Below are 113618 nucleotides of genomic sequence, written 5' to 3' on the forward strand. Positions count from 1 at the left end.
AAAGGAGGACAGTATTTGGGAATGGGAAGGCTTAAAACAGGGCTGTGAATCCCCCTTTTTGACTTGGAGAATATTTTAAAACTTTTTTCAAGTTTTTCCATACAGACTGTATTAAAAATCTGTAAGTGAAACATCCTGGGGCGTTTTGTTAATGAACACTTGAGCCATTGTTGCCCCTCTGTTCTACATCAATTTCAGTTCAATAAAATGTTAACTTTGCAATTCTGAGACTTGGGGGTTTTCTTGTTTGGCGGTGGGAAGGGGATGCTCCTGCCTCTTTTCAATGACGTGCTAATTCTGTCATGAGGACTACTTATTGCCTTGCCATTGGCGTGTACGGTAAGTTCTGATCACAGTAGGTACCTTGTACCTTCTGCACCTCATGGTGTAGAGTGTCACGATGGTATACTACAACTCATTTATGAAGGGGACACCACTACTGTGCAAAAGTGCTGCTGTGAAGTGTAGACAGAGCAATGAGGAAGATATGCATTAAGAAGTGCCTCAGTGCATTTATCTTGTTAGTGAACAGAAGGTAACTTGTTCCTGCTTGACTGAAAGCACGCTGTTTTAGTTAGAGCTGAAAAGTAAAGAGGTATTTTTCCTTCAGGTTATCCTCTTTTTCTAACTAACTAGTCTACTTTTTTTTAACTTTTAACCTCCTCCTTCGTTTACTTCCCTTTCCTATGCTGACAAGTGAGCTGTGTTCCTTCTCTTCTGGTGCTGAGACTGATTTCTAACCTAAAAACAAAATGTTCATATGTGAATTGTTGCTGTTATATTTCCTGATGTTTAAATTTTGGACTTAAGTAGAGACAGAAGTTCTTTACTGCAAAGTACAGGACCTAGTCCTGGCAAAACACTCTGAAATCCAGCAAACTTATCTGGGAAAGCATCAATGGCAGTAGGGTTTTTTTCCCCTGCCACTAGACATAATACCCTGTCAAGGAAAGAAGCAGCTGCGCAATCTTAGGAAAGTCTAGCTCTTAGTTGAATCACTAGAGTTTTCATTAAAGAAATTGCTTATCAGTTACTGTTGGTACACCACTTGCATCACTTTTGACGGTTAGTAATAAAGGAAAACTGATGCATGGATAGAAGTTTTTAAAGCAGAGATCCTGATTCATGCTTCACATCTCACTGTGCCAGTGAACTGCTGTCAGAATTATGCAAGTTCTAGGTATTAACAGGCCTATTCATTTCTGGCTATTGTCTTGCCCTAGATCCCTAAAACCAAAACATTTAAAGTTTTCACCCAAAAAAAAAAAAAAACATTAGTGGTCCAGTAAATCATAGTTAGCTGAAAGGTGGAAAGCTGCTTGTTCGCTTGTTCGCTTGCTCGCTCTCTCTCTCTTTTTTTCTCTCTCTATATACACACATATACATATATATCTCCCTGTTGAAAATTGGTTTGAAGGTACTAACTAGTGACTCTTATTACAAAAATCCCTTTACACATATGATGAGTCGCTTCCGTTACCACAAGCCAGTATTATGCTGGTTACAGTCCCAGTAAACTATATAAACTTGGAGCCTACACTCTTCATGCTGCCTCATTCCAAGTACTCTTCTAGCACGTATATTCCTATACAGTCCTAGGCCTAAACCAAGGTTACCTTTTCCTGAAAGGGATGTAAATAAAGGTTGATGACAACAGTTATAGTAGTAGTCACACTTTTTTTTTTTTTTTTTTTTTCATTTAGCCAGAGCTTTATACAACAGGATTTGTGGTAAAGCAATAAGCAGAGGGCTAGGAGCATTGTAAGGATCCTAACTTTTAGTTGTGCCTAACTGTCCAACTCGGAGTGCTTGGTACTACACTGAGGAGTTTGGAGTCCTCATCCTATTTCTTTACTGACTTAATGCTTAGCTGTGCGTGTCCTCTGTGGTGCAGAGGTGCCTTTGCATCATCTCGTAAGCCATCCCAAAGGCATTTCCATTGATAATTCCAGTTAAATGTGGTTTAAAAAAAAAAAAGATGCCATGTTAAGATAACAACATGAAATGATTTGCTGGGACTCATACTGCAAGATGTGGTTGTGGTCAAAAGCGCAGCCATTTTTATATGGTTAAACTTCTTAAACTCTGCTACTCCATAGTCCTATTAGCCAGGAAACAAGGCAAGAACAGTGCAGGCCCTCTGAAAGGCAGTAGCCCAAAGAGGCACCTGGGGGGGGGGGGGGGGGCCTTGACCACTGCCACTGCCAGGACACTGTGAGCAGCTCTATGTGCTACGCCAGCCAGCCCAGCCCTCAGCTGGGGTAACCAAGGCAGAAAAGAGAAGCAGGCTTCAGGCTCTGTGCTGCTACTGCTGCTACTACTTTTATGACAAGCTTAGTCCATAGCTGCCTACTGTAGTCACCTGCAGCCTCACACTTGGCCAGTTCTTGAGCTCTGCTCCCCTTAACAGAGTGGGTGAATTGACTGACTACTATAGTTATTAAGGACCAGCAATGAGAAGCGGTCTGGAATTTGTTCCTCGAATGACAAACTTGACAGCCTAATTTTGGAACCTGTCGATTTATTTTTTGGGGTTTTTATTTTTTTTTTTGGGGGGGGGGGGGGAGGTGCTGTCAAACTAAGGCCATCATAAGCTTACCCATAGGATGGTGGCTGTTCTGCTGGCAGCTTGAATAAACAGTCTATACCAGGTTCTGTTTAGTTCTCTGACTGCTGCAGCTCACTACTAAGAAAATAATTATCACATCACCAAAGCAGATTGTAGAACACCAGTGACACGTTCAGCACAGGAAAAAGAAGAAAAGGGCATGCACAGGAATACCATCATCCTTAGACGTTTCTGATGGAAGAATGTGAGCGTCTCAGCCCTTTGTAGATAATGTGGCTGTCATAATTTGGACTGAGTGTCCATGTTCACATTAACTAACTGAGTGTAACTGAATGTTTAAAAGAATCAATATAATTATCGATTAGCCACATACTGTCTATGACAAGCCTTAGCGTTGTTCTCCTGAACAAAGCATAGTAAGAACGAACTTCCTGTGTTGTGTGTTTATCCCCACCTTTAAATTCCCAGTTAAAGTTTCAGCTCACATGAAGAAACTTTTAGCTTAAGAGACACCCAGCCTTCTTCCCCCAGTCACAAATGATAAAACTAAGAAAGACCCATTCAAATGGATTAGCCAGGAAATAGGGCAAGACCATTGCGCTCCCTCTGAAAAGCAGTAGAGCAAAGAGGCACTGAGAGTCCTGGAGCACAGCTGCCAACCCCTCACCCCTGCACTGCCATTCGAATGGATTTTTAAGCAGGCCCACCTCTGCAAACACACCACTGATTTTTCTCTGCAAGGTTCGTATCGCAGCTTTATTTTGCAATAGCCTTTACTTCACCATGCAACAATGAGGCCCTCCCCTTCCTTGCCCTTAAAGAAAGAGGCATTAATGGCAGGAGAATTGATTTTCCTCCTGCAGAGGCCACACTCTGTGCCTTTCTATGAATAAAAGTGAGGCAGCTTGCTTGCCCCTTTTTTTTTGTTGTTTTTTTTTTGTTTGGAGGGTTTTATTTGGGGAGGGGGAGGGGAGGGCAGAGGAGGGGGGGAGTTATCCTTGCTACCACGACAGACAGGCTTTATTATAGTTTGATCTTCACTACAGAGGTTCATCACCTCTGCCTCTGCTCATGAACACACTTGACAAACAAAGCCTTGCTTTCTTGCCAGCCAAGTCTACCTTTCTGACCAGCAAAAGACTTGGACCAAGAGCCAGTACACGGTACACGATGGAGATGGATGCAGCACTACTCCTGTTAGTCCCAACAGTCTTACCAGACATCATTTTTTCATCTCTGCTGACCAAGGGGCCTGCAGATCACACCTCTACTTCTCCTCTTCCATGTTAAAAAAACCTTACCATGGAGCGATCCCTGTCAGTGTACCCTTGCAAATTGGCAGCTACAAATGTACAAAAAGAAAAAGGCATCAAACCTCCTATCCCTAGGAGGGAGCTAAAATTTACACGTTTCCTCAGCCTATGTGGAAAACAAGATATGCAGTCATACAAGGCGATACTCTGTGCCACTGTTATGGACGGGAACCTCCTCAGAGGAACGCCTCCTCTCCACCGCGCTGCACACCACACTCGCTCCAGGCCCTTGGTGAGGCCCCCGCTGAATCCAGCTCAACAACCTTTTGGATGCTCAGGAGAGTTGAGCAGACCTCCCCTGCTTTCCCTGGCCTGCTTGGCTTCAAGGAGACATAACCAGAGGAGTACAGGGAAAAGGGAAGGTTCTTCAGATAAATGCAATAGCAGAGGATTTTTTTTTTCTCCTTTGTCACTATGCCTCCTTTTTAAATAGGATACCCATGTGCATGGGCTAAGAACATGAAATGTGGTTTTAAAATACTCATTTTACAAGTAATAAAATAGGATGATACTGGAAGCATTCAGTAAAGTTTTGGCAAACAAAAACCTACAAAGATATCTCTTCACTGGAAAAACAGAAATACTGACTTGGAGAGGAAAAATAACTATGAACTTGTAAATGTAATGCTTTGACCAGAAGTCCGTCCTCTGTCCCAATCACACAGCTATGTTCGGGTGAAGCACCCCTGCCTTAGGAGATCGGTGTTCTTTATCTTGCAGTTCTAGGCTGCTGGGAAAGACCACGACTCACCATAACGTCTCTTTACACTGACAACACTCTCTACAGCGTTTTCTAAGACTGTGATTCTTTCCTGTGTAGGGTTGTTAAGGACAGTAACAACATTGTTATTTGCTCTCCAATAACAGACCTTCCCCTGCTACCACTGCTGTGAACTGGGCACAAACCAGGCCCAGGAAACCCTGTGATGACTCTGCAGCATCCTCCATCTCTAAATCTCATGTCACAAACCGAGAAACAAGGTATCAGGTATTATTGCCACTATCTGCAGTAAACAACGCCATTTCATTGCACTACTTCCAAGCGTGCATCATGCCAAGGCCCTTCCCACAAGCTTCCTCTGCCCACAGTAAGCACCTCCGTGCTTACAAGAGAGTCCACAGTAAATTGCTCGCAACTGCACCTTTTTGTCACAGCAAAGGCAAAATTTCACCATGCAAGCTTTTGGAAAAAAAGGAGGAAGAGCAGGTTTTTACAGATGTACAATAGTAATAGTAACAGCAAAGGTAAGATACAACAGATGCAACAGTATCCTTGGCTGAAATACCTTTCACATCTAAAAACAATGAAAGAGACTGTCCGCTAATAAAAAAAAGCGTAGAGATGCTGATGTTCATAAAGCTCCTCCACATCAAAAAAGGTACTAGGAGATGGTTCTAGGAGAAGGCTCAGGATGGAGAAAGGCAGAACAGTGATCTGGAAACCACGGAAAACTTTGCAGATAGATAGAGGAGGAAGGGCAATGTGCTTCAAGAGAAGCAGAAGAGAGGTGGCCCCAGGATCTCTTGCATGCTGTAACTAGCCCATGCAGATAATGCAGACGATTGTGGAGCACTACTCACAAAGTTGTCCTTTCTAGCTTCTTTCAAGGCCTATTGACAATTGAAACAATAGGGTGATGTGTTGAAACAATGACAGTGTTTCAGAGCACAATTGCTGTGTGCTTTTCCCCTGAAAGCATCCTCCTCTCTGTCTGGCAGAAAAGCACAACGGCATCTGGAAGCATCTTTCCTCGTTCGGTTCTGCATGCAGCCCCGATCAGCGTCACGATACAGCCCGACCTCCTGTTGGTCACATCTCGCACTGACAAACCCCAGGCCCCAGCGTCCAGAAAACGTGCAGGCTACTGCAGCCACCTACTAGTCTTATACATGATCCATTCATTTGCTCATATCAGTAACTTGGCTGTTGCTGTAACCACGCCCTGTGGGAGTTCGGAAATTCTTTAGCTGAGTTTTGCAAAAAGAGAGAAATTAGACCAACCATAAGGCAGACAAAGGTCATCCAGCAGCACACTCTCTTTCTCCCTTTCTCCAGGACCTTGTTTGTAGATTGCACGCAGGGCACCCAAACCACTGACAACGACGGGAGACAGGACTGGAAAATACTTCAGTAGCAGGCAGAGCGGAGTACAAACAGTATTCAGTGTTACTAGCTATTGCAGCATTATGGAATCGAATGACACCCGGCAGAGAGATGGTTCAGGGAGCCCCGAAGCTCATCGCTCGGCTGAGCTGTTCCCTCAGCAAAGCTCAGCACAGGGGCCGGAGGCCAAAGCCACACAGAGAACGGCAGCTTTTCCTCCTTGTATCTAAGTCTTCCTGAGCTGCTAGGAGTCAAATGGGTAAGCAAGCATTGTGGGGAAGTAGATCGATTACCGAGTAAAAGGTTTCTACCTTCAAGGACTATCAGTCAGCATCTTTCATAAACAGATTCTTCGGATTATCCAAAAAGATTATGTAATGCCCCTTCCATTTATTCCAGTTGCCCGCAAAGCAGGATAATCAGAATTGCATTTCAGGAACGTGACATCTTTTCTTCCATTTTCTGCATATTACTGTTGACAAAGAGGGATTTTTACTCACTTTCACTATAATGAGTTCATATTTTAAATAATGAGATTTTCCTATGAAAAACAGAATCTACACTTCACTTTTCTTCCTGATGCTCTGCTAAACCACCTTTTATATCAGCAACCTAAATGACCTATATAAGTATACTTAAAATACAGTATATTTGTTTCATCTTTTGCTGGATTTGCTACCTATTCCGGGTGTTTTCCCTTCCTCTTCTCCTTCCATCCTATTCCCACTACAAATTGACATAGTTATGCTTGTAACACTTCTCTAAGCGTTGCTAAGAAAAAAAGCTTAAATAGGAGGACACTGATTCCAGCAAGCAATATTAAACTTATTATATGATTCAAAGAGGGCTTGTGCTGAGATTCCTGTGCTGCAACCAGCTGGAATTGTGCTTGCTTCTTCATCTCTCTGCGATCACCGTGATTAAAGAGAATTAGCTGAAGGCTTGAATTAAAAGCTATAGTTATGATGAGGGCCATAGAGTCCTTTCCTTACATGGTGTGTTGTCTTTGACAAGATTTCATCCAGAAAGTACTGAGCACTGCTGCTATTAAGGCACTCTGAGATAAAGCGTTCAGGAAGGAAAAGCAGACTGAAACCACCCCTCCTTTTTGATCAGACTTCTGAAACTCCTCAAGATCATTTCCTCTTAGGAAGGCTTAGAATTAAGGTATAGCTGCAACAATGATGTCTTAATACAAAAAGGCATGTTAACTAAATTAGTCAACAAAAGTTTAAAGCCTGCCACCATACAGGGCCTGTCACAGCAGCCCTTCAGGATGCTGAAAATCGCCTGCAGTTAGATCTGCCCCGACGGACCTGAGAGGTGGAGATGTCGCCTGGAGGGATCTGTCCGCCCAGCCCAGCTCCAGCCATCCCCCATCCTCCTACAGGCCCCAGGGTAACACCGCTCAGGCCCCGTCTCATTGCGATGGCCGGAAAGCTGAAGGCAGAAAGCTGAGAGGCCCAAATCGCTCTGTCCCGCCTCCCTTTGCAGTTAAGTGAAACCCAAGATCCTTGAGCAGCGTCTTTGTTCAGCACTTCAGGAAACAACTTCTTCGAGCACTGTTTTCTCCACTTGCTGAAATGCCCCACCACGGTGTCAGACACCGACTCTTTCCCACGTTACTGTAGCCATGGGAGTTTTCAGACCCCGGGGGAGCATTTCAATCACAGCGGGAAATACAAGCTAGAAGCAATAATTTTTGCACTGGAAGAGTCCCCTTCTCTGGGCACTGATCTTTGTGTCCTAAGCAAAAGGGTTTTAGCTCTCAGAGGGGCTCCAAGCTGAACCTGACACCCAGCATCTTTCTTGGTGATAGAAATGGTTTTCCTGCGAAGAGGCAAACCTAGGTTGTTTCTGTTCTCCTCCTCAACTGGACACTCTAGGGGAGGACTTGAGCCAGTTATGTTCACACCTTTTCCAATACCAATCGATGCTATGATACTATCCCAGTCTTACAGGGGACACTGCTATGAAGAATAATGTCACGAACAACTACAAGAGTCACAAGTCTGTGTATGTATCAAGGAAAGCAAACAGGATAGCATGTGATGGCAAGAGACAAACTCAAGTAAGTGATTTTCTTTAAATGCTCATTTGATGGCCCTCCATCCCCAAGTAATTACAGAAAACCTGAGCTTGTTTTTTTCCATCTTAAACATTCCAGTGAAAGAGAGGTGGTTTTCTCTTCCTAAAAAGGACCTCTTCATCTCTTCAAGATTTTTTTTTTTTTTAAATAGGACTTTTGATTCAGGAAATCCCCACAGTAGTGCTGAGAGCAAAGAGTTAACAATTAAGTTGTAATTGTTTTAAAGCAAGCGTGCTGTACCAAGGCTGAACAAAGGGAAAGGAAGGCCAGGGATCTCTCCGAAATGACAGAACGTGGAAGCCTTTGATAAACAAGTATTGACTACCACAGAGGTGACCTACATTTACTGATGCAAAGTAAATGCTGAGCACAGCGAGAGTCAATGCTTCGATTAGAACAAGAGGACTAAGCCTACGTTCCTGCGGCATCTTTGCTCCTACGAGGTGAAGTGCAAGCTGACGCACGGCAGAACTTGGTCCAGAGGCCGCTCGTGCTCGGCTCTCCCCCCTCTATAGGCTGCCCTAAAACTGCTTTCAATGTGCCAAGTACGACTAGCTCTGCTCCACCTTTATTCAAAGGGTATTTCTTTATGAAAAATTGATATCAACCTTCCTGAATGTATGCCTCCAGCATGTTTTAACACAATGTAAAGACCACCTCGCTCCACATGCAAATACTCTTCCTTCTGCGATAAAGGGAAGCGGAGAATTGTGCAGCATCCAGGATCTTTATTTTCCCCAAGATTCACACTACTAGAAAATACCACAGCTTAAATCGCAGCCTCCGCTTCTAGATAAGTTTGGGGTTCAAGAGCTGCACTGAAACGGCTTTAGTCATCACCTGCCGCCTTCAACCTCCGCGGCTTTAATGAGAACTGTAGGGACAGGGAGTTGGGGAAATCAGAAAAACTCCCACCGTTGTGTGGCCCAACCTAGGATGGCAGGTCACCGTTGGCTGCCTCATCTCAGACAGCTGCAGCTACACCTTGCCCTTTGAAGCACTTTTTTCCCCCTCTTGTTTCTAAGCTGATACTTTCGGTACAACAGCAACCGATTATATGGGGGGGGGGGGAGGAATGGGCGATTCCCTCCCCCGTTGAAAGCAACAGTTTCAAAAATGATTTTCTTCCAACAAATCACCCGGGGCTTTTCAGACTGTCATCTGTGCACTGTCAGGGGAGACACCAGCAGAATGAACTCTTGCCCTGCTAGATTTCAGAAGAACAACTTGAGAAAAAGCCTGTATCATTTCCTTCAGCCACAGGAAAAATCTTACTCGGAGCGTTCACCCTTCTTAGACGGCCCAGCGACAGCTAGCCACGCGAGCCAAGCCTGTAGGAAGTCAGAGTTTGTTAATTCCACTACCCACAAAACCAACCTTTTTCAACCCAAATGACTTCATATGTCAAAAGTGACTAATAACACTTCTCTTGCTTTCCACAGCTGAGGTAAGAGGGGAAGAAGGCGCGGGGGGAAGTGATGTACACCCAGATTGCCTAGCTGGAGTACAAACTGCTGTTGGCTTTCTTTAAAAGCAGGTGCAATTTCACTCAACTAACCAACTAACCAGCCTCAGCAGAATCAACCAATGGCTTTGTTGTTCGTCTGTTTGTTTTCCTTCTCTCTCCAGAGTTGTTACCCATATTTGCATTCACCTCTGGCATCAGTCAGAAACGCACTCAACAACGTTTTATGTAACCCTGGATTAATATCCTGCCTCCAGCAGTCGTGTAAGGCGCTTGTGGTAGCACGCGAGCGAGCAGCCAGGGCACCTACCCGCAGCACGCGGAGGAGACAGAGCTCGCGCCACCCTAAGGGTCCCTTTCCCCTTCCCCCCCTCCAGCAACACAACTTCCCCAGCTCATTGCAGTATTTCATAGGATTCAATCAGGATTTAACTCTCTGCTGCATAAAGCCCTTTAAGGAGCAGATTGCTAGAGACAAAAATACCAGAGGAAAAGCAAATACCAGCAATAAAAGAAAGACAGTCACAGGAGGGGTTCAGTGAAGACATACAGCAAGTAGTCCACCTGCTCCCACGACTGAAACTAGGTTAGCTTGCCTTGCTGAACTAGGCTGACAAAACTGGCCTACTCCCTGCTACAATTCAGCCTTTTCCTGTATTTACCCAAGGCATTAGTAAGCAGTGTTGCATGTTTCTCCAGGACACAGGAGCAGACTACTGTAACAATATTTATCATTGTTTTTATCCAGGAATTGGTTGAGCAATGACTATGAGAAGGTTCAGTTTTCCACAGGTATCCCAAAGTTCAGCCTGTTCCTACCCAAAGATTTGCTGGCACGATCGATCTTCTGAAAAAGCCTTGCAGGATATTCAGGTTGCGGCTGAGCCAGAAGTGTTGCAAAATAAGCTTTGATCTTGGTCATATCCAGAAAGCACAAAGGTGCATAAGAATATTTGCAACACAAAATTTGCCACATTTTCCAAACATAAAGAGAGGCCCATTTCTCATCACCCTGAATAGTTGAGTCAGTGCCCCTCACCCTTCCTCTTGCCTATTCCTGCCTCTCCTTGTTTGGCAAGTTAATACCATGCACGTTAGTTGGGAATGCTGCTAGGCAGCTTGGCCTTTGTTTTATGTGATGCTTTATTCTTTCTGAGTGGGTAGGTACTTTCGTACCTAACCTGTTTGCTTTGGCTGGAGAGAGCAGGAGTCTACATCTAACTGATTAGGTTTGGTCTGCCTTTTTACTACAGTCAGGGCAATATTACTCTCCTCGAACAGACCTTCCTTTTCTCATAAGCCAGCAGCAGACTTTAACTACATGTAGCGTACGGGGCATCAGTAGTACATCACGCACTCGCTCCTCCCCCTGTCGTTTCTAATCCATATTCTAATTTTCTCCGCTTCATAAGGAATTCAGGTGTTGGATCCACAGCACTTGGATCTCAAGCTTTCTATAAAAGCTGCCAAACATTTACCCATGAAAAGGTTCCTCTGAAACTAATGACATTTCAGTCAGTGACCCAGTGTTTGCTAAAAAAGGACTGCCAGAGCTTTTCAAAGAGATATAATGTTATAAAAAGAAAATAGGTCAGACTCTCTTGGAGAAGAACAGCATGGTTTGCTGATTAGAGGTCAAGCTGAATCATCTTATGTCTTCCAGAACTCCACTTACTCAGATTTCAAAGCCGTCTGGTTGCTTGTGTCAAGGCACAGAAAACACAAGTCTCCAGTCGCCCATTAACATCCAGCCTAACTCCTGCAGAGGCACGCGTACATAAAAGCGCATTACAGAGAAGGTCTCTCTGTAGGTAATTGCTGGAACTGACAGTGTGATAGCATATATAGAGAATTAAATAATTATCTCCTTAGGAACAGCAAGTGCAACTTTCCTGCACGTACGTCTTGGGCCTTAGAAATTGTCCACTCTAGCTGAGCAAAAAAAAAATCCAACCAACCATGAATCAGGTTGTACAATACGAAAATAGATGCCTGTCATATGGAAGCGGAGGGAGGATACAGCAGCAAAAGCAATACTCTCAAGTCGTTAGGCAAGCGTGTTTTTCCCACGATTATCATAAATGGTTTATCCTTTTCAAAAATTCTGCAGCTCATAACCAGAAAGGTCGCTCCAGTAAGAATCTGCACCCCTTGCGTTGCCTCCCCTGCACGAGGGCTTAATGAACCTCACAACTTAGTGCAGCCTGGCTAAAGCTCAGCCATAAACAAGAGGGAAGAGTTGAATCATCTCTTATATTCGTTACCTTTGATTCTTGTAATCAGAAATGTCTCCCTGTTTATATACAGACATATCAGATAGCTATGTCGTCTGTAACACGAACACTTTAAATTATTTTAACATTACCTGTCTGCTTTATAAAAGGTGCTTAGGCTCTAAAGATGCAAATAACAATGGGATTCACACAACCGCCTTCGCCCTTTCATTTTATCACTCCTGTACTTACATTTTGCATGCTACTTGAGAAAAGATATCAGACTACTCAGTAAATTCCTAGAGGCAACAGCTTTGTCTCAGTTCTTTATACATAATGAGCCTTGCATAACTATGGCACTATTAAAAAAAAAAAAAAAAGTGTCTCAATTAGCCACCAGACTCACCTTCAAATAGGAAGCAAACTGATGAAGTAGAGTGCATTGCCTCCGTTACCAGCATATAAACCTTGACAAAACCATGGATTTACGTAGTGCAAGAAATTTTAGAGACTTATCGTTCTTATTTCCAAACTACCTGCTACGCTATATGTTAAATTAACTGGCTAGTTTGATTTTCTGCATCTTCTCTGCAACATAAACAAGCCTTTACAAAAAAGGGAGGAGGGGGAAGGGAAAGGGGAGAACTCATCCCTTACTTTCTTCCACCTTACTTCTCAGCCCCAAAAAGTCAAATTTTTTGTTGCGTGTACGTTGCACAGTATAAGTTTGTAGGAAAAGTAATGAAAAACATTTCAGAAGAAGTTCCACGGCAATTTTAGACAAAAATTATTCTAAAAATGAGAATTAAACCAAGACTAGAATTTAATACTTTTATCTTTTGTGAAGAACAAAACAGGATCTTTAAGTTATGCCTCATCTTTCCAGCTTCTTAAAACTCCACAGTTAAATCATAATTTGAGCATTGACTCAGAAAGAGCTGTGTCGCCTCCTGAATCATCAATCATGCCACTTCCTGCACCGCCTTCAAACACCATACATACTGCAACCCTCACCATGCCAGAGCTAGCTGAGATGTCCGATTTACAGTTAGAGACTGTGTGGCTGTCAGCACGCGAAGACTTCAGACAGTAATGTCATATTACTTCTAGCTATTGCAAGTGTATACCTAGCAAATCACGTGCTACAAAGGGGAAGACATTGAAGCATCAAGGGCTCAAAGCTGAGAGTAGAAAGTGCTCAGAGTACTTGGAAACGTCTCCTCCTCAGCTCACACAGCAGTAGTGGGTCAGGTTTCCAGGAATAATGATTTCTGAGGACTGAAATAACTTTACCACCTTTCAAACTACAGCTTCATTTCTGTTTATTTAAAGAATTGCAACAGGAAGCAGGGAAGTAAATATAAATACACTGTGTGGCAACTATTAGCAGTACCATCCTTGAGATGCAGGCAAACCAGGAAATCTCACTGAAGAGTACATGGAAGTTTGGAAAGCCTATTTGTAATCAACAGGCAGGTTATTGCATACAGCCCTTCTTGTGCAACGGCGAGTACTCTGCTGTTCCGGGATAATTACAGATTCAGTTCAACTCCTAGATCTCAGTGACTATTTACACAAACGTCTGCTGTTAAAACAAGCTTGACACTCGTCTAACAGCTTCACATGGGCTGCGGGAGGGGTGTCCTCCTGTCATGTCAGATCATGGAGAAGTTGGGTCACTGGAACAAAGAGGGATGTGATGAACCTCCTCCAACCCTCACCGCTTATTTTGCCAAAAGTATTTCTTCCCTAGTGATTCCAGCTTTCTAAAAGTGAAAGGTATACACAGTCACCGATTGTGCCACCTAATTATTCCTACGTCTAACACACCTATCAACGTGATATTTAGTGACACAGCATCTCTCCACAACAATTCCAGGCTTTAAGCTACAGCTTAGTTGGAAACACCTTCTAATTTCTGCATGTATAAAATGCTTATCACCCTAGTAAGGCACAACTTTCCTTTCCTTTCCTTTCCAAAATACTTAAAAATAAGTCATTTTCTCCATAGTACTAAACACACACACACACACACAAAAAAAAAAAAGGCTGGAGAGAAATCCTCAGTGTCAATCAACATCACCTCTCTAATAAATATCTCAGGTCTTCCTCATCCCTTTTGAGGCTGTTGTAGTCAATTAAAATAGCAAAGACCTCTCAGGGCACCCTTTGCCACAGCATGTAAAGGCTTATTGTGCCTGTAACCAAACTGCCAACCCGGACAAAGGATCTTCGTGTTACACAGATTTCAGAAAGCAGAAGGCCGATTACTTTGGAAAGAATCATATCCAGCTTAAACAGAAAACAGTTCTTAGATGCAATTTCAGAGAGACAGTTTATTCTCTGTAGAAATTGCAACACTGTGCACATAGTTTGGAGGAATACTATGCATTATATTATATGCATACATTGGAGTATATATTGCTATATATTGGATTAAAAAACATAACAGGGGCCTCAACTCTCATCCCCCCTCTGCCCCTATGAGCAGGATGCATTTGCCACATTACTGGAGTGCCTTACGCTAACATCACATAGTCGTTTAAAAGAAGGACAAAAGCAAGCTTAAGTATTTCATAAGTCCCTGCTCCCCCACAGCTTTGTTTCTAGGGAGGTCAAATTACAGGGAATTTTAGTTCTCACTCTCTTCCCCCTTTCTCCTCCTCCCATCCCTGAGCTTGCATCCTAGAGACTGACAACCTAAGTGCTGACCCGGCCCAGCTCGTTTCTGTCTCGGAAGGTGTCCGTTGAGGCATACAGAACTGGGAGCCCTTTCTCCCAGCAGTCTCACTTTCTTTAGCTTGTGAGGACAGTTTAGGGAATTTTTGTTTTCACAGACAGGAGAGCAGCTCTCTGAGGCAGCAAAACAAGCGGGTGAATGCAGCAAAGGCCCATCTCCGACTACTAAGGCCTGCTGGGCAGGGGTGGGTGGAACGTCTCATTGCACAAGGGCAGGTCATGCGTCAGGGGAACGCTTTCCCCAAAACCTTGCTTGGTTCCTCCTCCTCCCTGTTGATAGCATCTCAGACACAGATCCTTCCTGGAACTCACATTAAAAAAAAAAAAAAAAAAAAAAGGCAGTCGTTATCCAGAAAACCTGTTGTGAGCTACACAACAACAACGCAACGGGATTTTTCTGACACATCAGACAGATCCTGCTAGTCTCTGCTGTTTTTCTGACGTCACACTGAACTCTGTGCTTTCTTCAAGATTATTGAGAAACATGAAATCTGTGTTAAAACTGGGTCTGAGAGGACAAATTCTAGCTAAAGGGGGCTGGGGTGGAGCTGGAGCTGGGGACTCCCAGTCCCGAGAGCCCGAGGCGCTGGAGGGCTCCCTCAGTACTCTTCCTTCAGCTTCAGTATTGTACTTCAGGCAGCGGCACTGATGGGTTTGCAGTCCTTCCAGATGCTCAGCTTTATGTTGCTGCCTCAGTTATCCCTCTCACCGGCCAGCTGCCACCCGGGCTTGCCCACCAGAGTCTCCCAAGTGCACTGCCACCGTTCAGCAGCCAAGGGACGGACACAAGGGGAGCCTGCCCACGATGAAGGCATCGAGCTCCCGTCGAGCCATTCCCCAGCCACATTCCCATGACAACAGTAGGCATTTCTCTGAAACATAAGCTTTTTGGTTTAATACTTACATAAGGGGGAAAAACTTAGATAAATTATCTTGAAAATAAAGCCTCGCGCTTCTCTCCCTGCCAATCACTAGGAAGTAATAGAAAGTTACCATCTTGCGGCCGTTCAGGTGCACCAGCCACTGTCAAGCATTGATGGTATAGACTCAGTAATGTCTGGAGGACAACAGACTACTCTTCTGCAGGCAGGGTAATACATTAAGATTTTGCAACAGCTGCATTTTAAATGAACCCCCAAATCAGACTATCTGAGGACATATTCAAGTTGATTGGCATCTGGATCAACCATATTTTCAAGGATGCTCTCCGGCCTCTTCCATTTCTATTTTCCTTCCAAGTGAGACACCCAGGAACACCTAGACATGTCCCACTGCATAGTCACCTTCTGCTTAGATAATTTAGCATCCGGGGAACACACCCCAAATAGTTTTCCCTTCAATCACTCTGCAGGTGCTTCAATAAGCCTTCACTAAGAACGAGTAAAGAAACTTGCAGAAAGGAAAGTGGTATTTTATATCTTGTTTTGGGTTTCCTTTTTCCGGAAGTTCAGTCAGATTGCCAACAAAATCATGGTGGCATCATGTTATCAATAGAGCCCAAGGCCTGAAGGTTTTACAATACAGCCTCAGAACCAGCTGATGCCAGCTGGACTCACTGATGTTTGGTACATGACAGGAGTGGACCCTCTCCAGGATTTCAACACGGAGAAGAAAAAATTGTTTTCCTGCTTTAAAAGCTGTTAAATATTAATATATTTTGTAAATTCCTTGCATAGTCTGTGCTTACTTATTAGTGTTCCTCCTCCAGAATCCACTACCGCAGCGTTACCTGGATACCTGTCTGGGAAGTACATGTCCCATAGTAACCACGTAAAATAAACATCCGGCTCTGTCATCTAATAGAAGATATTTATCAGCAGTTGTTAGGCTCCTGCCTACTTAACCACGCAATGGACATAATTACTTTAGCATTTACCTGCACCCTCTTTTGGGACATGCATCATACAGCACCTCGTTCCGGTGTGTACAGAGGTCTTGATTCTGTCAATCTGTGCACTCACTGCAGAACTGAAACTTGTATCTATTCCCGAGCATGATTTCAGGAAGAAGATTCTCTGGAAATGCCTGGATGAGCGAGCGCTCATCAAGGTGAGTACGAGCAGCAGGCACGAACCCCGGCTTCAGCCGGAAAGTCTTCTGAAAAACTGAATATATTTTTGACAGAAAAACAGAGCCAAAGGAATGAGATTTGATGTTAATCATTATTAAAAGCCCAACCTGGCAGAATGGACACACGTAAACCTTGTGCCTTCTGCTTTGCATCTATGTTTCTCAGTGAAAAGATTAGCACAAGTTTCAGAATACATTAATAGGATGCACTAGCATCAGACCAATCTACAAACACTTAAGACGACAAGATCTCTTTTATGAAGATTTTTCAGCCTAATCTACTTAGGTAACAGAGGCAAGAACACATTTGAAAATAAGGACTAGTTTTATCTTTGATCTTCCGACTTAAATGGCAAACCACAAAAGACAGACAGATTTGCAAATAACTTCTCTACGCTCCGAAAGAAGTGGGGAGACCATGTTCCCTTGCTTCTCCTCAAAACAATGCCTCTGTTAACACTGGAGTAAATAATGCAACTTTTCATAAACGCAAAGGAAAAAGTTAACTCAGTTATTTAACCATAATTTTCAGAAACCCCCATTCCGTAATAGTATCATGCGCCAATACGGTGCCCTCAAAAATTCACACAAATATAAAAAATATTGGTACAGAAGTCAAAAGAAATACTATTTTGAAACATGTATCGTTTAGTTTTCTCACAGCGCATTTTCCTTCCTCTTACTCTGCTCAATTAAATTGATCAATCCTAAAACTTCTGGCCCAGGGTCCTCTTTTATACTAACGTAGCTTAGCTGACTTAATGGCTGATGTATATCAACACGAGCGGAAAGAAAAACTGTGGACATAATGCACTTGCAAGATAATGTCATGACAGAGGCTTGCATACACTCCCAATATATTGCTGAGCAGTAACATTACCACTAGGAAGTTGCTCTGAATTTTCCAATAGAATTACAAAAGCAAGAGGAAATATACTGAATACCAGCCTTCCAATAGTCCAGTATGAAAAATTACTTCAGGCACTTTTCAGCTGTAATATTATTCAATTAAATAAGCACTCAATCACCCAGGGAACATTACACTTAGAGAAACATAAAGGCAGGAAATGTACTCAGCTAGTCAAATATAGAATAGAAATAGAAGACGGGAAATTACTAACAGAAGCCAGGCCAAGTGGAATATGCCTGACCAAAATGATTCCCAGTACCCCTATACTGAAATTGGTGTACAAACACAAAAGATGAATTTGGTCTCCTGTCTTCATTAGTGTAACCAAATAAAAACACTGACTTTTACCCAATTAGCAAACATAGATAAGAAAGATTTAAAAAAAAAAAAAAGAACATGAGGATTATTTATTCTGTTGAACAAATATACAGCAGGCTTTACTAGAAACTATTAAACTAATCTGCACAAAAAAAAAAGGGGGTTTAAGTTCATTGGAAGAAAGGCTTGTGATTATGTTGTGCTAATGCAGTGTTCAGAGTGCAGATTTTCATGGTCTGCAGGTGATTTCTGGTGCGGTTTGTAGTAAATTCCTTTAACCTTATTGCAACTCAGCTTTGAGTTTTCTAAAATAGAGATAGTATTGCTTCCCTTTATCACAGAAGTGACCAAACCATTACAAATGCTATTAAACAAATCTCCAAAATTCAATGCTTAAGTGATACCAGTGACAGCTTTTAAATAATTCTAACTAACAGATTTAAGATTAGTGAAAATATCTGATGTTGTTAGTAGATAGTCATTATTTATTTTCAAAGGCAAATCAAACTCTTAATCAAGATATAATGATTCTTTGAATTCTTTCAGATCAACAGTCCTTCTAAAAGGACAGGACCCAACCAGCACGTCTTTTGCCTCACATACCAGGTGTGTTACTCAGTACTAATTAGCCAGCTGTACAACAGAGCAAGAACAGGTTGGACTTGTGCCCTCCCTCCCCCCCCCTTTTATTCTTTAAATAAAGGACTAGGTGAAAACAAACAGGATTTAAAACCTACTTTTTATTTGACATATTGGGCAGGAGAACCAGAAAACACATTATTTTTAATGATATCAAAGTTAATAAAAAGCAGATCCAAAAAGGTGCCAAAATAAAAATGATGTCCTTCAACTAACCAGATTTTACTTCTGAGTCATTAAAGATCAGCTCAGGAAAAAAAAAATTTTCAGATGGTATCTGTTGTGCAACTGCGATACCTATTCAAGTAAACCAATAAAAATCATTTGTCTCAGGTGAGCAGGACAGGAAAAATTATAGCAGAAAACAGTTTCAAAGAAGGCTTTTTCTTTTATAGTTTAGAAAAGTACAACGAAGAACATCAGTTCCTCTCAGTGCCACACACAGAGAATTAGGGATGCAAACACCGTAAATACTGCCTAGAAAAGGGCCTACTTGCAGCCAACTTGACCACCAAACGTCGCCATAAGACTTCTGTAAGCTTCTACCCTTCTCCAGTCCCGCTGTCATGAGCCAGTTTCTTTTTTTCCCCTAATGTCTGTCCCAAAAGAGAGTCCAGTTTTTGCACTTGTCTTTTCACAACTTTCTTTACCCTAGCACTTAACATTTCCTCAGTCCAGACCAAGCTGCCATGCCCTCCCGGTAAATACTTATAACCTCATCTGTTGCTTCACCTTCCCTCGGCTGTCAGTGTTATTAGTGCTATTTGTTAAATTTGGGCATTGTAGCCTGAGTGAGGCTGGCGCTCCCCCTCCCCTCCCCCTCCAAAAGTATACTCTCCTTTCTTCATATTTCAAAAGACACAAGACACAAATATGCCCTCATCAGAGGGCATCAGCTTAATTCAGCATTTGGAGACAAACCCAATGCTTGCTGGAGTAGGTAACATCCTCCTAGTGGCTCTGGCTCATGCCCTCGATCAACTACACAAACCATAACAACAGGTATTTCAGAAAATGCCAGGCTTTATCTGGCTCAATTATCCCCCCATAAGTTATTTGTTTCAAAGAGAGAACCAAGTATTTTCTCAAGCCACTGAAGCACTCGCTCTACTCTGCAGCATAAATTGGTGTGCAAACTCAGCGTTTCCAGCCAGCGGCCGCCGAGCGCTATACGCGACGTGCTGCCGCCACCTCCTGGGATCTGCGTGAGGCACCGGGGCGGCGGATGGGATGGTCCCCAGCACCCCGGCCACCGCTGCGGTCCTCCCCGGCCCAGCACAACGGGAGTCTGCTGACATAGTTCCCATCACACTAGAGACTGAGGTTCAGAGAATGGATTGCTTTCAATTGCTGTCGAGAGAAACGCGAGCACAGTTTACACATCAGAGATCGGTTTATTTTGGTCTCCTAAGGAGCAAATGAGCAGCATCACTCAGTTCAGTGGAAATAGCATGTCTAAATCACTGCAGGCAAGTAAAATCGACTACAAATACTGAGATTGCAATCAGCATCGTGTCAGCTTCTTTTTTGTCACATGCACGGCAGTTACAGAGAAATAACACATTACAATAGGTACATTTTAAGACCTAGTCAATACTTTGCTTTTGCTTTGACTTTTGTGGGGAAGAGGGTGCTGGGAATATTTCCAACTTGGCCAATTCCTGCGCTTGCTTCTTGCTCGAGTCTCATGCAAAAACGTCACTGACCTTCATCAAAGTGCCTAACCTGGACTAACGTAAGAAGACGCAGCCTCAAGCTCCTAGAGAACACAGCTTGAATCCAGACAGTAGTTTTCCAGTGTCTGACTTCTATTAAAATTGTACCCAATAGGACTCAGATCTCCACTGCTTACCCCAACACACAGCCACATCCATCTATACAAACGGAAGTATAAACACAGCCATGCTGACCAGGTAACACTTAATATTCACTATGAATAAATAATGACTCAAGAGGCAAAACAGTGACAAACACTGTAAGAGACACATGGTATCCATGAAGACTGCACACGCGTTTCTCTTAGTCACCCCTACCAGAACAGCCTTACGGTACTTCCAACCGCAACAGAGAGTGGGAGAAGACCTTCCTAATCCTGGTAGAGCCACAGAATTTACTGGGTTTCCCAAGTCTAAACAGGCATCTTAATGATTGCACTATGTTTCTGGAAAAACAAAATAAATAAAAATCCACCCCTAATTATAGGAAGGCAGAGCCTGAAAACTTTGCTGTTGAGGTGTCCATGTATAAAATGGCAGTAAAACTACTTTCCAGCTAAAAGGAGCGTTGTTCATTAATATATGCAACTATTTATTCCTTCCACGTCACTGGGATGTCCAACTAACGTTATTTTTTCCTGCCAAATGTCTATGAAAGGATAAAGGAAAAGAACTGCGAAGCACAGAGCCCAGCTGGATTTCTAAATGCTTCTGTTAACCACACAAGTTCTCCGAAGTGCGTGAGGTTCATCCACTGCTAATCACAACAAAGTCACGTCACAGGCAGAATCCAAGGAAGCATAATATTTCACTCTGCAAATAAAACAATGCAGGATAATACAAGGAATTGTTTCTCATAAACCTATGTTGATTACTGTGCATTGTCGTTAAATAATTCCTATAGATATTCAGATTGTCCGTCCCTGTATGCCCTGGATTCAGCTAAGATCCCAAATATTCTTTCCCCTTTGGTGCAAAGCCAGCATTAAGTAAAGCAGTTTCTAAATTGCGCTAGTATTATTGGCTTTTGAACAGGATATTCACTGAACACTAATCAACCGCTAAAAATAGCTTCCAGCTATGCATGTGGCTGTACCATTGGAATTTGCTGAGTCAATGCAAAAAAAATTCTGGGGCATTTCTCCACCTTTTTTGCCTGTCTCAGAACTGTGACCCTCCTGCTAGAAAGGACATGAAACAATTCTTTACCATTAAACGCCAGTTCTGTGCCTTCCATCAGACAGACAGGGCTTAGAAAGGTACGTGCTCATTTCACATTTTTAAAGGTATTAGGATATTGCTTTGCTCAGCAATGCAAGATGGAGTCATTTAGCCCCCTTTTCAGAAATGACATCAGAACCAAGGACTAGAATCACAAAAGATCAGCACTGCAGTACTTAAATTCACTAAGCGCTGCATGGAGCTCACGACCCGCCCTTAAACGTTCGCCGGAACAGTAACCAAGCTTTCCATTTCTATTCCTCTTTCAGAGCTGTGTTTGTGCAAGCAAGAGTGACTGTCCCTGTACTTGCAATGAGGCGCTAGCAGAGGTTGAGATGGTTGTCAATAACAAATATGCACGCTTGTCATAGTCAGGCCTCAACCAAAGTGCAAGAAATTCTTGATGTGTCGAAAGCATTATGAGAATTAATTTCAGTACCGTCTTTAACGAAGCCCTGTGCACAACAAAAACCTTAGCAAGTGTTGGTGCTAAATTCAAGAGGTCTGGCCCGTCGCAGGGGCACGTGTCAAAAGCTTGACGAGTTACAACTCGTCAGCTACTGACAAGTTAGAACTCAGTAGCGTCTCCCCTGTGTTAGGATCGCTCCAGCCAAGACTGCATTGAGTACGCCCTGAATCTCGATTCTGTTTTTCTTCGCAGTTTTAAAAGGGGTATGTCAACGAACCTTAAGAATTGATGTTCCTTTACGTCCTACCAATAGTATAAATATATTCCAAGTATGTCCCTGAATTACTCAGCTGTTTTTCAAGAAATCCCTAAAGCTTTTCTGAATTAAGGTAAATAACGTGTACAATTCAGGTTCTGAATACTTGGACTCATTTTTGTTCTCCCTACATTAACAGTCTGTTGGACTGCGTTTATTTTTAGTCACAATTTCTCTGCATAGGATAAAACCCTGGCTGACGAACGTCCCATTTGGCTTCAAAAGAGCCAAAATTTCATCCATTTAATTGAAATCACCATCAAAACAACTTAGAAAATTAAACAGAATTCCAAGTATACTGTCATAGAAGCGTGTGTGCATGTCTTTACACACATGTGCATGTGGAGGTTTTTGCACAGTTAGATAGCAATATTTAGCTACTAGATTTCCAGAGTCTCACTTCATGTATCTAAATTCAGTGTGCAAATGTGCAAATATTCAGATATTCTAAGTCTGTAGATAACTGGTACATATTTCATTTATAAATATATACCCTAGCAGTAGGATTCCCCAAAAGACTTAAGAGATTTAGGAGCAAAAGTTCACTTAAATTCAAACTCCATGGCATAAAATACAATGAGACTTGTCCTTCCAAGTTATTTGGGCTTGTACATAAATTCCAGATTCTTATGATTTTTAGCTAGCCTAGAATGCTTAAGGCAGTACAACCCTCAAGGCAGCTTAAAAGTGTGCTTATTCTGAAGTCAAAGATAATAGGACTAGAAAACCCCTCAGAAGGTTATCCAGTCCATACCTCTGCCCACAGCAGGATAAACGATAATCACATCACTCCTGACGGACATTCGCCTAACGCAAGTCAGTCAGTGACTGAAACTCTACAATCTCTCCATTTCTTCATTTGACTGTGCTTGTATCTGTGAAGGTCCTTCCTAACATCCAGCTGACGTTTGACAGTTTCAGAGAGATAGAGACTTGGGTTTCAGTCCCACTGGATTCTGGAAAAGGCAGATAGCCTGAGTGCATTTGAGGTGTTTGGATCTAGGCATATTTTAAAACGATGCTGCTTAAAATGTAGCTTTTCACCCAGGTTCTGGGTGGCGTTGTCTAGCTGAGAACGTGAGAGCTGGGATCAGCCTTTGTGGTCGCCAGTTGCAAGCCATGACTGGCTCCTCATAGCAATGAGGAAAGGGGGTGTAATCCGTCCGAGGGGGCCGAGCAGCCGGGCGGCCCTTCGACTTCTGCTCTGCTCACCTCTCGCTGCCAGCACTGCTTATAACACCCGGCTATCAAAGAAGGGCAGGGCATGGATATAACCTGTAACCTCTCCTGCAGTTTAAACTCATCAGACCTTTTTCTGCTTTCAGTCTGCTTCTTTGCACCAGTCTTTAGTGCCCTTGTCTTCCCTCAGTTTCCCCCCACCCCTTTCCTCTCTCTCTCTCCTTTTTTTTTTTTTTTTTTTTAAGCTGACTAAACTAGTTCTTTAACTACTTCACTCTTTTTGGGAGGATTGTGATCATTCCTATCACTTGTCTCTGTGCTTCAGCAGACCCACAACCCCCCTAAAACACAATGCTTAATACTGGAAAAAGTGCTAGAGTTGAGACTTTACTATCTGTTTTTAGCAAATATTTCATTTCTAATTTTCGTTTTGGTGACATTTCTAGGGCTGAACTTAGTAGCTGAGAAAAAGGTATTTGAAAAAAAGCTTATAGAGCTATATTTCACACAGCGATGATGTTGCAGTCATCAGCAGTGCTTTTTGAACAAAACTGCAGAGATTACAATGTTTGCCAGGATATCACTTTTGCTCTTAAATCTGGACCCCTCTGGCTCTCAGGAAAAAATTTAATCCTTTTGTTGTAGGCAATGTTTTGGCTGCAGAGATGATCCTTCATGAAGAAGATACATGTTAAGTACACTTTTCAAGCCTGCGTAGGATCGAGATCTTAGCACATACATATCATATGCTGAATACCATTTAACATTTGTACACACATGTTTTGCACAGAGTTAACAGTACATTTGTCCTTTCCTTGTTCCTTATGTTTGTGATGCATTTATACTCATTTTTATGGTAGTGGTTTCCCCCCAAAGAAGCATACTTTCCCATTTTTGCAAGAGGTCTAAAAGTAATGCCAGTAGCCCTACCAGGATTTCACTGAAGATTTGCTTTGCTCTTTCACAGTAATAACATCCAGAAAAAGAAATAATGTAGGACTGCGGTATCACTGAAGTGGTGAGAGATGAGCCTTCCACAGGCCCATCAATTATAGACCCTTGAAACACACACAAATACAGGCTATGCTTGTCACAGATCAACGAGCTCCAGGACACCAGGCACCAAATAATCAAACAGCCCTGCTTGTTCAATAGAAATGCTTATCCCTACAATATGAATTGAAACATTTTAAACCAAAAGACACAAGGTTTTTCTAGTCACTTTATATAGCTTTCCCACAGTGCACACAGGAAAGTCCAAACTCATCCTTGCAGATTCACACTACGTATTTAGCATCACAATAACCTCACACGTGAATAGCTCTCCAGCATCCTGATTTTCTCCACTGTGTCTACAGTCTCCAGATACAATTATCCAGTGAATAGCAGCCCGAGACCCTCTCCCATCTACAGTTCAGGTCTCTCTTCCTTGAGGACTAATAGCCCAGTCATATTTCTCTATCTCCACTCAGAGCTGATGCTATCCAGTAGGCACTCACAGAAGGCAGACATCTGCAGATCATTTGCTCAGGTGTATTTTTTAACCCTAACCATGCCTATCAGGGCACCGACCTGTGTTGTACAAACAGCCATGAGTAAAGCCTTCCCCAGCTCTCTATAAAGAATGAGTTACCAGCCTATCATTTGGAAATACAACAAGTATAGCTGATTGGGATTTCAGTCAGTTCTGGAGGTTGTCACATACATGGAAAATTTGTTGGAAACTTATTTAAGTACCTGTATTTCCTAGGCTGCCATCCACCAGGATTGCTGACTCCTCAAAGGCACACTTAGGTCATGCCTAACCTTTGCTCTAGTTTCAGACTGGGCAACGAGGTCCTACAACCAGGTGATGGCTGTTCCCACCGCTCAGGCCCACCTGCTAATGCTAACAAGCAGATAATCCCATAAGAATATCTGTTCTCAGAAGGCCTCCTTTTTCTTGTAAATAAGAAAAAGGAATGAAGAGTAATACTGAAAATTGGAAAGGGGAACACGTTATTTGGCTTAGGATTTTCTAAGATGTTGCAAGCATGTGTCTGATTCCTGGCAAGTGACTGTGGTATGGTGTGCAAAGAGGATCCAGCTGCCTGAATCTTCTTTCTTTTCTGAGGCCTACAAAGGAAAGGATAGAGCTCAAAGCATGCATTTTTCTGCACGCAATAGCGCAATTTTCCTTCTACAATGGTGGTGCTACAGCACACTGAAGTTGGGAAGTCCTGTTTTGGATAAAGGTACAGCTCCTATCAGTATCTGCCTATCAATTAAAAATTCAATCGACTGAAAAAAGGTGGGGTGAGATCTGGTGCTTTTTTCTTCCCACACTCATGAAAAAGAAATTGAATTTATTTATGCTTTTTCTGTATTAGCCCTTGATGGTTTAAATAGTTAAAATGTGATTGGGCTGCTTATATTCTGTGAACGGCCCAAGTTACTTCAAGGAACTTTCTCACCGGTATAAACTGTGTCCAGTTCTGGGCTCCCCAGTATGAGAGAGACATGGACATACTGGAGCAACTCCAGCAAAGGGCCACAAAGATGACTAAGAGACTGGAGCATCTCTCACACAAGGAGACGCTGAGAGAGTTGGGACCCTTCAGCCTGGAGAAGGCTCAGGGGAGAATGTTATCAATGCATATAAATATCTGGTGGGAGGGTTATAAAGAAGACAGATCCAGACTCTTCTCAGGAGTGCCCAGTAACAAGACTAGAACCAATGAGTAGACACTGAAATACAGGAAATTCTATTTTAACTTAAGAAAAATCTTTTTTACTATGAGAGTGGTTAAACAACAGAACAAGTTGCCCACAGAGGTTGTGGAGTGTCCATCCTTGGAGATACTCAGAACCCTACGGGGCCCTGAGTCATCTGCTCTAGGTGACCCTGCTCTGAGTAGGGGGTTGGACTAGACAACGTCCAGAGGTCCCTTCTAACTTCAGCCACTCTGCGATTCTGTGAAAATTAAACATGGGGACAAGGATCGGGGATTCTTAAGCGGCAAACTGATTTAGCTCAAGAGAAAGTGAAAAAGTGGACTGGGCAGTTAAGATCATTATGTCTTGACTTAATGACTGACTTAAAGCAAGATCTCTGTCTTCTGAGTCACAGGTTTTATCAGGTGTAAAAGTGGGATATATCATTCAGAGAGCCTCAAGTGAAGGGAGATTTATAGAAAGATAAAGCTTTTTTATCTGGGGAAGATGGAGTTTCCACCCAATGTGGACAGCTTCTATGCTGTCTACCTCATTTGACTTTTTGTATCTCTAGCTAGGTGTCTTCTATGTGCTACCAGAGGCCTGGATAATGTGTGAAGAGTACTTCCACTACCCCAATGCCCTCATAAAAGGGGTTGGCTAAATACCTCTCTGAACCACAACCTAAGCATTGCAGTTGTAGACCTTTAATAGTATCTAGGAACCCTAAGTTCCATCACTCTGTGCAGCACTTAGATAAGAATATGGTTCCTGCTATAAGGAAAAAAATTATATATACATACATATATACAGAAAATCATAGAAGAGTGTAGTAATGCAAACATTCTTTTTAGTCCTTTGATAGGAAACTATGTAAGTCAAGGTATTTAGCCTGTTAAGTCAAAAAGAGATGTTGGGGGAAAAAATCAAAGGAAATAGGAAATAGGTGAGCAGTGAGTGAGAAGAAACAAGCTCCTTACCTCTGGCTTATCTAGAACTGGCCACAGAATGAATGCTCCAGGCAATTACAGAATACAATAGTTGAACTAAATGTTAGACTCAGTCTGCATAGCAGCAGTTTGAAATACTGAGTACAGTCATTCACCGTACCTATAATGCTGCAGCTTTACGTTAGTGAGTAGACAGATGGTATAAGATAGGTTCTACCTGGAAGAATGGTCATGTGGCACCAGACTCATGGTCATGCTGAGGTTCTCACCTGCAGGTGCAATGATACTCTCATCATTCAATATCTGGAGCTTGGACAAGATTTAGCCCTAGCTACCCAAGTTTAGCCGGTTACCCAATTATGTCTCTTACAATTTTAAACCTCGAAAGAATTTTGGTCCATCCAAGAAGTTCCAAAATTGGAACTTTTTCAATTCTAGAATTGGTACTTCGAACCCTTTTGGTTCTTAGTTGATGTACGGGGTAAACATAGATGCTTTTGAAACTGAAGCAAGTCTGTTCAGCTGTTCAGGCACTTTTGGAAATTCTAGGCAATTACAGGCACTCATTATGGAAGGTGTACAGCTACAAATATATACACATAAAATACTTTATTTTTTTAACTTCTAGGATGGAAAGTCAAAAGATGGATCTTAATTAACTTATCTGCAGGTTTCCTGATGTTTATACTCTTCCCTCAAAGGGATTTTCACATCCTGCAACACGTGAGGTGGCAGGTAGGAAAGGCATAACAAAAACTCTGTAGGAGGAGAGAGGCAGACAACAGTGACAGCTCACCTTCAGCCAGTGCATTAGTTAATAAGCAACTACTGCAGATCTTGTATGAAAGTTCATGCGCTGAAAGTATACAAGATAGTTAAGTGTCTTCCTCTTTCTAAACTATTGATTTGTTCACCAAAATGGAGTTTTAATAATAATATATAGACGTTAAGTAGTGTTGCTTTAAAGTGTATGATCTTGTGAAGAGATTACATCCTTCTGGGGAGGAGTTTTCGAGGAGGAAGGCACTGTGCAGCTCATAAATATCTCGGACTGAGATTGCTGCTTTTGTCTCATCTGCCTCTGAGCCCGTTGCTGAAGTGCAGCGTTCCTGCTCATCTTTAAAAAGAAACATGGCTGACTGGTTTGTGAAGAACAAAATCAGAGATGACAAAGTAACTGTTTTTATAAAGCCAACTTGCTCTTACTGCCGTAATACGATGGAGATCCTCACACAATTTAACATCAGGCCAGACTGTCTGGAGTCGGTTGATATTAGTGGGAGGGATGACGTCCAGGATTACCTCCAGCAAACAACAGGGCAAAGAACAGTAAGTTCTCAAATTCTTATTTCAGAATTTGCTAATCTTTTCTCAGAAATAAAATAGTGTTAGCTGCTACAGAGACTGAAGTGAGGTCTCTTTCCCAAGTAATTTTAATTCTTTTTGCAATCAAACTAACCACTTCACAAGGAAAAGCCACATCCTTATTCTATTATTAAAATGTTTTAAATATTGTTTTCACTTTTCTGCTTCTTCCCTAAAAAGTGCCTTCTCATAGTCAGAGGAACTGCACAAATCTGTGCTTCCGTATCTAGAACTGCACACTAATCCCCCTTGTAAGAACCTTGTTACAAAGCTTCACTCTACGCGAGCTGCCTCCTGGGGAGCTATGACACCATGACACCTCTAAGAATATTTTGTACCTGTTTGGAATGTATTGGCTGTTGTAACATGTGGAAGCACAGAAGTAACAGAGCCTCACATTAACTCTTAGTTCTTGACCTCGCTAGTTAGAGAAGGATTAATGTAAAAGGTAATCTTCATATTTCTAGGATCGTGATCAGAAATTCCTTCAAAGATCTTTCTATAAAATTGTCCTAGTTAACACACAGGCAAAGCAAAAATGTGTTTGAGCAGTCTGAGCAGAGGAGAGAGAAGACAGAGCTGGGAGTTTGTCTGAGCTTTTACGCTTTCCTTCCCTCTGGCTTTGAGCAGAGAAAGCATTCAGAGTTGCCTCATTTTAGCTGGCAGTAAAACAGATACTGTACTTACAAAATTTAAAGGCCATTTATTTTGAAATTTAATTAAATAATTGGATTTGTATCAGTGTATCAACATTATAAGATGTATTTGAGTTTCAGGAAGTAATTTCTTTAGAAATGCTGTCACGCAGGTCAGATAGTTGACACTTCAGCCTTAGTTATGCCATTGTGCAACTTTTTTTTTTAATACAATCTAGTTTAAATAGCAAGGTACAATAGGTTTGGCTCTGTAAAGCGAAACTGAAAAGAAACGCTGAGGACACAGTATCCACACTCTCTGAGTTTCGGGGAATTTACTCTAGCCTGATCTGGTACCGTGGACTGAATGTCCTCACCAGACATGTGGTTTGAATTACTCCAGGGTAAATCCAAGTTTGTCCTTCTGCTTTGAAGACAGCAGGCTCTTTAGCTGGCCTTAGTGCCGTGGTGTCTGTCTCGCACAGATGATGACAATACATTGCCGCTTTTGCTATCCTCTTGTGAAGTCCTCACTCACGGAGTCAGGTCTGTTCCTGGCTTGTTTCTGATCCTGCCTTCTCATTTTTAACCTCTTACAAGTGACAGAGGGAACCTTATTTATTGCATGCTTAACTCCCGGTCCCCATACTGAATGTGGAAACTGAGCACACCTGAGGGCCAGCAGGTGGGGACAAGTGGATTCACTGATGCTTCTATGGCTCATAGTCCAGGAGGGAAGTCTTGAAGTGGTAGGAGGGGAGACAACTATAAGACTTTGCTACTGTGACTGCTGTTCTCAACTGACCAGAAATGTTAAGCACAAAAAATGAGCTCACATTGAGAGCACCTCTTCATCTTCAGTACATAGAAGGACCAACAGTGAATTCTGTGCTTTCAGTGTGTAAGCACAGTGGAGCCTGTTGCTGTCAGCTGGACACAGCTTTGCTATCATTGCATAAAGCTTTGTGATCTCATACCCGTCTTCAAGAGGCTGGGATTTGCTTTCTAGGGCCTTGTGCCCGTCAGCTCCTATCAGTATATGGCTCACCAGTTTGAGGTGAATAACTCAAATCATGGATGAGTTCATCAGCAAGGTGCTCAGCCTTCAAATCCCATTCTAGCAGATCGTTTGTTTGCACAAGATCATCAAGGCTTTTACTCTCTGGGGTTACCAAACTGTCTACATCTACTGCCTGATGCCTAGCCTGGCACCTAGCCTGGTATGATTATGGTTACATTAAGAGCAAGGGCTACCCGTTACATGGCACACAAGACCAGGGGAGGCATCTTGGTCTGCCGCATGGGAACCCAAGCATTCTGAAGTTTGGGCCTCAGGCCACACCCTGGTACCTTTATTCCACACATGGAAATGGTTCTTTGCAGCATTCAGGCGTCAACCTGCAACATCAGGAATACTGGTCACCTCCTTCATTGCTGGATCATGACACTTTACCCCAACAATGAAGGGGCTTAGTTCAGTTGCATCCTCAGTATCAGCCAGTTCAAAGTGAAGAATACATTCAGTCAAGTCACTGCAAGATAGCACAGTGAGACAGACAGGTAAGATACAAACATTCTCCAAATCCTTCAGATAATGTAACTCCTGCTGTACTCTCTCCAGATGAAGATGCAGATGGGCTTTTTGATCCCAGCTGGAACAACAAAGACCATTTTCTCAAGCAGCTGTTGCATGTAGCCCTTTGGGCCTCATGGAAGCAGTCAGGGCACAAAAGGATGTCCCCGTGGCAGTATGCCAGCTGTGCCTTAGGGGGCAAAGCGGACAGCAAAGCTAACAGGTGTGTCATGGAGTGGGCTGACTGGAAGGGGGAAGGGGCATGAAGACGTTTGCATGAAGATGCCTTCTGCTCTGTGGGACTCCATTAATGAAATTAGATGTCAATAAATGTCTTCTATGTGTCTTCCCTCTGCCCCAACCTTCCGTGGCACTTGACCCATCACACCTTTTAGGCAAGCATGGTTAATCTGACTATGTCTTCCCTGGCCCCAGCCCCTGTACCATTTTTGACCTTTGTGATATACTGCTGTGTGCCTATGGCTGTCTCTACAGACCCAAAAAAAACCTCGGTCTTATGTCTGAGAGTATGCTAAATCACAGCAGTGGTGTTGAGTGATACTGGAAAATATAAGCAGTAACTGGAAAGCAGAAGTGTTTTCCCAGCAGAGAAGGAATTGGGAGGGAGGGAAAGGATGGACAGCTTTACTAGAGAAGTAAGATACTGAGAGTAGTAGGTCATTTCCCAGCAGGACAGGGATTGATAGCCTTACTAGTGAGAGAAGCCACCCACGGAAAGTGGAAGCAAATTTCCTAGCAGACATGGAATGGAGTGGGAGGGGGAAGTTAAAGAGTTTTGCCAATGAGAGAAATAACTTACTGAAAGCAAAAGGTAATTTCCCAGCAGAAGAGGAATGGGGGAAGAGGGCTCGCTTGCTCCGTGCTTTGCTAAGTAAGGACAAAGGGTGATGGGTGCTTTTGGGGGCTAGATGACAGAAAAGGCTTGTCTCAGCTGTGCTGTGGTTTGGGGGATTTTGATATGGTCAGGGAAAGCTTTGTTCGCTAAATTGGCCTTGCAGGATGAAAAACAAACTTCCCCATGCTTTCTTAAAAGAAAATTTTTCTTGTTCTTCCAACCAGTAATACAAGAGCTTTTGTTCCTTTTCCCTTCCTTTGCCCAGTCCAGCCAAAGGAGTGCCTCTGTCCTTTACCTAGGCTTTTGCCACACCAACCTTCCTGACAAGCCACAGGCATCCCATGCTGCAGACAGGCTACCAGCCACAACGAGTTCTTGCAGCAAGACCTCCTTAGTACCAAGAAGTAACTTCGCCGCCAAAGACCACTGAGCTAGAAAACATTGCTCTCTACCCCCTTTACAAAGACCTCAGGCAGCCATGTGGGAAAGGACCGTGCCTTGCCATCCCCAGAGTAGGCCTTCTTCCCACTTCCAGTGCAGGCAAAAAAAGCCTGGGTTAAAGCGTGGGTGGGATATGCACTGGAAACAAAACATAAACAGCCTAGGGCAATTGCTTAAGAACAAGAACACTTAATTCCTTCCAACTGGAACACAGCCCTTAACTGAAAAGGAGATGAGAGGAGGTGGCTAACAGCATCACAAAATCCAGGAAAGGGTTGAGTGACCGGGAAAGGAAGAAGATAAAAATGTTCCTAATGGGCCAATATGTCCCTGAGCTGCAAACATCAATAGAAAAAGGCCAACGTGGCTCACCTGACAGGGTATACACCATGTTGGTGAAGGGAGGGCAGCAGAGGTCCTGAAAGCTACTGCTCTTCTTCAGCCTACTGCCAAATGGTCCTCCCTTGGATCAGCATGGATGCCTAGGGAGGGAAGGAATAAACAGATGGGGGAGAGGCAATCTGTCTTCAAGTTATGATGTCCTTCTCCTTCCTCCACTGGCTTCTCCAGAAGCTGGACCTACCTATTGCTGCACAGGAGCAGGGGATAGGGACTCTAGAAGGAGGTTGCAGACTTAGTGCAGAAACTGCTGCTCCTACCCACTGCCAGGAGCCTGCTTTTCTTTGTGCCTCGCACAGCCACATATCTAGCTGATCCAGAAACTGTTGTCAAGCCTGTAGCACTCCCTTACTGGATCACATTTGTTTGCAAATCCTTTGCCATGTGCAAAGAGGCTCTGCAAACTCGATGTACACCATTTGAAAGTACAAAAAAACTTGTTGACTGATATGCACAGCAGATAGCTATGACTAACATGCTATAAGGTAAGCATTAATATACCCATTATGTCGATGAGAGACCCAAAGAGTCTGTCAGCCATGCAGTCATCAGTCAGGAAGGCAAGGGTTGGCCTCTGTCCACTGCTCCCTAGAACAGGCTCATCTTTGATATCTCTGAGTTACTGTCTTCCTATTGTCCACTTTTTCCCCTAGAATTTTTACCTCTTCATATGCAAGTTTTCTTTACTGAGTCCTTGAGCTATTACAGGCTTAATAATTTCACTTCTGCCTGGGTTCTTCTTTTTATCTTGCCTGGCTTTAGCAGATGCACTGTTTCCCAGCTCAACAGTTTTTACTTCCGACTGTAAAGAGAAGCATATGGATGCTTTTTAGGAAGTCTCAGAAGCTGAGTTTTGGTAATTGTTCCTGGTTTTCAGAAGTGTCTTTTTTTTTTCCTTAAATTTGACCCCGCTTTGATTACCAGTTCTCTTGTACCCAGATGACAGTCACCAGATGATTGGCAACCTAGAAGTAGGAAGGCAATCGTTCTAGATGAGAAGTTTGCCCCTCTCATGTCACAGATTTAACAGGCTAACTGGTTGCTGCACCCACCATGGGAGCACCAAACCGTAGGTTCTGTAATTTGGCAGGGCTTGAATTTGTCTTTGCAATGAGAGGAATTCAATCAATGCAAAACAGAGGAAGTGAAAGAAAAGGCAAGGCATTCTGAAAAAGGACTAACACAACGAACAGTAACAGATGGCTAGGCTGATAAAGAGGGGAGAGGACAGAAGGCAAGAAAAAGTGTAAGTGGAGAAGGGATTGTGCCAGAAAATAGAAGTTTGCTACACCAGTGACTTTCATAGCTGTGGCAATCAGTCAACTGGCAACCAATACGAAAGTGCATGTGCCACCTGGCACCTTTATATAGTATAGGAAGCGCTTTAGAGGATGGTGTGATATCTCTGTATTTTGAGAACCTCCTACTGGCACATAGATGCTCAGTGCATGCTGGAGGTCTTAGCACTTGGAGCTGCTCACTCACTGCCTTAGAATCATCAGTATTTGAGCATATTTAGTGCTATCTTGGAGTTCAATTCCTAATTCAGTTTCATTTGAAAAAATCCTGTTTGCATACTTTCGGACTACTTCTATCTGTGACTTAAAAAGGGTTAACCTGGATTAACTGAACATTTGCTTCAAAAATGCCATGTACTAAAATAATAATACAGATGCACCCAAAGACTAATAAACAGATTTTTTTTCCCTATGAAGAATTTGCACAGTGACTTCTAAGTCAGTTGCTGTTGGTCTTCTCACAGTCATAAACATTTCTGACTTCCTAAATTCTTTGCAAGAAATCAGTGTTGATGTTGTGCGAAATAGAACAGGCTTTAAAAAGTCACTTTGGCCAGCAGAACAATTCGCCTAATTTGGAACCAGTATGTGTCTTACAGGGCTAAGCAGGTGATTCCGTCATGGCACTACTCTTCTCCTGACACAAGGTTTGTTATCCTAAAAACAGTTGTGAAATTTAGGACCAATACTGTTTAAACCATCAGATGCTTTTACTGTTCTGCAGCCTCTACAAAAAAAGGGTAGAATATTCCTCTACCCTTTTCTCTTTCCTAACAGTAGATTTCAGACAGATTTGCAGGTGGTGGGGAAGGGGATGGAAGAAGAGAGAGATTTTCGTAAACTACAGCCTCCTTAACATGAAGTTTGCTGATGAATACTCTGCTCACTCTTTGTCTTCAAGGACACAGCTGTACAAATGGTCTCTCTCTTCACGGACTAATGCATATCGTTTTCTGTCTAGGTCCCTTGCGTGTTTATCGGGAAAAACTGCATTGGTGGACTTTCAGATCTGCAAAATTTATATAGACAACTCCCAGGAATGCTACGTCAAATTCATGCTCTACAGCAGTAAAGTGTAAGTAGTGGGAAACACTCTCTGGCCAACAGTAATGATTTTTCAGTACTGTAGATGAAATGCGAGTATAGTACTGAGCAATCTACCTTAGGCATCCATCACATTGGATGTTTGACTGCATATTGTGTTGGTATTATGTGTATTGCAACTTTATAGGGGACAATGCAGTTAATTTTGCTATGCAGTACAAAGGCATGTGCCCCTTTTGCTTCCTTTGGGCAAGGCTTATTGATCAACAAGTCAGCTCTGGCTACCAGACTAAAGGATTGTCCCTTGAAGGATTGTCCCTTATCTAAAATCCTTAACTTTAGTTTTTCCTATATCATCTTTTTCTGATTACAAGCTACAAAATTCTTGCAGCTAATTTTAGTGAGGGGTTTTTCCATTTTTAATGGTAATGGATGACTTGATGGAGCAATGCTGTCTACCATTACATGACAGTGAGGAATGAATTCATTTTTGGGATTCTCAGTTGCAGTATCTTCACTATGAACTTCTTACTGCCTACTTGAGAGAAATGTCTTTCTAAAATGTTTGACAGTATAGACCTTAGTTGCTTGCTTGTAAAAGGATCTAGGCAAAATGGTTCAGCTAGATCTTTTTTTTTCTATATATAAGAAGATTGAGTCTGTTAGTCTAAAAACAAAGTCTCTACATTTTAATCTGACTGTTAGTGGTAGAGAAGATAGGGCCTTATATTCTCCTTGGCTTTAAAAAACATCTGGACACTCTGGAGGATCTACTGCACTTTTCTGCTACCATGCTAACGTACTCGTTACAGACAGTGGCATGGATATACTTTTTCAGTCATACAGTATGATGGTTTCCATTTCGGTTAGCACAAGAGCTCTGTAGAACCCTAAGTACAAACTGGTAAAATATGAGTTAAAATTTTCTAATCGGAACATAAAGGCCTGTCTACATGACACAGTACAAACCTTTAGAAATCCCTTAACTAATTCTTAACAGACTGAAATAACTTTTCAACAGTAGTTCACAGAGATACTAACTTAGGATTCTAAAGAAATACTGTTATATTAGTTCTAGTAGAGAATGTGGAAAGACTAGAGCTGACTCCCAGTGGGGCTTTTTCATGTAGCTGGACACTGATTGTAGCTATGCTGCTTTCTAATTCCTTAGTAGTTTGGTCAGACAGCTTAGGTATTCTTGTATGCCATTTTGTTACACAGCATAAGCCTGACAGACTCGTGCAGTTACAGGAATGGACAAACGTTGCAGCAGCGAACTAGGGAAACAATATATGGATTAAGTTTGTAAGGGTTCCATCAGCTGTGTAATACTTTTTACACAGTGGAAGAGCGTGCAGATCAATAATGTGGCTAAGGTGGTCTAGACACCCGGGTTTGCAAGTACACCTGAAAGACTAGGCTTCTTGGACTAATTTCTGACAGATTAAAGGAGAATCAGACACCAGAATTACTTAAGTCAACTAATGCCCTGAGCCAGGTTCATATTTCTCTAAGTCTATTATCTTCAGTAAAACCCTTGGAACGAGGAGTTTGGATCTGTTGGTGGAAAATAGGCATTTGCACATTCTTTATGAAGCCAGGATATGTTTGAATGCTTCCCGGCCTTATGAAACAGTTCAGACCACTGGCTAAGGTGTTAAGGTAGCCCAGACAACAGGCTGCAGACAGATTTACTCAATATCACATGCGTTAATTCCTGCCAGAGGAGAGGAAAATTTGCACCATCTTATTTATCCATAAGATAAATGCCTAGAAGTAACAGTTTCTCTTTATATGTATATAGTTGCCTTCCGATGTTTGACAATCATTTCCTAACGTGATAACCTCTAAGAGTTTAATTTGAAATTTCTGCTCCTCCTGTGTTATAAAACCACAGGAAGAGCTTCTCAGTCCCAAAGGGTGCATCTGCCGCTCTTAACTTGACTGACAGAAGAAGGGCAACTGATGGCATCATGTAGCATATCTTGGTACTACCATAATTAATGTCTCTCCTGCACAAGAGGGGATATAATGGCCTAGGCCCCTTTATGGAATTTACAACATGAAGCCCCAAATCTCCACATCTGAGTGACAGCCAGATATAGCCCTGCTGTGTTAATGTACATGCTGTGTCAATTATCATGCAAAAAGAAAATACCAGCTTCCTTTTTTTAAATGTACAGATGAAGAGACATTTAAGACATAATTTCTACGCTGACCAAAAAGGACGACACAGCTGTGAAATCTGTTAACCATTCAACATGACTTGAGACATTTGTTTTGATTGGTCCTCTATCAAATCCTGCTTACTTCCAAGTTAAAATGCAACCAACTCTGTGAAAACAGACAAGGATGCCCATGCGTGCGTGTGTGTGCACTTCACATATTATGTGCTCTACACAACAACAACCTTACAATCATTATAGTAGTCAGTATCCTTGACCAAACATAAATACAGTCATGTGGCAAACTTACTGGTTTTGTACAATGATTTTTAGCAAAGATGGCTAGACTTCCTTATAATATGTATATATAAAAACACAAAGATACACACATACATGTGTATGTAAATAAACTTATACGAATACATGTATATACATACATTATTTAAAAGGTCTCCAAAGTCTCTTCTCTAAACATATCTTATCAATAAACTAATTCCTAACAGTAGGAATCTGTGTCCTTCACATCTACTGTTTCTACTTTCAGGAGGAAGACGACCATGAGCTACAACCTCCTCACTTTGACGCACATGCTTTTTGGAACAGCTTCCTTTTAACGTCCTAAAGCAGCAGAAGCAGGTTCAGAAGAATCTTTTTTGAAGAATGCAATTTCTTTTGATTTCATTGATTAGTGCTTCAGTATGCTACATCTCTTCATCCTTTCTGTAATGCTGGAAAGAAGTTCAGAACGAGATCTGACCTGGCCAAATAAAATATGCTTGCACTCAGTGTGGTCACCTCTGTCGTTCTTTTTTGTATTGATCAATTCATACACTCACCCTAAATGTCTCTCTCTTTTCTCTCGAATCTTCTTTCTGCCTTCTCATCCAAATGACCTGCTAGCAATTCCCAATGTTTCTATGTAGTGTAAAGAATTTCTTTAAATAGACTAAGCTGGAAGTATACATAGACAACCATAACATCGGTATTCTGGAATGCAATCTTGAAAATAACCACTGCCGCTTGTAAGCACTGTCCCTACCCTTACAACCTATGGTCTTTTGGCTCATGTCTCACAGCAGGGGCATGGAGTCTAGTCTGAGCAGCACTTTTTTTTTTTTTTTTTTAAATAAATATTGTGTTACAACACAGCCGCTGGCAGGAAGTTATATATCAGATCTTTCACGTCTGACTGTAATCTTTATGAACTAAGGGCAAGGCTACTTGGAACAGAAGAATGCCTGGGACTGTGTAGCCCGTTTAAGAGGCTGTTAATTGAAGAATACTCCACTAAGACAGCACTGGTACTTGTGTTCCCAGCAACTTGGTCAGAAGCATCTGTAAGTTGTACACTCTGGCACATAATGATCAATGCTGTCAGTGTGTCTAATGCCACAGAACACACAAACCTTCTCTCCAAGAGAAGTATGTCATCAATGAAACATAAAGAAGATGGAAAACAGGACACCTCAGTTGAAGAATCAACTTGGTATTAAAGTACTGTGGTAAGACATTATTCACATTCCGAGAATAAGAGGGTTCAACTTCGACAGGTTTCCATTTTTTTGTTTTAGGTCTGCCCACACATCATTTCTCAGGCTCATCACGTTCCCCTCAAATAAAATGGCACACAAACTCTTGCCCATTTGATTATAATCTATAATCAGAATCACACTATTTATTATGAAAATACATGTACAGTGGCTTACCATAGCTGTTTCTGAAGTCTCAGATTCTCGGTTTGAATATAGTTAAGGAATAAATTAACATTGATAAGATTTACATTGAAATCTGGGTTTCTGAAACAAGAGGTTTATTTAGGTGCATGACAAATGTATAAAGACTTGCATTAAACTGTAATTGCAAAGCATATCGTTGTTTTTCTGAATATTCAATTAGTTCCTAAATCATTTATTATAGATGAGGCACGCAGGGTATTAATCAGAATTTCTAATAACCAGGAAAGAGAAATCAGTGGTGAATATATGAAATCTCCACGCTCAATCATTTTTACCTTGATGGATGACACTGGCAGGTAGCTGGCACATTAATGAATCTACTAGAAACAGACAGTTAAGAACACACTCCAGTATCTTACATATCCCAGTAGCCTCAATTGGTAAATGATTTCAAGCAAAATTACTACAAAATCTCTCCCTTATTTTTCTTGCCTCAAAAGAGAAATGTCCACCAACAGCAAAGCAGCTTGAGTACAATCCCTACATGTAACTCAGAAAATAACTCACTCTCGAAACACTTAACTAGCAATGAGTTAAACAGAAAAGGAATGCCATCTTCCAGAAGCCTTACAGTAATTTAGAAAGAGGTCCAGCAACATAACCCTACCTGGGAGGTAAAACTAATCCTAGATTTGCATTTGCCATAGGCTCCATTATCTTTCCAGAAAAGCCAAATGTAAATTTCAATAGTTTACCAGATTTTAAAACCCATCGTAGGACATGAATTTTGTGCTCTCACTGGACGGCCTTCAGATACATTCCTGTTTAACAGCTACTTATGCTTTAGTCTGTAGGTAAAAATCCCAAACATCCCAAGGAGAGAAGTAGAGAAGAAAAGCTAAAAGATGATTTTTGAAAGAAGTTCTTAAAACTCTGAGGTGTTCACAATCAATACACAAAGATGAAACAGTGTTTTAAAATGACAAATATGTGTAAAGAATGTAACCCATGAGAGGAGAGTATCGGCGTATGAATTCTATAGGTGTGGATAGACTTATATGGAAACTATGGAACAGGCAGATTCAAACATGAAGAATCTTTAGAATTGCACAATCTATTTCCACTTAAAAGAAAAATTCTGTAAAATTTCCCTGCTGGGCACTTTAAGGATAACAAAATGTTCATAAGAGTAAAAAGATACAATCCTCGCTCACTAGCTCTGGCAGAACATCACTTCAAGACCAAAACGTCCTTCATTTTCTTAGTGAATTGGGTAGAATGCAGTAGAGTGACCTGAATTTATTCCGTGAGCGCTCCTGAACAATCCATGCCTAGCCGAGGCTAAATATGCCATGAATAATTTGACCGAAATGCTTACACTCAAAGGATTGTAACTTACAAGTTTAGCACAAAAAGCACTTCAGTAATTGTTTTTCTTTTCTTTTGCAATGTCTTTCCATACTTTATCATAAGGAAATACAAAATGCTGCACTGTAAATATCACCTTACTTACTGCAAAAGAATCTGAAATATTTCTGACTTTTAAGTTCTGTTGTAAGTCAGGCAAAGCTGTACACAGATTGCAAAAAGATTTCTTACCTTTTCCCCAGCAGCATTCAACACTCAGAGCAGTTAAGTGTCCCATCGCAGATTCTAACACCAGGCTGCAGCTACCAGGACATACTGCATTCTTCTTCAGTGATAAGGGTTTCTGGACAGATGCTGCACCATATACCCCACACAATTTAATATCCAATAAAAGGACAAGATTAAGTATCAACACAAACTGACTTATTTTGCTTTTCTCAATTTGAGGGACAGGAGAATCGTGCAATAAGAATGTTAAGCAAGAGATCTAGGGTGGGTTTTCTTTCCATACTGCTAAATCTACACGTCTACATAAAATGACATGATGCTTCCTCTGTCCCACTTCGGCCTGAATTTCTCCTGTCATCCTGCCTCATATTTCTAAAACTGACTTTCTCTCATTATCTTCTGTCCTCGTTTACAGAGTAGATTTTGGCACCGGAGTCACTGTACAGCTGACACTGAAAGGAAAGGAAAGGCAGTGAGCTAGTGAGCACGTGAAGTAACGTGATTTAGCCATCTGAGCAATTCTCCTGTGATTAAGTGCAGGACAGTGGGCCAAAAGAACTGCCTCATGTTTTCTCGTTATGTCCACCAGCCACAGAACATCTGCACCAAAATGTAACTTGGGTAACACCAGTTCCTTCTACAAGTTGCTCTTCCACACTGAAGTAAGCTCTGCTTCTTCATCATCTTCTTCAGCCCTCATACAAACCAGTTACTGCGCTCCTTTCCTTCCTTTTTCTCATGTGACTTTAAAAGAACTGTTTGGCATTCTTCCTCAATTTCTGCTCAGTATTTTTCTTTCATACTGCCTTTCACTTCTGGAAGGCCAAATTAGTTTCCCGTATTTTTTCAAATCCTTCCTCTACTGGCAGGGACTACAACTCAAGTATCTCCCACTCATTCTCTCTCCTTCCTTTTTCTCCTTTGGTACTGCATCTCTCCATGTCCACCACTTTCTGCCTAGTTGCAAGACCTGTACACCCACTAATTCATCTTCAGAAAAGAGTTCCTGGCCCCACTTCTCAACGTGCAGAAGAGGAACTGCTTTTAAATTTCTCAAACGAATAACCTGGCTGACGCCAATCAAATAAAGATCAGCTGAATGAGGAAGAGGCTGTAGTCTGTGTGCTAGCCTTGCATGCGCTTAGCAGTATGCCAAGGGGAATGAAGCAAGGTAAGCCTGAGTGAATTTTTCTTAAATCAAGACACTAGGGCAGGTCAAAGAAATTGTTTTGTGGGCTGTGCGGTATGCAGGCCTGTTCTACAGACTCTCTCCGCTACTACTTTCAAAATGCAAAAGATATTTTCAGCCTGGCATAGGACTCTCTCTAACATAAACATCCTAAATGCTTAGATTTTTCTTATGGAGGTTAAATGCTGAGACCTTGCTGTCTTTTATCCAAAGGTGTTTGGCATAATTTTCCCTTACAGTTACTCAGCCTATCTCCTTTCATTATTTTTGAATAACAAGCACTGCCAGGAGCTGACGACATAAAGGTTAGCTGCTCTTTGCTGCATCACTAACAAGAAAAGGTATCCATCTTATATTTTTCTTTTCTTTTTCTCCTTTATATGACAGGCTAGAGTAAAGACTTTCTCTCTCTATGTTAGAGGAAAGTTAAAAAACTGGATGCTAATGTCACTCTGATTTTAGACATGAATAAGTACCTAAATCCCCTTCATTCAATACGGAATATTCCACTAAAACTAACTTCTAGAATTCATCTAGAAGTCATGTGAAGAAGGAGAAAACACTAGAAAAAAACCACTTCCCTATACACCGTCTGATTCAGTGTGCCTTAATTTAAGGACCTGGGGAAGTAGTGCAGTACAAACAATTATTTATACTTTTTGCTCACTCTCACCTTGTAAATAAATTTTAAGTTAATAAGCTGCAAAAAAATCTTTGTGGCATAATGCTCAAATTTTCTAAAAAAAAAAAAAAAAGGGTAAATGATCACATGAGACTGACTAGAAAAAACTGTTTATTTTTTAAACAAAATATTAACTGCTGAATCTAAAAACATATAAATTTTTGTCAGACGGTATTAAAATACAAACATGTGAAAGGCTGAGTTTCAACACACCCCTAATAAAATTACTGTTTCTTCCCTCTAATGTTTTTTCACATCAAATATATCAAGACTAAAGGACTAAAGCAGAGAATCAGTAACTACCATGTAGGAAACTTCATTAATGCAGAAAGCTGGATATGTTAGCCCTTCAATATAAAGCTCTGTGCTAGCTTGGGACAAGCATTAACATGCATCAAATACAGCAAAAATGATATGGTGCAATCTGTGACAAAATATCTTTAATTATCCTATAAAAGTAGATTTTGAGACTTAGATCTAATAAAGTACTTGGAAGTCTAAATTACACTTAAATGTTTGTCTAAAATTATAACCCAAAACTAAAGGCTGCTTAGCTACTGCCTGATAACACCCAAATTCATCACCTTGACCTTGAAGTTCCCCATGCTCTAGGAGTTCTGCTTCCAGAGGTATTCAGAACTGCAAGCCTCAGTAGCTTGGAATTGGGGAAGCAGGGGCATCTCTAGGGCTGTATATGGTAAGCTGACTCTGAGCGTGCCCAGTACAGAGGGGAATGGGCCTTAATATGAAAACAAGGCATGTTTTACAGGAGGAAAAGTGGATGTGATTACAGCCATGGGATCTGAAAATTCAACCCAGCCACTGGGTTGAGAAGCCTGGAAAGAAACCTGTAGTCAGAAAGGGAGATAGCACTGAAGAACAAGCATGATTCAAAGGAATCCTTTCCTCAGAAACAAAAGAGCCTTTTTCCATGACCTGTTCTTAGGACTGTTCCTGCCAGTAAGGCTCAACAGATATTCAGTCAAATATATTAAATTGCGGAGAAGAAAGAATCTCCCTCTGATTGGCCCAAAAGGTTCCAGAATCATGCTCCCTTCACTGCTTTTTCCTGTGTAAATGGCACATCTGGAAAGAAAGGTTGAAGAGCAATTAACTGATCACTTAACAGTCAGGGTACCATACTTGGATATAAGAAATGCAAGTTTGAGCCCCATTAAATTAAGAAGGTCATCAATTTTCTGGATTCTACTTTGAGGTCAGGCAAATCCTAATTCTTGCACAACAAAAAGCTCTTTTGGCAGTTATGAAACTAGAAAACTAAATCCCTGGATTATATATTAAACTGTCTTTCAAAACATTGAAATCTTATTTTAAAGAGAAGCAGAGGTTATTAACAGTTTCCTGAACTAATGTGTAAGTTTTCCTCTTCACACATTTTACTTTGAAGAAAAGTTACTTGTTTGAGTAATTTTTTCAGCTACTTCCTACTTTTTACTTTATAGCCTAGCAAAGGTCCTAACGTATTACGCATACAAAATTTGTCACAAATACCAAACTCAATAATGCTCTAACTCCTGAACATCCATGATCTGTAGGTTCCGAAAGGTTAATAAGATAGTTTGTTAACAAAATTTATCAATAGTAACTAACCAAGCATTATGATATACTTTCAGTTTTGTTTTTGAATGCTAAAGTATCCATTTTAAAAATGGGTTACGATAAATACATTTCTACAGAAAAACATCATATAAAATAAGAATGGAGAAAACTTTTTTCATAAATTTATCACATACATTCTATGTTTGCAAGAGTATCATATTTGTGCCTGATACAGGTGGCACTATGAGGATACCTGGTAAAATGGAAAGCTATTTCAATGTCTGAATATTAAGTTAAATAATAAATATTTTTACATTGCCTGCCTTCTCTGTATAAAACCTGTGATTACAACTGACTGAAATATATAATATCAAAATACTTCCGCTGCTCAGATACAAAGTGTTGATATTCATTAAGCCTATTCTTAAATGCTCAAAAAACATTTATGCAAAGTTAAAAATACTATTTTGTTTTGTATCTTATCTACACCTAAATTACTGGCAACAGACTAATTTCTAGTAAAACACCTACCACATATTGGGTGAAGTTTTCAAAATACTAAAAATTTAGGACTACATGCAATACAGGCAAACATTCATACATAACTTTTGTAATCATTTTTGTACTAAAAGTTTGTATGAGGCATATAAACTATAACTTAAAATAACTGAGCTGCCTACTGATAGCAGCATAGCTTGTGATCAAGCATGCTGTCAGGCATCCATACAAGTTACGGTTCCAGCTCTGTACTCACTTTTGTCCATGGTCTTATGCTTCAAAAAACTTTAAGTTTTATTCTTATCTATCCAGTTAATTTATGTTTAGAATTTTTAATTTCTACTGTAATAAATATCGTAGTCTTAGAAAATAACTTTCTACATTTAGTTTCTATATATATTACTTTTCTACTTAATGCTCTACATTTAAGTCTCCTTGTATGTGAGATACAGATAACTGTCTCATATTTTAAAGAACTTTATGACCTCCAGACGACAAGTCAGAAATGAAAATTGATTTCAATTATCATTATTCTTATACAAAACTAACCTTAGAATTTTGAACCTGCAACAGTTCAGTTGAGTCATAATCTCTTTTTTGGTCCCAAAATAGGAAAGGAAATACCATCCTGATCTCTGCAAAATATCACCAGAAAATCCCTATGATTCTAGTGAGGAATTTGAAAAGAACAATTGACCTATGAAATTTTATTGAAATATAGAAACAATTTTTATATGCAAAAAAAGATTCAGTTCCAGCAATTTGCAGTTTCATCTTCACCTCACAACTATAGTTCCCAGGTACTTTTGAAATGGTCTGCTGTGGTTGTTGGAGAAATATTAAGTAATTCTTTCAGTATTTTTGTGTGTCTTTCTAGGCTCAGAGACTACATAAATGAAATTAAAGGCAGTTGACAAAACAGAGTTGAAATAAAAGTACAGTAAGACTTATAGTGAAGGCAAGTATCAATTACAGCAAGTATTTGTCCTTAGATAGACACCCTAACGTGCAGGTTGGGTTCATTTTGTCCTCATCAGTATTATTAAATACATATAATGTAATGGCTAGTTAAATGAATGACTTAGACCTGTGACCTAAAGAATACTGTCAATAGCTGCTACAAGGATCAGCCTATTCATAATATTCAAGATTTATCACTTATAACCGAAAAAATACACACATTCAGAAAAATATAATCAGATTTGCATAATATGTAGTAGCTTATGAACACTTTATGATCATCCATTTTATACTGACTTCCCACCAAACAGAGTCAAGCTAAATGTCATGTTACAATAGCTGAAGTTCTTCATAGGACTGGCATGCCTATCTGAAAGGTCACCTCCCTCCATGACCACATCTATTTGAAACTTTAATGATATCAGCTACTAGAGGAAACTTCTTTTTATGAGACAAAATTTTTCTGAAGAAAGCCACTAGTGCCAGGGAGTTTTCTCCCACAAAACATAAGAATGACTGTGGACCCCCTTCCTTTTGCCTCCCTATCTCTACCAGTACCGAACAGATATGGGAAGTACTGAACAGCATAGCGATGATGCCATATATGCATTCTGCTGGAATTAAGAATCTCTGCTCGTGTAACTATAAAAGTCCTGTTAATGAGAACTACAAGCTTCACTTGAAGTAGAAAATGAACAGTTACTCAAATGTTTATTAAGCACACCCTTAATTTTGCAAGTCAATGCAGGTTGTGGTAAATGCTTGCATTCTGAAATATTCAAAGAGCTCATGAGTTATCTACCCAACTCTCCTGAACTACTACTGTGGCCAAACACAAGATTTACAAAAACATCTGTTTTCAACCTATTAGCAGCTGAAAATAACCATAAAGGCCAATAAAATAAGCAATAAAGAAACTGAAAGGGGAAATAGGTAGCAATTATGCCACAATCCCATACTGGGTTTAATCCTAATCGGTGTAAAAATCCTCATGTTTGAAATAAATCCTCATGATACATTTTTCACCCTTCTAAGAAAAGAGTGGTTTATTATCAAAGCAAAGAATATTAGTAAGTGCACTACAGCATAGCATACAGTGTTCAGTATTTTTGCTCTTGATATGATTTTTATACTTTAGATAATTCTCAATCTGAAAGTTCCCAGTTGAGATATACTTTTGAGTATGTTCAGTCTTCTCACATTACTGTGCAATAGCATTTCTGAGAATGGATATAATTCCTGTAATCAGCAAGCTGCTTCAGGTACATATCGGAGGGCCATCTGTGCATCTCTACAAAATTGCGTTCATCCGCTAAAGAAAGCGATAAATGAATTAAACATAGTATACAAACACACAGGCAAAGGTGCACTAGCTGGAAAAATAAATCTTTGAAAATAGGTTTAGAAACATTAAGGATATAAATACAACAAAAAAGTAAAGTTAAGACAAGTGCTGTCCATTTTGCCTAAGTCTTGTACATAATGTAAAAATTTACTATATGACATTCCTTTGCTATTAAGCCAGCCATAAATTATCTACTTTTTAAAATGAATACAAGACACGTTAAAGAGAGCAAAGAGATCACCTTAGAGGTGCATGTTCTTTATCCACAGAAGACAACCAGGAAATCAACAGTGAGAGCTTCTCTACGCTGCAACACTACCAAGGAATGCAGTTCAATCTCTATACCAACGGTTTGTGTCAAGATCATTACAAAAAGCAAGGGGAAGAATTAAGAATTTAGTAAGATTTGTCTTTTGATTCCACATGTTTTTGTCTCTGATAAAATAAAAACTTAACAGAATTTTAAGTTATGTTATTTAGGTGAATTCTGTCTGACTTTATAAAAGTAAGCTTTTTCACCCCTATGCCCCAGCCTTTTCTGAATCAGTCTGCAGCAGCGATTGCCCAGTCTTTTTAGAGATTCAGACCATCCAGAACAGAGAGTAAAGGACAGCAGAGAGACCTGCAGCTTGAGAAATGGTGAAGTCAGGCCACTGACTGGGCAACAGGCAGACTATTTCATTTGTCTTATGCAAAATGCAGAGTTGCACTTGAAGATTTTAACTTTAAGAAAGTAACTGTACAAATCACCTACCTCATGTACCATTGTTCTTCTTGAAACTTAATGGAAATGAAGACTAAGCATCCTTTTTAATGAAAAAAACAAGGTCACCTACCAATAGTTGCTGTTCTTTGAGAAGTACGCTCTGCATCTGAATTCTAACTGTGAGAGTATCTGCGCTCTGACAAACCAGAAAAGAATGTTTTTTCCCTATTGTACACATATTTACATATGCACTTTTATTTCTTTGCTCCATCTTGCCCAGTGCAAAGCCTATGCAGCAGAGCATGTCTACTTCTCAGTAAAGAATCATCTGGAAGAGCCTCAGAGAAAAAGAGAAAAGCAAAGGGCAGACTAACGTGCATGTAGACAGCACATCCCAAAGAATACCAATTACTGGGAAGGTACCCCTTCTCTTTGGGTGAATCCACACATGCTTTCTACCGGTGGCTGACTCCAAACAGTCCCTCTGGTAACAGTCACCTGGCAGAGATTTAAAAAACTTCATCAAACAACCAACAACTGTAGTACTGCTGTGCATCAGCCCTGGGTGCTTCAGGAATGGTGAAAGCCTAGAGGAAACTCCCTGTGATCACACAGCAAATATTCAGTATGGAAATACTGTACAGCTCATCCCTTAGGTCACTTGGGCTCTGTTAGAACACATTCTGATCCTTATCGGAAACATCACTTGCACACTTTCATAAGAGGTTCATATGCAACCTAATGTCCATCTGGATAACTGCAACGTGGAGATAAAAGAGCTCTTAGAACTTTTCATAGTAGAAACAAACAGCTTAAGAAACAAACTTCTTAAAAGGTCTGGATCTACAAAGAGAAAAAAAGAGCTCCTTGCTGCTGCTGCTGCTGCTGTGAAGCAGTTCAGCCCTAAAAGTACAAGACTTTAGGAAGGCTACCTAAAGATAAATCTTCTGCCTGACAGAAATCTGGCACAACCAAGATATAAATTTAAGGTGAGCATGAAGAGACACGCTGTCCTTGAAGAATGCAAAGTACATTAGAGGTTACCTATGAAAGCCTGAATCTCTCACATTGTTCTGACAGAAGTGATACCACCTTTCTAGACAAGAGGAGACAGGGGAAAGTTTTTAAGAGAGAGAATCCCATGGAAAAAACAGCACAAAACTGATACCCTACTGCGGAAATGGAAAACGAGTAAGCAGATGTGCCTACATCAAGCCCTGGAAGAATCTAGAAGCCTTTGAGTCTCTAGTCCCATACCTCCCAAATGGGAGACAGAGACTTTACCAGACACCTGAAACTTTACCAGACTGAGCGGAAGACCTGATTCCTTGAACTTCAAGAGAGAACCTCAGGATGGTTGAGATCAAAGTCCTGAAGGAAGGAAGTTACCAAAGAGTATTTTCAAACACAGTCCACCACCTGAGCCAACAAGGAAGTGAAGCAAACCAAGTTCTACATGGACTGAACCTACTTGTAGCTGACATCCATCAGCAGAGGTTTTCTGATCTCTCATTTGTAATCCAGATTTGCAGTCCAGCTCTCCTTTATAAAATGGGCATTTCAGAATCTGGGCAGACGGACCACTGAGAGGCAGATAACACTGGAATTGCCCTATGTCCCAAACAAAGCAAAGGGGACAAAGCTCTACGTTTTTTGTTTGTAACAAACAACCACAAAGTCATCCGTCATCACATGCATACGTGAGCCTTGGAAATGAGGAAAGACGACCTTTAACATATTTTGGACTGAATAGCGTTTCAGCCCACTGATAAGAAAATTCCGTTTTGAAAACACTGGCCCTGTACCAACAGTCTGAATACTATCTGCAGGCAGAAGTGACACATCCATTGAGATCACCTTCATCAGAGTGATGAACAAATATTCCCCCACAGACAATGGGCAAAACATTCTAGAATTACACGTCAGGAAATAAATATACTCTCTTCTGGAAAATAAACATCAATTCCCTGGAACAACTTGGATTTATTTACTTGAATTAGCATCCGTTAGCTATTTGATTTCTTAAAATCTGCTGGAGAATACCACAAGAAACCTCTTTCCTACCTAAAAAAAAATACCTTAATCAAAAGCTATTGGAAGTATCTCATTATCTTGAGTCAAATGTATAAACTAAACAAAGTACATGCTTAAAGGCATGGAAGTGTTGAAATATAAGAAGCAAACTGCCCTAGCCAATTCAGCAATAGGTGGGAACCTAGTCTTCAGCATAGGAACCAAAAGACAAGTGGATGCAGTGCTAGCTGTGTTACTCTCCCTTAGAAGGTTGATGGACCATCTGGCTCAGAATGACTTTGGACTGGATTAGACTGTATATCCTAAAAAAGTCTTATTCATTTCCTTATGCAGAAGTAGCATTATTCAGTATCTCATTTCTAATCCAAGTAGAACTGAAAGATATTTCTTTAAAAAAAAAAAAAAAACGGTAAACTACCTGAGAGATCTTGAAATTCTGGCTTTTGACTGAAGATGAGGTAGTTAGTGGCAATAAAATGAAGAAGCCAAGTCGAAAGGCAATCAGAATTGTGAAACTGCAAGAAGAAAGGAAATACAAACAACATTTGAATACTATCAGATCTAAAAGTAGGAGAGGAAAAAAAAATTAATACAGCTTACATGCCAAAATATATTATTTTGGATTACAGCTGTCCACACAGCAGTTTATTAAATAAAGTCTTGACAGTAGGAGATAAAGAAGAAAAAGTGATTGAAGGAAATATGTAAACAGATGCAGACCCATGAACAAATTCTAAAACTTCCCTCCCCCTAGCTGTGTGACCTAACCCCAGTGCTACAGATTCTTGCTTTTCTCTATGTCTCCTTTTGGTCCCATGAATCTGGGATATACTTTGCTTCTGCACAGCAGCAGAACTTCAGAAAAAGAAAGGTGAGGCGTGTCACCTTCCTCCTCTCTGTCTTGGTGAGCTGCATAGTCTCAGAGCTATTGTGCTTTGAACTCTCTTGGGCACAAAAGGCACTCTGGGTATCCTATTTTATAAGTCAGGTTTTTCATGTCAGGTTATTACATTAAGGACACCGTCACTCTAACTCCGACATGCATTTTAAAGGAAAATGGCAGCCAGGACTGTATTTTTGTAAAAAGCTTAATACTGGCAGGAGTCTTTTAGAACCATTATGCAAACACCAACTGGGTGAAACCGCACACAGGTCAGACAGTACACTCAGTTTTGGATTTTTGGATCCTGATTAGTATATTTGGCATGAATTAGGTTCTGCACTGCTCAGTCCTCTCACAACCTTTTTGTATTAGTACTGCGTAAAGCTTTCGCACCCCTGGGGAATCTGAGGCCATGAAATATGGTAACTGGAACCCTGTGGTACCCTACAGTGCTAGGCAGCAGTTGTGTGAAAGTTTTAGCACACATCTATACTGCACTTGAGTTATTTAGCTCAAGGTGGATTTTGAAATAGAAGTAAACAAAATACAGTGATATTCATGGTTAAAAACTTGGTAAGAAATTATATGGTGTTGCCAGTGAAGGAAAGATCACGGTCTACGCATTTACTGCATTTACACATCATCTCTGACAGAAGTTATCATTACGCTGAACTACCGCAGTGTGTTTTTGATGAACAAAATCAGATAGAACATGCTATGACTGCATACCCTACAGTAAAGTTTTTACTTCTTAAAGAAATGAAGGGCTGCAAAAGTCTCGTCAGGCCATATTTCAGCCACTCATGCGACACTTAAAATCTTTGATTAACAGACAATATATCAATGTTGGTCCTTGAAATCTGAAAGATCATCTTAAAAATCTTAACAATTATGTTTTAAAAACAAAAAAAATCTATCATTTAGAATCAACATATATAGTCTTATGTAATGTAAAAAATACGTACCTTAGCTTTTCTGAGCAAGCTAACAATACTGAGTCTTGTTGAGGCCAATTCTCTGCTAGGCATACTCTGAAGCTGTGTGATAATATAAAGCTCACAAATATGTTGGAGTCTCGTTACTTGGTACATCTCAGCACAAATCAAGAGAGACATAGCTTGGAGAATACTAGCTGAAAAACAACAAAACAATAAAATAAATTACATTTATTTTACTTTTTTGACAAGATGATGAAAGCCACTTTTCATAGTTTAACAATGCACACAAAATCACACTGCTGTTGATTCCCTCCTTTTTCACTATTATTAGTGTTTGCTACATCACTTCAACAGATAAACTAATGTGCAGCAAGAGAGTAGTTAGTGGCTTTTCAGAAGGCAAGTGTAACAGATTGCATTCTATTGACTACATAGTCATATATATCTTAAGGATGCTAAGACAAATGCTGCTGGTCTATTTAAAGGGAGTGATAATTCATAAAAGGATTTAGCCTTCTAACTTTTCTTTCAAAAAAAGAAACCTCTCTAAAATATGTAAAAGAAAATAGAACAGTAAGATTTAAGAGAAACAGAGTAATAATTCTTTTTAAAAATACGATATACTGTTTCCATATTTAAACTGATGGACAAGGAAATGTTAGATTAAAAAAAGAAAAGATGGAAAACCTAAGAGCAAGATAGAAATTTTTAAAAAAGAAAACCAAAACAAAAATATGTATCACACCACCATTCCTTCTATAAAAGGAAAATTATCTGAATTTAAATAAGATTTCAGATTTAGTTTCAGATTTTTAGATACCGTTCTCACTAAGAAAACCAATGTTTAAGAAACTAAGAGTATTTTAGCTCAATTATTCTTGCCAAATACTCTAGTTCATATAATTTCTCTGGTGTTATATATAAATAAGATATCCATTTATATGAATAAGGTATTTTGGCAATTTAAGCTTATTTATATTAAACTTCACAAAATATATGCCAAACTAATTGACAAATTTGAAATAAAACCTAGAACTAAGATTAGAAACTGATATTCTTTCTCTTGTAGAAAGAGAATTCCAGAAGATTGAATGGCCCAGAAAGAAAACCACACATTTTTTAGAGTCTTGCTAACTAAGCAGAAGATAACTACAGTGTTTTATTAGTTGTATTCATACTGGCTGCTTGCTGATTTTACTTGAATAATACAAATTTTCTAACTGTAAAATATGAAAAAAAATCTTTTTCCTGAGGCAGATCATACAGGAAAATATTGGCATGTTTCCATTAAGTAACAAATATTTTCAGAATATACCAGATCTTTAATTGAAAATATTTCCACTAATGTAAAGCAGGTTTTCTAGTGACTTTACAGTATCTAGTACACTGGGAGAAATTCTGCATTACAACATTTTACACTAAAGATAAATACTTATCAGGGGACAAGAAAAGAAGGGGAACTAAAAGATCCTGCTACTTTGGTCTCTATCCCTTCTTTCTCCATGCCTCAGTGGGAGAAAAATGTGTAGCAGATGCACGTGTACTTTTAAATTTGCTTACCTGGACAACAGGAGTCGGTATAGAGATACTCCAGAAAGGAGAGGAAAGTGTCTTTGGAAACCCCATACACTGGAACCAAAATATTATTTGCTTCTAGATAGTTACCATTAAACATAGCTGCCATTACCTCACAGCGAGCCACCAGAACTGCTCTGTGGGCTGGTACAGTTGTACCTGCAAGATTTGTGACAAAAGTTTAAGATAAACTTATACACATGGTAAGATTTTGATATTAAGGTTCATATAATTTTTACACAACACAGAGCTTGATTTAAAACACTTTTATAGAGTGTTTGAAATAAAAATATCAAATAGATAATTAATAACACATTTACTCGGTACCAGTCAATATCTACATATATACAGTAGCCACCAACAAACAAAAATAGCATATTAACAGATTAGACCTTAAAAAGAAATACCAAATTTATTACTACAACCTGCTCCCAACAGCAGGTGTTCCAAATAGGGTAAGCTTTATCAGACAGAAACAGGCCTTCAACTAGCATAACATCTGACACTATTGGAATTACAGCAGCTTACACTAACTCAACTTCTGATCTGGTATAAATATGCAATCTTGCTAATGCTTATGTGTATGAATTATTCATGTTCATTAGGGATCCCACTGGTAATGAATGTGAGTAGCATTCTAGAAATCAAACGTCCATGCAACCACAGAAAATAGAGAAAGGCAAATTTTCACAGATGAAATTCCATTAAGTCAGGAGTATTTATCTGAACTTAAGTATTTTACCCAAAAGGAATTTCTTGATGTTCTCTTACAAATAATGCACTATTCCAGAAGTTATTCCATTTTGTAATATTTACAAGTAAACCATTTATTTTACTACAGCACTTTGAAGATCTAATAAGGTTAACAGTCCAGTGCAGTACAGTCTTTTCATGAAAACATTTGCAGACTAAGAGGCCATTCCTGACTCCTTGAGCTCACACGGACTTCTGCAGAGTCCAGCTGAACTCAATAATCCAATCCAATACACAAAAAACTGCCAAACTAACATTAGACAGACCAGCAACTAAAGACAGAATGAGAATTTACAGTCAAACATAAAAAATCATAAAAATTATTATAAACAGATTAACTGACATTTAAGATACTACATATACTTAGATATAGATTCTAATCTAAATTTCCTCCTCAGTCACATCCCTGCCACCCAGCTAATTCCTTGAAGGCAGCTGTCACTTTTTCATTTTCATTCCATTTCTATTCATCTTTGTTTCTACTTTCAAATTGTCTAACCTGCATACAAAATCAACATTTCTATATACAGAAAACACAGGTAAATAGTATTATGTATTTTTATATTATGTAATATGAACACTGTGCAATACAGATGTTATATAAAATAGGTGTGCATTTTTGTATCTGCATGCAATTGTATATTCACCTACTAATTAGGAGGTTCGATCCCATTATGAGTCTTTACACAAGCTTAATGGGCTCCCATTTTTAATGGTACACAACCACTTTTGGTACACAACCAACTCCCAGCATTCAAGGAATTCGGCATAGACTTTAAAATCTATTTGCCAGACCAAGACTAAAGTCTTCAATTTGTCTTAGTGATTATTCAACTCATACAATTATTATTGTGCCTGATGAAGTAGGAAAAAAACTTGGGAGAATTATCAAGCATTAAAAAAAAAAAAAACAGCCAACGTGGTGAGTGGATAGGCATACTTTTTTTTTCAAGTAAATGTCAACTGATTCAACAGCAATTTTTTTCTATAAAATATACAGTGGTGCTACGATACCATCAACTTCCCACAAACCCTCTCTCAAGAATGGGACATTGAGCTGAATTGTTTAAGTCATCAAACTCGGCCTTAGTACTTTGTTCTCTTTTTCAAAGGTCTTTCTGTTTTTCCTGCATATTAAACAGAACATCTAGAAAGAATCTGCTTGTCCCCATGTGCTTATTTTTGAGGGATTAATGCTCCATATTTGGCTCTGAGATTTAAAGCTGAAGATAATTAAACAATTGTCTAATCCTAAAAGACCATTTCTGTACAGAGGCTGGGTGTGGACAAATCAAGAAAAACATTAGCATTTAAAAAACATCTCATTCTTATTCTCACAAAGCATGCAATGCTGTTTTTCCATCTCTCTTTTTATTTTTAAGGGTGAATGCATGTAATTTCCAGCAAATTCATCCATGATAATCTAATACATTGGTACATTCTTTACAGACAAAAAAGGAACAACAAATAGTTTCACTTGTGCGGTTCCTTCCTGTACTTTTGCCAAGGAGTACTTAGCAGTCTTTGTAAGTAGATTTATGAAACTTCACCAACAATCTCTCTAAGTTAACAAGGTAGAAATATCCTAAAGACACTAGTATTAGACTAAACTGTGTAGAAGGCTAGATCCTCCAAGCTATTTCAGTGGCATGAAGAAAGTGAATGCTGGCTGTCTCTCTCCAATTCATAATTTCCTCAGTAAAATGTGAAAGGATTTCAAGTAAAAAGCAACTAAGGGAAGCTAGCCTCTGCTCCCCAAAATCACTTTAGTATACATTTTACTCATAGCTGTGAAGAGGAATAGATGCTTATTGTTGTCTCTCAACAGATTTTTTAAAAAACATTTTAAATGTTTGTTTTCACACTCATAGTATTAAGCAGTAGGCAGCTATAACACAGGGTTTCACAAGGATGAAAGCTGCTCTCATAAGGAGTCGTCTGTCATAAGGCAATTGTGGAGTGCTGTACTGTAGAGAACTGTAATAGAAACGTTAAGATTGATATACAAATATCTAGGCATGGAAACACCAGAAGCAAGGGCAACAAAAATGGCACGTGTTGATGGCCCCAAACTAGCAGCTCATCAAAATCCCAGCACACCTAAGCGCATTTCTAAGGACAGCCAGGTTAGGAGAAAAAGGGCAGTGAATAAATCCTAAAGACACAGCGGTGAGACATGTCAGCTTCTAAAGGGCACAGAAAGGCACATCCAAAGCCAGCACCAACCAAAGTGGTATATCGGGAAATGGGATCAGCAGAAAATAGCCAACATTCCTTGTCCTGTCACTGCAAGGAAACTAGACCAGACCACCTGAATACATGCGTCACAGAGCCTGAAAGGTGGACAGACCACTTGCACATGTCTGGGTGCTTTTATGTATGTAGACACGAGAATGCGAGTGAGTGAAAAAAAAATTTTAAATAAAATCACCATACATCTACTATGACATCTCTCATTTAGCATTGCTACACTGTTGCTATACTGTTGCAACAGCATTTCTTGCAGTAGATGCATCACTTTACTAAGCCTGTAAGAAGTATGCTTGAATTATAGGGACACAAAGTCTACCCCTGAAGGCAGATACCATTTGTAGAGGCTCATGTCTGATAAACTGCGTTACAAGTGGACACTGCTCTAAAGTACCAGTACAGAGCAGTGTTATCGCTAAGCAAATAACTGGTTTTCACAATGATAAATAAACGTATACATCTTCTTAGTTTTGACTTTAATGCAGATGCAACAGAAAATATATAATCAGCTCAATTTTCCACTTTCTTACAGAGAGGATAAATGTTGGAGACACATATGCATCCAAAGCAACAAGAACAGATGTACCGCACCTTGTATTTTGAAGATGACATCAGCTAGCACAGATGTATTAAAGAAAAGCCTGAGAGAAGTATTACACATTCGTTTTATCTGGTGAGATCTGCAGTCCTTTAAATTGTTGAGCTGCAAAATAAATAATTAATAAAATACTGTCATGTATAATACCTCACAGGATAAATGACTACGAGATATCATTTATATGGGGAGACTAAACAACAGCCTTTCACTTTATCTTTTACATTCTTTTGCTAGAGCTACTCAACCACATCTCTCATGCATATAATTCTGAAATGATTGTTGACTTTTCCTTTCCTGTTTCTCATGGTGTAACAGATCTAAAGCATGTCTGCCACACCCACACATTCTGAGTCTTGTCCTAATATTCTTTGACCTATTACAAATTCTTCCATCTGCCATCTCTGGGCAGGTTTACGCAGCATTACAAATTTGTTCAAGTCCAAACATTATTCATACACACACAGTTTGAACATAAAGCTGTACTAACACAAGCTTTGAGATACTGCGGGAAGAGCATTAATGTCCATGTGTGAGTTGTGCAGATATAAGCACACACATTTCTGCACTGTGCCAGAGCTGCCCATACTGTGGCTACATATTCCCTCCATAGCAATGCCACACGCTGATTTGAGGCAGCCAAAAAGTCAGGTTTGTTACTAGACAAGTCCTGAGATTGCCTGCCACAAAGGCAAACGGATTTCACAGGCCTTACCATTGACTTCTAATAACGTGGGCATGCCAGAATTGAGATCCTCAAAGCTTAGTATGTTAAGCTACTTTTTTTCCAATTTTTTCTTCATTTAAAAATGGAGTTTAAAACTACCATTCTGTATCTAAAAAGAACAATATCAAAATCATGTTGCTAGATTACGGGAAATGAAATCCAGATGAAGTTGAATTAACTCTTAAATTAAACAGTTAAAAATCTTTTTTATGTAATAAATATTTAATTTTACCAAGAAAATCACAATTCATTTATAGTTCTCATGCCTTTGAAGAAAAACTTTTAAATGCGAAATAAATGTATGCTGAAGACATGATGAAAACCCAAAGGAAAAAACCCCTTCGACTTACTATCTTAAGTTTTCAGGCCTTTTTACATCTGGTCTTTTGAACTTTTAGCTTTGGACCCTTAGGACTAGTAAGGCTATAACCGAAAGATCAGAAGCTTAAAAGAGCTAAGTAACTTTTGATCTTTATGTTATCTCAAGACCGTCCCGGACTATTTCCCATTTAAACTCACAAAAAGACCTTGTACAGTCTCTACGGTACCAGTCCTACCTGTAGTTCTACCTGTAAATAGCTGTTTAAACTAATTCTACTATGTAACTATTAAGTCACATAATTAATGTGACATAAATACATTTTACTGTGAAGTCATTTTCTGAATTGAATATGTTAGCCAATAGACTGATTCCCGTATCACAACATTTATAAAAGATGAGATATAATCTCTTACAAGCTACTGCAGAAGCAAACCTTTTGGGCATATATCCAGGACAGCAAAGGTTTCCTGGGTAGCCTCTATTACACGAAAAATAGGAATAGATAATCATACTGTCAGACAATGTGTAAAGCAGGAAATGTAAGTAATCCTTTCAAGAGACCTACTTATGTGCTTTTTACTGATTATATTAATTCTGCACATTAGATCACCATCCTTCTATTTTGTAAATGTGTACGGGCATCCTATCGATAAATAAAATCGAATAAATAAAAGACTATGTAAACCAAAATAAAGTTAAAACAAAGACTGACAAGGAAACAATGTCTACAAAAGAATTTTCTAAGAACTTAACTAACTAATGCTAAAAGTTACCACAGAAGAGTTAGATGTACCTTCCCTGGAGTTTTCAGGATACATTTAACTTTCTCAAGTACATGTTCAATTTTTTCAGGATCCTTTAGCTTCTTCTTTATATCTTCTTCTAACCGTTCCCACTGGAAAGCACCTGTCACAAGAGCAAATACCGTTGATTTATAAATAGAATAGGCACAGGATTTAGCAGGCAGAGGAGAGATGACATCAATGCCAAATAGTTCTTACAGAAATTATATTTTTAGCACTTTTGTCAGTGGAATCTTTAGGCTTAGAAAGTTAAAGATGCAATTCTGCCATGATCAAACTTTTGCAGTAAATCGGTGATGACTTTTACAAAGATTCTACCAAGTACAGACAGTATGTCTGAATTCAGACCTTCAGGGCTGTCTAGAGGATTCAGATATGTTAATTTAATTGAGGAAGAAGAAAGAAGAAATGCATCTAGCTGCTCTGGATTACTTTAGAAATATGAACATTTAAAATTAGTCAAAGCCATTAAGAAGAAGACCAAGAGCACTTAAAGGAAAAACTACTGTTTCAGAGCATAACATTAGGTATTAAATAATGTTATTATAATTTACAATATTTAGTATTATAAATAATTCCATTTTAGTAGAATATTTGTGATCAGCTGTTCAATGAAACACTGAGATAAAACCTGGAAAGAAGGACGTTTCCACCAGAATCTATTAGTTTAGAATCTATTAATCTATTAGTTAAATAAGCTCTGCTGAATCTGTTCATAGCAGCCAAAAGGTGCTGCACTGCTCTTGCACTGGAGGGTACTGCCTCATGACTGCTGGTAAACACGTAAGTGTGCTAGCATGTCAGCTACTGTTCACAGGTCATCGTGCTAACTTAAACTGCCATTGGATCCTTCTTTACAAACCAGCTTTCTCTCATTTTGATTCTACATGAAAGTTAAATCTGTATTTCATGTTTCAATTATTTACCAAATGCACAAAGGTAATGCTGCAGACATTTATTAAAAGCTTCTTGCAGGGCTGAATAGACTGAGAAGAACAAAAGTCATTGCTCAAATCATGGACCTTATGAGAAAAAAAAAAAAAGCTAACAAAACAATTTTATTGCCCTGAAACATTCTCTGGCGAAATTTAAGAATAGCATGGTAAATATGTCACCCCAGTCTTCAAAAAGGGCAAGGAGGAGGAGCCAGGAAACTACAGGCCTGTCAGCCTCACCTCCATCCCCAGAAAGGTAATGGAACAGCTCTTCCTGGAGGTCATCACTAAGCATCTGGAGGACAAGAAGGTGATCAGGAGTAGTCAGCATGGATTCACCAAAGGGAAATCATGCTTGACCAATCTGATAGCCTTCCATGATGGAATGACTGGCTGGGTAGATGAGGGCAGAGCAGTGGACGTTGTCTCCCTGGACTTCAGCAGCCTTTTGACACTGTCTTCCATCACATCCTCCTAGGTAAGCTCAGGAAGTGTGGGTTAGATAAGTGGACAGTGAGGTGGATCGAGAACTGGCTAGATGGCAGAGCTCAGAGGGTTGTGATCAGCAGTGCAGAGCCTAGTTGGAGGCCTGTAGCTAGCGGTGTCCCCCAGGGGTCAGTCCTGGGTCCAGTCTTGTTCAACGTATTCATCAACGACCTGGATGAAGGCACAGAGCGCATCCTCAGCAAGTTTGCTGATGATACAAAACTAGGAGGAGTGGCTGATACACCCTCTGGTGCTGCCATTCAAAGAGACCTGGACAGGCTGGAGAGTCAGGTGGAGAGGAATCTCATGAACAACATGAGATTCAACAAAGGCAAGGGCAGGGTCCAGCACCCAGGGAGGAATAACCCCAGGCACCAGTACAGGCTGGGGGTTGACCTGCTGGAAAGCAGCTCTGCAGAGAAGGCAGAGCTTTCCCGGTGGACAACAAGGTGACCATGAGCCAGCAGCGTGCCCTTGTGGCCAAGAAGGCCAACGGGATCCTGGGGTGCATTAGGAAAAGTGTTGTCAGCAGGTCAAGGGAGTGATCCTGCCCCTCAACTCAGCTCTAGGTGAGGCCACACCTGGAGTACTGTGTCCAGTTCTGGGCTCCCCAGTACAAGAGAGCCATGGCACTCCTGGAGAGAGTCCAGCAGAGGGCTACAAAGATGATGAGGGGACTGCAGCATCTCTCCTATGAGGAAAGGCTGAGAGAGCTGGGCCTGTTCAGCCTGGAGAAGAGAAGACTGGGAGGCAATCTCATCAATGTATACAAATATCTAAAGGGGAGGGTGTCAAGAGGATGGGGCCAGACTCTTCCCAGTGGTGCCCAGCGACAGGAGAAGAGGCAACGGGCACAAACTGAAACCCAGGAAGTTCCATCTGCATATAAGGAAAAAATTTCTTTCCTGTGAGGGTGACAGAGCACTGGAACAGGTTGCCCAGAGAGGTAGTGGAGTCTCCTTCCCTGGAGATATTCAAAGCCCACCTAGACACAATCCTGGGCAATGTGCTCTAGATGACCCTGCTTGAGCAGGGGGTTTGGACTAGATGATCTCCAGAGGTCTCTTCCAACCTCGGCCGTTCTGTGATTCTGTGAAATATCTATAAATATAATCATATAACAATGTAAAATTTGGAAATGATTTTTAAAGAAAAAAAAAGAATCCACAGCTTTTCTCCTATATCATCCTTAGGAGGCATATCAACTGTCCAGTCACGACCTCCTAAAGGTATATTAATTTGAGAGAGAAAAATTGACCTGTTCAGAGCAGAAGATTAAGGTAATCCTCATTTCCCTTGCTTTCAGAATCATTTGCTGTGATTCCTCCCTGCTCAATTACTACATACCGCAGTTAGACATTCAGAAAAAATACTGCATGTCTCACTATTTATCAGAGTTCTTCAGAATGCATATCACTGGTTACGTTGCTTGGTAGGTATCTGAACCAGAAAAGTTTACAGCACAATTGAATATCAGTAATTAAAAAGAGCACAACATTTGCAATGGAATTTCTTTCTTGTTTTCAGAGTTACAATCATGGCCATCTCTTAGTTCTCAATGTTTTTCTACAAAACAGAAAGTGTTGTCCAGCTTTAAAAGGCATTTCCACTGATCGCCTGAGAAGGCTTCTAGTTGACTTGAACAGCAGTAGAATCTAGCCCAAACAGTCAAGAATTTCTTGACAGCAACTCAGGTGACAGTAGTCAAGGAAACAGCACAAAACCCCATAGCTCATGCGTATACTCTTTGCTGGAATAAGTCTCAGTTACACGTGGGGTTTTTTTAGTATCTTTCAGTCCTCATCCATAGGGCCACAAAAGCCTGTAATAACGAAGATTCAGAGACAGAATAAAGTTCAGGATAAAGGATAAACTAGCATAGCTCTTAAGGCATTCTACTGTACAAAAACTAAAACAGCGTTCAGAAACTGATACAGCATAGGACATCTTAAGCTCTATCAGCTCTTCCAGAATGGATGGTCAGTCTTTATAACCTCATAAACAGAATGTAAAGGCAGTAAAAGGCTCAAAGCAATGACACTCTTCTCACGATCTGATCTGTTCTCAACCTATGCCTCAAATGTCAACTCTCAAATGTACCAAATAGTGCAATGACTTTGGGCAATTCTTATCAGATTGCAAACTGTGACTCAGATCAGAGCTTAACCTACACCTTAGTAGTAGAAGTTAACAGAAGTCTATTTCTCAGGATAATAGACATACACTTTAGTAATACATTTGCTGCAAAAGACGGAATTAGCTGGAACCATTCTCACAGGATACCTGAATAAATGAAGTGTAGAATGTCTGACAAACAAGAACAGAAGATGGAGTCTTTAACAATGACTCTTACTGGTGGGTCGCATGATGAGCCACTGCTAGGAAACGGAAACACAGCTTCACTGTTCACTGCAAAGAGACTTTGCGCAGTCCGTATGATAGCAGAATCATGAATATCAGCTGGACTCTTCACTTTGAAAAGTAACATGAAGACATGGCTTACAGAGCACAAAATGATCTTGTGAGCTTCTACTACTTTCTTTAAGTCTTCTGAGTAAAATATCACATCCACACACTGGCAGCAGGACAGCAACTTGTGTAAATCAGAGTCATAATGTGAGGCTTCACCTCTTAAGATTGGCATTTTTTCTATAAAAGATAATAAGTTGGTCTGTAAATTTTAAGTAAGCATTAATTATAGTACAATTTTTCCCAGAGATCTGATCAAAAGACCAATTTTGGGGGGGAAAAAAAAAGTCTTATGTATTGCTTGAATATGTTTAGTAAAATATTCTAACAACGGAACTGGTTAGTAGAACTAAACTATTTAGTAAAAAACGTCCATCATTTTACAAAACCTCTTATGGTGCTTATGTTTAAAAAAACCTTAGGCTATGATTACCAAGCCTTAAGGATCTGAGTGAATTTCTAGTAAGAGTGAGAAAAAACAACTGCATATTTAGAACTAAATACTTGTCAGTAATCCTTTCACTGAACATGCAATATCAGACATTCAGAAATCAAATGCAGGAAAGCATACACCTCCCCTGTGTTTTATTTACAGCAAATTAAAAATATTACTTCATAACATTATATCATAATAAAGCATCATGTACTGATTTTTCATAATTCATCTGCAAAGCTTTTATATACAGCTTTTATTAACTCATACACTTGCATTATTTCATCAAAAGGACCAGAAAACCGCTATGATTTTTGTATAAAATATATTAGAGACCCATTGTGATGTTACATACTGCTACAAAAGTCTCCCAAAAGACATTAAAGCATCACTAAAAGATTATACAACTTCAGCAAGATAACCAGAGTAGCTGATAATAGATAACACTGAACACAATAATTATGACAAAACAATACTTGCATAAAAACCATCACATATACAACAAACAACATAGTAGAGATCAGATGTTAGTGAGCACCTGGTTGTTCAAGCTGAGGGGGTTTAACTCGATGGTACTTCTGGGTCTTTCTTCTTTTCTTCATTTTTTCAGATGACTTCCGATTCAAACTTTGGATCATAAAATATTCCAGCTAAAACATGAAGTGGATTTTTAAGAACTACTAGTTATTTAAGAGCAAACTTACATCAAACTAAGGAACAATGAGTGGATATTATATGCAAAGCTGAAGCTACTGCCATTATGAACAGTAATGCGGGTCATCAGAGTCCTAGTACTTCTTTATCACCAGAAGGTACTAAATGTAGTTGGAATTAGCATAATTTAAAGGACTATCAATTCCAAATGTGTACTTAGTCTTGGCAGAAATGACAGGTATGTGACCAGAAAGAAAGTCACTTTAGCAACCTTAGTAGATGCTAGCTATAGAATTACAGAGAAAAATAAGACTTGATGAATACTGATCAGGTGGAAGTGATGGAAATAACAAAGCAGTATACAAGCTCTTCAGTTTGAAAATAACCAAAACTACCACACAATACTATACTATCTTCTAAAAAAGTCACATTAAAATGTGATGTGTTTGCACAAGGTCTGTTTTACTGGAAGCAGAAGAGAAGCACGATCACTGAGGTGAAATGATCCATTTTACAAGAACAAAGAGAACATAAAGGGTAGTTCAGTTCTGGTTAACATTTGTGATGAACACTTTTATCACATCAGGTATTAGTGTAGCATAGAGTGAGCTTCATAAAAACTAAAAAAAAATCTTCTGGTTCGACAAGGTATGGAGCGGATTCCATATTCTTAAGCGGAAGCAAATAGATCCAATTAAGATTGTCTAAGTGTTGTGCCAGCTTTTTCAAGTTATTGTCAAATCCCGTGGAATGCACGCTATACCTATATGCCAGGGACAACAATAAAGATCATGTGAAATTACTATGCCAAACAAACTACATTTTTTTCTTCAATTCCAAATTCTACCAGGAAAGTAAAGGCAAGGGTCAACAAGATACTGAACTTTTAACACCTCATAGTATTGAAAATTAAGTATTAGCATAAAGATCAGAAGTAATTTTATTCAGAAGACAGTTAAAGGACTAAAGTCTGAAATTGCACAGCAGACTTCCCTGTTTTCAGAAGAGGAGAGGAAGGGTCTAATCATAGATGATGCATTTTAACAAGCTTTGCAGTTCCTGCCTAGTTCAATTTTACTGCAGGTGACTACATGTTCTGCTCAGGGTTCTAAACTGCTTAGTGACTGCAACCCAAGCAACCACAGGAACGCATTAAAAAAATTAAGCACGTTAACATTCTCACTTCACAAGTAGAACAACTGTAAGAGATTGAGCAATTAAAATCGAAAAATATCAGAAAACTATAGAACAATTCAGATTGGAAATGACCTCTGGAGGTCACCTAGTCAAACCACCTGCTAGAAGCTGGGGTTATCTTCAAAGTTGGATGAGGTTGCTGAGGGCCTTTTGCTCTTGAGTTGTGATTATCTCATCTGAGCAAAAAGAAAGGCCAGGAGTAGGGGAAAAAATTTTCTTGTGTACTACAGCTTTCCTAAAATTTCCTAAAAGGTAGTTAAAACTGGAGCAGTATTAGTATTACTAATTCTGCTAACACCAGTGGGAATTCACTCTCAGTGGGAAGCATGATGGAATGCCTCTACTTATTCTTTTAAGGGATCACATTAGTTATGTACTTTCCATCTGCGCTACATTGTTTTAAACTGAAGCCAAGACTTGAACTATCAGTAAGATTTGTTTTATACTGTAGTTACAACACTACAATTTCTCACTTACCACTCCTCCAAAGTATTTTTGTATATAAAAGTCATTAAGAGTGTGCAATTCAAGATACGTAGCTCCTAGTTCTTTAGCAAGCTGAACTCCTTCAGAAGAAGTAACACAGCTCCTTCTGTCTGAAGTGCACAGTGGGCAGGTACAAGGCACTTAAGGAAAACAAATGACTTGTATAAGTTGTTTTTATTAAATAATTCAAAATACTTAACTTTCTAAATAATTATAAAGATGTATTGTAAAGATATTACTCCTATAGAAAGGAAAAGAGAAACAATTTTATAGCAAGAAATCTATCAGTATGGCAAAATAACTTCTTTATAATCAGTTCAAATTATTAACTACTACATAAAATCAGTTTGTATTACATTAGCAATATTTAAAATTAAATTTTGTCAAAGTAGAAAAGTCAAGCAGACTTCCGGAACCCAGGTTTGTTGTGGGGTCTAAGTATCCTTACATTCATATATATTAGTTTTTAATTTTTAGATCTGTAGGTGCTATTCATTAATGACACCCTTAAGATTATTTTATCATTACCTGTCAATGGAGGAAGTATACAAAATAATAGAAGAGAGAAACTGCCACTACAGTCCTGGCCACCTACATACTACAGAATATGATTTTATTACACATTTTATATATCAATTTTTATCCTAGGATATGTATTTTTGAAGATTACTCCTAGTTAACTGAAAAAATCTAAATGTGAGCCACAACGACACAGCTTTGCTTGACGCTGCTAAGAATCTGACAGCTATGAACACGATTTAAAATATGGCGTACATGTTATACACAGATCAGATTACAGAACCGTAATGTAAAACATGTATTAACATAGCTATTCTGGGAGCAGAACCTTTCACTGCTCTGAAGGAGTAACATCCTAATAGTTTGTAGGAGTAAACTGCTGTGCTCACACATACCTCATCAAAGAAAAGGGCTTTGTGTGTGCATAGCAGTCTACTCAAACATATCACAAAGCAAAACTATGATCAGAGAATACTGACTTCTCTCACAGTGACATTACTGAGAAGAAAGTCAAAAAACAAAAAATAGAAAAGAAAAATGCCAGTAGTAGAGTCAGTCAGATTGGCGGTATCATACGCTTAAAAGAAAAAGAAAAGGCGTAAGTAAGAAAATGAGCTGGGGAAACCAAACATGAGTTAAGCAAACCTTGACTTCATTATGTCAATCTCATTAGAATGGCATATTCAGTACCCTTGTATAAGTCAGAGCGGTTACATTTTATCATTATCAGTGAATTACAAAAAGAAAAAAAAATTTTTACAGAGTTATTTAACAGTCCTTTCTGGGCCACTGACCAAAGAAATATATAAATAAACCCTGGTAAAATGGAACACTATGTCCAGAGATGATAAATCTACTATAGCTTAATATTTATTTGCATGTTACAAAATAAATATCTGTACCTACATTCATAAATCCTGTCCCATATTCATAGCAGGAGGGATGCTCAGAAATGCCTGTTTTTGCCAAACTTTAAAGGTAAAAGACAACTCACAGGTACAAGTTTGAAATTCATCATTTTGCCTTAGAAGCAAAATTAAACATCCCTCTCCCTCCACCCCCAAAAAATTAGACCCCAAGACTAAATAGAATTGTTTGAAGCACAATATAAAATGCTTCAAAATACAGAATAAAGTTTTTGTGTTTCTTCCATCAATCTATGGTGGTTTTTTAAAGCTTATTTCCTTGATGTAAACAGACCAAAAGTATGAATGTCTGTCCAAACCATAAACATGTTTTCATCAGAATTACGCCAGTCAATTGTGGGCCACTTTAAAATTCACTCAGTCTTTCAGTTCTAAGAATCACTATCCATAGTTGTGTGACTATGATACTTACTTTGAAAAAATTAAAAAGCCAAAAATCAAAAAAACACTTTGTGCTAAGTATATAATCAGTCTAAAGTAATTTTCATTGTTCTCATACCAGATCTACTAACTAGCCTGGACAGAACATTGTGTTAACACACAGCCATACCACAGCTACTCTCCTGTGACAGCTTAGCTGTATTAATACGGCAGCACACTGTGCTTTGTGGTTATGTCTGCAGAGCATCCAAAGGGTAGGCGATTGCATTCTGCTGACCACGTTCCAGAGAATTTATCCTCCTATCCAGTAGCTCCAAGCCAGTGGACCTCATTTTAATCTCTTTCACTAGAGGTCTCTTGTACTAGAGATAATGACCAGAGAGAACTCAAAACTATAGGATTCATCTCATACACTCAAACTTGTGTTTATAATTTTAAAGCACTAGGATTCCAGTGTATGATAACTCAACAAAAGGAGTGATTGTAGAGGTCAAAGTAGAATGCCTTTCATTGCCAGTGTTAATTAAGCGTTGTGTTCTCACCAAAACACCAATCTCCAGAACCATAATACATTAACATATTATTGTCATTCTGACAGACTGTGGAAGAGGCATACTAATATCTATTTCTGCTAGCACTCTGGAAAAATAATCAGCTTCTACTGAAATCCACTACATATTTAACTTCCAAATGATATTTTCATAGTTCACTACATAAGATTGAATACATACCATTTTTTCTTGCACCAATAGCAGAAATTATTACTGGAACTGAACAGTGGTTTAACGCTTTTTTTATCATTGGGACATAACTGTCCTTTAATTCTTGAAATGAAGTCTTGTCATTGACAGAGTATTTAATCACAATAATATCAGCTCCTCCAATGAGACTGCGAGAAGTATACCAGTCACTGTCAAATATATCCTAAACAGAAAAAATACTGATAAAGAATCCTCTCTTGTTTATAAATGAAAACACCAACTATGCAATATTTTTTTGACACAAAACTTCACAGAAGCATCTCCAACGGACAGTTCAATCTCTTTTTGAAGAGAGGTAACACAGAAAAGAGCAGAATTCGTGCTTTATAATTTTCTTGTGTGGAAAACAAGTTATGCAGTATAATGGATAATAAATTGCTGCTTAAGAATTCAGAAGTTGAGAAGAAGAAATAGTATTTATCTAGGAATATACTTTGCGTGGGAAAAAACCTTTAATGTTTTAATCACTTAACTTTCAAATGTTTTTATTAAGAAAATAAAAGTAACTTCAGTGGCAAACATTTGCAGTAATTCATATAAAACCACTATTTACCGTAATTTTTTAGGAAGAGGGCTACACAGAACTCTGCTAGGTACTCAGGAATCTTTAAATAAAAATTCTAGCTAACTGACAGAATTTGCTTCTGCTTCACAAAAGCTTCCATGTAGTAACAGGTGTTAATGCCATCAGCATTAGGACTTTAATCACTTAACTAAGCTTTCTTTTTTGACTTCCTACTCACTTGTCATTGATCTGCTCTGTAACAAAGATTTATACTCTAAAATTATTTTATATTTAATTAATATACAGCTGAGCTTCATTTACATGTAACATATAGTTATTACTTGTATATTTGTCATTTGCATGAGAACTGTAATTTCACAATGTCTGCTTTATCTGAAGGTAGCTCATAAATACCAAAGAAAGCCATGGTTTTGCAACTATGCTGAATTGAAAACTCTGACAGAAATCTAAAACTGATCCAGAGAACCGAAAATGAACTCAAACCCGTCTTAGAACAGTCATATAGAGCATGAGGGGAAACTAAAAGAACCTGGGATGTCGAGAAGACACTGGAAACAAGCAATGATATAAACAAAACATGGAAAAGAGAGGAATAAATGGGCATAGAAGAAGTGACAAAAGGAAATAACTCAAAGTTCCGTGGCAGAGTGGGGGAGGGAGATCAATGTGATTTGTGAAGAACAGATCACAAAAATATGAGCATTAAAGATTGGAAGCAGAAATATATACATATGAATATACATAAAGATCATTACTGTCAGCAACTGAAGCGGCTTTCATTCTCAATAGAGTAGATATTTTTCATCACTTCAAACCAACCACTGTTTCAGATCTCTGGTGAATTAGCTGCAGTACTCTTAAGTGCAAGAGAACACTAACTTGACAGATATATGTCAATGAGCAAATAGTTGTCTAGACCGTGAGTGCACTTTGCACCCAATTTAGGCCTTGTCTCTACAAAGACTTAAATCAGAAAGCTTATCTAAACTTAAAGCAGAACAGGCATTCCTCTGAATTACTTTAGTAGATGTTCTGGCATAAAAGAATCAGATTTAATTAACAAGAATAGCTATTCTAAAGCTACTCACCATGTTGATAAGGGCTTTAAGAGCAGTGTTCTTTGTATATGGTTTTCAATTAACTTAGTTAGAGACTATTATAAACCCAGGCTTAGGAAAATCTCCACCAGCGTTTAAAAGAATCATTTAGACTATGTTAATTCAGCTATATATCAACTTCAGTCTTGATTCACTTCTCTACACAACTGTTTTGCAGTGTGGTTTTATCAAAAGGCTCATACCATAGCTGAAACCTATGTGTCTCAGCTTCTGTCTGCCTCCTATTTTATGAGATCTGCATAGCTACTGTCACTAGAAATTGCACGGTATTTTACAACCTCATGCTTGGAATTTAATCAACGAATTTTTCTCTCTTGGGTTGCTCTCAGGAACCAGCACAGCACCTTTAGACTCCTAACAAAGAATGCTTGCTCAAACAAATAAAAAGGTCCACTTTAATATCCAGGAGAACATACTTGCTTCTTAGTAAGTTCATAAAATTAATACATAAACACAAGTTTAGCATCAATAGTAGTAAGATTAGCAGCTACCTTAGCTTGAGAGAGCCAACCGGATGGGCTTTCATAGAACCTGATCATACAGTTTGATAAGAATCAAGAATATCTAGGGGCAGCTCTAATACTTTAGCTGGTGAAGTCCTGAACAGAAAATTTGGTAGTAGACTGGTGTATGTTTAACACAACTAAAGGCATAAGGGAACAATACAAACCAAGAATAATACAGATTATTTATAATCAAGATAACATGAATAAGGGAAGAATATTTAGTTGTCATATGTTGGAAGACAGAATAAGTAGCTGTTCCTTTGCAGTTTTCTCCTACATGCCTGCTTTCAAGTTCAGCCCAAGTCTGTACATGCCCATCTGTATGAGTTTGGGGAAAACCAGCAAAATCCCCACTAAGGGCTAATGCACAGGTGCACAAACGTGCAAGAACTCTGCAACAAGTCTGAGCACTACTAATAAAAAATATTTATGGAAATTTCTTACAGAACATAACATGCCATTTTTACACTGAATTAGACCTCCACGCTATGACATATTTTCATGTCACAGAATCACAGAATCGTTTAGGTTGGACGGGACCTCTGGAGATCATCTAGTCCAACCTCCCTGTTCAAGCAGGGTCACCTAGAGCATATTGCCCAGGATCACATCCAGACGGGTTTTGAATATCTCCAGCGAAGGAGATGTCATAAGACAGAACAACAAAGAAAGGTCCTGGTAAGACTTCTAAGGTTTTAGTGGGTATGAACTCCACCACGTGCAAGTAAAGAACCAACCCTAACCCTAGTCCTAACCTGTATCAGAGGACAGGAATCCTAGAGACCAACGTGTACTGAGATATGGCTCCATCCTGACATAAGCCATCAAGCTACTTCTCTGGCTGGAGCAGTATTCCGGTACTCACTGGGAGGCCCTCAGATCCCCAACCCTAGACCCCGGCCCTAATCCTATCTTCAGCACAGGACAAAACTCCCATTTTCTAACACCTGTTGAGATACAGGCCCCAATCTCACATCAGACCCCTTCCTGGCTCTCCCAGGAGAGCGGTCGTCTAGCACAATTCCAGCCCAGAAGGCCCTCAGCTCCCTAATGCTAACCAGTGGCAGCTCAAATGCTCTTCTAGCTGATGGGAATCTCAAGAGACTATTTTGTAGAAGACTTGTACTGGTCTGGGTGTGCACACTCATGCACATAACAACAGTGGCCTAACAGATCCATATTGTACAATAAAAAATGCAAGTTTTTCTTAATCAGATGAATAGTAATAAAGCTTTCTTACATAAGTAAAAATACAAAAGTTTTTGTAATTTGGGAAACAAAATAACAACAGCAAAAGAAGAAATGGCCATTATTTGCAAGGTTCTCCTATGCAGCCCTTTTTTGTACTTAGCCCAAGTTGCCATATTCCCGTCTCTGCACATGTGGGAAAATCTAGCAAAATTCCCACTGAAAACAACAGCACAGGTGCATGAACACACAAGAACTCTACATCTAACTATTGTGGAGGGAGGGAACTACGGAAACTTGGTACATGTTGTAACAGGTTCTTACGTGCTACCAGTTAGACTTCATAAGAAGTTTGGAGGAGGTCTGTAGTTTTCTCCATTAGATTGTGCTACCACTGCAAGTCACTTTTAAGACAGAACTACAAAGACAGATTTTAGCAGAGTTTTTAAAGTTCTAGTAAGGATGGACACCTATCCCCCCCCATTCCTAAGATAAGAGCCTTGAGAATATCAAGCTGCTATAGAGACAGGCGGAACACAACAAGCCAAGTCTCACAACACCTCTGTTTTCTGTTACTGTTATACAGTTTCCCTATGCTCTCATATATTAAACTTAGCACTCCCAAAACCCCAATCTTGAAGATGAATATTACATTTACAGACATAAAGGAGAAAGATACGCTCCCAGAGGTCTTACTGTGATTGTTTTCATGTTGCAGCAAATCTGCAGTAGCTTGTTTAGATTACTGCTCATGTACTGGGAAAATTCTCTGAAAATGTGTCTTGACAATGAAGGGTTACTTGCCCAATACATCACGGTGACAGAGCATCTGGAGCCTTAGCTAAGTTAAGCATGCCTTGCTTATCACCTTTAAGGCAGCTTTCATGCAAAAACAGTGGAAGGGATTTCTTCAGATGACAAAATAACAATTCAGATTCCAGACACTATCTATGAAACCTGTCTAGCAGCTACTTCTCATCACTTCCTGCTCTCAGCACAATCCACTTCTCAAGATAGCCACTGACAAAACCATTGACAAAAGAAACAAACAATGGTACAAGTAAGGGTCCTATAATACAAACTTATTAATTTTAATCATAATCCTGTTTCTTCCTCTCAAGACTTATTAGGAAAAAAAAAAAAAAGGGCTTTTGTTCTTTTCTTACACGTCTTAGATACACATATCTCAGAACATATCATACTCATCAAGGACTAAAGTTTAAAAAAGCCTTGACAGGCAATGGAGATGTGACTTCCCAACAAAATCATACGACTCCTCTAAAGGACAATATTTCTATTGTTAAAAGTAATTTATGAATGCCTTTTTGGAATCACAATGAAATCTGCTCTGCTCTTGCAATACTCACACTCTTCCTAAAAGCTGTTCATAGGAAGGTAAGAAATGTCCTAATGGTTCTTCTAACTCAGCACTTTATTTGCAACAGTAGCAATAGCAGATGCTCTCTAGGGAGAGCATAGAATCCTGGCCACGTTCTCAGTTCCATTCTCCTTGTCCTTCCCCAGAATGCAAAACTACTGTGATTAGGAATATTAGAAAGTCGTCTAGAATGTCTGAACAACTTGCTGAAAAGCTACAAAGCTGTCCCGAATCCATTCATGGACTCATTCTCCATTAATTCATCAACTCTGAGCCTGCCATCTGCCTTCTCAAACTCCTGTAGCAATAAGCTCCAGAAGTTAACTACGTGCTGTATAAAGAAATATTTTAACTGTTTTAAACTGATCATCTACTAGTTTTACTTAGTGTCCTCTAGTTCTTGAACTGCAGGTTTTGGGGGAAAAAAAAAAAATCTTTCAAACAATGCTTTCCACATCAGCTTCTACGAGCCTTCCCTGCCCTTTGAAGGTGATCTCTGCAAGTTTGTCAGGCAACAGAATTTCTAATCAGTCACTTCCACTAGCTGGCAAGACAAATTTTGTAGGTGCACTTTCTGTAACTTACTAGACTCCTCAACAAATTTAGCTAAGTGACATGCAGCATACAAGTATCTTTTTCACAAATCAAGGCAATTCATACCACAGCCCTGAAGAGCCACATTTGTTTTTTTTACTCAGGGCTTTCCAAAACATTTGTATCTTTAATGGGCTGAGCTGACCAAAAAAAAAAAAAAAAAAAAGGCTAGCATTGCTCTGTTACCAAAAAAAAAAAAAAGGAAAATAACAGGATATGATCAATTATGATCAATTATTGTAAATTGTAAACTTCAGACAGTCAAGCTTTAAAATGAGAAAGGACGACATACCAACAATGAAAAGTTGCAACCTATGGTTTTATAATGAAGTAGTAACGTGAATGGATTTCTAAAAAATAATACGTAAAATAAAAAAGAAGATTAGATTCTTTTTTCTTCAGAAATGTTGATGGGCCTGAATGGGCAGCCAGCCTAGCCAGGAACCTGAGCATAAGGATGCTGCTGAGGGAAAAAGTACACCATGGATAGCATCACTGTTAAAAGAAAACTCACGGGATTCAGGGAACTACTACGATTGGTACAGTAAGAAGAAAAAAAAAAAAGCAAACAGAAAAACCTGGAAAGATTCATGGCAAGAGACTGTGGAGAGGGAGAAGTTCATATAACACCTTTTCAAAACTGCAATTAATATATTTGAACACTAGTCAGTCCCATGGAGGTCTGCAGGTCAGTGCAAGTCTCTAACTAGGCACTGGCAACGACCCAGTAAAGGTTCTCATAAACATGGCTCCCATAACATGCCTCTCTAGAGTGCGTAACCAATCACAAGGTATTCTCCAACCTCTAGCTGTCCCACTTGCTCCTGTTTTAACGTACGCACTACTCAGAACATCATGATGTCAGTGGGTTCTCTGGAAATTGAAGTTATTAACTTGGGGGAAACAACAAATTTCTGGAGGTATGTTCCCTGGGAAAGAAAAAAGATGGTTCACAAAGGAGAAAAAAAAAAAAGTGAAGAAAGACAGTAAAAGTCCAATCTAGGACTGAGACATTCTAATGTCCACATAGCACTGTTTCAAACCATAGAAAAAGGAGAACAAGAGAGATAACATAACTGGGAAGTATCACTACGAGTGAAGCTTTCATTCTGCCATGAAGTGTTCAGCATCATAATTAAATGAATCAAAACATGAATTATACCTTCCATGCTATGTTTTTTTCTGAAGTTGATCAAGATTTACTTGCCATTAGCTACAACATTTCCCTCTACTTTTTCTGCAGTTTTTACTTGTACATATGTACAAGCCTAACAAAATTCAGTATAAAGTGACTGAGGCTGCAAACTACATGCAAGCCAATGAAATGGCACCTCAGCTCCCAAGGCTGTCAAATCTGATGTACTCATATCTTGCTAAATAAATCAACTCTTACCAAAGTAATTCATAAAATTAATCTTGCAAATTATTCCTTATAAGTTACTAGCCCCCATACTGAGATTTACCAAAAAAAAAAAAAAAAGTGGTATATACTAGTTCAGCATACTGTATGGCATCACAAATTGAGCATGCATGAGCAATTGATCAGTTATTAAAATCACAATATGCAGCGATAACGATAGCACATATGGTTTCCCCAGTTCTTTATAGCTCCTCTCAGCCTGGGTCTGTATGTTGTGTCAGAATGTTTTCCAGCTATGTCAACCACTAAGAAATCTGTCCACTTGTGGATCTGTGCACTCCACATGGAAGATACCAGCACAGAGCTTTATTAATCTGGTTCAGGACACAGAAGGCCATAGCGATATACTCAATGCTTGATACACTGAGATCAAAGCAATTTTGGAAACAGTGATATTTTGCCTTCAGATTTTGAAAAGTAAGCTCCACCACTATCTCTAAAACTCCACGTCATCTCTGTAAATGATAAACATGCTCCCTAAACTCAACATTTCTCTCCTGTACTCTGTAAATGTCACTGGGAAAGAGTCTTCTCAAAAGATGGTGTGAACGCTATTATTACTTTCCACTTTGATAATCATGAATTCATTCCCTTAATTCTTCAAGCCCAGCAATATCAAAGATAACACCTTGCACAGACAGTTACCACATTTACAGTTCTTAACGGGGGGGAAAGGAGCAATTGTGTGAAAATAGCCCCACTGCAGGTTGGGAATACCATTCTCCAATATTTATCCATAACACCTGTCAGACACTACTTGTGAGTAGTCAGCATCAGGAATCAGCATTCCCAAAAGCACTGTAAACTGACACAGTATCAACAGCTGAAGTTGCCAAATCCAGCTGCTTTACTAAGAAAACACAGTCATCTTGGACAGCCATTTTTCAGCAGCCCATACCAATCACTATAGAAGCAGGCTACTACCTCAATGATGGCACTAGAAAGACAAGAGACTTAAACAGGCTCCAAAGGAATACTGCTGTTTGGAAGCCATGTTTGGTCATCCAAGGCTTACAAAGTAATGTGAACGTGTGATTAATTTTACTGTTATTTTACTGATCACGTGCACATGAGAACAATGCACTTGTTGTAGCATTCCTCACACATTTCAGACTTGTTTTATTTTTCCACCCCGTCAGTGCAGGAGCATTTTCAGAACTTCCGAAAGATCTTAATACATCTATTTCAGAGAGACCTATGGAGCACAGTAAAATGCTCTGTGTCATAAACATGGGGTTATAGTCAGGACAGTTCATCCAACACACTTGAGCTTCTGACCACTGCTACAGACTGAAGAAGTTAAGCAGCATTCTAGGCTGACAAAGACACATGCAGTGGCAGACTAAAGAAATGTTCTCCCAGCATCAAAAAGGAAAAATAAGTAAACTCACCTTGTATCACAGTCTTTCTCACAAAAGGGCCTACCATTGGGGGACTTTAATTTGCAAGTATGCATCCCTCTGCTTTTCCACACTTAGCTAAAAGGAACTGTGTAGAGGATGAAGAGCAGTTTGTCTCACTTGAGGCACAGCTATCAGTGTACACAGTTGCCAAATTTGTGCCTAGGACTAGTTCACCTTAACCACATGGATTTAATCTAGATAAGATACAAACTGATATAAGATGTAAATCTGTCTTTAAATTAGCTCAGAAGATACAGTCCTCAAGGACTCAGTAACGTGCATGAAACTTGGCAACTAAACAGTCATTAAAGTATGCTTTAACATATTCAGATATCAATGTCATTTCTTATGTAGTAATTGTTCTGCTCATACTTAAACAGCCTCACTTACTAACAAGAGAGCTGACAACGTGGAACAGTGCCAAAATTATGTTAATATTATTTCCTACATCAGAAGGTAAGTAAAGATGCGATTATTCATTATAACAGAAGTAAAATGTCTCCATATACTGTATTTTGCAACAGATTAAATTATAGTGTCTGTCATTTCTCAAAGCTGGAAAACGGATTCCCTTTTCACTTTTGAAAAAAAAAAGTATGTGTTTTCCTTTTTTTTTTTAGATAAATAGTTGGAGAGATTGCTTATATTCGAGTTTCACAAAGAGGTTTTTGTTTACTTCTGGATTATTGTCAATAAAGTTTTCACTAAACAACAAATTGAAAATCTCATTGTCATACATACGAAAGACATTGGCTTGTTAATGAGGAACATTCTGTCATACTCCCCAGAGAATTTTTGGTATGTGCCTTAGTTACATTTTATATGTTTTTATTACTTTCAATGAGTAAAATATGAGTAAAATCCCACAATAATGAAAATCATTCAAAATAAAAATATTTTTTCATTTGATTAAGACAGCCTACACTGTCAAGTCCAGTTAATAAGTTTCAGACCAATCGCTTACCCAAAGAGGACAGTCATGTACCACCAATCTGACATTTCCAAACACGCAGGCTTGATATTCAGTAAAAACAGGATTTCTAATGTGATTGGCAGAATTCAGCAACAGACCACTTTCAGTCTCTGAAATGAGAGCACTTCTCCCTAGATAGCTCCAGATCAGACTTGACTGCTGATTGTCTTCAGAAAATCCATCTCTTTCATTTCCAAAGGCTACAATATTAACAGACCTAAACAAAAAAAAAAAAGTAACAAAGACATAGCTGTGTTAACAAAGATCAGCGGAAGGGATAAGAAAAAAAAAATCCCTTTAAATCAGAACATATTAATCCTTCTGAATCCTCTTCTTTCATTAGATTTGAAAACCCCCAGTAATCAACAGCAAAACACATACATGATCTCAAATCCAATAGCAGGATGAGAGCAAAGTGGAAAAGAAACCTGGAAATGCTGCCTGCATTATAAATCCCCAGCTTGCTTGGCTTTTTATTTGTCTGTTTCCATATTCAGTCTCACTGATGTAACCTCCAGAATTCCTGTCGCATATCCTCTTGTATTTGCAATGTGTTCTAACTTCTTGCTCAGTGCTTCAGCCCCCGCAAGTCAATGAATGCAACTGCCTGTGACAGTAGCAACAGCACAAATGCTTGCTACTGTGCTAATCTGCTGCTGCTGTAGGTGAATTCAGCATGTAAACTGAGCAGCAGGCAGCTCAGTCACAGCCATTGCATCCTGACGTCAGTAAACTCAGTCTAAGAGCATAATACACGCAACGGGGACGGAGATTCGACATTTCTGCAGAAGCAACATAATGCAGCCAGGTCAGCAAAGAGAGGCAAAGGCACTTCAGCAAAGCAGCATCTGACTGCACTAAAGGCATTTACATGGTGCAATTCTACTGCTGCTGTGCAAAAAAATATAAATATACAAAATCGCTGCCAGCTAATCTGCATTAGCAGTATGCTGAACCATACGAAATGAGAGAAAAGCAGTAAAGGACAGTCTCAGCTAAAGAAGAGAACAATGTGAAGGAATGAACACTCGTAAAGAAACTCAACCTTTGTTTAATAATATTTTAAATTTTTCAATATTAGATCAATACATTTTTATGTAAACCACGTGGTTTTTTTCAGTGTTAACTTGCTTTTGGAAATACTGTTTTGAAAGGGATAATTTTTAATTATAATGAAATAAATAAAATTATATTTGTATCTATGACCAAATTCAGTCTAAAATGGCACCTTCTCTATCAGATATCACTGTACACATTAGAATTAAAAAGAGAGTCAAAATACTTTGGGTATATTATACGATAAATAGAACACTCTCTATTATGCAAATACATTCTGCTGTTAATCCCACAGGTAAAGGTACTAAATTACGTGAACCCACTTAACACAGGTCTTGATAAGACAATCAACAGAATAATTAACAGAGTGACCTTTGCCTTGCAGCAATCCATACTCTTAGAAAGGTACTGTTCCCCTACTAGTAAGATGACAAGAGGACAAGCTACATGTGGGAGAATACCAATTGACACTGGCGCTGAAGTTTTGTAACAATGTTGTATTGATTAGCTGGATTATTTTTAAAAATCACAGGCATTAATAGCTGATGCATGCTAATGAAGTCAAATAGGGTTTTTTTCTTAACTTTTTTATTATAAATACTACAGGACTTACTGTAAAACAAACCAATAGAACATTTACTAACTGTCATTTCCCTCTCCTGTGTTTTACCACATTCCACTTTCTACCACTTTTCAATCCAGCTTTCCTTAGAAAACTAAAAGACTAATGACAGATGAGGGAGGAGGTTCTTTGGGAGGGGAGGGGAGGGGGGTGTCCAAAAAAAAGCCTGAATCCATCTTTCCTAGGTAGCTTAAACAAGACCAAGCAATCGAAGGAATCACCCAGATTGTCATGTGTTGTCTGGCTCCCACATTTCAATTCTTCAATAGTGTCCAAACACTGCATATAAATTTACTGCATTAGAGCCAACATACTCCTTCACTTGTGTCCATTAGCGTACTTTTTAGAGAGGAATAAACATAATTCTTGGAAACATCAAGACTGAGCAGAGGAATTGGGGATTGTAATGGTCTAAACTTTGAAAATGAGGGAACATTCTATGAGAGGAGAGTTCTTTAAAACACTAGCAAACATAACCTTGTGTAGCTAAAGCAGAAATCTGCTGCACCCATAAAGGCAGAGGCACACTAAACAGCCTTTACTTGTTTTGAGTCCTGACATAAGCACACTAATTTAGAATAATGGTATACATATTTCCATACCCAGTGGCCCAGTAAAAACAGTCATAAGCCTTATGCTAGCCGTGCAAGGCCCCAGTCCTGTCCTGTTTGGCTTGTTATCAACATGTTACGATAAGTTGCTGCGTGAACCGGAGTTTGATAACGTCTTCCGCTATATAGTTTAAGTATGGGATAGCAGCAAAGGCACGATAAATACAGGCACAAGTTGAAAGCTGGGATCCAAGAACTATTAACAGCCCACTTATGGCCAGTTACTGGTCATTGTAAAAGCACAACCTCGAGAACTTGGGAAAAGCTGCTCTTGCTCTAGCAAAGGAAGAATCCTCTAAGCAAGGGGCAGGGGGAGCTGCTGAGCAACAGCCTAAGACACCTGCAGAGGCCTGGGAAATTAACCTCCAACACATCTTTCAGTACTCAGGCCAAAGGGTAAAGGCCAAGGGCTAGGAATGGTCTAGAAATTCTTTCGCTTTATAAAAGGATAAAATCCTAAATTGGGGAAGGGTAGATGGGGAGAAAGAGGTCACCTCATTTAGCGCCAATTTCTGCTGTCAAAGAGCTCTCGAGCCTGGCCACCTCCACAACTAAGACCAAGCCTGGAGCAATCGGTGCTAACTTTACACCACCCGCTCTGTGGTACTGCATGCTCACAGCTAATTTAGGATATAAAATGAGTGGCTGACTGCTTTGTAGGAATAATGATTGATAGCGTGCAAGAACTGATATGTAGTAATAGTGATAATGATGAATAATGTGCAAAAACTAACTATTAGCAAAGAGTGTATTGTTAATGAATGCCAATCTAGTAAAGTTATGTTTTACAGTTTAGGACTAGTCTGATTTATCAGTGTTCTAATTCCTGCCATCACAGTCAGCTCTGATTCCCCAGCTGAGATAGACAGACAGATACATACACACACACATATTCAGTTGCAACACCAGGAAGGAAACTGGATTGGTAAATAAGGCAGATCTAGGGAAAGTGACTCAGTTGATAAAAATTCCAGATGGCATAGCCAAGTGTTCTAGACCTAGTCCTGCCCAAAGAGTGAGAAGGCCTGGGGTATTGGTAGAGCTGAAGAGTCACAGAGAACACTTATTTTCCTCTCAGTCCTTCCTTGAACCATCTGGGAAACTAATCGGAACTGCCAGAAGCATTAATTTTGCAGGCAGTGTATTCTGCAGACAGTGGATGTGGGATTCATCTCACCTGATACACACCACTTAAAGCTTCCATATTAAAATACTGTACTATGTCAGTAACTTTTTAACAACCAGAAGACATAAAATGACATTTAAAAAATAAGTACGAAAATAGGACGAAAATACTGCCTGTTCTTCTACGTAACTGGGTCCGTAGCCCCACGTTTTTTCCTCTGCATTGCTGAGTGATTACATAATGCATTTCAAAAGAAAAAAAAAAAAGTTAACTGTTCCATTTTAATAAACATCATGAATTGAGAAGCTGCTTGGCACCTCTACCTCAGATGCAGTTATGTGGGCACTGCAAGTGAAAGCAATAAAAAACTGTTTAACTAAAAGAATAGAATTATAAAAGACTGCTTGACTGTTTCCTATTTTGCAATCTGGAGGCTGAGTATCCTAGGATCAGCAAACACTTCATCCAGCAGACATTTGCCATTTACTGCTGACATACAAAGACAAAACTGCAGAAAACAGAGAGAGTCTTTGACAGGATTCAGAAAACAATGACATATTTGATGTCATGCACTTTAATACTAGAACATTATTACATTGTTTCAAATGATTTCTGACGAAGATTTCCAGTGACTATCTCAGACAGAACAATGAAAAGAAACATCCAGTCTTTGCTGACAAAAGGGTAATGCCATTTTCTATGGCAAGGAGAGAACTGCAGCCAAGTCAGCGAAGAGGATTTCCTCATCGTGGAAGCTGTAATCTTACTTGCACTGATTCAAATATGCTTAACTATCCCTTATTTTCACAAATGTGAGGAGATTTGATGCTCCTGAATTCAAAGCTGTTGGCAGTCCTACCTATTCATCGATTCTGTACTTTGGTTCATTGACTCTAGGCTGATTTGTTGATTCTGATTTTGTTAATTCATCGAGCTTCCGCTGACTTTATTAATTTCTTGTGTACCCAATGCTGTTAAGTATATTGTTCTGGGACAGGTAAAATTTCAAGTTGTTTTTAAAAGAAAACAGAAGATCACGTCAAAGAACAGTACTATTTGTTGGTGAATAGAGTTGTTTTCTCCTAATGACACAAAATGTAATCTTTCTTAGGCTTGATTTTATTGGCATTTGTTTATACTACAGAGATTGTTGCTATAGGTTCTAACAGCCAAGATGTCTCGCACAGATAAAGCATAAACCAACAAAAGGAGTTTTTCTTCACTGTTGCTATCTGTCACATTCAAGCCAACAAAAGCACACTGTGTGTGGGAAAGAGGAACAAATGATGGCATGCTGTTAAGGCTTACTAATATTTTTCAGTACAGCCATGCCAGAAAAAACTTTGTAGGGTTAATCTGACTTGGAAACACAGTTCCACATAAATACTTAAGTAGCAGAGCCTATTCAAGAGATTGCACAACCACTGCTCCCTGCCAGAGCTTATTGTCCCTCCAACCCTCAGGATTGCAGTGCAACAACTCAATAAACTCTGATCTGACAATGCTGTATCAAAACCACCACCACAAATGGATGCAATGTATTGATCCAATATAAACTCATTCTGTTGGTTCAAAGTCATTTAAAAATATTAGTGGGTTAACTTTGTATCAGCTTTATCAGCTGACATAAAATGCAGCCATGTACTACAATTTAGTAGCCCTGCATAATCCGGAGCGCACAGATCCAATGTTAATGATAACAGTGACAACAACAGTCTCAGTGTGCCAACTCAGCCATTTGTGTAGTTGCATTTGCATGGAATAAAATACAAGACACAAAACACGCCTTCTTGGGTCAAGCTACTGTTCTAATTCTAATCCAACATTATATCCACCTGCAGCTACAGCAGGGGCTGTTTAGGGAAGGCATGAGAGCTGGGCTTCTGTCTGAAGTCCATTTCCCTCACACTCCTCCAGCATCCGCAGCTATTGCATTAGGGAAGTTAAAGGGTGCATCCCTGCATAGCCCCATAAGTACCTGTTTAAGACCTGTTGTCCATAAACTTGTCTAATCCCTTTTCCAGCATGCTGGTGTTGCCTGCCCCAAGAACCTCTTAGGGAAGCAAGGTCACAAAGTTTACCACTCACCAGGTAAAAAGAATATCCATCTGTTATAAACTACCTCCTCCTAGTTTCATCAAGTGGCTTCTAAATCTAGGACTGCAAGATTTGATGAATAACAGCTCCACCTTTACATTATCTACCACTTTCACAGTTTTGTAAACCTTAATCATAACCCCAGAGCCTTCGGCTCCCAAAACTGAAGAGCCCTACATTTTTAGGCTCTCTTAGTAAAGCAGCTGCTCCATGGCCTTGATCATTTTATATCATATTTATCTACCAAATATCATTTATCACTCTTTCAATACCATGAGGTCCTTCTGGAGTTTCTCAGCATTAGCATCTGGCCATGTGAGAAAAAAAAAAAAAAATTAGCGTCATCTGCAAACCTGAAGATTTCACTGTTCACTACCTTCCTCAAATCACTAATGAAGACATTAAAAATCAGTACAAATCCCAGGACATTTGTAGTATGGTTGTAGAATCTCCATCCTTGAAGGCGTCCAAGATGTGACCGGACAAGTCCCTAAGCAATCTCACCTAATTAGACCTGATTTGAGCAGGGGTTGGACTAGATGACTTCCAGAGGTCCCTTCCAACCTGAACTATTCTATGAATTGTCTCCCTTCTGAAGCATGACCATTAAACCCTATCCTTCACTTTCCAGTCTTGAACCAGCTTTCAGTTCAAAAACCAACCTCTTGTCCAATCTTGTGGCAACTTAGTTTCTTTATAAAGCTTAATAAGCTTTATAAAAAACTTGTCAAAGGCTTTTTGAAAATGCAAGTGGATTATTATATTCACAGAATCCCCTTTATTCACATACTGCTCTTCCTCCAAATTCCAGCAGGTTAGTGAGGCAGGACTCCCCTGTACAGAAGCCACATCGATTCCTTCCCAATAGGACTGTGTTTATCCGTGTGCTCTTTGATCTTGTTATTTATTATAGGCTTTACCATCTGATCAGAAATGATACCCAGTCTCACTGTTTTGAAGTTCCCCAGATCCCTCTAAAGCAGTTTTTATACGCAGGGGTGATACTGGCAACCTGCAAGCCTCTAGCACAGTGACAGTTTGTAACGACACACTGCAGACCTTAGCCTGCAGTCCTCCAGTTTCTTATCTGAGTTTCCAAAGAACACTGGCAAATGCTATCCAGTCCTAGTAACTTATTAACATCTACTTAATCTATTGGGTCTAACATTAATATCAGATTAAGTAATGTAATAGTAACACAATATTAAATCATAAGTATGAAGGGAACTGGAAATGATCTGATGAGAGAGAAAAAGAAATAAAAAAGAATGTATATTTTAACACAAACATAATCTAGGCTATAGCAGAACAGAATTGTGAAAGCAAATACAGATTTGTGAAAACCTAGAAAATGGTGTGGATAATTAATGGACTAGAAGCCAGCTCTGTTACTGGAAAAGCTCGGCATAACAGCTGACCTCCAAGTGGTTGCTGTTTCACCATAAGCATCATCTGGTGCATACATGCCCCCAGCTTGCAGCAGTGTTTTAAAATGCAGAGATGAAGGGCCAAAGCAATATTAAATGCTACGTAAGAAAGCATACCCATTCACACTGATAAGAATGCACAACTATAACGACAGATGTACAAATGTACCTTATAATGCTCACATCTTCAGCAAAATTTATTAATGGTATTACCACACAGCTCAAAGTATTAAAAAAAGTAGGTTTATACTTATTTGTTATTGTTTTAGAAAGTGAAACAAGCACAACCAAGAAAAAGTAAGTCTGAGAAAAACAGTTCAAACCAGAGAGCGCTCTGCTGGCGAGGGACTGCGAGCGCCGGGCGGCCCACGCGAGATGAACCCAGCGCCTCGCCTTGCAGCGCCGGCCAGGCCCCACCGGAGCCCACAGCAGAGCTCAGCTGCGGGTCCCCTTCAGCGAGGGAGGCCTCCCGTCACCGGCCGCCGGCAGCAACGGAGCAGCCAGCAGCCCGAAGCAGCCGCCCGGGCCTGGGCCACGCAAACGCGGCAGCCACGAAGGAGGAGACGGCCCACAGGCGGCGCCAGCCTGCGCCCGGGGCACCTACTCCGCCACCTCTGACTCCTACCCGCCCCAGTGGAGCCTCTCGGCGGGGGCTCGCAGCCTTCCAGTCACCTGCATGCAGCCGACATCCCCGAAGTCTCAGGCCGCCGCCGCCACCGCTCGGCGAGGCCAGGCCAGGCCTCCGAGCAGCGCCACGTGCCGCGCCCCTCCCACCCTGCCGGGGCGGGGCGTAACGTAACGCTCCCAACGGTCGGCGGCGGCCGGGCGGCAGAGCGCGCGCGCACGCGCGCCTCGCTCAGGGCTGCGGAGCGGCGCGCGCCCTGGCTGGCGGCCCGCAGCCTCGGCGCCGCCATGCTGCGGCCGGGCTGCCTGCGCGGCCTCGGCGCCTGGCGGAGGCGGCTGGGCCCGGCGGGGCGCCGCGCCTACTGGCGGAGCGTCGGGATGACGGAGGGCATCGTCTCGCAGGCGGACACGGACCACCATTTCGTGCACAAGAGCACGATCCCCACCATGCACTTCCAGGACAGCCTGCCCAGGTTGGGGGCCGCGGGCCGCCTCTCCCCTGCCGGGGGCTGGCGCGACGGGTGGGTGGCCGGGCCTCGGCGCTGGGGGCCAAGGCTTTTGCTCTGCTAACCTTCCCCGAGGACTTTGTCGAGGATCCGAGGTGCCTTTATACCGACGTGTGGGGAGAGTGGGCCTGGGCCGCGTTCTCCTCACCGAGGCTTGTTAGCTTGGTCCTGTGCTGATGCGGAGCTGTGGGGAGAGGTGGATTTGGAGCAGTCACCAAGGGGAATGAGAAAGGAGTTGGGTGCTAGGGAACCAGGGAGGTGGGGAAACTCGCTTTTTGGATGGCCCAAACAGAAGGACCGATAATCACCGTTCAGAGGACCTTGGCTGTGCGGGTGGCCTCAACATACTCAAGGAGGCATGGGAACGTTTTTCCAGAAGAAACTGCTGTAGCCTGGGGTCAGGGAAGAGATGGCGTACATTCAGCATATTCTGAAAGTTCTAGACCATTTTAATCCACTTTATGATCCCGTGGATAAGCGCTTAAGTCCGGGTGACCCAGCACATGAACTCCACAGAGAGAAGTGCTTCAGAACTGCATAATGCACTTTTGTGGAAGCTCTGTTCTTCACTTGCCTACAGTTTTGTTCAGTAATGTATAAAGTTTCTAGGTCTTGTTACTAAAAATATATTACATGGGTGCAGATAACGTTCTTGATATCAGGTAAGTGAAAATAGACTATTAATACCAGTTAATATGAGGTGATGTGCATTGTAAGAAGAGAAAACTAGGGATAAAAGATTATACCTAGATAAATGAAAATCCACTATGTAGTATATGCATAACAAAATGACTTATTCGGCTGTCAGTGTCATAGGTTCTCAGTAAGTCATAAACAAAACTTTGTCAGGAGTAAGTTTTCTGTTTAAAATTACCTTCTAGTTCTTTTTATAAAACAATACTTCTCCAGAATTAAAATACAGGGTACATTAATAATTAGCCATCTTTGCTCAAAAAATAAATAGCTTCCAAGCAGTTATTTGATGACCATTTTGTATTAAAAATTTTTTTTGGTTTCCAGAAATTCCAGGGTACAGTTCAGATCTATGCTTTTAAGTGGGCTGTTGATGCTATTTCTTCTTAACGACGATTCCTGGTCCACTGTCGATGTATCTCTTACTACAGAAGCATACTTTCAGGCAGCATGAGAGAGGATGAGCTATGTGCGCCGAGATAGAATGCTTCTTGTGGATTTGAATGTTGTCATTACTGCCTTTTCCATATCAATAGAAAATTACTTAATTTTTGTCTAATAGCCTTCTGTATACTTCTGTACTTCTAGATTACCTATTCCAAAACTGGAGCATACTCTCAAGCGGTATTTGGCTGCTCAGGAACCTTTGCTGGATGATAAACAATACAGGTGTGAGAAGTGGCATGTGATAAAAGAATATAGGCGAAAATGGGTTTAGAAATGTGTTTATTTTAAATGAGCAGAACTCTGTGAAGCCTAGTTTTCCATGGCTTTTTGTCGGAGAGTTTGGATTATTGCTTCCCTGGTAAGATACCACTTCTGATCAAAGCCCAGGCATTCATAAAGCTGCTTTCCTGCCTGAAATTTCGGGTGTATAGTGTGTAATTACGGAATGGTTACCTTTTTTGGCTGTTCTCTCAGTAGGAGTGTTAATTAAGGTCTCTCTACTGAGCAGTGTATTTTTCAAAACTTATGAGAGTTTAATATCTTTGAGGCTTTTTCACTGTCACGTGACTGTAGCCAAAGTTCACTACTAATAGCTGACAGACAGACAGATATGGACAATGTGACTGTCTAAGCTTTGTTTACTTTGAAAATTAGGCTAGCAATCACTCCTCCTTAAGAAGTGGCAAACAAATTCTAAGCCCAGAGTCATTTTTTTTCTTTTCACAATATTTTCTTGGAATGTAGGTTGTTATTATTTTACTTAAAGTGCACCTCTGCACTTAAAAATAAAAATAAAAAAAAATCATCTTTGAAAGCACTATGGCAGGCCGGGTCGAATTTCTAAGTTTTCAAGTAAGAAGATACTTCCAAATGCCAGCTCTGCAAGCTTAGGATGCAGTCTTGACACAGTCTATGAAATTCTAAAGTACTTTACCTATGTGCTTTTTTCCTCTTAAGTTGAGATGGATAAATGTAACCTCAAATTACCTGGCATTTGTTGATCTAGAGGTTGCACAGATATAAACCGTCTGACTAGAACTTGATGTTTTGTGTTGCTTGCTTCAGTGTCCACTGCTTTATTAATTGTATTGTAGCTGCAACTAAAAATGAAGTCAGAATGCCAGAGTGGTCAACGTGAAACTTGGTCTGCTCAGAGGTGATTAGAATAGATTAGCTTTAAGGGCCTAAATTTTTATTTTGCAAAAAATGATCATTTAAAGAAATGAGCAAGAAGAAGAATTTTGCTATATTGTAATAATGTGCTATTCTCAATACTGTAGAAATACCAAAAGAATTGCCAAAGAGTTTGAAAAAGGAGCTGGCAAGCGATTGCACAGGGAATTGATGGAGCTAGATGAAAAGAACACACACACAAGCTATATATCAGGTTTGTTTTTCACTTAATATCCTACTAAAATGTATCAAAAGTTGGAATCAACAAGCTACCTAAACTTACTTTTGGACTATTTGCATTTACTTTTTCATGGCAAGTGTGGTGCTTTTATGTTGAAGCACATCATAAACTTCCTTCCATCTCTTCATCTTCTATGAACCTCGTAGTAAAATGTCGTGTTTTGTTAATGCAAGATAATGCAATTCTGTTTAAATTTCATATATCTTCTTTTTCCCCCTCCTCTCTTAATGTTAACTGTTTCTCTACTGAAAAAGAACAAAATGGTACTTTTTCAAAAATCACACTCAAACCCTATTAATTGGGTTTTGAACCTGTCTTGAGAACCTGTCAGTTTCTAAGAGATGAGATCTCACTTTCCAGTCTAAAACTGAAGATGGAAACAGCGTACAATAAATAGCATCAATTTTGTAAAGGCAAAGGCCTTTTTTTCACCTTATTTCCAATTAAGAGGCACTGTGAGTAAGGCTCCAGTCATTCATATGATCTGATATATTTACAGTGGAAGGAAAAATAGTAAATACTACTAAAAGATAACATGAGACACAAATTTGACATGCTTTTTCCTTCTCATTTACTAAAAAAAAGAAGAAAAATCAGGATTTTTCTCCAATAAAAGATTTGGAAATTCTTGGGGCTTTTTTGTTTTACTTGAATCATCAGAAATCTTCATTCGGTTTTCTACAGTGAAGAGTCTTAAATTACATGATGATTTTCAATTATGTATTTAGCAGCAACTTTAGCTATAGTCTTGAGTGTAGATTCTTATCTATGGAAATCTTTAAAGGGTTATCCAAACAAATATTTTGTCCTCCAACAAAAATAGGAAAGTAAGGGAATGATGTTTGAAAAGGTCCAAGCAGAGAAAAGTATTTGGGAGAAAGGTAAAAGGAAGTGGGTAAACAAGTAAAGAGAAAAACACGATTTTATTCTTTACTAATTGTGATAGTTTTCATCTGTAAAATTTAGGTGTAAACACTTTCCTGTGTATTTCACAAATACTAGTTTATTCAACAACAGTTTTTCAACAATAACAAAAGAATAGAACTATTTTGTATATCTCTCCTTTGGTATACTTTTGTGAAAAATGTATTCTGCTGGAATGGAATATTCTGATCTTACTGTTAGTTACCCTCTCCGAAGGCCAATGTTTAGTGAAGTCTGTGTGAAATGATGTGTACAACTCATGCCTATTAACGAAAAGATTTTTAGATGAATTGAAAACACAATGAGACAGAGCGTAATGAACATATCATGAAGTAAAAATAGCTTCTCTAATTCCGGGAGTGGAGTGAGTTACTGGGGAAACTTACCTCTTTTATGCTATTTGTTACATGAAAACATAGCATTTTTTTAAAAAAAAAAAGTTAGATTTATAGTGAAAATTCAACATAAAAAAGGGAAATGGAACTTAGTGTAAAAGCTTCAATCTTTAAGAGAATTTTACATTGTCTTTATATCAGTCAAAACACTTGTACGAATGTAAAGCTGTGTCAGCAAAGTAACAAGTTGTTATCTAGAAATATTTTGTGTGATGTATTTCTACAGATAGCTAACAGGGATTTAATTGAGTTTTAATCTTGTTTTTGTAGATCCTTGGTTTAATATGTATCTTTCTGCTAGAGAACCTATTGTTTTGAACTTCAACCCTTTTATCAGTTTAAGTCCTGACCCGAGAGAAGCCTACAACAACCAGTTGATAAGAGCAACAAATCTGATAATATCATCCATAAAATTTCTGAACTCTCTAAAAACGAATTATTTAAGGCCAGATATATACTATGGAAACCCCAAGTGGAGTGAGAGTAGGCTCTTCAAAAACTTTATTCGTCTCCTTCCAACCTCTGTGTCATGGTATGGAGCATATATGGTAAATGCATATCCATTAGATATGTCACAATATAAACGTCTCTTCAGAAGTTCCAGAATTCCAAAAATAAACAAAGATGAACTGTTTACAAGTGAATGCTCAAGACACTTGCTAGTGATGAGAAATGGACACTTTTATATTTTTGATGTGTTGGATTCTGTTGATAATATTCTGCATCCATCTGAAATTGTGGCTCATTTAATTTATATTATACAAGAGGCAGATCGTTTACCTGAATTTGCGCTCTCATACTTGACCACCGAAGACAGGAATATCTGGGCAACAGTAAGACAACAACTTCTTGAAGCAGGTAATGAAGAAAACTTGAAGAAAATTGATAGTGCAATATTTTGTCTCTGCTTAGATAATATTTTTCCAAAGGATGAGGATGAGCTCTCCCATTGCTTGCTTCATGGAAACGGTTTCAATCGTTGGTTTGATAAATCTTTTAGTCTGATTATTACAGGTGATGGTCATGCAGGAATAAACTTTGAGCATTCTTGGGGAGATGGAGTTGCAGTTCTCCGTTTTGTAAATGAGGTTTATAGAAACAGTACACGGCACCCAGCTCTTTTACCACATTCTAGGTCAACAGAAACTACTGTCATAACGTGTGAGAGACTGAAATTTAAATTGAATGACTCAATCCAATCTGCTATACATGTTGCACACAAGAAGTTTGATGAAAGGCAGAAAAAAATGTCCATGAAGAGGTTTCAGTTCAGAAAGTTTGGGAAAGACTATATTGTAAAACAGAGGATGAGTCCTGATGCTATCTTTCAACTTGCATGTCAGATTACTTTTTATCGACAGTTTGGAAAAGTTGTTCCTTCATATGAAGCATGTAGTACTGCTGCTTTTAGACATGGACGCACAGAAACCATTCGACCCACATCTATGCTCACAAAACAGTGTTCACGGGCAATTGTTGAAGAAAGAGGTAAACGCAGTGTAGCAGAACTGAGAAATATGATTGATGAATGTTCAAAGTATCATAGACGATTGCAAATGGAAGCTGCCTTAGGTTAGTTCCATGCCAATGAAGTCTTTAAAATTTTATTAATGTTATCTGATCCTCTTGGTGTTTGAAGGCCTCCCAAGACTCACTGTAACGGGAAGGAGGTATCTAGATCTCAGTCCTTGCTGTTACAAACTACAAAAGAGGCTTTAAGAATCAGTATTCTGCCCTTTTGACTGCTTTATAGTCTGTATGGAAATTTTGAAATTGTGTTTTAGCAAGGGTGGATTTTACCTTAAGAAAAAAAAAAAAAAAAAACATTAGAACGTCAACCCTTATTCTCTAGCAGATATTAAGAGTGTTACTCTCTCTTATAACTGTTACATATATAGAATGTATACATTAAGATATCAAGCTAGAGACCTTAAATCCAAAGACTCCTTGTTTATATTGTTCTCTTCAAACTGTTATCAAGAAAGGTGGGTTTTAAACTCCAATGAAGAATTCCTGTGATTCTGAACTGCCGATCTTTCAGTTGCTCTCTCCATGTCTCATTTCAGTTGCCATGTATTCTTTGATGATAAGACTTCAGTTTTTAATAGCTGGGGGAAAAAATTCTCTACCCTGGCATGCAGAATCTCTACTCATTTCTTAACAGTTTGAGACACTTAAAATAACTGAAAATGAGAAAAGGCATCAGTTTCCATATATATCTCCCTTCTAGGGCTCCTTTTAAAATGTTATATGAGGATTAGAATCAAAAGTAATTTTTACTTTCACACAGTATAATGGACTGCCATCACAGCAAAGCAGCAGCAATGTATGAGCTTTCTTTTCAGAACATCCATACAAAAATTTTGGGCTGGAAAATTCAGTTTGCTTAAATCTGTTATCTTTGTAAGTGCAGGATGAAAAGAAGCCACGTTAGTGAAATTGCTAGGAGGAGGGGTTATGTAAATTAATGTGTCCATTATGAAACCTGGACTTTCAGAACTGGATATCTAAATTAGGCATCTGTATAAATGATATGCATCTGATGTTGAATAAGTACTTTCTGTTGATTTCAGCTGAAGTCTTGTTACCTGAATAAAGGCATAAGATCACACATGCCAGGTATCTCATTACAACTAATAAAGATGCTCAAAATTAGTAACCTAGGTATCTTATTAATCTAGTATACTAAAGGAAAATACCATTTCTAGCTATTTTAGCTTTGGTATTTGCCTATTACAAGTTTAAAGAAAATCTCTGCATAGTATTGCATCATAATTAGTAAAATACATATTCTCAGGTCTTAAAACAGGTTGTGCATTTTTGTTTTTTTAGGAAATGGATTTGATCGCCATTTATTTGCATTGAAACATCTTGCAGTGTCCAGAGGTGAACCTACACCTGATTTCTTTCTTGACACCGCCTACCAGAAAATAAATCATAATATAATTTCAACGAGTACATTACAAAGTCCTGCAGTTAATCTTGGTGGATTTGGGCCAGTAGTATCAGATGGCTTTGGAATTGGATATCATGTGTCGGACAACTGGTTAGGATGTAATGCAACTAGCTATTTAGATGAAGAACTACAGGAATTTCTGAGATGCCTTGAATACAGCTTAAATGACATTTTTGATATTTTAGAAGGAAGACCTCTTATGTAATACCATAAATGATAGCAAAATTTTGTTTTTAAAGTAACTTCTGATTATTAAAAATAATTGCACAAAAGAACATTAAAAATACAATAATGAGCATTAGTACTGGAAAATGCCATTGTAAAAAACTAATTATAAAAGAAAGGGAAACACAAGCAGACTGATATTAAAGTGTTAGAGTGGACCCCATGTTGTTATTTCGCGTTCATTTGTTTTCAACGTTAACGTAAGCCTTTCCTTCCCAGGTTTTCTCCAATCTTTCTGTTGTAGTAGCATCAGCTGATGTAAACTTGTCTGTTTTTTCTGTCTTTTTTTTTTTCCTGTCCTTTTTTTGGCTGTGCTAACCTCTGTCTTCATGGTTTTATATTTTTGAGGAAGGTTTTTAAAATAAAAGTTTACCTACTTGAGCACAGGAGAGAAGACATTTTGCTGACTGAATTCAATTGTACATTTAATTGTTCATTGTATACCTTGATTAAGATCTGTTAAGGTTTCAGCCAAGAGAGAGCAGCTTTTGGCATTCTAAACAAGCACGTTTTCCACCAAAGCCAAACTGTGTCTGTGACTTCACGAAATGGTATCTCTCTTCTAGAACACCTGCAGAAGGCAAGCTGAAGTTTCATTCATACCCTTTACAACACTTTATTAGAGGAATGTAGGAATGATACTATGCCGAGGTTTTCACTCACAAAGAACTGAAATCGAGTTCTATGAAACTGAAAGTTCTAGACTAGACTTGGAGTTGCTCCGTGGTTGAAAGGCATGGCGATTGTCACTTGATGCTGTCTTTACATGATTTAGACATAACATTCACTTACCACCTTTTTTCTCCTCTTTCCTCCAGTGGTTTACTACTCTCTTTATATCCCAGATTAAGAGGAACTGAGGATGTAGAGACATTCTCAAATCTGTATTGCCAAGGCTGTAGCACAGGGTTGCAATAGCACCTGTGAACACTGGTAACGTTAAAAGGATTCTTGTCTCAAATGTATGTAGTACATTGTCATTTAGCGCTTGTATCTAAGTTTATTATATATGTGAAAAATTTTCAGTTACTATTAAAGAATTCTTTTCTTGCTAGAATTTTAAAATAAATCTAGAAAAATCACTTGAAAAAAATTTAATTGGCAATGAATAATCTATTTCTCATTTTCTTGAGACCTTATGTTATGATTTATGTAAGTACAGGGTGCTCACCTGAAACCACCGTGAAGGAAGCTATTTATTCATATAGAAGAGCTGTATGTTATTATGTACTCTGGAAAAACAGGCTTTCAGTATCTTGACTCAGTTATGGGACTAAAATTAACAAGCACAGTTGATTTTAATTTTTGCCTCATTTGCCAGGAATAATGAATAGGGATCGTTATCCTTTTATCTTGCTAGAAAATTGTGGTAGTTTTTCAACGAAAACGCAGATACTACAGTGTTCCTGTCCCAAAGGCATGCATTGTAAATGTGGCATAGATTACATATAGAGCAATTAAGATAAAACAAAATACTCAGTAATTCTGTTAGAGAATATTGAACATATAAGTCCAGAAGTGAACTACTGGACATATATACTGTTTTTTTCAGGATTAAAGATCTATGTCTGTCTTCATTCACCTATTGTCTTTATTATATCAGCGAGGACTTGCAAGGGATCAGTGTGCGATTCCTAAATCCTGTTATAAGACATCCTGTAAAAAATCTCTTGGCCCCTTTTGCCGCTCCAGAGGTTCTGCCCCTAAATTCAAGGCTGTTGTGGTTTTGTATTTGAAGAAAAATGGTATGAGATGCTACTCTTCTGCCCTAGTTGATAATAGTAGGAGAGAATGCATTGTGTGTATTAATACAGTGGGATACTAATACAGTTAAGATTGTATTTCACAGCAGTATAAAAGCACTATTGCAAAGAAGTATTGATAAGTCATGCCCTCATAAAAAGGCACTGGTTTGAAGCTGCTACAGTATCCTTATATGTTATGTTTATGTATTTGAGCCTGGTTCTCCAGTTTTTAAACGATGGACATCATCTGAATAAAGAAATTATCTTGCATCTCATTTCCCATTCGTCATGAGTTGCAGCCTATCAGAGCTGTATTTATGTAGAAAGTTTGTATGTAATCATGCACCTTAGCTTCTCGTAATGACAATTAAAAGAAGCCTGTATCCTGTGGCTAAGTAGCATTCCCAGGTACCATAAAGTATTCTGCTAAGACACTTAAGATCCCATCTCAGGTGAGTAAGCAACATGCCCCATTTTCTGTGAGATAAAACTAAAGTTAATTCGCAAAGTGCCTGCTCTGAAATGGTTTTTAAAAAATCTTCCAAACAGGGCTCCTTGTTTTGGAAACTCGGTTCTTCCACTTGGATATTACCAACCTTAACTCTGTTGCTTCTCTGGCACGTTGCCCTCTATTGTTTTGTTTCCCTGGCTCAAGGAAAACTGGGAGATGGGCAGCATGTAAAAGATGTCGGCAGTGATTCTGTTAGTAGTATTCGTTCCTTACTAACGTTCATGTTGTTCCTGAGGTACAAATACAAAGTTGCAGTGGCCTGTTTTACATTAAACACTAAGAGTTTGTCAAAGGTCCCAAGCTGAAGTTGCACTCTCTCTTTTATCTGGAACAACTCTGAAAAAACAAATGGGCTGAAAGTCTTGCTGCCATTCTTCCCCCTTGCAGCACCTTTGTCACGGGACTTACTGGGACCGTGGGAACACAGTCCTCCTCCATTACATACCTGGTAACAGATAACCAGGTGACCCTTCAGCAGGTCCACAAACAGTACTGCCTCTGTATCTAACCTAGCCTTGCCACACAGCTATCAAAAAGCTCTTTGTAAAACATGCTGATTGAAGTCATGCAAGGAATACCTAAACTGTCCACACACATTTCCAGCTTTGTTCTCTGGTGTTGATGACTACCTAAGTCAATATAATTATATAAGGAACCATTTGAATTTAAATTTATGTTGGTAATTTACTGGTTTCATTGGTCGTCAGTGATTAGTCTGTGATGGAGTATACCATACCCTCACAGTCCAGACTACAAAGCTCTGGGGAGGACTCTGAGGAACCAGGCATAGGTCGAGTTCATTAACTTCCTGGCAACCAGCCTAGTGCATATAACAAGTGGCTAAATATGTCATTGCTTAAGTAATGGAAAAGCTAATCATTACAGTGAAAGTAATGGCAACTGCTGCCCTTTGTGAAGGGCAACAACTGAGTTGTGTTCCTTATGTCAAATCTCAGGAAAGGGAGTTAGAGCCATTCTGTTTTTCTCTCTCTTGAACTTAAAAACCACAGGAAATCATATTTATTTTGTTTAGCCTGAAGGAATTTTGGTCTCTGTTTCCATTTTGTCATAGGGAGATATGGGGACAGTGTTTGAGTAGATGCCAGAAATCAATTTTGTTTCATTTTTAGTACTTGCACTCTTTTCTAGAGGAATACTCATCTAGACCAAAATTAGTGAACACTTCAAATGTTAATTTCTGCTTCAGTTTCACAAAGTATGCATAACTTTGTTCACAAAAGAATTGACTGATAAAAGTTATCCTTCTGAAAATGCAGAACTGTAGAGGACATTTGGATATATGTAACAAACAGCTTAATTGTCCAGATTAAGAGCCTTGTGCCTGCATCTTCACTAATAAAATATGTACATTGTTTTTTAGTATCTTCATACAAAATTATGAGAGATGTAGACACTTACCTGATAATTTGGGATTTTTTTTTCCTATGGGCTAATACAGTGGACACAACATCAAATGCTAAGTATCTAAGAGATGCACTATGGTAATACTTCATCTGAGTTACAGGGCTTAAGGTGTGAAAGGTACATGTCTCTGAGGAGTGAAGAGAACTTACTGCAGACACAACATGTCCATGAACCCAAGTGGGTGGCTCTGTGGGCAAGTGATAGAGTTTCTGGACAAGGTATGTAGTCCTGAACCCCCAAAACTTCCCTATTCTACTCATTCTTACACATTCCCATTGTTTTTATGGGATGCTGAACTATGTCTAAACTACTTAATTTTATCTCAGCTTACGTATTTCAGAGAACAGCTATGGACATTATAGGTGAGACTCGGGATGAATTTCCAGCTGTAGTAAAACTGAAACAGTCAAACAGTCACATGAGTGTTCCTGGCTTGTAGTAAAACTGAAACAGTCAAACAGTCACATGAGTGTTCCTGGCTTACTGAATTTTACTGCCATGAATGTTCTCACAAAGGAGTTTTCCATTCTGGATATAAACTACTGTAAGTAAGTGTATTCTAGTCACCATTCATTGCAAAAGCATCCTCCTCAAAAATTGTTTGGGGGGGGGGGGGAGAAGCAGAGGGGGGAAGCCATCCCATCAACAATCAGGAAAATGAGAGTAAGGTCCAGATTCTCAAAAATACTTAGGCAACCAAATTTAGGGACTCTGGCACCTAAGATCAAAATACAAACCCTCAGAAACTCTTCGGGCTACCATAAAAGCCCTAAAGGCTTATACTCCACCAATAAAGCCCTTTCTCTGGCTAAACTCTGGCATATACACTCCAGTCTCACTGCACAGGTGAGACAGAGGAAGAAATTCCAGTTGGAGGTTCCAGCCGAAGTTTCATCCTCAGCCTCCTCAGTGCTATTGGGATCAAGTAGCTCTTGCATTGCTCCCAAGCAGAGAGTGGGTGGGTGTGTTCAGCAACAAGTGACAGCCTAGTTGGAATTTTCTGCATCAGCACCAACTATGTGTATATATCCTAACTGAAAAAGAAAAGCAGCTGTTGCAACGGTGAACGTACCATGCCCTGCAGAATATTACTAGCTCCATAGGGTGCTGAAGGGCTGGGTAGCAGAATGCGGAAATCTTTGTTGCTGATGTTCCTTGTGGAGTGGGTTGGCCTTGGCTGGAGTTCAGCTCCCTCTCCTCCCACCACATCTGCAATGCTGGACTGGGAGCTAGCTCAGCTGGCTAATGGAGGAACAACTAATCAAGGTTGTGCTTAAATTCTGCTTTGGGCTTCTAAGTAAGGCCCTTTATAGATCCAGTTCTAGCGCTTCATGCTCTCCTTTTACCTCAGAGGAGAACTACAAAGATTAGTTTGTTGTATTTTCTTTAGTATGTTTGGATACTATTGTATGTAGGATAGCAAATCAGGCTTCTACATGATAATAACCGAAAGCATATGAGGAATAAAATTTCCCATGAAGCTTCGAGTTGAAGGTTGTTCGTAGGGACAACAGTAATGGACAAGCAGCACCACCTTCCCCTATGCTAGACACTATATGAATATAAATAGTTCTACTAAAAAATAAGCATTCTGTACACAAAGCAAGTAATACGTGAGGAAAACAGGGACCTTTCACCTGGCATCGTCCACTGATAAGTGCTGGAATCTTGCAAGTTATCCTGGAAGAAGGGGTTGGGAGTAAGAGGAAGGAAACAAAGCAGATTAAAAGTGCCATGGGTCAGTAAAGAAGCATCTTGTAAAAGATGTCCACAGAAGTGAACAGATAATTCCCATTATAGCTAGCACTGTCCAAGCGACAGGAGCAAAGCCCACTGTGATTAGAAATGAACACAAAAGTAGCACGTTTTTAATTATTAGTATGTTTAGCCTCTACAGTTTAAGCATTTCTAATACGCCTGTCCTTACATTAATCAATTAGCAATATTATTTTAAAAAATGTATTGTTAACAACAATGGATAAAATCACCAAGAGTCAAACATTACATGGGTTTAGTTATGATCAAGCACTGTTTCAGCTTAGCACATGCTCTATCAAGCCCTTTACGCTCTGAGCCGATAATAAAAATTCACATGCACACCTGCATCTGATAGTGAGCTTCAGGTTTTCTTTGGATGCTGAGTCTCTTGGAAAATCCAGTGAGCGTGACAGTCTCCTGGCAGGTGCTAAGCATCCTGAGCACCTACTACTTTTTAAATTTGGATGATAGTGGCAGTTTCTTGGTGCTGAGCCAGTACAGAGCTAGGAACACTGAAAGGCAATAAAACAATTACAGGGAAGGCTACCACTGTACTCTATGCCTGGGCCAAACAGCAGGTACAAAAGTATGTTATTTCCCTGGAGCCATCTGTGCTAAATAAGCATAGAATTTTTTTCAAGATGTTAAGTATATAGCATCATAAAAAATGTGATAGCTATTACTTGAACGAGGACAGGACGTGTCGGTAACTTGGGTGTTAACACAAAGCAGGTAATTTGCAAGCAACAATAATATCTTTCTTTAAACAACTCGCATAGATGGAAAAATTAGAAAAGCTTTCAGGCACGAGAGCCCTACTTCAGTGTGCTGAAAACCTTCAGGAGTTTTTCCCAACTGCAGTGCTTGGCTTAATAAAAAGATATAACTTTTACCTATAGTCTTTGTGTTGCTTGGGTCCTTAGTCCATCACAGCCTCAGCAAAATACCAGCAGAACATGGAAAGCCACAAATGAAATTGTTTAATTTCTTCGTGTTAAATGAAAAATTAATCACAACTAATTAACAGTTAAACTAATCGCAACTAATTTTTGTAATAAAATGGCACGCATTTTACCATAACTTTCACATAAGATAATTATTTCTGGAATAGTCTTTCCTCCATAAGCCTTGATGCTTTAATTACTAGAGTTTGCAATAATAAACAGTATTTCTCAAGCATTTCTTTCCTCAAAACAATCCCATTGTTCAAGCATCACGGTCAGTGCCTGTCAGGGCACTCTCTTTATCTCACACAGTAAGAGTCATTAACGGGCTAAGCAGAATATTTGCATCTTCAAAATCTATTGCCAAACTCTTGCAGCCGTAAGTGCTACAAAAATTTGCAGGGCTAAATACCATACCTGGTCACCTTGTGAAAAATATTGGCACACCAAAGTGGCCTCTCTATAAGGTTCAAGTGAGAGATCATCTTTGAATGCTAATGAAGACCCCTTTGGATGTTCTCTGTAAGTAATGTAGGAAAGTAGATTTTCTAACAGTATTCCATTTCCCAGTTTGTGTTACTACAAGTAAAACTGTCAACTTCACCATCTGTAGCACAGTTTTGTAATTTATAGATGTCAAATGTTGAAAACTCAACTTAATGTTTGTTCAAGTAAGAAATTCCACTTAATAGGTTTGCATGAATAAATCCTACAGGAAACAATATTCGATGGGTAAAATTACATAGAACTGATCTAACGCATCACACTCCCTTGCTCTCCACGCATTCCTTCTGCATCTGCTCACTACTAGTACTGTGCTGTTTCTGACCCTCCTTACACCATTCTCTGATCTGACTGAATTTTTTGACCCAGTAGAAAACTACCTGCTATTTTTTGCTGGAGAACAAGTCTCCTGAGTACCACAGCTAAGGACCTGGGAGAGGTGGAAAGTGGTGAATATGGCTGGTCACCTCATGCTGAGATCAGAGACCTGGCCCTGCTGGCTGCTCAGGCCCACCTCCTCTTTGCTGCCAGCCAAGGGCTCCTACCTTCCTTATGCCGACTCCAGAGTTCAGTGAACCCTTTGCTCAGCCAAAAAAGCGAATAGTTCTCTGCAGGGTTGGTGCGGTGAAACGTATTGGCAAAGGAGACAACAAGCAACGGAGCAGCGAAGGGGAAGGAGGTGAGTACACGCAGCTGAGGAGGGGGAAGCACCTACCATTTAGATCAGCTTAGGCTGTCTCAGAGCTGCAGCCGACTGTCCCACAAAACTGCAAGTAGAAGGGAATCTCTGCATTCATAACCCCTCTTCCCCCACAAGAAGAATGCCCTAGCACCTCTTCAGCAATATTACTTCCATTCCCCAACTCCTTCTTCCTCCAATAACCTTCAAAAAGTGAATCAAGTGGGCAGACTAATGGGATGCTTAGAGAACTGGTGAAATCCGACTCCCTAAGCCAATGTTTGCGTGACCAGCAGAAGTAACAACATGAATTACTTTCCCTAGTCGTATCAAAATAAAATAAACTTCAGAGTTTATTTCATTTCAAAATTAAACATGAAAATAAGGAACCGTACAGTGCTACTGAGAAGGGTTAGTACTTTGAGAATAAATGTTTGGTTTGAAAACTACTTTACCTACAGACTAGACATTTTTCCCTGCTGGATGTGATCTCCTATCCAGCAAAGACTGGCTCTCACCAGTATACGTGCTTCATATGCTGCACCTATTAATGGGGTATTTTCATAAGCTTTTTAGGCCTGGAATTCTGGACCTGACTTCACTAGCTCTTGTTACACTGAAACAGGACCTTATTTCGAGTACACCGGAGCAAAGTCAATGGGACATTGCAGAACAACGTATTACATGCAGCAAGGAAAACTTACAGCATCCAGCCCTGTGATTAATAATGTCTAATTAATGTTTACAGTACAGCAACCTCAGGTCAAGGCTCAAACTGGAGTTCAAACTACTGCAGTCTTAGGTTTTATCTGGCTTTTTCAAAAAGATGGCTTTATGATAGGATAAATATAACTGTTGTTTATTCTGTTCAAGCTGCTTTTAGAAGTAGCTTACAGCACTTAAATGTCTTGCAGAGTCATCACGAAAATTTTCAAGCCAAAGCATAAAATACGTTTCTCTGTTCTTTGCTAGGCTGATTAATGACGGGAAAACAGATGGTGTTTACACATTTGTCAAAACTAAACTAAACTCCCGAAACTATCACCAACAAAACACTTCTACTGAATGATCTGGAGGGTAGATTTTGCAATTCTGCATCAACATATCTCTCCAGAAAGCTTTAGTTATGCAACCAATGACTTTCTGGTCTCTTGCCCACAACTATTATTCTTTCCATCTCTTCCCTGTCCCTTAAACATCTCAGTCCCACTCCCTTAACTTAGCCACTCCTCATCTCCTTATTCAGCTGTTAGTCTCTCCTCTCAAACAGCCATTCTCCAGTCTTCACTTATTGCTACCAGTGTCAAACAGCCATTCTCCAGTCTTCACTTATTGCTACCAGTGTTTCTCCTGATAGTCGTAGATGCCCCATCCTTTTCAGTCTCCTTGCTCTTGAAGTATCTTCTGCTGCATTTTCTGTTTTTCCTGAAGTCTCCTTTCCCCCGTGACTTCCAATCATCTTCTCTTTTTTACCCGACAACCGAATACCTGTCCTGATATTCCTAACTTCTTTCCACTTGGCCTCAGCTCCTCATCCTACTTTTGCCAGTCTCAGGTCTCTCATTCACATTCTAGCTCCCTCGGTATTCTCTCTCCACCCATTGTCAGTCTCCTTATTGGTTCCCTTCTCAAGCTAACTTCAGTCTTTTCCGTTTCTTCATCGAATATTTCAGTATACTTCAGAACTGAACATGAGCGTATGCATCACCAAACGTTCCCAAATTCAGGAGTACATTGGTTAATGTGAAGATGTCCGAATTGCACCTAAAAACATGGGTTGGCAGGACAAAAAACAGCATGCAGAAATGGGTCTTTTGTGGCAATAGTGACATAAGCAAATCTGGAGGTATGCTGCCAACTGTAAAACACCTAATCCTTGCACTTCTGGAAGTGCCATATGATACTATGGAGCTGGCCTTGGCTACAGACTGAGACATAGCTTGTACTTCACTCTGGAAAAGCATAAGCATTGCTCTGAAAAGAAGTTAGGAGGAATAACTATCAGGCAAGTGAAATATTTATATTTCTTACATTAGAAGTCATCACAATCTGTCTTCTAGCATTTTTCCACATCATCTGGCTACAACCTTATTAGTACTTTACACAGCTGTTGCACAGAAGTGTAATATTATTATGGAAGTTACACACAGAAATATCCAACTCTCTGACCCTAAAAGGTTACAATAACTTAAGTTAGGTGCATATTTTAATATGCGATAGTAAACAAAATGGAATTGAACATTTTTTTAAACATAGCAGCCTTAACATTCTGCAGGTTTTCTTCTTTGCTGTCAGAAAACCAGAAACCTAACAGCCACCCAACTCTCCCTCCTTTGTCCATAACCACTTAAGTTAATAATTCTCTATTCTTTATGTGACCATCAACAAGAGAATTGAGGGAAAAATAAACTGATTGACAAACTTCAGGAAATAAATAAGTGCCATCTCCCTGTAAATAAGAGTGTATTTAAAAGTAAAAGCAAAACCTCTTTAAAAGTTTGCAAATAGTATAGTAGAGAAGTACTTATTACAAGTGACCTATCAAAGCACTTAAATATGAACATGACGTTCCCCTGATTTCATATGGTTAACAGTGAGTGCACGATCAAGCACTTCACTGGATTTTAGCTAGAAAATTCAATGCTGCAAAAGACTGAGCACTATTCCACTGACACGAACACGCACGTGAAACTTTTAGGTAAAACTTCCTACTGCTAGCGTTCTACTGAATGTCAACATATTACTCAAAATCATAACTTTCTTACACTAAACTGTATCTTTGTTAATTTAAATAGGCAATTTTTATTAAAGCAGTACTTGGAAAAATGAAAAATAAAAAATATTGTTCAAGAGGAAAAATCCTCAAGAGAAAACACTAAGAACGACAGTGATGAAAAGGACAGAGATGGAGAAAGTTCCAATTAATACCCTTTGGAGAAGCAAGGCTTTCCTGAATTTCCTGTTGAAAAGTCAATTAGCAGCAATATTCACATCCTTCATTCCGCACTGGATCAGGAAGTGGACCTGCAGTTCTAAACAAAGCTCAGGCAAGACTGAGAGCTACTTGCTGCTGTAGTTGAGTGCTTAATTTGGGCTGTACGTATTTTACGGTCTTTATGACTACCATACCTGTTGTTACCATTAATGTCTCCAGAGTTTCTTTATACTGGAAAAATAAAAAATCAAACAAAAGAAAGCCCCTATCGTAGCAGTCACACAAATCACTGGTGGTATAGCTGAGGACTGTACAGTATTTTTCTGTGATGCATATTTTTCAATAGCACAAGATATTAATGTTTAAATTTCATCACAAGTGAAATTAGGTGGGGTAGAAGAGAAGAAAGGGAGGCAATATTCCCTCCCCCTCAGCGTGACCCAAAGCAATGTATGCTCCAGGTCCTCTGGAGTAGCAGCTGTATCACTTCACCATCTTCCTTCCTTTCCTTCCTTACCTTCCTACCACCTACACTGTGGCTGCAAGGGTAAGAAAGAAGAATATACAGAAAAAACACACAAAACTGGTCAGTAAATAACAGCAATTTCTAGCAGATGAGCAGGATGTGATTCATCTGACAGAAGGCAGGCATTTACATCTGAACTATTCAGCACCAGTTGATTTAATGGTGGACGAGAGGAGCAGAAGGAATGCATTTCTATGGCGTAGTTCTAAAATACACAACTAAATAGGTCAGATTTACCTTAAAGTTTAGAAATGGGCAACCTTAAAGTTGCCAATTTCTCTCTACTGGCCACAAAACCAATGTAAGGGGACACAATCAGATGCAGACATCTAAATTTATATCACTATATGAAGGATTCATCATGTTTAAATTGATAACGTGCTTTCCTTTTTTCATCGTGATGAATCAGACACAGATGTTTTCCTTTGATATTCCTCTACTCCCCAGTACTTTTAAATATATTTAAATGAAAACATAGGCCTACTTATTATTCACATACATTAAGACAATCCAATGCACGAATGAGGGAAACTCACAGATGAAGACCAGTTAGCTTGAAACTGAACCTGAATAGGACAGAATTTCTGCAAATAGCCTACAAAGCACCAAAACTGCATTCTAAAGAACCAGAGCTATGATGCAGCCACGTTAACAGGTAGACAAGTCAAGCATTCCAGGCTGATGCTAAGCTTTACAGAATGTCTCCCATGAACTTAGAAGCAGCATGCTTGACTGCACGGGCTGGGTAGGAGATTCCACCACATCTCAGACCACGGCCTGCTCTTCACGCAAGACAACATAGAGGGAAACTTACCCTCTCCTGGGAGCAGGCTTATCAGGGCAGATCTGATATCATACAGTAAATTCACATATAGAAACTAAACTTTAGATCTAAATACAAAGTATATTTTTTAAATGAATAACGTATTTAAAACAAGTTAAAACACACACACACACACACGAGCAAAACAAAAAAAGAACCGCTACATTATGTACCAATTTTTTTTTTAACCCAACAGCTTCTTTCTTATCCAACAATAGAATCAGGAAAAATGAATTATGCATGACAAGTATTGGTGACATTATATGATGTACTACCAATAGGAGTTCAGGGAGGAAGAAGAAAATAAGTACCATGGAACCAAAGTAGTGACATACGAATAGGCATAGAGAAGCACATTAAAACATATTCACGTTATGTACTTGTCTTTGTGAAAATCTGGCTCTTTAGATTAATAAAGACCAGAGATTACTTGCATATCTAAAAAGTTTAAAATTTCAATGTCATTTATACAGAAGGTATTATAAGCATAAACTGTTATATATATAAATATAACCTTTATACCAGACTATTTAACTTAAACTTTCCAATGTGTTTTATAAGCAGTAATACACTATACTACTCTCCCTACTACTCTCTCTCCTGAAAATTAAGAGAATTCCAGCAAAATAGGATTTCTAAAATGTCAAGTATTATGAAGCAGTCTGCTGTACATAACACTTTTTGAAAGGCGATAGCAAAAACATTTCACTGGCACAAGGTCAGTCAATTCTGAGAACATAGGAGCTTCTATTTTTATCTTTTCATTTCTACATCATTCAGTGCTTTAACGTAACATTAGCATTAGAATTTCATCTGGAAACAATCTTTACAGACACGCTAAATTTTTATTTGATGACAATGATTCTTCAAATGGACATTCACTTCAAGGATTCTACTTTATAGCTGTCACTTGTTCTGTTACTTGCAGTTTGCTTTATTTTCCCATAGTGAAATCACCGTTATTGTTGTACTTGTCAGCATAATAGTCTGAGTCAAAGCTTACAGACAGGTCTGGAGGACTCACATAAACGTTTCCGTTGTCTACGGTAACTTTATGAATCCTTTGTTTCACTCCTTTTGATTGCCACCGTGGTGTTGGTGATGGTTCCATAGGGTTTATGGCTTGATATAATCCTTCTCCTGTTTCCAAAGTAATTTTATACTTATGCCAAGGACAAATAATACATGGTTGACCATTGAGATCCTGAAAATAAAAATGAAAACAAACAAAAAAACAAACAAAAAAGGGAGAAAAAGTGAGCCACTGACTTCTGACTCTTCCTCTCCTTGGAAAATATTTTATGCCAAAAGATATGCCTAGTGATTTACCTGTACTGCACTGCACTGTTCATGCAGGAATATAAAGTTTGATTTCTAAGAGCACCATTGTTTTAGTAGCGAACTGGACTGGTGATTCATTTGGTGCTGGAGAACTGTGTCCAAGAAGTGCCCAGTATCAGCCCTTCCTTCCAACGTTCATAGTACGACTGCCTTATAATAATATTCTACCATTACGGGATGCATCCATACAGCAAAGGGAATCAGATTCTAACCCCATTTCTCCCTTCATTTAAGCTTCATGAGATAAAAACATGTATAAAATGTCATCTTAAATAGGGTGAGAGGCAATGCTATTCTTACAAAACTACCTGTTTCTTTCAACATAACGTTCTGATAAAAGTATTCAAAAATGCATTAGAAGATTTCATTATTCATGCACTGTTTTTATTATGCTTACATACCTCTATTTCTCCAAGATGTAAAGGACCTCCTGCATCTAAAACATGGTAGAAAATGATATTAAGTTATGTAACAAATTTTATACGTAATTGTTACAACATCAAGATCATATGTGCAAATATCTTACGGTAGCAGCGAGCGTCCATAGCATAAAATTTCCCTTCGTGGTAGAAAACGACGACTTCTCTGTCATTGACCTTAGTGGTTATTCTTTGGGACTTTTTAATGTCGTCTTCTTTACCAACATATACAGGTGCATCAGGCTCCGTTTCAACTGTTCCTTTGCCTGAGCTGTGCAAATCCATGTCCTTAAAATGCAAAAAATTCAAAAAGACACCTTATAAAACAATTTGTGTTTGGATTTCTACATATAGAATGGATGCCTTAGTCACAGAGAAGCCACTAGCCATCTAACGTGTAACACGAAAGAAACAGAAGTTTTCATAAAAGATCATCAATATGCACATGAAACAAAGCACAGGAGTTTGATAACAGTGTTTAGCCAATGTGTTCATTAACAGAACTGGGAGTGGGAATGCTGACTGTTGCAAACTGATGCCTGAGGCAGAGAAAGATAAATTCTAAATCTCTATTTATTTACTCTACACTTTAATCACCGTCTTCTCTCAAAATCTATATACAAACAAACACAAAGATGCTAAATGCAAAATACAGCATTTGCTGTAAATGCAAAAATTAGCACTTGCATCTAAATCCAATATTGTTTAAATAATATTACAACTAGAAATACAAACTGATACAAGTTGATAAAAAAGTAAAAACATTGCCTGCAAAAGGGAAAAAAACCTGTCCAGCGAGACGCTTTATCCATACGAGCTTTTTAGCAAATGTATTCTGCTTTTTCCTTCTTCTCCCTATTTACTTCAAATGTCTGACACAGGCTCTCTCTTTCAATAGGGGGCATAAGTAGGTCTCCCTCTTTTAGCACAAAACCTATATGAAAGTCTTATCTTCGAGACTTTTAATCTTCCTCTCAAATTTGGTTACAATTAGCTGCTGCGTTCCAGTTACCTTAGAACTCCTCATAGGCACATAGCATGTTCATAGCACAACCACATTATCCTCACTTCCTCAGAAAGTCAGGCTAAAAAAAATCTTGGTACACATTGAGAATAAAGAGGAACCGCAGGCAGACATAATGAAGTTGCAAAGAGGGTTAAGAGTTACAAAGAGTTGTATAACTTCTCAGTCACACAGCTAGCCATACAGTACCTTAGATCCACGCCAGATCACAACAGAGATGAGAAAACACACGAAGAAATGAAGGCTCAGAATAATGATTTCCAACATTGGCTCTCTTCAGTATTCCTACCACAGCTAGGCCTGCTTTGTCCACACGCGTAGCAGCTTTTATCAAAGTGCTTCTTTTTGTGAAAAGCTTTTTTTTGTGAGATAGCGGGGCTGGCCCTAATAGCATAAAAAAAGCAGGCTTTTCACAAGGCTCAGCTTGGCTGGAGTGATCTGTGCCAGGACTGATAAAGCAGAGAAGATCTGGGACTGCCCTGATAACAGACCAGCACAGCTCCAAGTTCGATTTACTGCGTTTCTCTTTATAAGCAACACTCCATGACTGCCTCCCATCAAGTGGGTCACATGAATTTAAAACCACGTTTATAAGTCATTTATTACCCTCCCATGAGTATTCATGCTCAACAACCACATGTTTCCTAATAAGATGTTATACCAAGAAGACTGGGATAACACCATGGTATTTTCAAGGCCAGTTGTTTTTTGATTTATGCATGATCAGCTCTAAGTACAGATTCTTTGCACTCCAGATACAGGTGCTCTACCAAATCCTGCCTACAAAGCAAAATGTCACAGTTTTCAGACTTACAGAACTGCCTGATAAAACATTCACATTTTTCTTATTTTCTTTAGAAAATAAGCATAGCATGTAGCAATCTAATCATGAGAGCTGGAATAGGAAACTCCCAATTTTTACTATCACCTTTTGACTAACTCTGTGTATAAACTTCCCAGATCAGCCAAAATCTTAAAATACGGGTGCTTGTAGTTAGAAACATTCTTGTGAAGACAGCAATCAGAAATTATATATGTAGATAGGCAGATAGATAGATACAGATATGTCCTGACCAGTATTAAAATAACACTTAGCACCAAATCTCCTGTTCATTTAGTGAAGACATTTCTACAGCCAGCCCACATTTGTATACATATATTATACAACTGCCCAACACTGAAACCCGGCTGAGATTGTTAGCGTCTTGTGCATCCCATATTTATTAACTGGAATAAGTAACAATAGCAAACTGCTTCGTTTTACAGGTAGACTGAGATGTAAACACTTCCATGTTTATCTATAATCAACCGTTTAAGAGCAGCCCCAGCAAAAGCAGGTCCTACAGAACAAAGCCCTCAAGGCAATGTGTACTTGTTAACACAGTACTGAGTTTAAGAAAAAGCACTGGCAGAAGACTGCCTTCCCTTAGGAAAGACAACTAATTAAAGACTCAATAACAAGAAAAGCCTGCAACTAAACTCTTTTACTGCAGTTCTGCTGTTGGCCACTTTCTCATTCACTTTCTCATCCATGAAGTGGAAACATACTTGCAAAGCATTAACAAAAAAAGAGGAGAGATTTCAAACCAAAACAGTCCAGTAGACACTGAAAGCCCAGAAGGAGGCAGCGGCTTCTTGCCTACAGCACCCTTCCCAGTCTGGGAGAGGTTGGGATGGGCAGGGGAACCTTATGGAAGAGAAGTCCGATAGCCCTCCAAGCCGGTTTTCATTTTACATGCTTTTCCACTTTTCCAGCAGGCAACTCTCAGCCCCGGGTGTGATGCTATTTCTGCAGCACTGCCTCTTGTGGCAGGAACCTACTGTAACAAAGATGGGCTGTTGCTTCCCTCCCATTCCTGAAACAGCGAAAGACTGGCATTAGGCCCTTATCATAGAATTTCTGAGCTAGTAAACAGTCACCTATTAAAAGCACATGAAATTGGCATTTTATTTGTTTGCCCTCTTAGAGCTCCTTGGAAAGTGTAGTTTCCATTGCATGCTACGTAAGGGGAACTAAAAATCCATTTTGCTCGACTGCTTTGTTTCCAGGTCACTAACCAAGCTAAAATCCCTCTGTTTAAACAAGACTCATAAGGTACAACTGTCGGCGCAAGCCTCTCAGACCTCACTGCATCCCAGCAGAGCGGAAGCGCAAGACCCAGAGCGCGTCCTGCCAATAATCCCGGGACTACTGAGGGGAAGAGGAGCACAGGTGCTCGGAAACAGGGTACAGCCCAAACCAAACCTTCCCCCTGCTTCAAGCCCCGCCGGCAGGCCCGGGCTGGCTCGGTGGCACTGGGCTCGCTGGACGCGCCTCGCCCGGGCAGGCCGACAGCGCCAGGAACAGCCAGTTTCTCTTCCCGGCTCTGACGAAACGCGGTTAACCAAACACCAGAAAATCCCCAAACATTCCCTTTCCCCGCAGCCCGCCCGGCGGGCCCTAGCAAGGCTCCGGGAAACGCCTGACCACTCCACGCCCTCCCGCTGGCACGCCGCGACGGAGGGAGGGAGGGAGGAAGGAGACGGTGGCGGGCAGCACCGCCGCCGCACTTTCCTCCCGGCCGCGGCGCGGCGCCAGGGGGCTGCCCCGCCGCCGCCGCCCGCCCGCGCGCGGCCACGGGGGCCGGCGCGCGCCCTGCGGCCGTTGCCGCTGCCCCGCCCCCCGCGCGCCTCCCACACCTACCGAGCCGCTGCCCGCCTCGGGGCGAGCGGGAGCGAGACTACAGCTCCCGGCGGGCACTGCGGGCCGCCCCCCCGCGCGCCGGGGGCGTAACGGCCGCGCCGCGCGCTCCGCCTCAGCCTCAGCGGGCGGGGCCGCGCCACAGGGCGCGAGGGCTCAGCCGGCCGTGCTGCCCCGCGGCCCGCCGCAGCCTGCCGCGCTCCGGGGTCGGCTCGGGCTCCGGCTTCGCCGGCGTCGAGGCTGGTCCGGCGGCTAAGGCGGGCGGTGTGTTTTTCGCGGGCGTCTTTTCACGCTGAGAATACGCGTGAAATCACAGCCGTCGTCCCGTGGCTTTCCGTATAAATTCGGCATCTCCTGCGGTAATCATCGAGCCTGAAAAGCAGCTCCGCTCCGGTGCAGTAAGGTACAGCACAGCTGGAGCAGCGCAGCCCCCTCCCACAGCCGACCTGATCCTGCCAGGAAGGCAGCCGCGTTCAACTGCACGGAAACGTTGCACCCTTGGACCTAACCGCGGCGGCAACAGAAATACGTAGTCCTGTGTTCTGGGGCAGCACACTCTGAATAATCTTAGCATAATTAGAAGAACAGGCATCATCAGGTAGCGTAGAGTAAGTGTTGGGGTCAATATGACAGTCCCTTTCCTTAGGACATTGGGCCAGCAAGAGTAGCTTTCTTTTTTCTCCGTAGTGCCCCAGATGTGTAGTTGTCTATCTTCAAAAGCATGCGGTTTTAGAACACTGAATACATACAATAATATGTTCGAGAAGCGAGGGATGCGTGGAGCCACTAATAAAAATGTAAATGTAATAATTGTTTTTTTCCCAGGTCACCGAATTATCAACGTGTGGCACACTAAGCACAGCTTCATTCCTGGAATTAGCAAAACGGATAAAATCCTATCTGCCAATTGAGATAAACGTATTTAAAAAAGACAAAATATCCCTAAGCTACTTAGTTATCAAAATATGGCAAAGAAAGCACAACGTAATTCCTGGAATTAACCGAAGTTAAAACTGTATCTACCAACTGAATTAAAAAATTTTTGATCAAAAAGAGGAAGGTTATCCTCCCCCCTAAACTTTAGGTGGATTTCCTGTTAGTTCCATTTTTCTTAATATTTTCTTAAGAGCTTGGCTTCCTCAGTGCATTCTGAGTCACGTTATCTGATGCTGGATGGAGGCGTCCCTGCATCCAAGTGCCATCTGGTGGAAATTACGATAAAAGGGAGTTGGTGTAGCAGAAGGATTCATCCTGTGGATCAAAACACAGTTCATTTCATGAGTGGTAATTCATTAATGTAAGCTTTGCTAATTCCTTCTCTATTCTTCGAAATATGCCGGCGGGGGGGGGGGGGGGGGGAAGAAACTACTGCCAAGTGCCGCTGGCGCGTCTGATCGCTGCCTCCCGCAGACTAGGGTGTTAACCGCACACCGCGCCCGTGCAACAGGATGCTGTCTGGCAAGCGGGCTCCGCGCACAGCCTTCGCCTCGCTTTGTTCCGATCAGAACAAGACGCGGCACGGCTGTCGCTTGCGCCGATGTGGTTAGCACCTCCGCGCCGCGCCGCGCCGCGCAGCCAGGCGGCGGCCCGCCGCCGCGGGACGGGGCACGGGGCGCCGGCTGCCGCGTAGCATCTCGGAGGCGCGGATTACGCCCTTGCAGGTACGTGGAGAAAATACCGGGGCCGGAGGCTGGGGAGAGCACGGGGGCTGGGTGGCGGCCGGCGACGGCGCGGCCCGGGCCGAGGGGGCGGCCGGGTGGCCGCCGCGGTGCCCGGCCCGCGGGCGCGGGGCGCCGCCTGAGCGCGGCTCCGAGGTAGGACGGCGGCAGCTCCCGGGCGTGGGGGAGGCGGTCGCCGGCGGGGAGGCGCGCTGGCCGCGGGGGTGCGCAGCCCCCTCCCCGTGCGCCCCATGACGGGCTGAGCCCCTATATAGGCTCGCGGAGCGCCGCCGCCGCGCGCTGCCCCTGCCGCCCGAGAAAGTTTGTGCCCGGCGGCGGCGCCGCGCCCGCACGGACCGGGGCTCCGGGACCGCCCGGCGCAGCACCTCTCCTCCTCCTCCTCCTCGCCCGCTGGGACTTTGCGGGAGCCATGGAAGACCCCTTCGGCCCGAGCAGCCTGGCAGCCGTGCCCAACCTCTCCAGCGTCCCGGAGCCGGGGGGCAGCCTCAACCTCTCCGCCCCCGGGGGGCAGTGGCCGCTGCCCAGCCGGCGGGCGCGGGCGGCGTCGGCGGGCGCCGTGCTGCTGCTGGCGCTGGTGGGCAACTGCCTGGTGCTGCGCCGGCTCTGCTGCTGCCGCTGCGGCCGGGGCCGGCGGCGGCGGCGCAAGATGGACTTCCTCATCGCCCACCTGGCGCTGGCCGACCTCTGCGGCTGCGGGCTGGCGCTGCTGCCGCGCCTGGCGGCCGAGCTGCGCGGCCCGGGCTGGCCGCCGGGGGCCGCCGCCTGCCGCCTGCTGCCGCTGCTGCAGGGCTGCGGCCCGCTGGCCTCGGCCCACGTCCTGGTGCTGCTGGCGCTGGAGCGGCACCACGCGGTGCGGCGCCCGGCGCGGCCGCCGCTGCCCGCCCGCGGCCTCGCCGCCCTGGGCTGGCTGCTGGCGCCGCTGCTGGCCCTGCCGCAGGCCTTCGTCTTCCGCCCGGCGCCGCGCCCCGGCGGCCCGCGCTGCCGCAGCGTCTTCGAGGAGCTGCCGCGCTGGCACGGCCTGGCCTACGCCGCCTACCGGGCCGCCACCGGCTTCGTGGCGCCCGCCTGCCTGCTCTGCTGGGCCTACGGCCGCATCGTGCTCGCCGTCTGGGCCGCCCGCGGACACAAGGCGGCGGGGAGCGGGCGGCATCGCCTGGGGCCGGCGGCCGGGGCCGGCGGCTGCGGGATGCCCCGCGCGCGGGCGCGGACGCTGCAGCTGACGCTGGTGCTGATCGCGCTGTTCGCGCTGTGCCGCCTGCCACGCTGCGCGCTGGAGCTCGGCCTCGCCTCGGCGCCCGCCCGGCCCGGCGCCCGCGGCCCACGCGAGGCGCTGGCGGCGCTGGGCATCGTGGCGGCGGCCAACAGCGCCCTCAACCCCTTCGCCTACCTGCTCTTCCAGAGCCACCGGCCCTGGGCGCGCCGCCTTCAGCGAGGCCTCTGCGGGACCGGGCCCGGCGCCGCCTGCTGCTGCCCCGGCCTCGAGGCAGAGCCGCGGCACCGGGCGACCCACCGCGCCCTGCACCGGCCCCGCCGCCGCCCCTGCGCCGACCCGGCGCCGCCCACCGCCCCTGGGGCCGCCATCCCAGAGCCCAGCGACCCCGGGACTGACATCTTGGGACTGGACACCGCTGGGCACGCCACCGTCGGCTCCAGCATCTCAGGGTCCGCCGACCCCAGGACCGCCATCTCGGGGCCGGCCATCCCTGGGCACGCCACCGCCGGCTCTGCCATCTCAGGGTCCGCCGACCCCGGGGCTGCCATCTTGGGGCCGGCCATCCCTGGGCACGCTACCGCCGGCTCCAGCATCTCAGGGTCCGCCGACCCCAGGGCCGCTATCTCGGGGCCGGCCGCCCCGCTACCGGGCGACGCCGGCTCGGCCGCCCTCGGGCATGCCACGCAGCGGTCAGGCCCCGCCGGTGAGAGCCGCTGCTAGCCGGGTCCTGCCAGCGAGCCCTGGGGGCGGATGCTGCCAAGCAGCAGTGCCCCACGGCCCTCCCCGGCTCACTGCCGCCCCTTTGACGGATACCCAGCAGGGCGCCCCAGCGGCGCCTCCTCCTGCGGCCTGGCTCTGCATGTGGGAGAGGCCCGGCCAGGCTTTGCATGGCACCCCACTGGTGGGGTGGCCCCGGCCCCGGCCCCAGCCCCAGCCTTGACCCCAGCCCGGTGTTTTTCTAATGCCCCAGGTACTGCGTGGTACGCGGGAGGTGTAAATGTGGGGACGTCGGCAGGGAATCCTCCGGGCAGGATGAGAATGAAAAGGGTCAGGATGGGAGTGTGCAATGAAAAGCGTTTTATCTACGGTATAGTTGTGCCTGTGTTCCTTTAGCATTGACTGTTTTGAAGGGGTTATTTATTTATTTATTTATTTATTTTTTACTGGTTTGGTGCGTACTCGTGTCAAGTGCTTTCAGAGGAGTAGAATCGGCAGGTTGGCTGTTGTTGCAAACTGCCCGAGTGTGGTTCATCTTCAAAGTCCTACCGTTTGTAAGCTTTACAAAGCCCTCTGAATATTTTGGTCGTACTTTGTGAATTTGTGATACCTCATTTGTAAATAAAACCGATCAGGATCCCAAGGAATGACTGTTTTTTGTTTAAAACCATTGCAAAGCATGGATGTGACCCTTTTTTGTTTCGGGCAGGCTGGTGGAAATTCCTGCTCATTAGCTCATTATCTGTGCAGACTGAGTGGGGGGCTGGAGGGGTACACTGCAATGGCAGGTATGTACATGCACATGTTCCTGTACAGAACATACCCTGCCTTACAGCAGAAGTCTTCTAAAATATTCTTAGATTTACTCCTGTCTGCCCTGTTTTAAAGAGGAGCAATCAAGGAATACTATACTCAGACCATTTTCTTCTCATTTAGCTCCATTCTTCTACTTGCTCAAGATTTCAATTATACCCACTTCACCAGCTGAATGTTTTTTGTCATGTTGGCACTACAAATTAATTTAAAAGCTAAACCTAGATTTTCCTTTGAGATACAAGGGTTCAGTTTCTGTAGAGCTCAGCATGTATAAACATGTTTAATGTTTATAGCTAGTAGCATATGCATATCAATACTATTGATATGTTGATGACAGCTCATACATATGAAAATTACTCACAAAAATTCAGAGCAGATAACAGCAAGAGTTTTGTAGAGACAGAAGCCTGGTTAGATGCCACAGCTCTCCCCGAGACCTTCCTTGAGACCTCGCTGAGTGGGAAGACACAGCTGGGTTTCTGGCTCTGGTGGCTGTGACGGGTTCACAGTCCGATTCACACCCTGCTGGCCTTGAGCCGTTGCGATTTTGAACGTCAGCTGAAATCTGTTTACACTGTGATTGCATGAGTCTCTTTCTCCCCCAAAGACTCTGGTTGTGGTT

The 113618-nt window shown here is 40.7% G+C and overlaps 4 protein-coding genes and 1 long non-coding RNA gene across 11 annotated transcripts; 3 read left to right on the plus strand and 2 right to left on the minus strand.

Moving 5' to 3' along the window:
• Window positions 1-40673: 40673 nt before the first annotated feature.
• Window positions 40674-55969, plus strand: LOC138064709 (uncharacterized). The gene is made up of 3 exons (XR_011137951.1): window positions 40674-41132; window positions 46465-46594; window positions 55867-55969. It is a non-coding gene; the product is annotated as an uncharacterized lncRNA (long non-coding RNA).
• Window positions 41928-83839, minus strand: RHOBTB3 (Rho related BTB domain containing 3). Of its 4 annotated transcripts, none has more exons than XM_068928508.1 (12): window positions 83746-83839; window positions 76126-76351; window positions 66999-67191; window positions 64433-64581; window positions 62643-62754; window positions 61486-61851; window positions 57772-57884; window positions 55926-56037; window positions 52317-52490; window positions 50784-50950; window positions 49354-49450; window positions 41928-46162 (listed from the first exon to the last, which is right to left on the minus strand). In XM_068928508.1, exons 1-12 carry the CDS (start codon window positions 83760-83762, stop codon window positions 46047-46049), a joined length of 1842 nt encoding a protein of 613 aa, XP_068784609.1. In that variant the 5' UTR covers window positions 83763-83839; the 3' UTR covers window positions 41928-46046. The 4 variants fall into 4 exon arrangements, with proteins under 4 accessions (XP_068784609.1, XP_068784610.1, XP_068784611.1 ...); XM_068928509.1 differs by lacking the exon at window positions 83746-83839 and adding an exon at window positions 76516-76984; XM_068928510.1 differs by lacking the exon at window positions 83746-83839 and adding an exon at window positions 76563-76940.
• A 100-nt stretch (window positions 83840-83939) lies between these two features.
• Window positions 83940-93276, plus strand: LOC138064682 (carnitine O-palmitoyltransferase 2, mitochondrial-like). 2 transcript variants are annotated; one of them, XM_068928391.1, is made up of 5 exons: window positions 83940-84170; window positions 85485-85565; window positions 86624-86730; window positions 88347-88934; window positions 90909-93276. In XM_068928391.1, the coding sequence occupies exons 1-5, from the start codon at window positions 83986-83988 to the stop codon at window positions 91235-91237; spliced, it is 1290 nt and encodes a 429-aa protein (XP_068784492.1). In that variant the 5' UTR covers window positions 83940-83985; the 3' UTR covers window positions 91238-93276. The 2 variants fall into 2 exon arrangements, with proteins under 2 accessions (XP_068784492.1, XP_068784491.1); XM_068928390.1 differs by having other exon boundaries at window positions 83947-84170; window positions 88347-89648; window positions 90909-93270.
• LOC104150336 (Rieske domain-containing protein) lies at window positions 91760-108635 on the minus strand. Of its 3 annotated transcripts, XR_011137925.1 has the most exons (6): window positions 108575-108635; window positions 107479-107747; window positions 104975-105155; window positions 104850-104884; window positions 97039-104311; window positions 91760-91828 (listed from the first exon to the last, which is right to left on the minus strand). XR_011137925.1 is itself a non-coding variant. In XM_068928392.1 (4 exons), exons 1-4 carry the CDS (start codon window positions 106156-106158, stop codon window positions 104042-104044), a joined length of 564 nt encoding a protein of 187 aa, XP_068784493.1. In that variant the 5' UTR covers window positions 106159-108352; the 3' UTR covers window positions 96838-104041. The 3 variants fall into 3 exon arrangements, 1 of the variants encoding a protein (XP_068784493.1); XR_011137924.1 differs by lacking the exon at window positions 108575-108635 and having other exon boundaries at window positions 107713-108352; XM_068928392.1 differs by lacking the exons at window positions 91760-91828; window positions 108575-108635 and having other exon boundaries at window positions 96838-104311; window positions 106081-108352.
• Window positions 108636-110968: 2333 nt separating this feature from the next.
• On the plus strand, window positions 110969-112827 carry GPR150 (G protein-coupled receptor 150; the record flags this gene model as incomplete). The annotated part of the gene is made up of 1 exon (XM_068928780.1): window positions 110969-112827. A coding segment is annotated over one exon (1215 nt), but the record flags the coding sequence as incomplete, so codon positions are not given.
• Window positions 112828-113618: the final 791 nt, after the last annotated feature.

This window comes from Struthio camelus, chromosome Z, assembly GCF_040807025.1.
Source record: "Struthio camelus isolate bStrCam1 chromosome Z, bStrCam1.hap1, whole genome shotgun sequence".
Taxonomy (NCBI): domain Eukaryota; kingdom Metazoa; phylum Chordata; class Aves; order Struthioniformes; family Struthionidae; genus Struthio; species Struthio camelus.

Excerpts from the sequence above, each read along its gene's own strand:
- LOC104150336 (XM_068928392.1), bottom strand. The coding sequence starts at position 106,158 with ATGTTGGAAATCATTATTCTGAGCCTTCATTTCTTCGTGTGTTTTCTC. Across the intron at positions 104,885-104,974 it reads TATGGACGCTCGCTGCTACC|ATGCAGGAGGTCCTTTACAT; the intron begins GTAAGATATTTG and ends ACCATGTTTTAG. Across the intron at positions 104,312-104,849 it reads TACATCTTGGAGAAATAGAG|GATCTCAATGGTCAACCATG; the intron begins GTATGTAAGCAT and ends TTTTATTTTCAG.
- LOC138064682 (XM_068928390.1), top strand. The coding sequence starts at position 83,986 with ATGCTGCGGCCGGGCTGCCTGCGCGGCCTCGGCGCCTGGCGGAGGCGG. Across the intron at positions 86,731-88,346 it reads ACACACAAGCTATATATCAG|ATCCTTGGTTTAATATGTAT; the intron begins GTTTGTTTTTCA and ends TTGTTTTTGTAG. Across the intron at positions 89,649-90,908 it reads GCAAATGGAAGCTGCCTTAG|GAAATGGATTTGATCGCCAT; the intron begins GTTAGTTCCATG and ends TTGTTTTTTTAG.
- RHOBTB3 (XM_068928508.1), bottom strand. Across the intron at positions 67,192-76,125 it reads TACATGACTGTCCTCTTTGG|GATATATTTGACAGTGACTG; the intron begins GTAAGCGATTGG and ends TTTTCTGTTTAG. Across the intron at positions 56,038-57,771 it reads TCCTGAAAACTCCAGGGAAG|CTCAACAATTTAAAGGACTG; the intron begins GTACATCTAACT and ends TTTATTTTGCAG.